Here is a 144,179-nt window from a genome sequence, read left to right on the forward strand (position 1 = left end):
CTCTGTGTGGACGTGTATGCTATGGTCAACAATAATACGGAATCTGGCTAACTAAGGAACCAAAACTGTAATGCCCAATGGAAAGTTTGGGGTGAAATTCACTCCCGTGCAAAGGTCTAGCCTGAGGTCTAGGCACTATTTCAGTACCACTTACGAGGTGCATAGGCCTTAGACTGGTCTACTGCAAGGGCTGAATTTCATTGTTACTCAAGACTCTAAAATCCTTTTAGTCCTGTGTAACGGGGTTCACACAGCACTCTGTCAACTCCTGCTGGCTGTCTTGGGAATTAGCTCTGTGTGTTAGTGTGCCCTCTTTGGGTGGTGCCTTGCCGCCGTCACTCCTGTTCTAGGACCCACCTCTCTCCAAGGACCACGGTGTCCTCTTGAGCAACACAGCCCTCCGACCATGCCACACACTGTGCTCCCCGTTTCCGGGGACCTGCAGTTTGCTGTTCAGCCACTTCCCGCCAGTGGCTACTGCAGCAAATTGTCTGACCACTTCCTCATGGCCTCAGCATCCTCTTTGTCCTTGCCTCAGGACCTCAGCCTGTAAACCCCAGCAGCCAGCCCACAGCTGTCTCTCAGGCCCCCAGCTTCTGCTAGCAGCACTGCTCTGTCCAGGGTGCTGGCAGTTGTCTCAGCCCTCCAAAGACACAGTCCTTCCTCCCTGGGCTCCAAGCAGAGAACTGCCCTCCTCTTCCCTGAAGCTCCCTTTTTATGTGGGCCTGCTTGGCCCTAACTGGCTGTTCCCTTTAGCCCTTCTCTGATTGGCTGCCTCCAGCGTAGCTGCCTTAGGGCTGTTTTTAACCCCTTTTCTGCCAGTGAGGGGCAGGCGCCCCATCACAGCCTGTAAATCACACTGAGAGAAGCCCTGTTTTGTGTGTAGTATGATTACATTTGCAGTGTGAAAGTTTCCACAGGCTAGACTAGCCCTTACTCTTCCAGTCCCATCCTATCAATCATCCCACTTCACTCTGGCATAGAGTAAGAATTTGCTGCTAACATAAGGGATTCTTTCTTGATCTTGTTCCTTACTGCAAACCTATCCTATGTAGGGCTTTTCTGCCTTTACCTTTCACTGTAACTGTCCCTTCTGCTTAGGACAACATCTCTCCATTCTTTGCTCTTTTAGGGGCAATAGTAATAATGACACTTAGTGTCTTTTACTTATCCAAAGTGCGCCACAAACATGAATTAGCTAATTAATCCGTGCATGACTTCAGATAGAGAAACTGAGGCAGGTTGGGTATTTCTTCTCTAAAACATTTATACCTTTAAAGGTATGTCACTTAGGCCCAAATCCACAAAGGGACATAGGTGTTGCAACACTGATTGGCATAGCGCCTAGATAATCATAAGAACACTATTGCGAACCGCAAAGCCTAAGTTAGTAGAAATGACTCTGAAATCTGGTGGTTAGAGCACCTGAAGTCAATACGCTATCAGCACATGCTTTGGTGTTTTGATGAATCGGGGCATTCATTGTTAATGGCGCAAGAAGTATTTCCTCTTTATATCATTGGCTCTAATCCAGCTTGGCTGGTAGTTACCAGCCATTATTATCGCTGGTGTCCTGTGTGAAATGAGAGATGCGCTCAGTCCAGTTCCTAATGGGTAAGTGTCACCATAATTGGCAACCTTGTGGGAAGATTTTAGAGAGGCTGCCAAGTGAACGGGGTCACCCTCTCATCCTGTGCAAATGGGCCTTGCAAGTCAGAGTAAACTGTATTCGTGAAGCAGCAGGAGCTGATGGCCCAGTACTACAGTAGCTCCAGTTGTTCCTCAGCAGGAGAGCTCTTGGGGCAACTCCAGTCCAAAGGCCCTCGGTGGGGATCCATACTATCTTTGCTTCTTTTCATTAGCTACATGAGACCCTTGCGAGAGAGGAAGTCAGACACCATGAATCATAGAATATCAGGGTTGGAAGGGACCTCAGGAGATCATCTAGTCCAACCCCCTGCTCAAAGCAGGACCAATCCCCAATTAGATTATCCAACAGATTCTTGCCCCATATCCCTAAATGGCCCCCTCAAGGATTGAACTCACAACCCTGGGTTTAGCAGGCCACTGCTCAAACCACTGAGCTATCCCTCCCCCCACTGCCAACAGTATGCCAAAGATACTCGCCATTCTCAGCTGAGGCAACCACTGCCTCCACTAACATGTCCGAATATCTAAGGAGGCCCGATGGCCTGAAGCTCTAGATGGAGTTCTGCTCCTGTCTCAGCTGCCCCCATCTGTTGGTGAACAAGGGGAAATATGGCTACAGTGACAGCTTTGTTTGAATAAGTTTTTTACCCAGAATGCCTTTAGTGACACTTTGGGAGTCACCATAACTGCACGTAAGCTCCGAATTGGTTGGATAGTGGAACTAAATTAAGATAAATAAGAGCTTCTATCTTGTGGCAAAGAGTCCGCTCAAGGGCCCTACATGCTACTGGTTGCCTTCCACTGAGGATTCAGTCCTGTTGGGAGACCTCTTGCATAAGAGATGATGCAGAAGACAGCAGCAGAGCTCAGTGAACTCTGGTGAGGCCCCTCCTACCAGACCCCTAGCTAAACGGGAAATCACTATAGCCGTGTTAGGTGGTGGAGCCTCAGGAGAGAACCAGGCAGCACTTCCTGAGGGACTGGAGACAGGCCTCCCTGAGTGCATCTGGGCACTCTAGGACTGTGCTACCCACTGACATAAAACTGTGAGTGGGGTTTAGTGGATAGGGAAGGAGAAAGTGATGTGGTAAAGGGACATTTGCCTAATGAACATTCACCCCAGTAGATGGAGAATTGAGTTTATAGATTCTAAGGCCAGAAGGAACCATTGGGATAATCTAAACTGACCTCCTATGTAACACAGGACATAGAGTTTATCTGGATGAATTCCTGTTTGTACTAGAGCATATCTTTTTTTGGGGAAAAATACAATCTTGGTTTAAAGTATCAGAGGGGTAGCCGTGTTAGTCTGGATCTGTAAAAAGCAACAGAGTCCTGTGGCACCTTATAGACTAACAGACGTATTGGAGCATAAGCTTTTGTGGGTGAATACCCACTTCGTCAGATGCATGTAATGGAAATTTCCAGAGGCAGGTATAAATATGCAGGCAAGAATCAGTCTAAAGATAACGAGGTTAGTTTAATCGGGGAGGATGAGGCTCTCTTCTAGCAGTTGAGGTGTGAACACCAAGGGAGGAAACATTGGTAAATGTGGTGAATTCTCCACCACTGACAAAGTTACCTTGGGTGAATATTCTATTGATCATTCATACAGATTGTAGCTGTGTTTTCTTAAGTTGATTCCTGTGTGCCCTTTCCCCTAATAAAGTTTTTCTTGTTTCATACAAAAAACTCGGTTCTTGTGTGTGGAAAGGTATGGTTGCTGAGGGTGCTCAGGGATAGTATTTAGTCATCCTAGGAATTCTAGGTGGGGTGTGTCTATTTTAAGAGGGACCTCTAGCTGTTTGAACCCAGCCCTTGTTGCTGCTGACAACACCTGGCCAGAAGGGCTGGCTCAAACTGAACCCAGGAAAAGACCAAAGTGATGCTGGTTGGAAAGGGGACATTTTTGAAGAACTGGCCAATATTTTATCCCCATCTTCCACTGAAGGCTACAACCCCCATTCATCAACATGCTGCAAAGTCTCAGATCCCCTTTGACTCTTCTCTAAGCTTGGATGACCAGGGAGCATCAGTTTCCAAAATTGCCTTCTTTCACCTCTGTCTTGGTAGGAAACGTCATCCCTTCCTTCTGGATGAGGACCTGGCCACAACGATCCTTCTCCATGGCTCAGGCTGCTCTCAGAACATCAAGCCCATGCTCCAGTCCCTCCACTGGTTCCCCAGCAGCGTCTGCTGCCAGTTTAAGACTTTCGTCCTAATTTTCAAAGCAGTTAATGGATCAAGCCCCAGCTACATCAAGAGATCAAATTTTGACCGCTGTAACAACTATGATCCACTGGGATGAAGCCTGTGACCTGTGGCCAAAGCATTCTCTGCCCAGGGGATCCAGGTAGGGAACAGTCTTCCAGAGGAGATCAGGTGAATCCAGAGTCTTTCCTTTTTTAGGAAATGTTGTAAAACCTTCCTCTAGGAAAAAGACTTTCCATAATAAGTGACGCATACAATACCTCTACCCTTTCATTCCCAAACCTCTACCAACCCTCCCACCAAAAACCCATCCCCAAATCAAACAATAATCAACCCTACCCCAAACAGAGTTTTGACACCATGGGATCTCCAGCTCTTCTCCATTTTTGAAGTCTAATAGGGACTTTGCTATTGATTTTATGAGGAAGGGGCTCTGATACTATGGTGATGGGGAGCAGTATAAAATCTTAAAAATAAATAATGGGACAATTTGCATTGCTGCAGCCTGTGCCATTATGATCAACTCAGTCCATGGGATTGTGAAGCCAGGACTTTATATAAGCAATAAAATCACCTCCATTTGTTTTTAAGAACGAAGCCTGGGGAAATCTCAGTAATAGCTTCTGTCCTGGATAGCTTCAGCTTTGGCCATAGAGCTGCTGACTTAGACAGTCTCCGTCTCAGGTTGTTCTGCAGTGATAGCTATCTGTCTAATTTTGTTTTTTAAGTTCTGTTATCTCAGACTCTCCAAAATGTAAATCTTACCCAGCATGATGCACTTTTCACAGCACAGCTTCACAATGCAATTCCAAATACAGTTGTAATCCTCTGTACACGGTCGATCATAAACAAACAGTGCTTTGAAAAGAAGGAATGAGTCACTAGTTAGTGTGACTACATTCTGAAGAACAAGTAACAATTTTGTAGGGGCAATTAAATCTAGACAAAGGCTGAGTCAGATTTATGTTCCTTGTGTTCATTTAAGAGTGAGACCACGCTCCCTCATGCTCTCACATGCACAGTTTATTAACCTATAAACCTACCGCTACAAGGCTAATAATCATAATACACAAATCACTGAAGAGCAGATACAGATCTATCAAGTTGGCAGGAATATATGGGAGTTCATGATTGTGCACACGAAACAATCGATGTATCTCTGAACAGATAATATAAATCCAGGGCCGGCTCTAAATTTTGCCGCCCCAAGCAAAAAAAAAGAGTGCCGCCCTCCATAGCGCCGCCATAACACACCCCCTCAGCACCGCGACAACACCCCCCTGCGTGGAGCGCCCCACCGCCGAATCCCCCCAGCGCCATGCCGCCAACCCCCCCCAACCCCCCGTGGAGCGCCGCGCCGCCGAACATGTCAGCCCCCCGCGGAGCGCCGCTGAACACCCCCCCCCCCCCCCCCGTGGAGCGGCGTGCCGCCGAACCCTCGCGCCGCCACACACACATCCCGTGGACCGTCATCCGGTTTTTGAGTCTACAGTTTTTGCTCACAATGGTCAATATGTCATCCTCTTGGGTCACCAGGATATGGAAGCAATATTATTAGCTTCTGTTTGCATCAGGGCCTAATCACTGGGAATCACTCAATAGCTGATCAGCGGTGGGCGGGAGGTGTTGTGGGGGAGGAGGAGGAGTTGATCGGTGGGGCCTGCCAGTGGGTGCTGAGCGCCCACTATTTCTTTTTCTGTGGGTGCTCGAGCCCTGGAGCACCCAGGGAGTCGGCGCCTACGCCATAGGGCCATAGTAAAGAGGGCAGTGCCATAAAGGCAGTTCATGCACCTCCCACGCAGCAAAGCTGGGGTCTGTCCAGAAAGGGCCAGGATTTTTTGAAATAACTTGAATGCATGTGACAGCTTCTTGTTCATGAGACTCCTGGATCAGGCCCCCACAGAGAAGCATTTGAGACTAAATTCCCCACAATAATACTAATAAAATGCAACAACTTGCAGCTAGTGAAAGACAGACACCCCAGACGCCTCCACAAACAGTGTGTGTGACCTCTCACAGCACAGCAATTCCCCAGCCTAGAAGGCACTCTGACTGCGGCTAATGAAGTCACATCCACTGCTCTGTACTGCAAGGTCACTGCCCTCCTGCCTCCCACTGGGCTTCTAGTTGTATAATCCCAGCCTCTCATCCTCGGGCCTGCCAGGTTCCTGAAACAAGCTGTTAATAAGTGTGGTCCCTGGTCTCATCCGGACTCAGGAAGCTCCATGGAGATCACACTGCTGTTTGGCTGCGGATGTCTGTGGCTAGCCCTCGAGCTATTCCTGTGACAATGGAATCTAACAAAAAAGGCTTTGAAATGTAATTTTCAAGAGGGAGCCAACAAATTGGGGGTGGAGGTTGACAAATCTCTTAATATCATTAAGAAATGAAGAATGTTTCCAAGCTCGTTTAGCTGGATTCACGCCAGCGTCCCCTATTTATTCTAGCTGCTTGGTTTGGTTCGTTTTTTTTTTAACCTTGTGGCTACACATGATACTAAAAGGGCATGTCACACTTATCTGCAGCTTGCATCTCTGCTAGCCCTGCACCCAGCAGCCACCCACTGCAAGCAATAAAGGTTGCAGGCTCAGTTGGGTCTGGAAGGTGCAAATTCACAGCAGGGGGCAGTACAGATGGGAGCACAGGGCCTGTAGGAGAGCGAGGAGTGCTGCATGGCTGCTGTGATGCCCTTTAACAGAAAGTAGTGTGCAATGGTGCTGATGCTCGGATTGTGTAGCCCTGGCATTCAGTGGAGCGCACAGACTGCAGGTGTGCCCGGGCCCTGAACAGAGGGGATGAAAGGCTCATTGTCACCTTCCTCTCCCTTGTTCTGCTGTTACACAGGGCCAGGCACAGACAAGCTCTGCTCACTTTTACACTAGCTCAGAATGACGTATGTAGCATGAATCAGGGGCACTGAAATGGGGGTGGGCAGGGAGCCATGCACGCACCCTTTTTACCAGCAGTAAGGGCGAGCAACAGAGGGGGACCTTGGTGCCCCCCACACTTTTAGGGACCTTCCGCTGCTCCTAGCATGAACGTTTTTGCACTGGGTGACACTCCAGTGTTTAGTGGCCCTTAGCTTCTCTCTACCGCCTTTTTGATGCTAGTACATTGGGCCTGCAGTACAAAATGAGTCTGGGAAAATTGCTGTTTTGAGTCCCGATACATTTTTCTCTAACATTTATGTGACAGACTTACTGTATCAATGGATATCTCGTTGCCTCTATGTTTAGGATACTTAGATGAGAGTGACAAATAGGGCAATCTCCTGGATAAAATCTTAATTCAATAAGTTTAATACCTTTGAGGTCCATTGTATTAAAAATGCAATTGTTTGTCTTATGGTGGGATTATATGTAACTTCTCTAGGAGACCTGACTAATGTAAACCTTGGAAAATGGGAGGAACATCAAAGGATTCTTTGAACCAATGTGAACTTTTAAAAGCAAGTGGGGCTTTGGGAACTCTCTAGGAGGAGGGGCTATGCTAATGTAACTCCTCTGGTTATGAAAGAACTCAACCATTTGAAGCTTCACCCCGGGGAGGGGACCCAATGCCTGGCTGATTACCTATTTGCAATCTCTTCAAAGACCCCCAAAGTGGAGAGAGGACTCACTCGCATGGTCATTGTTTTGAGCAAAGGGTGTTATGAACTTTTTTCTAGAGTAGAATAATATTCTGTAACTGAGGGGAGTGGTTCTGTTTTGTTTTCAGTGTGATAAATCTACCCCCCTTGGGGTTTAAAAAGCCCCTTTAAAACTTTGTCCTGAGTGCAAGAAAGTGCTGGTTGTTCCATGGGAAAGGGAGTGGGGAGAGAGAGAACAGGTGTGTGTGCATCTGTCCAGACAAGAGAGCCTACAGTGAGCAGGCCCTCACGTAGTGAAGCAGCCGAGAACCAGCCTGAAGCCCGGAAAGGACAGAGTGGCCAACTGGGGGATGTCCAAGGACAGGAGCCAGGAGGAAATCACCCAAGAAGGACAAACCAGAGCCAGACCCAGCATCACTATTGCCCAGAGCTGTCTGGGGCCATGAGTACTGAGGCTTGTGACCTTGCACTGGGAATAAGGGAGGAGGCTGTAGCTAGTTAAGGGGGGAGTTGTCGCTCTGTGTGGGTTTGCAGGGAGCAGTAGATGAGGGCACCAGAAGGGTTTAGGAAAAGTTCACTGGCATCAAAGCTGACTAGGAGCACCCAAAACTCACTGCTGGACTAGAATTCTGCCCTAAATTCCTGAACTCTGAGTCTAGATGCAGTGCTTAGCGTCTATGCTTTTATATTGTGGTACCACTGGGCCCTTGGGTCCTCGTGTTGGATGCAACTGTGTTTTACTGCTCTCCCTATCTTCTCCATCCATTCCTTTGTAAATGAATATTTCCCTTTCTTATAATTACTGTACTGTTCCAGCATGTGTGTGTTTACTTGGGAGGGGGGGAATAGGTGAGGGCTGGAATTGGTGCCACTATGCTAGAAGGAAGTTTCCTTGCCGTGTTCCTGTGTGCACCTTTTCGTGGCTGGAACTACCCACAGAACAGACTCCATCTTGGCCACAAGGGCGTTATGACACAAAAAAAGGGTTTCCAGAATTTTTAGACCATTAATTTGAAAAGCTTCACATGTCTCTAGTGCCTCTCCTCCCAATAGGCTCTACATACTGGGTCCTTGATTCTCCCAGGATACATGGCCAGTTTGCACTGCTCTGCTAGCAAATCTGCCACAGTTCTTTCCATCTCTGGTTCCCAGGGTTTTTCCTGTCCTGGCATTGTCCTTTAACCACTCTCATAAGAATGGCCATTCTGAGTCTGACCAAAGGTCCACTTAGCCCAGTATCCTGTCTTCCGACAGCAGCCAATGCCAGGTACCCCAGAAGGAATGAACAGAACAGGTAATCATCAAGTGATCCATCCCCTGTCACCCATTCCCAGTCTGGCAATGGAGACAAGGGACACTTAGAGCATGGTTTTGCATCTCTGTCCATCCTGCCTCCTAGCCATTGATGGACCTATCCTCCACGAACTTATCTATTTCTTTTTTGAACCCTGTTATAGTCTTGGCCTTCACGACTGTACGTTGTGTGAAAAAATATTTCCTTTTGTTTGTTTTAAACCTGCTGCCTATTAATTTCATTTGGTGACCCCTAGTTTGTGTTATGAGAAGGAGTAAATAACACTTCCTTATTTACTTTCTCCACATCCGTCATGATTTTATAGACCTCAATCATATCCCCTCTTAGTCGTCTCTTTTCCAAGCTGAAAAGTCCCAGTCTTATTAATCTCTCCTCATAGGGAAGCTGATCCATACCCGCAATCATTTTTGTTGCTCTTTTCTGAACCTTTTCTAATTCCAATATATCTTTTTTGAGATGGGCTGACCAGATCTGCACACGGAATTCAAGATGTTGTCATACCATGGATTTATATAGAGGCAAGATGATATGTTCTGTCTTATTATCTATCCCTTTTCTAATGATTCCCAACATTCTGTTAGCTTTTTTGACTGCTGCTGCACATTGAGTGGATGCTTCCAGAGAACTATCCCTAATGACTCCAAGATCTCTTTCTAGAGCTGTAACTGCTAATTTAGACCCCATCCTCTTGTATGTGTAGTTGGGATTATGTTTTCCAATGTTCATTACTTTGCACTTATGAACATAGAATTTAACTTGCCATTTTGTTGCCCAGTCACCCAGTTTTGTGAAATTCCTTTGTAACTCTTAACACTCTGCTTTGGACTTAACTATCTTGAGTAGTTTTGTATCATCTTCAAATTTTGCCACGCCACTGTTTACCCCCTTTTTTTTTTAGATCATTTATGAATATGTTGAATAGGACTGGTCCCAGTACAGACCTATGGGGGACACCACTATTTACCTCTCTCCATTCTGAAAACTGACCATTTGTTCCTACCCTTTGTTTCCTATCTTTTAACCAGTTATCAATCCATGAGAGGACCTTCCCTCAAATCCCATGACAGCTTACTTTACTTAAGAGCCTTTGTGAGGGATCTTAAGAACATAAGAACATAAGAAAGGCCGTACTGGGTCAGACCAAAGGTCCATCTAGCCCAGTATCTGTCTACCGACAGTGGCCAATGCCAGGTGCCCCAGAGGGAGTGAACCTAACAGGCAATGATCAAGTGATCTCTCTCCTGCCATCCATCTCCATCCTCTGACGAACAGAGGCTAGGGACACCATTCTTACCCATCCTGGCTAATAGCCATTTATGGACTTAGCCACCATGAATTTATCCAGTCCCCTTTTAAACATTGTTATAGTCCTAGCCTTCACAACCTCCTCAGGTAAGGAGTTCCACAAGTTGACTGTGCGCTGCGTGAAGAAGAACTTCCTTTTATTTGTTTTAAACCTGCTGCCTATTAATTTCTTTTGGTGACCCCTAGTTCTTGTATTATGGGAATAAGTAAATAACTTTTCCTTATCCACTTTCTCAACATCACTCATGATTTTATATACCTCTATCATGTCCCCCCTTAGTCTTCTCTTTTCCAAACTGAAGAGTCCTAGCCTCTTTAATCTTTCCTCATATGGGACCCTCTCTAAACCCTTAATCATTTTAGTTGCTCTTTTCTGAACCTTTTCTAGTGCTAGAATATCTTTTTTGAGGTGAGGAGACCACATCTGTACACAGTATTCGAGATGTGGGCGAACCATGGATTTATATAAGGGCAATAATATATTCTCAGTCTTATTCTCTATCCCCTTTTTAATGATTCCTAACATCCTGTTTGCTTTTTTGACCGCCTCTGCACACTGCGTGGACATCTTTAGAGAACTATCCACGATGACGCCAAGATCTTTTTCCTGACTCGTTGTAGCTAAATTAGCCCCCATCATGTTGTATGTATAGTTGGGGTTATTTTTTCCAATGTGCATTACTTTACATTTATCCACATTAAATTTCATTTGCCATTTTGTTGCCCAATCACTTAGTTTTGTGAGATCTTTTTGAAGTTCTTCACAATCTGCTTTGGTCTTAACTATCTTGAGTAGTTTAGTATCATCTGCAAACTTTGCCACCTCACTGTTTACCCCTTTCTCCAGATCATTTATGAATAAATTGAATAGGATAGGTCCTAGGACTGACCCTTGGGGAACACCACTAGTTACCCCTCTCCATTCTGAGAATTTACCATTAATTCCTACCCTTTGTTCCCTGTCCTTTAACCAGTTCTCAATCCATGAAAGGACCTTCCCTTTTATCCCATGACAGCTTAATTTACGTAAGAGCCTTTGGTGAGGGACCTTGTCAAAGGCTTTCTGGAAATCTAAGTACACTATGTCCACCGGATCCCCCTTGTCCACATGTTTGTTGACCCCTTCAAATTACTCTAATAGATTAGTAAGACACGATTTCCCTTTACAGAAACCATGTTGACTATTGCTCAAGAGTTTATGTTTTTCTATGTGTCTGACAATTTTGTTCTTTACTATTGTTTCAACTAATTTGCCCGGTACCGACGTTAGACTTACCGGTCTGTAATTGCCGGGATCACCCCTAGAGCCCTTTTTAAATATTGGCGTTACATTAGCTAACTTCCAGTCATTGGGTACCGAAGCCGATTTAAAGGACAGGTTACAAACCTTAGTTAATAGTTCCGCAACTTCACATTTGAGTTCTTTCAGAACTCTTGGATGAATGCCATCTGGTCCCGGTGACTTGTTAATGTTGAGTTTATCAATTAATTCCAAAACCTCCTCTAGTGATACCTCAATCTGTGACAGTTCCTCAGATTTGTCACCTACAAAAGCCAGCTCAGGTTTGGGAATCTCCCTAACATCCTCAGCCGTGAAGACTGAAGCAAAGAATCCATTTAGTTTCTCCGCAATGACTTTATTATCTTTAAGCGCTCCTTTTGTATTTTCATCGTCAAGGGGCCCCACTGGTTGTTTAGCAGGCTTCCTGCTTCTGATGTACTTAAAAAACATTTTGTTATTACCTTTGGAGTTTTTGGCTAGCCGTTCTTCAAACTCCTCTTTGGCTTTTCTTATTACACTCTTGCACTTAAGTTGGCAGTGTTTGTGCTCCTTTCTATTTGCCTCACTAGGATTTGACTTCCACTTTTTAAAGGAAGTCTTTTTATCTCTCACTGCTTCTTTTACATGGTTGTTAAGCCACGGTGGCTCTTTTTTAGTTCTTTTACTGTTTTTCTTAATTTGGGGTATACATTGAAGTTGAGCCTCTATTATGGTGTCTTTAAAAAGGGCCCCCGCAACTTGCAACTTGCCATCTTGTCAAAGGCTTTCTGAAAGTACACTATATCCACTGGATCCCCCTTGTCCACATCCTTGTTGACCTCCTCAAAGTATGCTAGTAGATTGGTGAGGCATGATTTCCCTTTACAAAGACCATTTTTGACTCTTCCCCAACAAATCATGTTCATCCGTGTCTGATAATTCTGTTCATTACTATAGACCTCTACCCCAATATGATGCGGCCTGATATAACATGAATTTGGATATAACGCGGTAAAGCAGCGCTCCGGGGAGGTGGGGCTGCGCACTCCGGCGAATCAAAGCAAGTTTGATATAACACAGTTTCACCTATAATGTGGTAAGATTTTTTTTTGGCTCCCGAGGACAGCGATATATCTGGGTAGAGGTGTAGTTTCAACCAGTTTGCCTGGTACTGAAGTTAGGATTAATGGCCTGTAATTGCCTGGCTTGTCTCTGGAGCCCTTTTTAAAAATTGACATCACATTTGCTATCCTCCAGTCACCTGGTACAGCAGCTGATTTAAATGATAGGTTACATACTACAGTTAGTAGTTTTGCAATTTCACATTTGAGTTCCTTCAGCACTTTTGGGTGAATACCATCTGGTCCTGGTGACTTATAACTGTTTAGTATATCAACTCCTCAATGACACCTCAATCCAGGACAGTTCCTCAGATTTGTCACCTAAAAAGAATGGCTCAAGTTTAGGAATCTCCCTCACATCCGTGAAGACCGATGCAAAGAATTCATTTAGTTTTTCTGCACCCGCCTTGCCTTATTGAGTGCTCCTTTAGCATCTCAATTGTCCAGTGGCCCTACTGGTTGTTCAGCAGGCTTGCTGCTTCTGATGTACTTGCTGTTACTTTTGAGGCTTTGGCTAGCTGTTCTTCAATAGGATTGAACTTCAACTTTTTAAAGGATGCATTTTTGTCTCTCAAAGTGCCTACTTTGTTTTTTAGCCACAGTGGCACTTTTTTTGGTCCTCTTACTATGTTTTTTAATTTGGGGTATACATTTAAATTGAACCTCTATTATGGTGTCTTTAAAAAGTTTCCATGCAGCTTGCAGGGATTTCACTTTGTGCACTATACCTTTTAATTTCTATTTAACTTCTTCCTTTTTGTGTAGTGCCCCTTTCTAAAATTAAATGCTACCGTGGTGCGCTACTTTGGTGTCCCCCTCCCACCCCAGGGATGATAAATTTTATTGCGTTATGGTCACTATTACCAAACAGTTCAGCTATATCCGCCTCTTGGACCAGTTCCTGTGCTCCACTTAGGACTAAATCAAGAATTGCCTCTCCTCTTGTGGGTTCCAGGACTAGCTGCTCCAAGAATCAGCCATTTAAGGTGTCAAACTTTACCTCTGCATCCCATCCTGAGGAGACATTTACCCATTCAATATGGGGATAGTTGAAATCCCCCATTATTATTGAGAGTTTTGGTGTTTTTTTTTTTTTTTTTTTTTTTAAATTTGTATAGCCTCCCTAATCAGGGCCAGCTCTAACTTTTTTGCCGCCCCAAGCAGCAAAAAAAAGTGCCGCCTAGCCGTAACACCCCCGCCCCTAGCGCCGCCCCGCCCTGCCGAACCCCCCCCCCCCCCCACTGAGTGCTGCGCCGCCGAAACCCCCGCGGAGCGCCGCGCTGCCGAACCCCCCGCCCCCCGCGGAGCGCCGCGCTGCCGAACACCCCCCCCCCACGCGGAGCGCTGCCGAACCCCTCCCCGTGGAGCGCCGTGCCGCCGAATACCCCCGCCGAGCTGCTGAACCCCCGCCGAGCGCCGCGCCGCCGAACACCCCCCCCCCGCCGAGCACCGCGCCGCGCTGCCCCCCCTGCCACCCCAAGATTGGCCGCCCCTTACCAGGTGCCGCCCCAAGCACGAGCTTGGTTGGCTGGTGCCTGGAGCCGGCCCTGTCCCTAATCTCCCTGAGCATTTCACAGTTACTATCACCATCCAGGTCAGGTGGTCAGTAGTATATCCCTACTGCTATATTCTTATTATTCAGGCATGAAATTACTATCCATAGAGATTATATGGTACAGTTTGGTTCATTTAACATTTTTACTTCATTTGATTCTATGCTCTCTTTCACATATAGTGCCGCTCCCCCACAAGTACAAACTATTCTGGCCTTGTGATATATTTTGGACCCTGGATCCTGGGTGAGCAAACTCAAGTGTTTGCTGAGAAGTGACTTACCTTGACTTGTCTTTCTTCCCTTCTTGTTTGTTTGGTTTTTTCCTTGCAGCCTCCTGCTAAACTAAAACAATATAGTCATACTGTAAACATTTCACTAACCAGGTCAACATAGAATATTCATAAATTGTTTCAGAGCGGCTCCACTTCCCTCACAGATGTATTTTGAACTTTGGAAAAAATGCATAAATAATAGATTTGTCACCTGAACTACAGAGATCCATAAAGACATTAATATACAAAAAGATATAATGCAATCATTGCACATTTATCATGGTAGAAAAATATCAGGTCATTCCTGAGAGGTTAAAGAAGAGACTTTGGACTTTATAGTAAGATTTGCCCTGTATACTATATCTTCGTTACAAACCCAGCAAGATTGCCAAGGCTGGCATGATAGAGAAAAAATATACATTTAACCATCCTGAAAGGAGCTAAGCCTATTTTTTAATTAAATAATTTCTGCTCTGTGGATCTATCTACAAAGACGCCACACTACAGCACCAGAAGGGAATTAAATCAGCAAGAAGAGATATGGCTGGTTTAGAATAAAGAGAGAAGCTGGGGAAATCTTCCATTTTAGTGCAAACAATATACTATGACTTTGATGTGTGAATATAAGTAACTGAAGGGACAATGGCTTGTCATGTAAAATTAAGTTTCATTCAGTGGCTGAGTACATTTTTCCATGGATGGTTCTAATTATCAATCCAGGGCATTCTATAGTTCTATCAAGGACAAGAGATGGATTGGATTTGCCAGCCTGAATTAATGGTCATCTAGCACATTATAAAAGTTTTGCACTCCAGTTATTTAGGTCAGTGGCCATAAAGGAATTTTAGATCCTAGAAAAGGAACGAATTGGTGTAGAGCAAATATATTTGTAACGAAAAACCAAAAATGAGGCAGCCTGAAGGTTCCTCATTCCACCACCTTGGAAATTGAAATGCTCTTAGCTTCAGACAGACAGTAGAGGGAGATTATGACATTCAAGAGATGCACAGCCACTTTGAAAATAGTCTGTGGGTTTTACTGGTGAGCAATGCAAAGTGTTTTAGATGCATCTAAGATGCTACTAAGACAATATCTGCAATATGTAAAAAAGGAATTAAATGGTCTTAACATTTTAGCAAAGATATAGGCTATTCAGCTCTTTCCCATGTATCTTTATTGTTGCCAATTTAGAACTTTTATCTGCTTCATTGGCTTAAAAATCTAAACGCTCCTGAAATCTCAACGACTCCCAAAGCACTGAATGCTGAGATTCTGCAGGTATTTGGTTTTAGGGCCAGTAACTGTCTCCTTTCAGAGCAGCGTTAGCGTTGTGCAGACTGGTCTTGGGGGCGGGGTAGAAAAGTGACCCAAAGAAAAGAAAAAGAAAAAAAAAAAGGATTAGTTTCTATGTTCAAAAATGTTGTCAGCATTTTTATTTTGCACTTCCTGGTTTTGCCCGGAAATGCAGTGGAAATGCTAAAATATTGTGAGGAAAGCGGTCTTGGTTTTGCCAGTTTATCTGGAAAACTCATGAGGGCCTATTCTTATATGATTGACAGCCCAAGGGGTTTGCAGACTCAAGGTCCAGTGTGCAAACACTGAGACTGACTGAGAAGCCATTAGTGAGAGGCATTCTAACTGCAAGAAAGTAATTGTTCCACTTAGGTTAGAGAGCATGGATTGGCCCACCGTGGGAAATCAAGTCAATAGTATCTCTTGCTTCACAGAACACACTGTGTTTGTGTGAAACAGTAGATGCAGGCCTTTTGGTATCTCTAAATTGACCCTTTTGGAGCAAAGGGATTCTGGGATTTATCACCATTTTCTACTTGTGTCTCTGTGCCCATCCTTAAGTCCTTTATTTGGGTTTCAAAGTACGTTGACCAGACAGCAAGTGTGAAAAATCGGGACAGGGGGTGGGGGGTAATAGGAGCCTATATAAGAAAAAGACCCCAAAATTGGGACTGTCCCTATAAAATCGGGACATCTGGTCACCCTAGTGCAAAGGGAGAACAGCAGTTTAAAATCTGGGCATTTGTTGTCTGTTTTTATATATTACAGGGGTGCATAGAGGCCTTCATTGAGGTTTGGGCTCCATGTACGAGGCACTGTACAGACACACACATTTCACAGTTTAAGGCCAGAACCGACCATTTGATCATGACCTCTTGCATATTACTGACATCAAATTCCATCTTAACAATCCTACACTGAGCCCCACAACTTCAAGTAAACGACAATATTTTAGTCCAAAGGATACTAAACTTTTGTGTGCCACAGGCAAAGAACTGGAAAGACCAAGGCCATCAGTGGCTGAGGCCCCTGAAATGGTAGGTCATTAGAGGAGCTATGTCCAGATAATCCTAGCAGGCGATCCAGACTCCATACTGCAGAAGGTGAACATCCCCCAAGGGTCCCTGCCAATCTGATCTGGGGGTGGGGGGGTATTCATTCCCAATTCCAAATCCTGGAGGTCAGTTAGACCCTGAGCATGTGAGCAAGACCCACCAGCCAGGCATCTATGACAGAGGATTTTCTGTAGCATCTCTGAGCACTGTCTACCCAACTGGTGTCCAGTCTGTAGCTATCTCAGATCGCTCATGCTTCAGAGGCAAGTGGGAAAAAAATCCAGATTACAATTACACACTGGGGCAAAAAAATCCTTCCTGATCCTGCAGGTGACCAGCTGAAGCCCTGAAGCATGAGATTAAATTACTCTTTACCAAATAGAGAGCTACAAGTATGATGAACATTTTGAGCAATCCTGTTCACCCCAAGGAAGTGGCTGAACAGGGGGATTCATAGATTCCAAGCCCAGAGAGCAGCACCACCATGACCATCTAGCCTGACCCCCTCTCACACATGTGTGCGCACACCACAGAACTTTCCCCAGAAACTGGATTACAGACTATCTTTCAGAAAGAAATCCAATCTTGTTTTAAAGACTCAAGTGGTGGGTCCAGGCCTGGTTTTAGGCACTGCGGGGCCTGATTCGAAAGAGCTGCCGCCAAAGACAGCGGTGGGACTTCGGCAGCAGCTCAACTGGCTGCCGGTGCCTTCAGCGGCACGTCGGCGGAGGGTCCTTAGGGACGATGCGGGGCCCTCTTAGGGGCGCGGGGCCCGATTCGGGGGAATCGGGTGAATCGCCCTAAAACTGGCCCTCGGTGAGTCCACCACCTTCCCTGGCGATCGGTTCCAATATTTAGTCCTCCTCGCTGCTAGGAAATTCCATCTTATTTCAATGTTGAATTTGTCTAACTTGAATTTTCAGCCATTAGATCTTGTTATCCCTTTGTCTGCAAGGGATAGCATCACCCTGCTTCCCCACTATCTGATCTCTTGTCCATGTGACTGTACCTAGACACAGTGATCACATCACCTCTCAGCCTTCTCTGCGATGAGTTGAAATCCTTTAATCTCATATTGTAAGGCTTGTTTTCCAGCCCATGGATCATTTCTGTGGCCCTCATTTGCAGGGCTGGCTCCAGCTTTTCTGCCGCCCGAAGCGGGGGGGGGAAGAAAAAAAAAAAGACGGGCGGCGGCACTTTGGCGGCAGCTAAATCACGCCGCTTCTTTGGTGGCAGTTCGGCGGCCGGTCCTCCCTCTCTTCCTCTTCGGCGGCCATTTGGCGGCAGCTCAAGAGGAAGAAAGGGAATGAAGGACCCGCCGCCGAATGGCTGCTGAAGACCCGGACTTGCCGCCCCAATACCGGACGGAGTGCCGCCTCTTTGAATTGGCCGCCCCAAGCACCTGCTTCCTACGCTGGTGCCTGGAGCCGGCCCTGCTTATTTGAACTCTCTCCAGTTTTTCCTTTCCACCAGAACTGGACACCATATTCTAGTAGCAGTCTTACCAATGTTGTATCCAGGACCAATATCACTTCCCTACTTCGGCTTGACATACCAAAGGATCACACTAGCCCTTTTTGCCACCCCATTGTATTGATAACTCATGTTGAGGCAATTATGTATGATGAACCCTAAATTCTTTTCTGATTCATTGCTCTCCAAAGCAGAGACTCTCCCATCCTGTAAGTATAACCCGTGTCCTTTGTCCCTGGATGTATGATCTTGCTTTTGACTGTGTTAAAACACATTTTGTCGGATTGTGACCATTTAACCAGGTGATTCAGGTCATGCTAACAGTATCCTGTCTTCCTTGTTATTTACTGCCCCACCAATCTTTGGGTCATCTGCAAATGTTACTTGCAGATTTTCTATCATAGTCCAGATGGTTAATAAAAATATTAAATAGCATTGGACCAAGGACTGATCTCTGGGACCTCCACTAGAAATGGCCCCAATTGTTGATATCTCCCCACTAACAACTACATTTTGAGATTTGTTAACTTATTTTTCATTCATCTAATTTGTGCCCTCTTAATTCCATGTAATACAAATTTTTAATCAAAATGTCATGTGAAAATAGGTCATATGCCTTAAAGAAATTCAAGTATACTATATCAACACCATTATCTTTATCTACCAGACTTGTAATCTTGTCAATAGAAGATAACAGGTTTAAGACCTGCCTTCCAGGAAGCCATGTTGACTGGCAAGAATTCTATTTTTAGCCTCTAATTCTTTTATTGATAGAGTCCCAAATCACTTTTTCCATTATCATACCCAGGATTAATATCAGGCTAACTGGTCTATAGTTCCCTGGTTCATCCCTTTTAAAATACTGGAACTACATTGACAGTCCTCCAATTCTTTGGAATTTCCCCAGTTTTTTTCCAAGATTTATTAAAAATTCACATTGATTCAGAGAAGTCTTCGGCTAGTTCCTTAAATACTCTCGATTGTAAGTTTATCTGAACCTGTTGATTTGAAAATATTTAATATTAGCAGATTCTGCCTCATGTTCCCATTTGTTACAGATGGTAAATCGTCTGCCCCATCCACAACATCTGGTATGGATATATCCTTTTGCCATGTTTCAAATACAGAACAAAAGTTTTTACTGAATATTTCTGCCTCTTCTACATTATTATTTACAATTTTAGCATCTGCATCTAGGACCTATACTTGACCTATTTCTTTTATTCCTAATTTATTTTAAAAATGGCTTCTTATTGTCTTTATCCCTGTTAGCCATTGCGGTGTCACTGATTCCTTTGTCTTTCCTTATTAGTTGCCTACGTTTTTTTTAACTTGACTTTTAATCATTGCCATTTACTGTTACATTTTCCCATCCATTGTATATTGGGATTTTGTTATGCTTATTGCTGCTTTCACTGTGACGTTACACTCCATATTCTTCATAGAAATATGGTTAGGATATGAACGTGGCCTAAGAGATGTTTTATGCAAGATGGGTCTTGTAAGGTATCGTTGGAAAGGTTATAACTGAATGAGATGATCCAGTTTGTATGCATGTATGACTTCTGTATCTAAAGTTAGGAATATTGACTATGGAACAGTTACAACTGTGTATGTGTATTTGGGAGACACACACCAGACAACTGGCCATCACAGCATTGATGGATCGTTAGGAAGGAACAATAAGACTGAGAAGATACTAATCTCTCTCCTTCCTGAGAGGCATCTTGGGACGTAGCTGTGACACTACTAAGTCAGGTGATAAGATCACCTGATACAAAATACCACCTTGGACACTGCTGGTATTTTTCCTCTGTAGGGGGATGGGGATCAAACAAAAGTTTCCTGCCTCAGGTAAATCCTTTTTAAGGCTGGGGAGGGGGTTAATCTGGACTCTCCTCCATTGCCTACCCAAGAAGAAGGATGGCTGAAAGTACCTGAAGGGACAGAGGAACTAACCTGAGGGGAAAGGCAGAGGTGAGTCCAGACTGAGACAGGGGTCCAGTCTGTAAGAAGAAATAACTGGAGCTCTGAGCTACAGAAACTCTGCAACTTGCCTAAAATAACATTTAGGGTGAGAAATTATTTCTTGAAACCAGGCTCTTTAAGATCTTAAGCTTAGTATGCATGTTTCGTTTTATTTGCTCAGTAATCTGCTTCCTTCTGTTTGCTATACCTTATTATCACTTAAAATCTGCCTTTTATAGTTAATACATTTGTTTTGTTTATGATTAAACCCAGTTTGTGCACTTTCTGATGGGGGGAGGGGCAAGAAGTTGTGCATCTCTCTCTTCACATTGAGGGAGAGGGTGAATTTTTATGAGCTTGTGCTGTGCAGATCTTTCTATACAGTGCAAGACAGTATTATTTTGGGTTTATTCCCCAAAGAGGGTATATAAGTGAGTGCTGGGTGAGTCCTCTCCCACGGAGCTGACTTCAGTCTACGTCTGCAGCTGGTGTGAGTGTGTGTGTGTGTGTGTGTGTGTGTGTGTGTTGCAAGAGGCCGGAGAGCCTAATTCAGGAAAACAGGGAGAGGGAATCCAGGCTGGTGGATCAGGAGGGGCTCAGTAAAACCCCAGTACATCAGGTGGCATCCCAGAAGGGCGGGTCCAACCTGTCACATCCACATCTTCTTTTACTGCCCAGCCTAATTTCTCTTCATGTCTGTGGGATCATGATTTTCTGGGCATCCCATGGGATGTCCTTGAACAATTCCCAGTTTTTATGAACACTTTCCAATTTAAAGTTCCCAGTCAGTTATATATATGGAGATACCTATATCTCATAGAGCTGGAAGGGACCCTAAAAGGTCATCGAGTCCAGCCCCCTGCCTTCACTAGCAGGACCAACTACTGATTTTTGCCCCAGATCCCTAAGTGGCCCCCTCAAGAATTGAACTCACAATCCTGAGTTTAGTAGACCAATGCGCAAACCACTGAGCTATCCCTCCCCTGATCCTTGTTTAAGCTTTGGAAAATTGGCCCTTTTAAAAGTTCCAAATATATATTACTGGTTGTTGTCATCCTGTTTGCACAAGGTAAACACAACCAGATCAGGGTCACTGACACTTAAGTCAGCAATAATTTTTAGGTCAGCAATTAACTCTTTTTTGTCCATCAGAATGATGTCCAATATTTTTTCTCTTTGTTGGGTGCAGGAGTCTCTTTATTAAGAAGTTCTTTATTTTTAGAAACTCTCTAAGCTTTGATGTTTGCTGCATGAGCTGTCCACAGATATCTCCCAGCTTGAAGTCACCCATGATCACTGTTTTTCTTCTTGCACATTATGGACAGATGTCATAGGAGTAGTCAGTCCTGTTCTCCAGTGAGATTTGGTGGTCTGTAACAGATGTCCACCAGTACCCCTTCTTCAATGTTACTAGCTAGAACCTTAATACATATACCCTGAGGTCCTGCAATTCTGAATCTGTAACTGGATCTCAGATGCAAACTGCTACCCACTTTTTCCCATTCTACCCTTATAAAACAAATTGTAACTTTTATTCTGCATTCCAGTCATAAGATCCAGTCCACCAAGTTCCCGTAACACCAACCATGTTGTATTTCTTCCCATATGAGTATCTCCAACTCCTCTTGTTTATTACTTAGGTTCCTAGCTTTAGTATATAAACAATTGAAAAAATGGCTGGAGGATGCTCCATCAACGTGGTGGAACAATGATAATCAATGGAACACCGTAATACCAGGGCACAAAATATATAGAAATGACAGAGTAGGTTGTGCTGATGTGGGGGGGGGGGGGGGGACTATATGTGAAAGAAAGCATAGCATCAGATATAGTAAAAATCTTAAATGAATTAAACTATACCATAAAATCTCTATGGATAGAAATTCCATGCTTAAATAATAAGAGTATAGCAAGAATAGGAATATACTACAGACCACTTGAGCAGGATGGTGACTGTGATTGTGAAATGCTCAGTGAGATTGGACAGGCTACACGAACAGGAGATTGAATAATCATGGGGGATTTCAGCTATCCCCATATTGACTGGGAACATTGCTCCTCAGGACGGGATACAGAGATAACATGTCTAAGCACCATTGATGATTGCTGGTTGGAACAACTAGTCCTGGAACCCACAATGGGAGAGGCAGTTCTTGATTTAGTACTAAGTGGCACACAGGATCTGGTCTGTAAGGTGACTCTAGCTGAACCATCCTGGTAGGGGGAAAGAAGCCCACCACAGTTGCATTTAACTTCAAAAAGGGGAACATCACAAAAATGAGGAGGCTATCTAAATGGAAACGAACAGGAACAGTTGCAAAAGGAAATGCCTGCAAGCTACATGGAGACTTATTTAAAAAAAAATACCATACATAGAGGCTGAAACAAAATGTATACCCCAAATAAAAACAAACAAACAGCGAGAGGACCAAAAAAAAAAAAAAAAAAAAGTCAACATGGCTACACACACTGTAAAAGAGGTATTTAGAGGCAAAAGACATCATTTAAAAATTGGAAGTCAAATCCTAGTGAGGAATAAAACCAGGCCCCCATTTGAACTCTTTCCAGTTTTTCCCCATCCACTAGAACGGGACAGCATATTTTAGTAGCAGTCTTACCAGGCAAGTGTAAAAGTATAATTAGGCAGGTCAGAAAAAGATTAAGAGCAACTATCAAAAGACCCAAAAACTAACAGCAGTTTTTTTTAAGTACATCAGAAGCCGGAAGCCTGTCAAACAATCAGTGAGGCCACTAGACGATTGAGCGGCTAAAGGAGCACTCAGGGAAGAAAAGGCCCTTGTAGAGAAGCTAAATGAATTCTTTGCATCGATCTTTGCAGAGCTTCTGAGGGAGATTCCCGCAGAGCTTCTGAGGGAGATTCCCACACCACTGTTTGTAGGTGATATAAGTCCGAGGAGCTGTCCCAGATTGCAGTGTCAATAGAGGAGGTTTGTGACAGGGCACTCTGCTCATGGCTGAACAGCGCTACCTACTGGCAGTTCTGGGGATTAGCTCTGTCAGGCTGGGCCCCTTCCTGCGGGTGCACTCCATCTCTCTGTCTATCTCTCAGGCCACAGTCCCTCTCGCATCAGGAGCTCCTGCTTCCTCTTCGTGACTCAGCCCTGTGGCCAGGACACTCCCTATGTTTCCCCCTTCCAGGGTATCAAAGTTCCCGGGTGAACTGTCCCAGGCAGTCCACTCTCTGCTGCCTCATCTGCGCCACTTCCCCAATGGCTGATAGGAGAAACCAGGCCTGCCCTCACTCCGGGTTCTGGCTCAACGGCCCCCATCAGCAGCCAAGCTCTGCCCTACCCCACACCTTGCTGCCTTTCCTTCTCTCTAGCTCTCCCACGTCTCTAGGTTTGCCAGCCTAAACTCCCTCCTCCCTGGGAGTAACTATAGGGTACTTGCCTCTCTAGCCCCAAACACACCCAGGGGGTGACTTTAGACTCCTTCCCTCCAGCCCCCAGCTGTTCTCAGCTCCTGGGCTTCACACAGGCACCTCCTGTTCCTTTTCAGCTGAGCCTCATTTAATCAACCCCTGCTCCCTGTCTCTGCTTCCAGGTGCAGCGTGTGGAGTTAATTGGCCCACCTGGCCACCTTAGCCCCTTCAAGCCTTGTGTGGGGTGGACACCCCCTCACAAGGTTTTAGCACAAATTGATAAATTAAAGAGTGATAAGTAAGGCTGAGATTGTGTCATGGTTATTTTTAGTAAAAGTCACGGACGGGTCATGGGCAAGAAAGAAAAATTAACGGAAGCTGTGACCTGTCTGCGACTTTTGCTGCTGCGTCTCCATGGTTTTCCCCACCACTGTGCTGGCAGGGAACTGTGGGGTTCCCCCTCTGCCTGTGGCAGCTAGAAGCTGCACCCCTCCCACACCCCCACGGGGGCTGGGAGCTGCAGGCTGACCATATTTCCCAAAAAGAAAATGGGACACCCCCAGCTGCTCGCCTGAGGCACGCCCCCACCCCGCAAGGCTGTTGCCCGTCGCTGGGACCCTGCCAAGGCCTGCAGTCCCTGGGACTGAAGCAGAGAATGCCATGGAGGTCTCTGGAAATCACAGAACCTCCGTGACATAAATGTAGCCTTAGTAGTAAGTCACCAGGACCAGATGGGATTCACACAAGAGGTCTGAAGGAACTTGGGTAGGAAATTGCAGAACTACTAGCTGTGGTATGTAACTTATCTCTTACCTCAGTCTCTGTAGCAGCTGACTGGAAAATAGATAATGTAATGCCTTTAATCATGTAAAATAAAAATAGATAAGGTAATGTCTTTAAAAACAGCTCCAGAGGTGATCCTGGCAATTACTGGTTGGTAAACCTAACTTCAGTACCTGGCAAATTGATTGAAACAGTAGTAAAGAACAGAATTATCAGACACAGAGATAAACACGATATGTTGGGGAAGATTCAACACTGCTTTTTTTAAAGGGAAATCATGCCTTACCAATCTATTAGAATTTTTGAAGGGGTCAACAAGCTTGTTGACAAGGGTGATACAACTGATAGTGTACCTAGATTTTCAGAGAGCCTTTGACAAGGTCCCACACCAAAGGCTCTTAAGCAAAGTAAGCAATCAAGGAATAAGAGGGAAGGTCCTTTCATGGATCAGTAACTGGAAACAAAGGGTAGGACTAAATGGTCAGTTTTCACAGTGGAGAGGTAAATAGTGGGGTCACCCAAAGCTCTGTACTGGGACCTATGCTTTTCAACATATTCGTAAATGATCTGGAGAAGGGGGTAAAACGTGATGTGGCAAAGTTTGCAGCCAATACATAATTACTCAAAATAGTTAATCCCAAACTGATTATGAAGAGTTACAAAGGGATCTGATTTAAGTGGGTGATTGGGCAACAAAATGGCAGATGAAATACATAAGTGCAAAGTAATGCACCTAGGAAAATATAATCCCAACTATAGATACAAAATGATGGGGTCTAAATTAGCTGTTGCCACTGAAGAAAGAGATCTTGGAGTCAACGTGCAGCACCAGTCAAAAAGCTAACAGAATGTTAGAAACCATTAGGGAAGGGATAGATAATAAGACAGAAGAATCATAATGCCACTATAGAAATCCCTGGTACAGCCATACCTTGAATACTGCATGTAGTTCTGGTCACCCCATCTGAAAAAAGATGTATTAGAAGTGGAAAAAATACAGAGAAGGGCAAAAAAAATGATTAGGGGTATGGAACAGCTTCTATGTGGAGAGATTAAAAAGACTGGAACTGTTCATCTTAGAAAAATGACAACTAAGGGGTGTATGATAAAGGCCTAATAAGTCATGACTGGTGTGGAGAAAGTGAATGAGGAAGTGTTATTTACCCCTTCATGTAACTCAAGAACTAGGGCTCACCTGATGAAATTAATAGACTGCAAGTTTAAAACAAATGAAAGGATGTATTTCTTCACACCATGCACAGACAATCTGTGGAACTCATTGCCAGGGGATGTTGTGGAAGGCGAAATGTATAACTGGATTCAAAAAAGAATTAGATAAATTCAGGGAGGACAGGTCCATCAATGGCTTTTAGCCAAGATGACCAGAGATGCAATCCCATGCTCTGTGTGTCCCTAAACATCCAACTGCCAGAAGCTGGGATGGGATGACAGGATGGATCACTAGATAATTGCCCTGTTCTGTTCATTCCCTCTGGGGCACCTGGCACTGGTCATTGTCAAAAGACAGGATACTGGGGTAGATGGACCATTGGTCTGACCCAGGATGGTCATTCTTATGTTCTTTCTTGGGCTGAGAACAATCCTGGCTCCAAAGAGGTTACACTTTACACAGACAAATGATAAGAGGCCCACGAAGATGAAGTGATTTGCTTTAGTACGTCAGTTGCAGGGCTAGGAATAGAACCCTCCACCTTAGTGTCCCATTGCAATGTTGCACCTGCTGCCTTTCCACCAGTATAGGAATGCTGCACATTGCAGACCATAGGCCTGTCGGGGCTTAGCCAGGGAGGCTGAGTAGCACCCTCAATAGGTGCGGGATACTTATGTTTTTCTCCCTAATGCCAATTTTGAGGTTTGCTGTATCTTGGCCCCTGAGATCATGTGCAATTGGGATAGGACAGAATGGTTTAGAACTAGAGAAGGACTTGGATCTGGAACAACGTCTCCTCTCCCCTCCCCCCTCCCAAAAAATACCCCACAGGCAGCTCAAACTTCTGGATCCAGATCAGCCCAATTCATTTCTCCAAGTAAATGCCAAGACCTGGCAAGTCACCGGATTCTGAGGGCATTGATGTCCTACTACTTTAGCCTGTAGTTCATATCAGCAAAAGCTTAACCAACTCTGTTGTTTAAAAGTTCTCAGCCCAGTTATTGAAACAAAGCCCAGACTTTCCCTCACCCAGTGCCAGTGGAAGGGTTTATTAACTATTTACTATCAGCTGCTCTCTCTATAGCAAAGTCTCCTGGGCCTGGTTGTTCTTTGCACCTGTACCAAATGATGTCCAGCACATGCAAAATGATACCGCATCCCAATGTTTCAGTGAATGCACCAGGTGCAGGGCAAAGGAGACTCAAGCCCATTGACTTTAATGGAAGCTGGATGGCATCTGGTCTAAAGCTGGAAAGAGCCCTCTTCCAGAGAGTGGCCTTTGGTGACTTCACTTAGAGCAGCTGGGCTCAGGTCTGCATTGAGTGGAGCAGTGCCAGATGTATAAAGGGGGAGTCAATAGACAGCTAAGGGATCTACAGTTCTCTGGGCTGCCAGTCCACCCCCTTGGCTTCTCTCAGGTCCTAAAACAGCAAGAGGACTCACGCTTTGTCTGAGATGAGCAAAGGACCTTCATCTGGGAATTTACCACTAAACCAGATCAAACACTACCCATGCAGGACTCTACCCCACCACACCCGTTATTTTTTCAGCAGCTAGATTCTGTGCTAGCTCAGGAAATAACATCATCTGTGCTCTGTGCATCTGTAGTTCCTACAGCTATTTTTGCTATTAGAAACAGTGCCAGTCAGCAATGTTAGCACCAGTGATATTGTGAGGATGCAGACGTGTTGCATTATGATAATACAGCAGTCAACGCATTGCTTTTATTATGTATGCTAATATTATTTCACTGCCACAACAAGTTCTGTGAATTTCCACACAATATTGCTTAAAAACTGTAAATCCTCTCCCAGCTAACCATGTTTACCTTGCTGACTCCTTCAGATTTCTTGCACTGAGACAGTTTTTATTGCTAAAAATGAGCAGCACAAGAGAACTGAAATGTACAGTCCATTTTTAGTCCTGGAATCAGGGAGCACTGAAGGATAATGAAGATAGTGGAGATGTAAAGAAACAAAGAGAAGCTGGTGTAGTAGGTTACAAGCTGGGCTGTGGTACTGGAAGCCTCTTTAGAAGGTGTCAGGTTTCAGAGTGGCAGCCATGTTAGTATGTATCAGTAAAAACAACGAGGAGTCCTTGTGGCACCTTGGAGACTAACAAATTTATTTGGGCATAAGCTTTCGTGGGCTTTAACACACTTCATCAGATGCATGGAGTGGAAAATACAATAGGCAGGTATAAATATACAGCACATGAAAAGATGGGAGTTGCCTTAACAACTGGGGGTCAGTGCTAACGAGGCCAATTCAATTAGGGTGGATGTGGCCCATTCTCAACAGTTGACAAGAAGGGGTGAATATCAACAGAGGGAAAATTACTTTTTGTAGTGCTAACGAGGCCAATTCAATCAAAGTGGATGTGGCCCATTCCCAGCAGTTCACCTCACCCACAACTATTTCAGATTTGGGGACGAGTTATACCTTCAAGTCAGTGGCACTGCTATGGGTACCCCCATGACCCCACAGTATGCCAACATTTTTATGGCTGACTTAGAACAACGCTTCCTTAGCTCTCGTCCCCTAATGCCCCTACTCTACTTGCGCTACATTGATGACATCTTCATCATCTGGACCCATGGGAAAGAGGCCCTTGAGGAATTCCACCTGGATTTCAACAATTTCCACCCCACCATCAACCTCAGCCTGGACCAGTCCACACATGAGATCCACTTCCTGGACACTACAGTACAAATAAGCGATGGTCACATAAACACCACCCTATACCCGAAACCTACTGACCGCGATACGTACCTACATGCGTCCAGCTTCCATCCAGACCACATCACACGATCCATTGTCTACAGCCAAGCCCTCAGATACAACCGCATTTGCTCCAATCCCTCAGACAGAGACAAACACCTACAAGATCGCTTTCAGGCGTTCTTAAAACTGCAGTACCCACCTGGGGAAGTGAAGAAACAGATTGACAGAGCCAGAAGGGTACCCAGAAGTCACCTACTACAGGACAGGTCCAACAAAGAAAGTAACAGAACACCACTAGCCGTCACCTTCAGCCCCCACCTAAAACTTCTCCAGTGCATCATCAAGGATCTACAACCTATCCTGAAGGACGATCCCTCACTCTCACAGACCTTGGGAGACAGGCCAGTCCTCACTTACAGACAGCCCCCCAACCTAAAGCAAATACTCACCAGCAACTACACACCACACCACAAAAACACCAACCCAGGAACCAATCCCTGCAACAAACCCCGTTGCCAACTCTGTTCGCATATCTATTCAGGGGACACCATCATAGGACCCAGCCACGCCATCAGGGGCTCGTTCCCCTGCACATCTACCAATGTGATATATGCCATCATGTGCCAGCAATGCCCCTCTGCCATGTACATTGGTCAAACCAGACAGTCTCTATGCAAAAGAATAAATGGACACAAATCTGACATCAAGAATTGTAACATTTAGAAACCAGTAGGAGAACACATCAATCTCCCTGGACACTCAATAACAGACTGAAAAGTGGCAATTCTTCAACAAAAAAACTTCAAAAACAGACTTCAACGAGAAACTGCAGAACTGGAATTAATTTGCAAACTGGACACCTTCAAATTAGGCCTGAATAAAGACTGGGAGTGGCTGGGTCAGTACAAAAAATAATTTTCCCTCTGTTGATATGCACACCTTCTTGTCAACGGTTAAGAATGGGCCACATCCACCCTAATTGAACTGGCCTCATTAGCACTGACCCCCCTCTTGGTAAGGCAACTCCCATCTTTTCACGTGCTGTATATTCATACCTGCTTACTGTATTTTCCACTTCATGCATCTCATGAAATGGGTTATATCCCATGAAAGCTTATGCCCAAATAAATATATTAGTCTCTAAAGCTAGGTCTACACTACAGCGGGGGTCCGACCTAAGATACGCAACTTCAGCTACGTGAATACCGTAGCTGAAGTTGCGTATTTTAGGTCGGCTTACCTGGCTGTGAGGACGGGGGAAAGTCGACCGCTGCCGCGCTGCCGCCGACTCCGCTGCCGCCTCTTGCCGTGGTGGATTTCCGGAGTCGATGGCAGAGCGATCAGGGATCGATTTTATCGCGTCTTCACTAGACGCGGTAAGTCGATCCCCGATAGACCGATTGCTACCCGCCGGATCGGCGGGTAGTGAAGACAAGCCATAAGATGCCACAAGGACTCCTCATTGTTTTTAGAAGGATTGTAGCTTAATATCTTATAGTGACAGGAGATCTTTAGGAGGACGGGGTCAGATGCAGTGGGGCCAGATCCTCAGCTTCTGTAAATTTATGTCAATGGAATTAAGCCGAGTTACAACAGCTGAGGATGAGGCCCAATAAGCCTCATGACAGTGACTTGAAAACTTTGAATTGTCCACACCGGCTCTTGAATGGGTTAACTGCTGGACTAGATTTGCATTCCTAAGTATGCTTTCGCTATCATGCAAGAGACTATGGGGTTTCCTGGCAACCTTTCACATAGCCCTTCCTACTACAGCTATTGCTTCCCGATCCCCATAGAACTCTCTTCCATCCCAACAAGCCCAGGGTTGGTGACAGGTACATACACGGTGGTGTTTGGAGAGGGTAGAGTGTCAGCGGCTCACTAGATGAGCACCATCTGCTGGCTGGAGTGGTATTGGTATCAGCCTTCCCTCCCAGCCGTCTTAAGGACAGGGGTGGAACATGGTCCTCAGAAGAAGTGGAGGAACATGAGGACCTGGCTTAGGGCAAACTTCTACTGTTTCTGTGTAGGCTGAGCAGCAAAGTACCAGAGACCGAATGCTATCTCGCCAGCAGAGTGAACTACAGTGTTACTGGATTAAATGTATATGAAAAGGTAATTGCTTGCTAAAGCCTCATTCCTCCCAGCCTGGATTTTGTGACATTAGGATTTATCGCACACAGGTTTGGTTTTTCCCACATGAAATTGATTGTTGCCAAGGGGAAGGTTTTAAAATACTTACAGTGCTGCTCTTGAAACTAATTGTGCATCTCGGCCCAAATTCATCCCTAGTGTAATTCCACTGGCTTCAATGCAATTACACCAAGCAATGCTGTTAGCCCCTTATGTCCTGGAAAAACTAGTACTTGGAATATGCCAGGATAAACAGACACTAAAAATCATAGTCTTAATAAAGACACTGGATTTATGGCTTATTACAACATTCTGTAAACCACTAACCCCCCTTTTTGTCCGATGTTAAAGGGGTGTTAATGGGCCACTTCACCGTGAATGGTCCCTTAGAATATGTGCTAACTGCTTATGCTAAACAATCTGTTCCCTCTTGAATTTAGCTGTGATCCTCGGAGTGCCTTTCCCAGACCTGAAGAAGAGCTCTATAAAGCTTGTCTCTCTCACCAACAGAAGTAGGTCCAATAAAAAATATCACCTCACCCACCTTGTCTCTAGGATAAACAAAGGGAATTTAGCCAATGCATATGAAACAAACTATATTATTAGACAAAATTAAAGTTCTCATTTTCAGCAAATCAGAACTCCAGCATTGTCTACAACAGCCCTGATCTGAATGCAGATGAAGCTCCAGCATAAACAAACTGTTTAGTGTAAAACCCAGAGTATCATTTGTCATTGGCTGATTCCACCTCCTGTAGCACTCCACCTTTTCTGCCCTGGTGTTTTTAAAGCTCAACTAATTTTATACAAGACATCAACTAATACCTTATGGAAAATGCTTTAAATGCAAATTAGTGACCTGAAAGATGATCATCAGGAAATGGTCCCAGTAATAGTATTCCAGAGGTAATTCCCACTGCAGATAGAGATTCCCAGCAGCTGGATAGTACAGGGGGCCAGTAATGGGCTAGGAGGGAGCATTGTAGCCTCACTTTCCTGGTTAGAATCTGGCAGAGTCTGTAATGACCCTATGTGAAATGAGTTGGGGCTCTCGGTTCAGGGGTGCCAGAACAGAGGGGGGGGGTCAGGGGCCCATGGCCCCATCACTTTTAAAAGTGGGAGGCTGTGCCTTAAGGGTGATCAACATGGGGAGGAGGCGGAGGGGAGTGAGTGGGGGTGGGGGTTGGGGGAAAGAGGTGGAGCGAGGGAGGAGTCTCAGGGGGAGAGTTGAAGTGGGGGTGGGGCCTTGGGGGAAAGAGGTGGAGCAAGGGAGGGGTCTCAGGGGGAGAGTTGAAGTGGGGGTGGGGCCTTGGGGAGAAAGGTAAGGTGGGGCGGGGCCCTGGTTCGGGTACCGGTTGCCTCCCCCACTTCCAGAGAGCTTCCGGCACTTCTGGCTCGGTTCGGTTCCCAATGGTTAGGTGACCGAGAGTGAAATGATGAGGTAGCTATAGCCTCTATAACCATTTCATTGCAGAGCTTTGCACCTCTAAGTTACGTCTTTTAAATACATTTGTGGGGTTTTATTTCTGTCTAAACTTTCATCCCCTCTATTGCAGGCACTGCTATGACTAGACAATTGAGCATGACGTGAGTTATATGTGCCAAGCTGAAAGTCAGCAAGCATAATAGAAGTTGAGGTTAATTTCCTTGCCAGAGTTACTATAGCAGAGGAGACTATAGTAATTAGAACCATCTCTAAAAGCGATTTAAACTCGTAAACAGTCTTCTATCAGCAGTAATGAGGTTAGAAAAAAACCCACTCTACATACATCCCGGCTGGTTCAAGGAGCAGCTTTAATTTTTTTATAATGAGGTCCCTCAGAATGGGATGCACCAAAGCCAACACATTGAGATGGCACCTGCCTGTGCTCCCCAGTAGGCAGTTCCTTGCTGTGAGCTATTCCTTTGTTTCAGTTTTGTTATTTCTGGTGTCAAAGAGTCAACAGACTGACTCCAGAGGGCTAGTGTCATTGTAGCTAGCCTAAGAGAGGGTGTCACTAGAATCAAACGCAAAGGAGAACCTCCCCTATTATTAAAATGAACATTGAGAAAAGTGTTTAAAACACACATTAAAAACCAGTAGTGGCCTCACCCCATTTGTAACTTTAAAATGAAAAAAAACAACAACAACCCTGTAAAACTTTTTTGGCAGCTGCTACTTCAGGTGGTGTTGAGATAGAATCGTAGGACTGGGAGGAACCTCGAGAGGTCATCTAGTCCAATCCCCTGCACTCAAGGCAGGACTAAGTATTATCTAGACCATCCCTGACAGGTGTTTGTCCAACCTGCTCTTAAAAATCTCCAATGATGGAGATTCCACAACCTCCCTAGGCAATTTATTCCAGTGCTTAACCACTCTGACAGTTAGGGAGTTTTTCCTAATGTCCAACCTAAACCGCCCTGGCTGCAATTTAAGCCCATTGCTTCTTGTCTTATCCTCAGAGGTTAAGGAGATGCCAGGTCTGGAGACTCCATAAAGCAAGCAAAGTTTTTGTTGTTGTTAATTTATTATTTTCCCTATTACAGTGGGGCCTAGAGGCCCTAAACTAGATCAGAGCCTCTTTGTGATAGTTACTGTGCGGAGGTAATCCACCGGTGAGTGTGTGTTACAGGTCTCACTCTGGGTCACTCCTCAGAAGATATGAGTTGTTACAGTCCCAAGATATAGAACTTGAGCAGTTCATATGTTCAGCTCTGGGTTCGCTCCCCAGCGTGTCGACAAGAGGGCAGCTGTCACACTGACAATTCTCAGTTCCAAAGAGCTTACAAGCTAAACAGATATGATAGACAAAGGGTGGGAGGGAAAACTGAGGCCGAGAGGGGAAGTGGCTTGCCCAAGGTTGCCCAATAGATGAATTGTCAAGCTGGGGTTCAAACCCAGGTCTCCCAACTGCTGGGCCGGTGCCCTACTCACTGGAACTTGATTCCCCATTTTCAATCAATGCAAGTGACCTGCTGTGTCTGTAACTTCTCCTGCTTTCCATATTTTTTTACTCTTGTCATTCTCTAAACCAGCTGAGAGCCAGCGTTTCTTAACATCTGCAATATAAAAATACATTGTCAAGTTGATGCCAGCCTAACGTGTAGGCCACAAGGTTCTGTAACACCTTCGGTCAACCAAAACCTTTTCCTAGGTTTTCCTTAATTCCAATGAAAACAACTTTTAGATTGGATGGCAACGTTCCCCTGAAGTCTGCAAGTAGAGGACTATGCTAGAGCACGCGAGGCTAAGCAAGTGAAGCCCGTGAGTATATTTTAATTGTCCAGAGTGAATCCAGAGCAAAAAATCAACGAACAGCCCTCATTTTGTGCCTATGGCCCTGCCAAGGTTCAGAACAGCTTGGGTGTACGTGGTGCACGGAATCAGAGGTGAATTTTACTCAGTACGCAAACGTGATGATGGCTCTGCAGAAGCTTGTTTGTCTTCTTTGGGTAAGAAATCACTTGTAGGCCACAGGAAGGATGAAGGTTTTTAAAGTGGGCTGTAAGAAGCTATGCCAGGTGTAATAGCATGGTCTGCCCAATTAGAGGCCAGAGGCCTCAGTGGTTCATAGTCATGCTGGAAGGGCATAACAAGTGGGGTCCCACAGGGATCCGTTCTGGGTTCTGTTCTGTTCAATGACTTCATCAGTGATTTAGATAATGGCAGAGAGAGTACACTTATAAAGTATCTGGACGATACCAAGCTGGGAGGGGTTCTAAGTGCTTTGGAGGACAGAATTAAAATTCAAAATGATCTGGATAAACTGGAGAAATGGTCTGAAGTAAATAGGATGAAATTCAATGAGGACAAATGCAAAGTACTCCAAAATGGGAAATGACTGCCTAGGAAGGAGTACTGCAGAAAGGGATCTGGGGGTCATAGTGGATCACAAGCTAAATATGAGTCAACAGTGTAACACTGTTTGCAAAAAAAGCAAACATTATTCTGGGATGTATTAGCAGGAGTGTTGTAAGCAAGACACGAGAAGTAATTCTTCCGCTCTACTCTGCACTGATATGGCCTCAACTGGAGTATTGTGACCAGTTTTGGGCACCACATTTCAGGAAGGATGTTGACAAATTGGAGAGAGTCCAGAGAAGAGTCCAGATGTACATGCATCTGACGAAGTGGGTATTCACCCACGAAAGCTCAGGCTCCAATACGTCTGTTAGTCTATAAGGTGCCACAGGACTCTTTGCTGCTTTTAAAAATGATTAAAGGTCTAGAAAACATGACCTATGAGGGAAGATTGAAAAAAATTGGGTTTGTTTAGTCTGGAGAAGAGACGACTGAGAGGGGACATGATAACAGTTTTCAAGTATGTAAAAGGTTGTTACAAGGAGGAAGAAAAAGTTTTTCTTAACCTCTGAGGATAGGACAAGAAGCAATGGGCTTAAATTGCAGCAAAGGAGGTTTAGGTTGGACATTAGAAAAAAAACTTCCTTACCATCAGGGTGGTTAAACACTGGAATCAATTATCTAGGGAGTTTGTGGAATCTCCATCATTGGAGATTTTTAAGAGCAGGTTGGACAAACACCTGTCAGGGATGGTCTAGATAATACTTAGCCCTGCCACGAGTGCAGGGGACTGGACTAGATGACCTCTCGAGGTCCCTTCCAGTTCTATGATTCTATGATTAATCAGTGCCGCTGAGGAGAGGCCAGGGGATCCATATTAAGCGCTGGACTGTCAGTAGAGAAGCAGGAGCAGAGGGGGTTGAGTTCCCTGGAACAGGCTGCTAATGACCCCTGGGAGAGGAGGCAATGGGAAAATAAAACTGTGCCTGGTGTAGTAGTGGGACTTTTGTGCACTGGGGACTAGCCCAGCACCTTAAACGAGACCATTCCATGGATGGCCACAATCCTGTTCGAGCATCAAAGCCTTTTCGGGGGTTGTAGCTCCCAGAGGGACTATGGGAATTGCAGGCTGGGAAGCAATGCATGCAGGGAAAGAGGCAGGAAATAAAGGAGCAGCTGTTTCACCACCAAGAGAGAAAGAGAAAGAGACAGAACAAGATCAAGGAAGAGGCAAGGCCCTTTGTGGGTCTCAGCAATGAGAGTAGGCCCTACAAAGGGCAGCCTGGGAAGAGCTGTAGGAAGAAGTCTGGGAAGGGGCCAGAGAGGAGACCTGGAAACAAGTGACGCTTGTAGAAACTTAGCCTAAGGCCTATCCACTGCAGTCATATGGGAGCGGATTGTAACCCAGTCAGACAGTCCAGGACCAGAGAAGCTGACAGGCTGGCTGGATACTGTCTAGTTTGGACCCCTTAAACCAAGGGGAGAAGGTCCAGTGAAACTCCTGATGCGAAGGGGTGATGGTCACATGGACCCTAGGGGAAGAGCTGTGGCCCGGGGAAGGCGAAGGGTTATCTTGGACTTTTATTACCCTTGAAACGATAGAATTTGCCATTTTGGTGGGAGGCCTAAACGAACCAACCAGAGACAGTGAGGCAGCCGAGCTGGAGGCCCGTGAATTGAGGCAGAGCCATAGAATCATAGAATATCAGGGTTGGAAGGGACCTCAGGAGGTCATCTAGTCCAACCCCCTGCTCAAAGCAGGACCAAATCCCAACTAAATCATCCCAGCCAGGGCTTTGTCAAGCCTGACCTTAAAAACCTCTAAGGAAGGAGATTCCACCACCTCCCTAGGTAACCCATTCCAGTGCTTCACCACCCTCCTAGTGAAAAAGTTTTTCCTAATATCCAACCTAAACCTCCCCAACTTCAACTTGAGACCATTACTCCTTGTTCTGTCATCAGGTACCACTGAGAAAGATTCATCCTCTTTGGAACCCCCTTTCAGGTAGTTGAAAGCAGCTATCAAATCCCCCCTCATTCTTCTCTTCTGCAGACTAAACAATCCCAGTTCCCTCAGCCTCTCCTCATAACTCATGTGCTCCAGCCCCCTAATCATTTTTGTTGCCCTCCGCTGGACTCTGTCCAATTTTTCCACATCCTTCTTGTAGTGTGGGGCCCAAAACTGGACACAGTACTCCAGATGAGACCTCACCAATGTCGAATAGAGGGGAAGGATCACGTCCCTCGATCTGCTGGCAATGCCCCTACTTATACAGCCCAAAATGCCGTTAGCCTTCTTGGCAACAAGGGCACACTGTTGACTCATATCCAGCTTCTCGTCCACTGTAACCCCTAGGTCCTTTTCTGCAGAACTGCTTCCTAGACATTCGGTCCCTAGTCTGTAACATTGCGTGGGATTCTTCCGTCCTAAGTGCAGGACTCTGCACTTGTCCTTGTTGAGACCATGGGACAGGCATGCAGGGTAGCTTATGGAACAGGGAGTGGAGGACACTCCACGCATACAGGAGCATGAAAGATGACTGGCCAAAATTTTAAACGTTACCATAGGGACTTAGATGCCTAACTCCTATTGACTTTGATATTTAAACATCCTAGGCTCCTTTGAAAATCCTCACCACTGAAATTGGAGAGGAAGGGGGGAAGGATAGCTCAGTGGTTTGAGCATTGGCCTACTAAACCCAGGGTTGTAAGTTCAATCCTTGAGGGGGCCACTTAGGGATCTGGGGCAAAATCAGTACTTGGTCCTGCTAGTGAAGGCAGGGGGCTGGACTCGATGACCTTTCAAGGTCCCTTCCAGTTCTATACTAGCCCTAGAAAAGGGCAACTAAAATGATTAAGGGTTTGGAACGGGTCCCATATGAGGAGAGATTAAAGAGGCTAGGACTCTTCAGCTTGGAAAAGAGGAGACTAAGGGGGTATATGATAGAGGTATATAAAATCATGAGTGATGTGGAGAGAGTAGATAAGGAAAAGTTATTTACTTATTCCCATAATACAAGAACTAGGGGTCATCAAATGAAATTAATAGGCAGCAGGTTTAAAACAAATAAAAGGAAGTTCTTCTTCACGCAGTGCACAGTCAACTTGTGGAACTCCTTACCTGAGGAGGTTGTGAAGGCTAGGGCTATAACAGAGTTTAAAAGAGAACTGGATAAATTCATGGTGGTTAAGTCCATTAGCCAGGACGGGTAAGGAATGATGTCCCTAGCCTCTGTTCGTCAGAGGATGGAGATGGATGGCAGGAGAGAGATCACTTGATCATTGCCTGTTAGGTTCACTCCCTCTGGGGCACCTGGCATTGGCCACTGTCGGTAGACAGGATACTGGGCTAGATGGACCTTTGGTCTGACCCGGTATGGCCTTTCTTATGTTCTTATGACAGTCTGGGACAGTCTGAACCCCAGCTCCAATACGGCACCAAAATCAATGGCCCGATTTTCCAAAGAGGTTAGTGCATTGGATGCTGAGTTCTCTTGAAAGTTGGCCCAGACATGTCCCAGTGGGAACAGCTGAGTGTTAAGCACTTCTGAAAACATGGTCTCATGTCTGCCTGAGTTATCCACCATGCTTGCCACATCCCAGACTCAGAAATCTAAATGCTGCTGCTGCTGCTTTATTCAGCCCGAGAAACCATGTACTGTAGCAAGAGGAACGGACACTTTCACCCACAGCTTTCTCTATGCCCCATGCTTTTTGTTTATGATGAAGAGTAGATTTGCTTTTGCAAAAAGTATGTTTGCGCTTCATTTTAATGCCAAAACAAAGTAAAGTTTGCCATTGGGATTTGAATGTTTAATCTTTGGCATAGCTTAGTTGGTCTCTTAGATGGTATACTGAAATGGAAAATACAGCACATTGTGGTTCGAATGAAATGTTTCTCTTGTTTGTATAACTTTAATGTAAAACTCCTTCTAAAGTGATCTGCACATCTCTTTCCTCTTCAGAAGAACCTAGTTTAAAAGCAAACCATGACTGGTTTGGTGGACTTCTGAGCCCAGGCGTTCTGTCAAATGTACTGGGGAGGGCACAGAACTGTACGACAGATGGTCTCCTACCCTGCTTGCCAACTTCACCCAGCTACCAGGAGACTGGATCAGGCTCTGATGCCAAAAAAACAGATACAGATTCTTTTTTAATTTGGGCTTACAAAACAAAGGGTTTGGAACACTGTCCTGTGGTGATTATGTATCTGCTAATGAGGAAGAAAATGAAAAACAGGAGTGCTTTTGAGATACTGTAAAACACTTCCAGTAGTGAAAGCGAGCCAAATCCAACTGAAACAGAGCAGTAAAGACAATGAAAGATGTAAAAACCAGGACAGTAAAGAGTTGGAATTATTTTAATTTGGGGAAGCGTATCTTAAGGGAAATTAGAAATGAGTGATGAACAATAGTAGAGTGAGAGAACAGAGGGGCAAACGAGAAGGGGAACCTTGAGACTGGATGATAAACTAACTCAGTGTTAATGATGGCAACAAGCATCTCGCTGTCTTTCAAGCCCATGATGTGCCATGACAGCAATCAAGCAAGAACAATATGTAACACCCGGCAGCTGTGGTCGATATTTTTTTTTACTTTCCTGGGTATTTCTGACAGCTGCTGTACCAGTAACAGGAAGTAGTTCAGTGACATTCATTAATCAGTGATGAGTAGCCGGTACCACTGTATTGGGGCCAGATGCTGACAGTTCTGTATATGCTGGTCACTTGAGCACAGCACTAAATGTGAATAAGGTTGTCTGGCTCTGGCCTTCGATAAGGACACTGGTTTTGCTGTTGAACCTGTTGGTTTGTAATGAGTCCCTTTCCGTGTAAAATTCCACTTCAGAACACGCATCGCTCTCTGTGCTGATGGATGTGAGAGGAGGTTATTGGCCATCCCATGAGCTGCATTGTTGGTGTGTGGAATATTGACTGACATGGGGGTGCCTTGGCATGTAGGGCCAGATTGTAGCCTTTAGGCCTAGCCCTGAGTGGGGGTCTCGGCTGGATAGTACGTCAAGGCAGTATAATGCCTCTCGCTACACTAGTTTGCATCTATAAATACAGAATAAACACTATACAAGCTATCATTGTAAGGTACTTTCCCTTAAGCAGCCCATGGAGTAACAGCATTATCTTGTGCCTAAGGCACTAGAGTTGGTTTTAGGAGTTCTAAGTTCAATTCCCAGGTGTACTTCGAATTTTCTGTGTGGCTAAGGAATGTGCAAGCCACTTAATCTTTCTATGCCTCAATTTCCATGTGTAAATTGGGAATGATAATATGCCATTTGTATTTGTCTTTTTCCTGAATCCCCCTCTACTGTGTCAGTCAATAGGCAGCAAACTATGTAGATGGGTTAATGAGACTTGGCCCAGAATGACCAGAAACATAGTGCTTCACAAACCCACTGCTAATTAGGCCCTTGATCCATTAATCTGATTTTATCTAATCACTGAATTTGTTCCTGGTGGAAATTATACAGTTTAGATCGCCTATAAAAATCACCAAGAAATGCTTGACAAATGAAAACAAAATATATTCATTTTTCTCTGCATCATTAAAACAATCCATGCTGTAAAGACAGGCGGTTTGATTAATCTACATTTATTTGGAAAGCCAGGTTTACAGTTTAAATTAGGAGCTCTGTCCCCCCGCCTTCCAAATGTGCGTTATCATGCAGCCTGTAAACTCAACAGTTGGGTGTGCAAGGGAGGCTGCTGCTGCTGATTGGACTGAACTGCCTGGCTATCAAGTAGCCAGATCTGGGGGTAAAATGTGTCTTGCTGAAAGAGAGGACCTAAAATGAACAGACAGAAAACCAAGAGAGAAATGCAAAACAAGGAGCACAAAATGGCAATCCTATAACTAGCTAAACTTGTAATAGAATACCTTTAGATACTATAGTACCTATAGAATACAATTATAAATATTCATAGCAACTAAATGTTTCATCAGTCCGTTTTGCTAATAATGCATCTCGTGGCTGGACTAACCACCTTTGCAGGAATTAATATGCAGCATGGCATGGAAGAAATAAATGTTATGAATGTTATGTGACCAGCAAAGCAGTTGAAATAACAGGTTGCCAGCATTCCATGCTGAACCGGCCTGTCTCAGCAGTTGCAGCTAGATGGCATCGTTATCTCACTGTCAATACACATAGGGCACAAACACTTCCTTTGGCCTTGAGGCATTATGTAACTTATAGAGAATATGAAGCATGGTCTTGTCTGAACAACTCTGGGGTCTGTGGCTTGATCGGATTGTAATCTTGCCTGTCACTTTAATCCTCACTCTAGGGGTCTAATCCAGTTCCCATTAAAGTGGATGAGACTCTTTCCATTGACATGAATGGGGGCTGGATCTGGCCATACAGCCCTGCTGTTAAGCCCAATGAAGACTCCAAGGCCCACATCCTGCTGGCCCGAAGCTAAATGTGTGTCAGCTGCTGGCAAGATTGGGGCCTAAACCAGGGCCGTAGCAACAAAGAACGTGGCCCCCTCCGAACGGTGGCCCCCTCCGAACATATGTCCGGGCGGGGCCCCTTACAATGCAGAAACTGGAATGCGGTATTTATTTTGCCACTTTTAGGGGCCCCCTTCCTTGCAGGGCCCCCTCCGGTCGGAGGGTACGGAGGGCGCTCGCTACGCCTCTGGCCTAAACGCGCATTTCTAAATGGCAGTAATTTTAAAAATGCACCAGTCATCACACTTGGATGCAGGATTCCTGCCTGACAGGAGATAAATAGGGGAAAACCCTGTGTAGATGCTGTGAGATAACAACAATTTATTGCTCGACTCTGAATCAAAATCAGACCCTCTGTTCTCCAGAACACTGTCTTCTTCAGCAAGTCTTTGTGGGTGAAATTATGCCCCATTGACGTCAAATGCAAAACTCCCAATGACTTCAACAGGGCCAGGGTTTCACCCTTTGACATTACAGCGATGAGCTGATTTTCATTCCCCACCCCCAGGTATTAATAATACCTAGCTCATCTATCGCGCTTTTCAGCAGCAGATCTCAAAGAGCTTTTGATGGAGGTCAGCATCATTATCCCCATTTGACAGCTGTGGAAACCGATGCACAGAGGGATGACGTGACTTGCTCAAGGTCATCCAACAGGTGAGTGGCAGAGATGGGAATAGAATCCAGGTGTCCTCAGTGCTCTATCCATTAGGAGACACGGCCTCCCCATAAAATATGCCAAATTGTCCTCCTATCACCAGTGGTTGTGAAATGCTGTCACATGTTCTGCCCCTCCTATTCACAGTACAGTATATATAGCGCTCATAACTCCACCTAGGAACTCTGTTTGGGTCGCTCACAGTTCTGTCTCCCATTAAGGCTAGGCAAGCTGGCCGGCTAGCCTTTCGGTTGTGTTGTTCCCACCTCCTGCAGTAGTGCATTTGCAAAATGAGTGCCATTGGAGTTGAGGGCACATGACACGTTGTAGGATCAGGTCCTGAAATTGTAAGCCAAAGGGGCCTTTTGTAAAGTGTTAGGTGCTACTCTGGTGCGTTAGAAATCATAAAGAACAATCCTTCTCAGAAGGCCAGTGTACGATATCCTGGGGAGGCACAGCTCTGCTTCATCTCAGGGGCCAGAAGCAGAACCTAATTTCACTGCTACAGAGGGGAAGTTGTTCCTTCTTGGCACAGGAAAGAGACTCCCCAAGTGCATAGGTGCAGCATTAGGGGCCAGTCACAGAAGTGAATTGCTGCTGGCCCAAGCCCTGCAGGAAATTCGAATAGGTTATATATCGTTTTTTAATTCAATTTCCGATTGCAAAGGGAAGAAAACTCAGAATTCCTGTGGAAAGCCGAGCTCTGAAAGCATAACTACTGCATGTGCTTTGAACTTCCTGACATTTCAGCACTTGCAATGATGAGCCCTAGTGGGCTCAGTGCTGGAGCTATTTAATGTGCCCTTATCATAAAAGGAAGAATTGGTTGGGGGGAAAAAAACATTTAAAAGGTCAGATGCAATGGGGGGTTGCGGGGGAGGGAACCAGAGAAATGCAGAGACTGAGTGTGGAAAATAGAAGCCATTACAGCAAAATAACACAAACAGATATTAGCCACACACACACAAAAAAAAAAAAAAATACAGTGGACTCCATGGTCAGAAAGTACAGTCAAATGTAGTCTGCCTGCAGAGCGAATAGCTTTGGAAGCCTTCTCTCTGATTCTTCAAACATAGAAGAAAAAGATAACATCGCATGTAGGTCTGGATTACTGAGCAGTGGCAACCCTTACCTGGTAGAAGTTCATATATATATTATTAGCCAGGAGCTAAAAATCTATTTATGTAAAGATTTATACTCCTCCTGTGCTCAAAGAATCATGAATTGGTTTTCCTCCTGACTTACACTGAATCCCAGGAACATAAAATCAAATTTTATTCCTGTTTGGTGGTGGTTGTTTATAGTCAGATCAGTTCATAAAATCACATGCTTGTTATCTGCAAGTTCTAGGATTATGCAGGCTTCTTTCTCTTAAAAGGCGATTTTAGAAAAAAAGAGAGAAACTGGAGCAGCAGCATTGTGTCAAGGTCTTTACCAAGGCTCAGAGGAACTCCCTGCAACTCTGAGCATAAGGATCTCACATGGGGGGATTTGTAATTAAAACAGGGGCAAGACAGCGTCAATGAAAGCTAGAATTCCTGAAATGGGTGCACTGGCATGTTTTGCTGCAAATTTAAAACTGGCTCTATATGAATAATTCCCCTCCCCCAAAAAAACAAACAAACACCCCAAACATGTATTACTACAGTATCTCTGAATCCTCATTATGGACCAGAACCCCATTGTGGTAGGTGCTATACAAACACAGAATGAAAAGACCGTTTTTCCAAAGAGCTTCCAATCTAAGTGTAAAACAAGAGACAACAGCTAAAGACAGACCAAGGAGTAAAAGGAACCAATGAGACACTGTGGGTCAGCATAATAGGCAGTGGTCCCAGTTCACCAGGAACAAAATCGTTGTGACATTTTTTGGCGGTGTCCCAACAAAGGAGAGTTTTAAGGAGGGATTTGAAGGCAGCTCTAATAGTGAGTGTTGTGGATGTTTACAGGGAGCTCTTCCCAAGCGTGAGGGCCAGCACGGGACGCATCACAAAAGAGCTTCCTTGAAAACGTAACTAGTGGGCAATGGAAGCTGGCATCATTGGCCAATCTGAGGTGAGCATCGGGAGCTTGATAGCAAATCAGAGACGATAGCGATAGCAAGGGTGGGGAATGACTGTGAAAGGCCTTGCAAGTGAAGATAAGCCGCTTTTGTTTGAAGCCAGTGGAAGGATACAAAGAGAGGGGTGACGTGGCCAAGGCAAAGGGCTAGGTAAACAGTCTTGGTAGCAGCATTCTGAATGCATATGAGAGGGGCACGTTTGCATTTGTCAAAGCCAGAGAGTCTTCTTTTCTCAAGACTAAACATGACCAGGGTTTTTTTTTTTAACTTTTAACTTTTCCTCATAGAAAGATTTTAAATAATCCTCACCCTGTTTGACTTGGCTGTCTGGGTGGGAGATTTTAAATAATCCTCACACTGTTTGACCTGGCTGTCTTGGCCCAAGGCTGGGTTGCTTTAAGGGAGCCGTGTTTTGGTTTCTGGGTCACCTGGAAGGTATTGTAGAAGCTGTTTTGTTGTTGGTGTGGTGAATCTAATTATTAGAACAAACCACCAGTTTGGGGGATTGTCTGCTGCATTCGTTGCAGTTTTCCCTGATTGCGTGATGTCAGTGCGACCCGCCACCCCAGGCAGCACGTTCACAGTTATATTATTGGTTTTATTTTTCTGTCTTTTGGCTCATCTAGTAGGATATTCTTAAATGATTCCCAATGATCATTCATATTTTTCTCATTAAATTCTTCCTTCCAGATGATTTGGCTCATAGTTGTATTCATCTTTGTGATATTGGCCCTGCTAAAGCACCAACTATATATATCTCTGATCTGCACTTTATTCTGTTTACAGATTACAACTGTGATCAAGTCATGATCACTTGTACATAAGCTACTATTAATTTTTAGTTCTCTTTATCTATTAGGACAAGGCCTAATAAAGACTTCCCTGTGTTGGATGCAGCACTTTTTGAGTTAGAAAATGGTCATCTCTAATGTTTAGAAATTCCAAGGATGTTTTAGCACTAGCGGTACGAGACCTCCAGCTAGTGTCACTTACCGCAAAAACCCCATGACCACACAGTTCGGTTCCCTACCCATTGTAGATGGGTGCCTAGGGAAGCCATCATCCTATTCCTTTGTGGGATTTGGTGGTCTGTAGCAGACGGAATACCCGATATTGAGCTTTATCTGTCATGACATTGATCCATACGCACGCAAGGTCATTTTCGTCCGAGTTTTCAGTGAGTTGGAAACAGGGAATGCCGTTTTTGAGAGTGCTGCTCTCCCTCCCCCTTTTGCCCACTTGGTAACTTCTTGAATAAGTTATAACCATCGATGTAAATATTCCAATCATGTGAATCATGGCACTGGGTTTCAGGAATACCAACTAGATGGACTTTATGCTCATAAAGGAGGAATTCCTCTTGCTTGTTCCCCAGGCTCCTAGTGCTGGTGTATAAGCCATTCAAGAATTTCTTCTCTTCATGTCCTTTGGTTCTCTGATCAGTGTTGTTCTCAACATCTCGATGTTGTGTTGAGCACTCATATCTTCTGTCTTTTTAGCCTTCCCCTTTGCTATCAGTTTAACCCCCTCCTGACTGCTCTAGCCATGAGTGGGTTTGTATGATAAGGTTGCTTGTGATTGTGCAGAGGTCAGGAGCCATGGGGTGATTTATGTGTGTGTTATGTTCCCAAAGCTCATGCTTCAGAGTTTCAGACAGTCACTTGTAGGGATCTGGGAGGGATTTCCCCCCCCAATGTATTCTGGGTGGTTGTTTGGTTTTGTTCTCCTTCCTCTGAACGGAGGGGTGGCATTGGCTGGACACTGGATGGGGTGGGTCAGTGCTCTGAGGCGGCACTGAGAATTCTCTCTCTTAGGTGCGTGGCTGGCTGGTTCTTGCTTACATACGCAGGGTTTAATTGATCGCCATATGTGGGATTGGGAAGGAATTTTCCCCAAGGACAGATTAGCAGCGACCTTGGGGATTTGCTGCTTTCCTCTGCAGGGTGGAGTGAGAGTCACTTGCTGGGATTATTTGGGTATATTTCACTTAATGAACTCCCTGCTATTGCTGGAGCCTCAGGCATTGGTTCACCTGAACCCCTCAAATTCTCTGCCTGTCCCCCATAATAGTTCAGTCTCACATAAGCTGTAAGATTTTGGAATAATTTTGGTTGTTGGGTTTAATGTATGGGTGCTGCATGGTGTTGGTGGCTAGTGGCATGCAGAATGTAAGAAGAGATGAGCTGGTGGTCGGTTCTGGCCTTAAACTCTGTGACTCAGTTCTCCAATTTATGACGGTTGTTTTGAATTGTAATCATGTCCTCCAACGTTCTAGCAACCCCTCCCATCTTGGGTCATCTGCACATTTTATAGCATACTCTCCACTCAATTATCCAAGTCATTAATGAAAATATTGAATAGTACCAGAGCCAGAACAGATCGCTGCGGGACCCTGCTAGATACATCTTCCCAAATTTAACAGTGAACCATTGATCACTACTTTTTGAATATGATCTTTTGTGCACCCACTTTACAGTAATTTCATCCAGACCACATTTCCCGAGTTTGCGTATGAAAATGTCACGTGAGACTATGTCAAAATCCTTACTAAAATCAAAATATGTTGTGTGTACTGCTTCCTCGCTGATCCATTAAGCCAGTAACCTCGTCAAAGAAGGTAATTAGGTTGGTTTGGCATGATTTATTCTTGACCAATTCATGCTGGTTATTACTTATTGCCCTATTATCCTCTAGGTACTTACAAATTGATGATAATTGGTTCCAGTATCCTTCCAGGTATTGAAGTGAGGCTCTCTGGTCTATAAATCCCGTTTGGTCCCCTTTTTAAAGATAGGTATTGTGTTTGCCCTTTACCAGTCCTCTGGGACCTCACCCATCCTCCAGGAGTTCTCAAAGACAATGTCTAATGCAGGGATTGGCAACTTTTGGCACACAGCCATCAGGGAAATCCGCTGGCAGGCCGGGATGGTTTGTTTACCTGCAGCAGCTGCAGGTTCGGGCGATGGCAGCTCCCACTGGCCGCGGTTTGCCGTTCCAAGCCAATGGGGGCTGCGGGAAGCGGTGTGGGCCGAGGGATGTGCTGGCCGCTGTTAGCTCTAGCTAGTCTCCTAGCTACCTTCAGCTCACCAGCCACATCCCTTACCAGCCACTGGGAGCCGGTATGCTTTTTAAAGGCTGTGCTCCCCACGCAACTGGCATGAGTGACCTCCCCCCACCCTTCTCACTCAGCCACCTCTAATCACTGGCCTACTAAAAAAAGAAAAACCACTGCTCTCACTGTCAAAATGTCCAAACATTTCTCAGAACTGTTCTGCAATTTCTCACCTTTTTATTTAGTGCCCGTCTTTGAAGAGCTGTTGAGATGTGTGAATGTTGCAGTATGCAGTGTCATTGTAGCTGTGTCAGTCGCAGGATAAATCACCCACCTTGTCTCTGAATGTTGTAGCACATATAGACACTGGTTCATTTAGTCTGGTATCATGCCCTCCACAGAAAAACACAAATACATTGTAATCCGCTTAATCAGTCAGTAGCGTAAGACAGAAAAAAAAGAAAGGAAAAAAACGAAAAGAAAAGAAAAGAAAAAACAACAAATCTCCTGACATGATTTTTTTCATCATGGCCATGATCCAAAGCCTACTGAGGGCAAAGGAAATTTACAATGCGCTTAGGATTAGATCATTTATGTTCAAAGCATAAGGGTTGATAGACTTTTTAATGTTGTCCTGCGTATAGTAGTGTCACTGTAGACTCCAATTGTAGCTATTTTTAAAAACTTGCTGAGCTGGTAGCTACAAGTGGGATATAAACTGTAATTTATTAAACAGAGAAACCGCGTTAAAAAAATTCCGGATATTGCAGATCCTTCCATCTTGATTATTCTAGTTTTGGGCATGTCCTACTTGCCTCTGAAACCATTGACTCAGTTCAATAGCAACAAATCACGCCTAACCAAACTGTTGAGTTCTCGCACGCTGCACAACCTTAAGAATATGGGGAAACCGCACTGGCACAACTAGATTTCAGCTAATATGTTTATTAACGATGCATAAATATACGTGTCCTAATTCCTATGTACAGCACTGCTATGGAAGCATTCTGGTAGGTTCTGCACTGGATGCTCCTTATTGGGCTTCCCTGAGATATTACCCAGCTCCTAAATGTTACACACCCCATTGTTAAAGAGCTTCCAAAATGGGGTATTTCTACCTACCCGTAGGGACAATGGGTATCTTGCTGCTCACGCATGCAGCCTGTCCTATCTTTCTACAGTTACTGGAAATGTTAGCACAGATCAAACATGTAATTACTGGAGATCAGCAAATTGGCCTGGACAAAGCATCCCACAATGGAACTAATCTTTTATTGAGGTTAAAAAAAAGTTGACTCTGTTCTACACTTACAGTGTTGCCATCTCCAAGCATTCAGAAATCATGAGTCAGGTCCCAAAAGTCCTGAGATTGGCTCAGAAATCATGAGACTTTAAAAATTAACACATTTGGGGTTCCTTTATTAGCCTTCTGGTTTCTGAGCCTTTAGGGTGCACTTGGTTCATGTTTTAAAGCTTTTTTGTGCAATTATGAAACCTAAAATCTTGCTTTTTTTAGGATGAAAGCTGAGACTTTCACGCAATCTGTTGACTCAATCAGCGGGGTCCGTGAGAAAAATTCCATCGTGAGATTTGTGATAAAACGGGCAGAGTTGGCAACAATGCCGTTAAGTAGGCACACTTTGGGGGTTTATCTGAACCAGGATGAGTTCCTGAAGGGTGAAATGATATGAATTACTTCCTGTGGTGAAAAATACATTTCCTGTTTTAGATAAATCTCTTATTTTGAAAAAACTGAACATCATATCAACAGCTAAAAATCCATCTATTACTGCATACACAGGGACTGGTCATAGTAACAGATCTTTTCTAGGAGCCTAAAATCTTTAGTTTTAGCTGAACATGGCACTTTCCTTCTTGGCTATAGCTCGGCATCTCTCCCCTTGAAATGCCTACAAGTGGACCAAGGCCAAAAGACTGTCTAACGTTACAAAGCACTGGTTTCTGATCATCTTTCCTGTGGACACTTTAAGGTATTTGCTGGAAGGCAATGTCACAGAATTCTCAGAATTGCTCTTAAGAACAGTTTGTACTGTCTTAAAAAAATCTTTAATTCACTTAAATATCCCTCTCTGCAAAGAATGTTAGGAACCTATTTGCAATTGTTTTCTCTTTGACTTGTACCTGATTGAAATATCAGTGTCTTTTATTCTGAATGAGCTCAGGGTAATGCTTGCTTTCACTGAGGCCATAAACTGCTGGTTTGTAGGCCCCAGTTCCTTGAAGAATTTAGGATGTGCTTAACTTTAAGCATGTGACGTCAATGGGACCACTCACGTAGTTAAATTTAGGCATGTCTATAACTGAAGCACCTTTCTGAATCAGTGTCCAAAGTGTCAGGAGAAAAGAAAATGAAAATATTAGTCCTGCAATTGGATCCGTGTGGGTGTGCTGCATGGGAGTCCATTGAATTCAGTAAAAAGCTGCATGGATGTAAGGACTGTGTGTATCTGGTTGGAAGACTGAGGCCTAAATAAATTATCTATCTATCTATCTATCTATCTGTGTTTTGTGTAGGATTCCTGGACTTGGTCTTCTAGCTACGTGTGAGTTGGAATTATTGCAAAGCAAAGTTTGTTCTTTCTGTGAAAGGATAACTTTCTCGCACTGCACAGCTTGTTGCAGTGATCTGACAAAGTCAGTGTATATCCTTAGCATGAAATAAACAAGAATGGGAAAGTTATGTCGTATGTTGGCAGTCCTGCTGCTTTCATTTTTCTTGTACTTCACTGAGAGCATTGTTCGGCTTGGCATTTTTAAGTTCTAAAAAGATTTTTTTTCAGGAGACATGGGGATCTTTTATGCATGGGAAGTCACCTGAGGAAACTTCCTTTGATACCATTTTCATGAGAGTCCAACAAAAACAAATATTTCCAATCAACACCTTCTCAATGCAAGAATGAGAACCTTCTTAAAACTCATGATTTTTCTTATATTCACAGCACAGACACAGAGACAGTAGCCAAACCCATAAATTACTCTTGCTGCAAGGCTGAAATATAACACAATTTTATTTCTTAGAATCCGGAATGAGAACACACAAGAACCCCAAACACACAGAGAAAACGGGCGACATCCTAACAAAAGGGAGGCATAGATCACCCTACCTCTCGTTTGGCTGTGTGCAGAACTGACTCTGACTTGCACGCTTCCCTCCTAGCCTGCAAGCCGCACAAGGAAAAACCCTGAGAATTTAAAGTGATCGATCACAATTAACTGTAGTTGTCAATAGACCACATTTCTCGCCAGTAATATCCTGGACAGAGAACGCCTGGGAGATGACAAAATCTGATAACAAAGTCTCCTCAAACAGATAGCTCCCAACAGTCCAGGAAGCTTCTCAGAGGGACAAGTCCAAGGATGTAAAAATCCACAGGGCTCTGTCATGACCCATACACTGGATGTGTGGCAACTGCCAAGCAAGGAAACAACAGTGCTTATTGACGCTAATCATACTTTCTGCTTATTTTGTTAACTGGGGATGGTTTTCAACTAATTGAAAATGTTTGTGGATTTTCAGTTCTGGGTCTTTTTAAAAAAAATTATTTTGGTTCTCAGTTGCCAAAAATCAAAAAGAAATCTTGGTTTCACAATAAATAGTTGATTTTTTTTTCCTGACAGCTTTTATTAAGCCCTTGAATGGTTTCCCTTCGCTAATGTGCAATTGGATGAGTGGCCGCCCTGATGGTTGCTGTATGTTGGGTCATAATCAGGCGTCCTTCTCTGTGCCCCAAAACCTCCTAATACCACTGCGATGATTCTCGGGGTACCCAGGACTCTGAGTCATCATGTTTCCCCCTTGCTTCCAGTGTGTGGGAGCCTTGCTTGTGCTTAGCTGGGAGTCAGCTTCCTGACTCGACCAACCTGTCAGCCACCCAAACCCTCTCCTCTGGGCAAAACTAGCCCTTACTTTGCTTTGCAGGTTAACAATGGGTGCACACCAGTCCCTGAGCCCCTTTGAAGGGATCCCCTGTAGTGTCCACTCCCATGCTTGCCAGAAAGTCCAGGCGTGGATGACTCATGACATGCTACTTCAGTATCAAGAAGGAGTCACAAGCTGTTTGCGATACTGAAAGTCAAAGAAAAGGAAAAGATTGTTCTTTTCATCAATGAAGGACTTGTAGATACTGCCAAAGGCCTCTGCTCACGTATGGTTTGGCAATGGGAACTGACCAATGACCACTGGCATCGAAAGCCACAACAAGGATTCCAATGATCTTAGCAATCTCCCTAAACAAAGGTCTCTGGTCTTCTCAGCTACATCAGAAATCCACGCCATGCAAGTTATGTCAGCACTTTCATCAAGTCACCACGAGAGAAGGACTCAGCCTGGTTCTGCTTCTCTGCTGACCTGAACGTTCAGGTTCTTCTTGGTTTATGGGGCCCCCAAACATAGTGCTGACTCTCTTATCAATACTGCCTAGTAGGACCTTGCAACTGCTACTAACCAACCTCCCAAGTTTGAGGATCTGCAGAAGCAGAAGAAGAAAGGAAAGTTATTCACCTACAACTGAAGTTCTTTTCTGAATACAGGCCTCACCTCTGCAGATCCACACCCACCCACCTTTGCTCAGTGCTCTTCCAGGTCTTTGCAGGGAGCAGAGGGCAATTGGATTTGGAATGCCTTATAATGGCCTTACAGCAAACATTCAGATAGCCAAGAGGGCATGCATGGGCCCCCAACAAACGCTGTTTTCTGAAGGGTTCTGGGGCTTGTTATTGAGGCAGGCACTCAAGTGGATCTGCAGAGACAATGAGGCAGATCCTCAGTGCTCTAACATCACAACTTCTGAAGATTTGCCCCAATATATTTCAATTTCCGGGGAGTAACTCTTTGTTTAGAACCTCGGAGGTTTGTGTTCACTTCTCTGTGAAGGTGCATTTGCATGCAAAGAACCACAGGGATCCTTTCACTTTCTAAAACGGGTTCTTCTACTCCTAATAGTCATATCTAGTCTAATCTGTATCTGAATATCAGTAGTGGTGGTGATACTACCTCTCCCAGCAGTCTACTTCCCTGCTGGCTTTTCTCACTTGTGACAGGGTCAGGCCAGATGGCTACAGAAGAGTGATAGAAGGCAGATATATTAGCCCCAGGTTAAGTAGGTCCCTTTTCCCTGGGTAAGGTAACAGAGAAGGTTCCAGAACAATCAGGAACTTTCTGAAAACAATTAAGGCAGACAGGCTGATTAGAACACCTGCAACCAATCAAGAAGCTGCTAGAATCAATTAAGGCAGGCTAATCAGGGCACCTGGGTTTTAAAAAGGAGCTCACTTCAGTTTGTGGTGCGAGTGTGAGGTGCTGGGAGCAAGAGGTGCAAGGAGCTGAGAGTGAGAGGGTGAGGGTGTGCTGCTGGATGACTGAGGAGCACAAGCATTATCAGACACCAGGAGGAAAGTCCTGTGGTGAGGCTAAAGAAGGTGTTTGGAGGAGGCCATGGGGAAGTAGCCCAGGGAGTTGTAGCTGTCATGCAGCTGTTACAGGAGGCACTATAGACAGCTGCAATCCACAGGGCCCTGGGCTGGAACCCAGAGTAGAGGGCGGGCCCGGGTTCCCCCCAAACCTCCCAACTCCTGATCAGACACAGGAGGAGTTGACCCGGACTGTGGGTTCCACGAGAGGGGAACATCTCTGAGGCGAGCAAATCCGCCAATAAGCGCAGGACCCACCAAGGTAGAGGAGGAACTTTGTCACACACTGTGTAAATTTTCACAATTGCTAGCCTAGTCCTTCCATAACATCATGTCCTTTTTCATTATCCTACCATCTTATAAGAGTATGAATGTCCTTCCTTGATTTATACTGTCTTGAAGATATTTTGGAACCCTGATCACATCTTTCCTGTGCCCCTCATTTTGCTGACAATATACAAGTAACTCCTTCACGTTCCGCTCCACTTCTTCTTCTTTTCATTGCTGTTATTTTATTTATTATTTTGTTCTTTCTAAACTGTGGAGACCAGGAGCTGAATCCTTGGCTGGCATAAATGGGCTCATGAAGTCAATGGCTCTGCACCCACTTACCCCATCTAAGGATCTGGCCCTAGAATTGCACATGATATTTCAAGTGCGGTTGCACTAGGGCTGTGTCCTTATCTGTTTAGTGGCTTGTGTGATTCTTGCTAGCCTTAAGTTTAATCCACAATATGTTAGTGGTTTTTTTTAAATCTCCGATAACCTTATAAAGGCCTTTGAGTACAGCTGTTCTTTGTGGGATTTAGGCACTCCTCTTACTGCAGCTGTATCAATGGCACTATTCCTTAATGGGTCACTCTGTTAATATACATTAATACATGACATCAAAGGTTGATCTTGTGGCATAAGCACTAGTATCTCCTAGACTCTACAGCAAGAGGCAGCGAGTGGCTGAAATATGACTGGTGGAAAATATCCCTGCTCAATTGGAATGTTTCATCTGATGTAACTACTAATCCCCTGCATTAGCCAGTCAGAACTCCTAGCATGCAAGAGTTGCACCAAACCCACGTGGCATGATCGGATTGTTTTGGAACATGGCGGTGGTGTGGTGGCTCACCTTGCTGTTGCATTGATGATGAATGAGCAGCTGTATAGGCACAGCCCCTACCCTGACATGCTTGCTGTCTAAATAGTCAAACAAACAAAAACATACTTGCAAAATGTTCCCATTGACACACCAGCTGAAGTGATGTGAAGACCATGAATAATTGCTAAGTGAAGACCCATAGGTGCTGGAACTCGGGGTGCTGCCGCACCCCTGGCTTGAAGTAGTAATAACAACTCAAATGCCTGGTTTCCACCTCCAGCACCCCCACTATAAAACCTGTTCCAGCATTACTGGGTCTCCAGGTTGGACGTTCAATGATAGGCCAATAATCTATCTGTTCGCTCTCAAAAAAAATAAGTTGTAGGAACACACCAAGGTAGCCATTCCAACAAACAGCATGCCGAAGTAGCAGTACTTAAAAGGAAAACATAGGGACTTAACCACACTGCGAGCTGCACAGAGCAGCCCAGGATAGACAGGGATCACAGAGTCTTGTTCATGCCCTACGTGATATTTGACGGTATGGGAAGGATTCAGATATGTACTTTGGGGGACTTTCGAAAGAGCTATGGGCGAATTATTCTCCTTAGATGCAGGCCAGGACCCTCTGCAGGTGGACTTTGCTTCTCCTGTGTGTGTGTTTTGTAGGTAGGTCAGTGGCCAGCACCATTGCTCACCTCACACTCCCCTGCACAGGACTGATGCTTTGGGAACAGAAGCTGGGTCAAGGGAGCACATGTTAGATTCCAAGCAAGACGCCAATAATATTACTGTTCCGGGCGTATGTGGTGGCGTATAGATATAAAATGCTTTAAAAGAGAGAAACAAAGATGGGAGGAAGGATAGCCTTGTGTTTAAGGCACTGTGGAAGGGTTTACTGCCACAGACTTGTCACTGCCACAGACTTCTCATGTGACCCTGAGCACAGTGGTTAATATCTGCTTCAGTACCCCCGTTTGGAAAAAAAAAGGAAATAATAATAATATTTATCTGTCCTGGCTGTTTAGAGTGCAGGATCTGTGGGTGTGGCCTCTTAGTATGTGTATGTACAGTGCTGAGCACATGAGACAACAAATCTTGGTTGGAGCCTCTGGACACTAAGGCTTGGTCTACACTTACCCCCCAAGTCGAAGTAAGGTACGCAAATTCAGCTACGTGAATAACGTAGCTGAATTCGACATACCTTATTTCGAACTTACCGCGGTTCAGACGCGGTCCACACGCGGCAGGCAGGCTCCCCCGTCGACTTCGCGGTACTCCTCTCGCTGAGCTGGAGTACCGCAGTCGACGGGGATCACTTCCTGGTTCGATTTATCGCGTCCACACCAGACGCGATAAATCGAACTCGGAACTTCGATCCGCAGCCGTCGAACTACCCGGTAAGTGTAGACTAGCCCTAAGACACAAATACTAATAACACAGCCAGCCATTCTTACTCTCAGGAATGGGAAGAGCCCCTCACACTATGCAGAAATGAGGAGAGCTGTTCTGAACCCAATCAACGCTTAAGGCCAGTCTGCAGCTGCTGCAAATCTCCTAGGCTCCCTTCAGTTCAATAGAGCTTCCCTGATGTACACCAGCTGAGGGTCTGGACCATCACTGTGCGCACAATAAGTAACCATGGCTAAAATAGGGCTGATCAGAAAGATTATTTCTTAATATGGCAAACTCTTAATTTTTCATGCTCTGGAAAATGAAGCCAATATTTAAATGGCCATTCCCATATTCTGGTGTGCAACCAACTCAGGGCTAGTTAGCAGCGCAAGCAGGAAAAACGAGGCTATTTGTCTTTCCCAATTTATGTGTCAGGTCTGCAGCTATAAATCATTGTGACTGTGGAGACAGGCTTTTAATTAAATGACAGCCATAAGTCACTTTTCCTGTAACTCTTAAACCAGCTCCTGCTTTGTAAAAAGCTCTCTAATTTGTCTGTGATGTTTAAAATCTATGAATATGTTCCCTGTGATGCTCAAATTCCTATACAATTTCCATCTTGATTTCGTCTTTGTTCATTGTAAAATGTGTTCTGTAGCGCTGCAGAAACCCTCATTTTAGGCACATTATTTATCATTTCTCTGCATTCACAGGTTTAAAAATGCTTAAGTATTTATCAATAGGAAAACAATTTCAGTTACAGCTATACGAACATTCATGGGAAATACTTTTTAACAGATGTAGATTATAAAATGCTTTGAAAGCATTTTATTGGATTAGCCATGCCATACATAACTATTGATGTTTTCAAATGCATGTTGCAGAGAAAGAAACTGAACTGTTCTGGAACACGTCCATCAAGGACTAAAGGACTGCAATAGGTAATCAGACCTCTTATTGCATAGAAGGCACTGGTTCAGTATGGGATTATCAAAAAAATACTAAACCAACCAGTCCTCATAAACTTGGATATGTTTTGTAGTGGTGGCTATTTCAATCAGTTCTAATTTTTGTAGTGAGATTGGCAAGCCTCTCAAGATGGCATCCCATGTTCTACTATGTCAACCTGAGCCTCAGCAGAATTGAGGGGGTCATTAAGCACTTCTGTGGCACATATTCTGCAGTTGGGTTTGACCGTGTCAAATTATGAACAGTCTCTGGCACCTAATGGCCACCTTGTGTAGGCATTTACTGTTTATCAGTGGTGCCAAGGGGTCTGTTACCAGTTTGAATTTACCAAAATACTGAAAATATTCATAGGAATTTCTTGTGTGAACAAACTCTCACTAAATCTCTCCATCTGAGTCACCAGGTCTCAGCATCTGAAAGCTGTCTGGAGTGATATGCCTCAGATGATCCCCGTGTAACTGGAGTAGCACCCCCTTGCTGAACTGCCTGTGGAGTTGGAAATCTCATCAAACACCATTACTTCCAATGTGGTTAATGGACTCTTTGGTTCCTCAAATGTGCAGTCCTCTGCTTTATCCCAGATCAACAGAGTTTCTTCTAAGTAGTGTGCATAAGGAGCTTGGGGGGTTGAGGACAAAATAGGTGCAAATTTGTTCCAAAACATTCATCATTCCAAGGAGATACATCAGGTCTGTTTTCATTTTAGGGGGCAGCACTTCAGCATTTGGTCTCACTTTTTCTGGACTTGTCCTTCCCCCTCTTTATCAGTAACACGCCCTAAGAACTGCAGTTGGGTTTGTCATAACATACATTTTTCTCTATTTAATTTCAGCAGCCTTAAGTGCCTTCATACCTCGTTTGAACCTCACATTATTGTCTTCCTTTGTCTTCCCATAAATGGAAATGTCACCTGTATAAATGCGCACTCCCTCCAGGCCTTGCAGAATGGTACTTGTGATGCTGAATGGGAGACAAGGAAAGCAATAGCTTCTCAATGGCACTATAGAAGTTGTCAGCTTAGCAGTGTTGGGGTGGAGCAGAACTTGCCAGAGGCCACTGAAGAAAATGTTGCACCAGTTAACTTGGAGATGATGTATCCCATGCTGGTGAGAATCAGTTCCCCACTTCTGCTTCACTAAGGGCAGGGCTATGCTAGAGAATTACTTCAGTATAACTACGTTGCTCAGGGGTGTGAAAAATCCACACCTCTGGGTGATGCCGTTATACCGGCCTATGCACCGGTGTAGACAGTGCCATGAAGCCCTCCCACTGACAACCACCTCTTGTGGAGGTGGATTAACTATGCCAATGGGAAAGCTCTCTCCTGTCAGCAGAGAGCGTCTTCAGTTAAGCTGAGTCAATGCAACATTTTAGTGTAGACTTGCCCTGAGTGTCATTATACAGATACAGACATGACCATTTTATTAAAAATAACAGGCACCATAGGGGCACCACTGTATTGCATCTGTAATGTACTCTACTACTCTATTCATCTCAAGCCTGTCCTCTTCTTCCTCCAGTCTGGGAGGCCATGGGATTGGCAGCACTCAGTGCTGTATTCAACAATTTCAATCGAATTTGTATTAGCTATTGTTTTATATGATGATACTCCTCTCACCAGGGATTTGTTGGGTTTTCCCAGTGATAATGCACAGAGACTGTGAGTTCATTTCCCCCTTTCCATGTGCTATTTTTTGCACGTAAGTTGATGCTTTACCCATCTGCCGGCCATTTCACAAAACTTGGAGGTTCTGATGAGTAACAATTGGTTCTGCAGGAATCAGGATATTTGGCTACGAACAGTAAAATTATCATAAATACGCATGAAAAAAGCAATTACTTTGGCTTTACAAACTAGAAGCAGTTTAGCAGAACAGATGGGTTACATAAATCTGGCAAAAACGAGGGCACAAGGTGGCATACAGCAAAGGATGAGAACTAGCTTTGCTGCAATGAAGTATTTGCCTTAGCTGGAAAGTTGTCCATGTTCCCACTCTTTCAAAATAATGACTGGGATCTGCGGACATGGCTCACCTCCGTATTCTGTTGCTGAACTTACTGAGCTGTCCATGAAACTCCTCTTGCCAACACGTTGCTATCCATTATCCTCAAAACCTCTTACTTTACATTGCTACTGGTTTTCCCCTTACTAAATCCTATGCCATTCTCAATTCCCAAATCTCTATAAGTTAACTTCCTGGCATAACAACTGTCCTCTGGTACCATTGCTCTATTTATAATTCTCTGTGTTGTACCATTCTGTTTTGGTTTCAGTTCTTCTAGTGATGTTGCATCAAAATCTATCTGTTTCTAATGTAAATGGTTCCCTTAACCCACTAAGACTTTGGTTCTTGAATATTGCCTGCAAGACCATAATTCTAGTCACTATGGACGAGTTTAGTCTGCTTAAAGTGGCAAATGGAAGAGGTTTTATGTCAGGTGTAACAGTGAATAATCCATATTTGTAATGTTTTGCTCCCTCTGGAGGAGTGTATTTCAAATAATTGTAGAAGGGCATGCCCAAAGGCTAGCCAACGGTGCACTGCATTGGCACCGTCTCCTGAATTAATAGATTTTAAGGCCAGAAAAGATGATCAGATCATCGAGTCTGGCCTCTGGTTATCCCTGCATCGAACTCAACAACCTGGGTTTGGCTAAAGCACCTGTTCCACAAAGGCATCCAAGCTCAATCTGAAGACATGAAGAGATGGTAAATCTGCCACTTCTATCATAAAATGGAGAACATGGCAGCTACCGTCATCTTTAGTGCAAAGGTCTAGCTCCCAAAGGGCTCAAGTGTGACGTGCTTCATTTTGACTGAGCAGCCAGTCCCCATGATTAGGATAATTCATTTCATGTTGGACCTTATAGTCTTGGGGGGACATCACCCCTCAATGTTAAACAGGAGCTACAGGGTGTAGGCATAGATCTTGGTGGGCATGAGGAAACATGTATATATCTTGATTTGAGTGCAAGGTTAAACTGTAAACAAGGGTGTGAAGATGGTGTTTTTGGGCTAGTTGAGATGAGTGGGAACACCCTGAACTGATAATCTTGAAATGCAGATAAGGTGCGGACATAAACAATTGGTCCTTATATGATCTGCAAAGCAATTGGTCCTTATGTGATCCATACGATGTCCAAACCAGTTAGATTCAAGAAGTACAGATGTTAGTAGCTAGAAAAATGTACATAAACCGTGTAGTGTGATGATTTGGAATTGTGGTGTCACCTGGTGCCTAACTCCCCTTTGTCTGGGCCTGGCCACCATGGGCCTAGAGCTGGTACATGCCTAATAAAGTAACCTGAGTGACGAGCTGGAGTTGAACTGAGGTTTTTGGGATCCAGAAAACTGGATGAAGCATTCTCCCAGGTCGGGATGAAGTGTTCAGATAAGCCATGTGGAAAAGGTCTCGGAAGGGATCCCAACATATGGGTCACATTGTTCAGCCCCAGATACGTAACCTGGTCATGCTTTTGTCAGAATATTCACAGGTAGTTTTAAGAACTTGCCGTCATTTTTGTTTTTGTTTGTTTTTTTCTCCCTAAGGTCAGGTGCAAATTCCTTGAAGGAGCTATTTCCCACACTTACATGCTTTACAAATAAAACTTGGCCCTTGTTGTAATTGTCAGCAGGCCAATTTCAGAGCAATTTTACGTTGCAGGAACAGCTTGTTTTGTGTCAACCTGCAGCTGTAATTGCAGAGTGCACTATGGATTATTACTGTTGTGTGTTCATGGTTTCAAGCTTGGCAATGTTCTGTTTACATTTGTATACTGATTTGATTATTCACAAGATTCAGTTGAAGAGGTTTAACAGGTCTTTGATTTAGGCTTAAAAATAAGCAGTTTAAGGTGTTTGCATTTATTTCAAACACCTCGTATGTGATAAAGCACAATTTCATAGCTAAAAGAGAATTATTCTTTACACCTAACACAGGGGCGCTTTAGTGGGAAGCATCACGTCTTTACGTGTGGTGAGTGTTTCTGAGCTATTAACAAGAAAACAGGTGCATTTGGTGTCCTATTGATCTCAGAATTACCTGGTTGGTGCCAAAAATCAATCAAAGGCCTCTGTTAAGCAGTCACAAGACAGGATACATTTTATTAAGCTTGTCCATGATTTATAGTTTTGCCATTAGTGTTAATGCAGACTTAAAAATATCAATATTTAATTCGAACACTTTCAAACTGGCATCGATTCTTACCAGAGCTCTTCCTCTTTCATGGTCATTATCCAAATCTATTCATGATCACACAGAATCTCTCCTGCACGGTGCCTGTTTCAGCAGCGTTAGTGGTATGGCAAAGCAACTGGTTTGCATTGAAATTCACGGCAGGCAGTATTTGCTATAACTGTAAGCTCTTTCAGACAGGGACTGCACGCTCATTTTATGAACCCTGATTGGAACTCGTAGGCATTTGTCAAATACACATTATTGTAGTTGTCACTAGTGCTGAAGGAATTAAGAACAAGCCTCCAAAACCTCTCTGTCACGTAGTCTCATGCTTCCTGGTTTTCCAGGCAGCTGTTTAATTTGGTCTCAGGCTCAGAAACAAGCAGCCCTGCTTCCAAGACAAGCTAGAAAGCTCAATGAAACTTAAAGGGAAAAAAAGCCCTGACTCTTTACTGATGTAATTCCACTGAAACCAATAGACTTACACCACTTGAGAATTTTGGGCCATGATTCTTCATGGAAAATTCCCGAGCTGGGTTTTTGTGGAGGAGGGTACGGAAGGTCTCATTCTTTCTCTCCCTCCAAGGCTGCAGCATTTGGCTGTCTGTGGACAAGCTAGTTGAGAAGGGGACGGGGGAAGTCATGCAAACCTCCAAACCATTGCACTAGCTTTGCTGAACTCCTGTGCTTGTTGGACACTATCCCAGCAGAACAGCGGGATAACACAACCCTGTCTGTGTTCTGTCAGGCAGGGTGGGGAAGGGGCTGGATTATTCATTTCAGTCATGATTTCCAGCACGCTGCCCCTATCCCACAAGCTGAGTATGTTTTAAAAATCAATGGGGAAGAAACGCTGCGTTAAACAAACCTACTGGCATGCTGCGCACTGAGGCCAGCTGGCTCTGGTGGGCACAAAGGGCAATGCCAACAACTTTGCTTTTGGTGGCTCATCTTAGCATCTAATCCCATTTTCAATGTGTTTGTAAATGAATGAGAGAACACAGTTTCTCCAGGATGGGTGAGAGTCTTAGCCATGCAGAACACAACTCAGAGCCCAGGGAGAGAGGGGATGAAGAAGGCTGAAATCCACCTGTTCACCCTCCCAGTCCTGGAGCTGCTCAGGGCCTGGAGGGATCCCTCATATAATAGAGACAGCCCTGGGGTCACAGCATTGCCCAGAATCCCTGTCCCCAGCCCTTCCCCCGCACGCCACCTAAACCAGGGTTTGCAAGCAGTGTCCATTGGGCAGGACAGCGAACTGCACCCACTGGGAGCTGCGGACGGTCAATGTAAACAAACTGTCTCGCGACCCATCAGTGGATTACCCTGATGGGTCGCGTATGGCCCACGGGCCTCCGGTTGCCCACCACTGGTCTAGAAGGAACAGGTGGCATCTTCAGCCTGTTTCAAACTCAACTGAGTTGCATCATGACTCTTGTAACAACAGTGATAAAGGAGATAACCCTGCTGAAAAGGATCCTAAATCTATTGACCAGGAAACTACTTGTTAACCCAGGCCAATCAGCTGCTCAGAACTCTCCCGAAGGCCAGGAGTTGACTAGATCTGGACAAGCAGTGAAACCAGCACCTCCTTTGCATCCGTAATTTGTTGTTAAATGTTATTTTGTTAATGATTATTCATTTGTGAGGGGGAGGAGTGGAAGGGAAGCTCCAAATGGAACATTTTTATTTCTTCTTGGTTTAAAGCCTCAGTGCTCTCAGCTTCCTAAGGGTAGGTGGCTTCCCTGTTTCAGTGCATCATGCACAGAACTAGTATCTGACAAAATAACTAGCACATCTTATTCAGAGTCCTCATGGATCCAAGCACATATCTGGGACACTCTTAATATAAACCAAAGAAATACAGATCTGCCAAACTTATCACAGACACACTTTATTATATTATTTTGATCAAGCTTTGTACTGAATGCACCTTGATTTGAAGTTCTCTAGATGCAAAACCTGTATTTAGTGTTATAGACTTGAAGTACTAATGTTCTTTTATGCCTGATAATAGACCAGTCAAGGGAAGCAATTTAATGCTCACACATTTTCTCTACTATGAAAGTGTAATATACTAATCTAGACTCTATTCAAGTTGAACATTTAGAAGAGTTTTAATATATCTTTAATGTTCCTAGTTTTTATGTCAGCAGATTTGCTTTAAAACTATCAAAGCTACATTTCAAGAGGTATGCGGATGAGAAATTCTGTAATAATAATAATTAATAACAATGACAGGGGTTAAAACTAATTACAAGACAACATAGCCCCCTAATTCTCTTTTATTAAACCTCCTATGTCACCTGATTCAAAGAAGCAGCTTCTCTGTTTTCAAACCAAATTGCATACTCCAGCATTTTTTGTTTTGCTTTTTGTTAACTCCCAGACTTCATGCATGCTTGAGATTTCCTCTGTGTTGCTTAGTTGCTTTCTCATGTTAAAATAACTTGATTCAGCAGGACCTTGGATAGACTGACCAGTGCAGGGAAAAGTGTCAATTCAATGTAAAGTGTTGGTCGCTACTTTTCTCTCCACTCCCCTCCCTTCTGTTAGTGCTTTGCAAGTTTCAGATCCCTTTGCTTACTCACATCATCTCTCGCCCCACAGAGATGTTAAAGGCGGATGTGAAGAACTGCATAGAGGAAGCCATTTGCCCCCAGCAAAGAAGCTTTATTAGAATTGCGAAACCCAGGATCTAGTCCTGCAGTTCCTCAGCGTCATGTAACCAACTATTTGCATAGACGCAGACATACAGAATATGAAATTCTGGAACAATTCTGTAAAGAAACCAGGGCTCTGTGGGCTTCTGGGCTTGGGGATTGGTGAAGATAAAGGCAGCGAAGAGGGAAATGCTAGATGAGGAGGAAGGGGTGGGTATCTTCTAGAGCTGGTTGGGGCTTGGATTTGGTGAAAGCCAGAGTAGATATCACTCCTGTGACAGACGTGAAGCATCTGTAATATCCTAAGAATACTGATATGTAATAAGTGTACAAATGCCACATGTGACCCGGTTAGCCTGGTGGAATGGTGACAGTGGTGAATTTCGAATAAGTGCCAACAGCTGAGAAAGCAAGTGTTGTAGTAGGAAACAGCAAAGAGAAAAAGGGTTTCATAGTCTTTTTGGAAAAGGCTTATGAACAACTCAAGAAAAGTCAGCTTGCGGAGATATGCAGACAGAGGCAGCCAAGCCCTCAAGAGCTGACGCAGGCACAGCTGGTTGACCTGCTGTACTCTGAGGACCAGAAAAAAGTCATTTTCCAGCAGCAGGAGGGGACTCTAGAGGAACATCCAGATCACCAGTGGGGATAGCAGAGTTTGAGGGAGACAGAGGCCAGAAGGGACCAGGAGATCTCCTGGAGAGGAGCAGAAAAGATGATGACAGAAGAAGCAACTGGGCTCCATCCAGATGAGTTCACCACTTTAGCAGCAGCTGGCACTGAAGAGGCTGTAGACTGAGGAGGAAAAGCTGAAGTTTCCTTCCAGAAAGAGACAAGCTACACCAGAGGAGAGGAGAGAGTGAAAAGGAACGTCAGCATGAACATGAAATTGGGAACACGTGACCGGTCCCTCCCCCATCAGTAAATGGGACAGACATTGGGCTTGGTGGCTACCCAGTTAAATTCACAACTCATCTCAAAAACATTTAAAAACACTCTGACGTCCTCCTGGCCCCTATAATGGGGTAATAACTTAGAACCTATCACTCCTGAAGACCCAGGTATATGGTGTCTGCCCTTGTCACTGATTCACATGATCTTCTCCATGCCCCAGTGTGTAACCAGTCCTTTGGACTGGCCCCCTTACTGGATCAGAACCCAAGGATCTGCACAGTTCCACAGGGGCAGGCCAGTGGCCTCCATGATTCCAAAACTGGGCCTTCGGGTGCCATAGAATCCCTATCTGCCGCCATGGCTCCCTGCAGTGAGTCCAGACTCCTGCAGGAGGCTCGTGCTGTACCCCTTTTTAGGGTGCCATACTCTCAATACATCTGCAATGGCACCAGGCAGCCTTTTCAAAACAAGGTAGCAATTTAATAATCACCTGGAATGCAGCATCTGAATGTCCTGAGGGCAGGGTTGTCAGGTGTCCTGTTTTTGACTGGAAAGTCTTGTCAAAAGGGGATCTATGCAGTGTTTGGTCAATACTGCTGACTGGACACCAACAGTCCAGTTACCAAAGTAACGGCAATCGGCCTCCGCTGCTGGGAGGGTAGGAACCAGGAAGAGCAGCTGCTGCTAGAGGAGGAGGGATCCTGACAGCGCGCAGCATTTGAGGAGCGGGGCCGGTGGCCACCCGTGATGCCATGTCCTGCCTTCTCTGCCTCCCAGGGCCCTGGCTCTCTCTGGCCCCTCACTCTGGGGACTGACTGTGACATTACACCCCATATTCTTCATATAAATATGGTCATGATATGATATGGCCTGGTATAACTAAGATATACTTTATGCAAGACGGCTCATGTAAGATATCATTGGAAAGGTTATGATTTACTGAATGTGATTATCCAGTTTGTATGCCTGTATAATTTCTGTATCTAAAGTTAGGAATATTGACTATGGAACAATTACAACTGTGTGCGTACTTGGGGGAAACGCCCACCATGCAGTAGGAAATCCTCCTGAATGACCCATTTAAGAAGAACAATAGAACTCTGAAGATACTAATCTCTCTCCTTCCTGAGAGGTGTCCTGGAATGTAGCTGTGACACTACAAGGTCAGGTGATAATGTGACCTGATGCAACATACCCCTTGGACACTGCTGGTACTTTCCCACTGTAGGGGGATGGGGATCAAACAACGGATTCTCGCCTTAGGTAAATCCTTTTAAGGCTGGGGAGGGGGTTGATGTGGACTCTCCTCCATTGCTTACACAAGAAGAAGGACTGCTGAAAGAACTTGAAGGGACAAAGGAACTAACCTGAAGGAAAAGGCAGGGGTGCGTCCAGACTGAGACAGGTGTCCAGTCTGCAAGAAGAAATATCTGGAACTCTGAGCCACAGAAACTCTGCATCCAACCTAATTCAACATTTAGGGTGAGAAATTACATTCTATAACCCCTTTCTTTAGTGAATCAAGCTTAGTTTGCGTGTTTTGTTTTATTTGCTTAGTAATCTGCTTTGTTCTGTTTGCTATCTCTTATAATCACTTAAAATATGCCTTTTATAGTTAATAACTTTTGTTTAGTTTTTTATTAAACCCAGTTTGTGCAATTTCTAACTCGGGGCAGGGGGCGGGGAGAAGTTGTGCATCTCTCTCTTCACATTGGAGGAGAGAGTGAATTTTTATGAGCTTGTGCTGGGCAGATTTTTCTATAAGCCCAAGGTAATATATGTTTGGGTCTGCACTCCCAGGGGAGGTGGGCACCTGAGTGCTGGGGCACGTCCCTTAAGCTGAGTCTTCCCAGAGCTGATCTCAGAGTCTGTGTCTTTCTGCAGCTGGGTGTGTGCTAGAGGAGGATTAAGAGCCTAGCTCAGCAAGACAGGGTAAAAGGGGCCCAGGCTGGCAGAACAGGCGGGTTCAGTAGTATTTCAGCAGATCAGGTGGCACCTTAATGGAGGCCAACCCATGACACTGACCCCCCGCCTTTCCCAGCCCTGCCGTGCCCAATTGGGCGGGCAGGCAGGCGGGCTCTGCCTCAGCTCCTCCCAGCCTGGCTCTGCAGATGGCAGGTGAGTCCCAGGGAAGGGGGAAGCAAGTAACAGGGGTGGAGGAGGAGCACCAGGGGGGCCTGTAGTGTCTGGTTTTGAAACATTGGAAAGTTGGCAACCCTACCTTAGGTTAACACAGAGAAGCAGAGGTTGGGACACAGACCGTACTAGCTATAGACACAGCTTCCTTGAGCCATGCTGCTGTAGGAACCATCTCCATTTCCTTTCCTTGTCTCTGTTCCTTTGTCTTACACCTCGGCGAGACCCTGTGTTTCTGGGAGCTCAGGTCTTGACACAGCCCTATGACACCTTTCTCCTTTCTTCTGCACCTCGGGGCCTTTCCTCTGCTCTGCAGAGAGGTGGCGGTGGGGAATCCTCCTCCTCCTGTCTGTTGGGTCTAGGTGTGAATGTCCCAGACATCTGAGTGTCCACTGTCTCTTCCAAATGTGAAACCATCCACACTGCCTGCTGTGGATTCCTATACAGACCCAGCAAGGGGCAGGGATGCTAATGTGCGGGGTGCTAAGAGAAAAGACCTTTTGATGCACTAGTCAGAAGTATTGGGGTGATGAGCATATGTGGGCCCAGGAACTCTGCCCATACGTACCCCTCCTTTGGGATCTACAGGGAGGAGATTGGGATGATTAATTTGGAGTACTGGGCAAACATAGGAGGATACATGTGGACTTCCTGAGGGTACCTGACAGATAACCCCTCTGTGTCCAATCTGGAAGAGTTGCAATGTGACAGATATGGAGCTGCTCTGTAATAACATAAGAAGAGTGCTGTCATAAATATAAAGGGAAGGGTAACAACCTTTATGTATGCAGTAACAACAAATCCCTCCTGGCCAGAGGTACAGAATCACTTACCTGTAAGGGGTTAAGCAGTTCAATTAACCTAGTTGGCACCTGACCAGATGGACCAGTGGGGAAAGAAGATGCTTTCAAATCTGGGGGGAGGGGAAGGTTTTGTTTGTGCTGTTTCTTTTTGTTCCCTCTCGGGACAAAGAGAGAGACCAGCAGGTAACCCAGCTCCTACTGAAACGATACATCTAAAATTACAGAAATTGTAAGTTATAGCAAGGAAATGCATAAGATTATCTTTTGTTTTAGCTTGTGCATTTTCCCTATGGTAAGAGGGAGGTTTATTCCTGTTTTGTAACTTTGAAGTTAAGCCTAGAGGGGAATCCTCTGTGTTTTAAATCTTTTTTTATCACCTTGTAAAATTACCTTCCATCCAGATTTTATAGAGGTGCTTCTTTTACTTTTTTCTTTATAATAAATTCTTCTTTTAAGAACCTGATTGGTTTTTAGTGTCCTAAAAACCCAAGGGTCTGGTCTGTGCTCACCTTGTTAACCTATTGGTTGGTAGATTATTCTCAAGCCTCCCCAGGAAAGGGGGTGAAGGGGGCTGGGGGAATATTTTTTTCGGGGGGGAGGATAGGGCTCCAAGTGGCCCCTCCCTAAATGTTTGTTTAAATCACTTGGTGGTGAAACAATAGCGTCCAAGGACAAGGAAAGGAATTTGTGCCTTGGGAAAGTTTTTAACCTAAGCTGGTGGAATATAAGCCTAGGGGGTCTGTAGCGGGGTGAGCACCCACTCCAGCCCTGAAGGGGTTGGAAAAGCCCTGCAGAGGGCTGGGGCTGGGGAAGGGAGCATAACCCCGGCTGATTGGGGGAAGTGGCTGCAGCTGGGGCCATGCCCCAAACAGACTGACCGGGCTTTATAAGAAGGCCAGGGCAGCCAGAGGCAGCAGTCTCTCTCTAGCAGAGTAGAGAGAAGGGCTTGGCTGCCTGGAAGCTGAGAGGGCACCTAAAGTAGAGCAGGGCTTGGGGAAGGCTAGAGGAGCTGGGGAGCTCCGGCCTGGAAACCCCCAAAGCTGCAGGCCTTGTTAAAGGCCACAAAAAGGTACTGTGGAGCAGGGTTGGGGAAAGGCCAAGGGATCTGGGGAGCTTTGGCCTAGGAAATCCCCAGGCTGCAGGCCTGGTAAGGCCTATTAGGTATGGGGTTGCAGGGGGCAGCCCACGGGTAGGCCGAGGCAGCAGGTCCAAACCCCTTTGCCTGTGATGAGTGGTTGATACTGCAGTCTGCCCCAGTGAACAGGGCTAGATGGAGACTGGGCAGTAGCCAAGACTGAGGCGAAGTGGGGGTAGTGAGTGGGGGTTCCCCTGGGAGGGGGAGAACCAGAACTGTGGGAGTACTGCCAGGGGGCAGCACCCAGAGAAAGGGGCACCGGGGTCCTGGGAGGGACACGGGGCCAGTGGCAAGGCGGATCACCGGCCTGCAGAGGGTGCTCCAACGGCTGGATGAGCTAATTCCCGAGAAGACCAGCAGGAGGCGCCGCAGGGATGAGTCCGCATCACTACAGGGTCTTTCATGCGGGTCCCCACATCTGTACCCCAGAGTTCAGAGTGGGGAGGGAACCCTGACAAGTGCTATGTAAAGATTGTATGGATTTCTGTCCAGCAGCACACCATGACACAGAAACAAAAGGAACTCCACCAGGCAAAGCAGATGACAGCTTTCCAAGTTTGCTTAGACTCCCACCACTCTGACAGTCCCAGTCCCCGCTTCTCTGACAGAACAGCATTTATAAACCTCGTTTACATACATGAATCTTTAACAGCCACTTGGCCAGATACAAATTCTTTTTGCTGGATGTAAACTCCTGTGCTCTCTTCATCAAGTGGCCTTTGTGAGGAGATGATGTGCTGTCTCCAGAGAGAGATTTCAGAGGGGTTGCCTTGTTTTCCAGAGAGAGGGACCACTCTGAGTGATCCTGACGGCAGTCTCAGGAGACTCTTCCAACGTGAGAGCAAAATTCTGGATTTTAGGGTTGGAAATAACTATCCATGTCAGTGAAATTAAATAACTGAGGGTATGTCTATACTACCTGCCAGATCGGCGGGCAGCGATAAATCGACCCCCGAGCGCTCTCCCATCGACTCCTGTACTCCACCACCATGAGAGGCACAGGCAGAGTCTACGGGGGAGCGGCAGCAGTTGACTTACTGCAGTGAAGACACCGCGGTGAGCAGATCTAAGTACGTTGACTTCAGCTACGTTATTCACGTAACTTAGATCGATTCCCCTGCCCCCCAGTGTAGACCAGGCCTCAGTCTCCAGGCTCAGCACCCAATCTACCTTAGCTTTAGTCCGATCTGATTGGCTCTCCAATCATCCTGATGCTGTTTGCTGTCCTAAGGGAGATGGGAATCTCCGTTGTTTAGACGCAGCATAACGAAACCATCCCTGCACTGAAGTTTGGAAGGGAAAATCACCCCCATGACATGAATGTCAGTAGAACCAGATGACACTAAGCTGGGGGGAGAGGTAGATATGCTGGAGGGTAGGGATAGGGTCCAGAGCGACTTAGACAAATTGGAGGATTGGGCCAAAAGAAATCAGATGAGGTTCAACAAGGTGCAGAGTTCTGCACTTAGGACGGAAGAATCCCATGCACTGTTACAGGCTGGGGACCAACTGGCTAAGCGGCAGTTCTGCAGAAAAGGACCTGGGGATTACAGTGGATGAGAAGCTGGGTATGAGTCAGCAGTGTGTCCTCATTGCCAAGAAGGCTAATGGTATATTGGGCTGCATTAGTAGGAGCATTGCTAGCCGATCGAGGGACGTGATTATTACCCTCTATTCAGCACTGGTGAGGCCTCATCTGGAGTATTGCATCCAGTTTTGGGCCCCCCACTACAGAAGGGATGTGGACAAATTGGAGAGAGTCTAGCGGAGGGCAATGAAAATGATCAGGGGGCTGGGGCACATGACTTATGAGGAGAGGCTGAGGGAACTGGGATTGTTAAGTCTGGAGAAGAGTGAGGTGGGATTTGATAGCAGCCTCCAGCTACCTGAAGGGGGGTTCCAAAGAGGATGGAGCTCGGCTGTTCTCAGTGGTGGCAGATGACAGAACAAGAAGCAATGGTCTCAAGTTGCAGTGGGGGAGGTCTAGGTTGGATATTAGGAAACACTGTTTCCCTAGGAGGGTGGTGAAGCACTGGAATGGGTTACCTAGGGAGGTGGTGGAATCTCCTTCCTTAGAGGTTTTTAAGGCCTGGCTTGACGAAGCCCTGGCTGGGATGATTTATTTGGGGTTGGTCCTGCTTTGAGCAGGAGGTTGGACTAGATACCTCCTGAGGTCTCCTCCATCCCTAATATTCTATGAACCAGGCCAAAAAAAAAAAAAAAAAATCAGTGAAAAATGCTGAAAGGTGCAGTTTGGGGTCAAATTCAGCTAATAGATTTAGCCAAAGGGGAAAAAATGGAAAAACTTCCAAAAGTAAAACAATTTCATTTCAATGGTTTCAAAATGAAATGTTTCAATGTTTCATTTTGAAACAATGTTTCATTCAGAAACTCAGCTAGATGTAACTTAAAAAAAAAAAAAATTAAACATCACCCGCAAATGAAAGGAAACATTTAGTGTCAGGTCCAGCAAACTGTTTCATTCGACCCAAAACAAATATTTTCGCTTTGTTCTTTTCTTTCAGCCATGAAACCAAATAATCCAATATTCACCCAGCTCTAAATATCCACTTTTTAACATTTTACCAGTCCGTGGATGGGAGAATTTGGCTCAGTTCTGGAACGGGGAGAAAAGTGGCTCATCCCAGTTGAGAGGGCGTATGGGACCCTTTAAATGGCTAGGCAGTCTTCACTCAGCACACGGCCTCACTTCCATTTGTTCCTGTGTTTTGCCAGAGCAAGGAAGGCACCACCGTAGATGGCTGTGTTTAAATCAGCTCCTCCGGTGTCTATCTCCTTCACTGTGCTGGGTCCAAAGAGAGCACTGCATGATCCTGGACAAGTCACGTCATCTCTCTGTGCTTTAGCTCCCCATCTGAATAATGTTCCTTTGTCCATCTTGTCTATTGGGGGCCTGATGATCCAAAGCCTACGGGAGTCAATGGGCATCTTTCCATTGACTTGATGGGTTTTGAACCAGGCACTTGGAGTGTAAGCTCTTCACCTGTCTCTCACCATGTGCATGTACAGTGCCTAGCACACGGGGGCCCTGATCTTGGTGAGTGCCTGCTATTACCACTGTAATATTACTCATAAGTACATTCACAACTGGTGCCCTTGTCTAGGTCTCAGCGGAGGGGGTCACTGATGGAAATAGCATATAGACTCACAATGGCTCTGCAGCTAGTCCCTGAAGAACAAGCCTCAGACCCATTCACAGAGGAATGGGAGGAAGTTTTGTTTTTCCACGTCGTCGGCCCTGGTGCCTCTCATATAAGTACTGCAGTGAAATTCATGCCCCTGTACTGTGATCACAGTTTGGCTCCATGGCTATATCGTCAGGGGTTGTAGAGCCCAACCTGTGTGAAATAAAGACTAAATTGCTTGAGGCACTTGTTGTTGGCAGGAACTTGCTGTGTTCTGTGCCAAACTATTTTTAGATCCAGAAGAAGTTCAGGGGAGGGTGACATATGGTGACAAGAACAGGCCGCTTAATACATTAGCTCACAATAGGATGGTGTGTTACACATTGTGTTGAAGTGGAGCGGGTGTGGGGAGAGAGAAACTCCTCCTCTTTAAAGCCATTAATTGAAAAATATGTGACACCATCACTAATGTTGCTTAATGACACACAAAAGACCTAAAATATTTAGATTCTGCTGGATAAAAGCAAACCCAGGTTATTTTTTTTATGTTTTATCCATTCATTTTTATGTCTAGCTATCTAAAAAATGAGCTTTTACAAGTTATTTATTGATAATCATTTTTTAAATCTCCCTTACATATTTCACAGCCAGCACAACTAGCAACAGGGGTCTTCATTTTGTCAGGACTATCAAATTACTTTTATTAATGCTGTGATGTCTGGCGATTCCTGCTGTCTACTGCGCTTGGACATCAAGTGATTAAGATCAGCAATCATCTGGCATTCACTATGCAAATATTTTACTTTAAAATTATTTACAGTATGCTGAAAACCACTCTCATAATTAGTTAACATTTATGGCCTGCTCCAGCATTTGAAATCAGGAGCTGAATACCAGGATGTGTTATGGCTTCACTCCATGCTTGGTCATTACTGTGGATAATTGTGAAATGCAAGAAGGAAGAGAAGAAAGAGGATGAAAGCAGTGGGAGGGGAAGAGGATACTGAGGGCTTGTCTACATGCTGCCTTAGTTCATACCAGGTGGGAGTAAAGTCTAATGTGTGCTGGCATGTTGTGCACTCACAGGCCCATGTGGACCCTGCTGGAGCATGCTAAAAGTTACCCAGTACACATTAGTGTAGTACTGTTAAAATGGGACTAATGCACCATGTGGACAACCCCAAAGAGTACAACTACGGCTTGAGGAGGATGAGTTACAGTGAAGTGAAGTCACTTTACTCCTGAATGAGAGCATCCATGTGGGAGTTTAACCCACATTGACTTCACAGCTTAGCTTTCCTGAGTTTCCCCATGTAGACATGGCCCAAAGTGTACCTCTAGACTAGAGTCTGTGGTCTTCTTTGAAGTGGAGTTCACTGATTACCAATTAACTTCAGTTAGCTAAAATGACTGTAAATGCTAATCCAGACACTCCACAAACCCTCAAGATTGCTTCACCTTAGTCCAAACATTTTGTGGAGCATCAAGACCAATTTTTCACAATAAGACTCATTAATTGGCAGTCAGTTAACTTAAAACTGAAGCACAAGCTCTTGTGTAGACAAACTCTATAAGAACAGGAGCATAAAAAGCAGAAGTGGGTGATGGAAGATGAATAACAGGAGAAATGGTGCAGAGGATTAAGGCCTGGATTTTCAAAAGAACTGGAGGAAATTAGGGACCCAGCTGCTATTGACTCTGAAAATATCAATCTAATGCTCCCATACAGTCTTAAATGATGCAGTCTTACATTTCATACATTACATGGCGATACTGCCCTGAGTGCCATGTGATCACTGCCAGCTCCTCAGCTGAAAATATCCCCTCCTAAACTTCCTAGTGCAAACAGGGCTTCCACTTAATTTTGTAGAATGCTCTTCAAAGGGTTCTCAGGATGCTTATTGAATTCATGCTCCCAGTAGGTGCTAGAGGGTTTCCCTTCACCCTCTCCCCTGGTTCTTGTCACACAGACAGAAAGCAGAAGAGCAGAAGTCTGAAGTGTAGACAATGCGATGTTTATTGGGGTTAGTTTCCAGCAAACGTGTTCCATAACTCTGACACCGCAGAGCCTTGTTTCCCAGTGTCTCGTCCCCCACTCCTCAGGAGGCACAATTATACCTGCAATGCAGACCCTCAGTCCCACCCCTTACAACTTAGGGTCATGGTCCGTTTTGAGTCTGGGGTCTTCATCCCACCTCTTTGTACCCCATGGGAGGGGTAAGGAGTGAGGTTGTGCTCCGGTCAGGGATGGGCATTTCTTTGGTCTTTTAGTGTTTTATACCTTCCCCCCTAAGCCCCTTTGTCCCCCCCCCACTGGTTGCTTGACTTTGCCTTGAGATAGGGGTTGAGACAATCTTAAAGTGTGCTCTGAGTAACACGTTAACTGCTCTTATCTGTTCCCATTGTACTAACAAATCCAGCCGACTAGGCAGAAGCAACATCTCCGTGTCTTTGTCCCTTGTTTACACATTTTAGTATAAGAGTATCAAAAAGTCAAACCCAAAATTCTATCCCAGGCTAACAAACAGACCTATCTCCTCACAGTAGGAATGAAGTTCTGCTTGATATGGGTGTTTCTGAAGTGCGGTCGTGTAGAGTTATACTGATCCTGAGGTCTCTTGCATCTGATATCACCAATAGAAAGGACCTGCAAAAACTGCTAGTATTTGCACTTATTTGGAGTCTACACAATGATCACTTTAGTTGCAATGAATGAGAGGTCATTGAAAAACTGCCATTTTGTATACAATAGAAGTAATATTTGCAGTATATCATGTATGTAGCCATCCCTGCTTTTCTTTTTCAAAGGTGTCCTTACTTATAAATAGATAGGTTCACTTTGTTCTCAGTGTACAAAACAATAACAAGTCTAAATGAGGAAAAAAATGCTAAGAATACACAAAACATGACTGCTGGGTTGGAGTTGAATGTTTGCAAGGAGAAAAATATTATTAGAGATGTAGAAACCAGATTGAGCCAAAGAGATTTGAATGCCTGGAGATTTAACTGCCAAGATACAGAATTTACTAAAAATGTAGACAAAATCACTCAGAAGTGGGTCAGGGATACAATGCCATAGAAAGAAGGAAGGGTCATTGATATGGAGGGTAATGCAGTATCACAGTAGTTATAGAAAATAGGGTTTGGATGAAGGCTATAACCTTAGGCATGGCCAATTAATTATTTAGAAATTGCATGAGAACCACTAAGAACTCTCTCTTTCCAGAGGCACTACTACTTTCTTATGTGGCTGGTTTTGAAGCCTCCGTACACAGAGGCTATTATGGACTTCAAACTAGGGAAAATGCTGTACGTGATAAATAAGGTTGAAGCTTGGGGCCATCTAGACTCTAGTGATTCCAATATCAAAATACTCCTGATGGCAAAGTACTAAAGGGAAGAGTCGGTGGTGTGAGGCTTCCAGAAAGAGGATGTTGAGAGAATGAAAAGTGCCCCGAGGAAAGATGATTGCTGTACTTTCATGCATAGGGAAATCTACTCCAGCAAAATGAGACGTATTAAGAAACTATTTGTAAGCAGTGCTGCTATTAAATTTCAACCCCATTACGTCTAAACAGGAAAGGCAGCAGAGACCAGTGCAGCGAAGTAGGGGAGGAGAGGGTCTCAGATGCAGTAAATTATAAAATCAGTCTTTTAAAGTGTGGTCAGCATGGTCAGAAAAATGGCTGTAAACAAGATTGCTTGGAACCTTCTGCTTACAAACTAGGTCCCGGTCTGGCATTCGACCCTTGTGCCTATGCAGATCCTAGTGCACGATTGGGCCCCCAGTTTGTAATACTAGGCCCTGCAAAACTGCTCTGGAAAAATATAAACAATATGGTATTGAATCGTATTTCACACTGGAACACTGGGATGCACGGTGCATGGGAAAGTCATCCCATAAAAAACTCACATGAAATCTACCAGCTAGCAAGATATGACCCTTAGGATAAGTTCAAAGACTAACATTTGCAATATAACACCCAAGTGGTTCTAACAGGCCAGCAGCCCTGCTATGGTAAGATTTTTCTTCCCATGTCCCAAGTGTAAAGTATTACGTTTTTAAAAAAGCCCTCAAAAGCACACAGTATAGCTACAAAATGAAGTTCTCTTTCATGTACAGCTATGAATTTCAAATCCATTTCCACACTAGTTCCCTCTCACCTTTCAGCCCATTAACAGACTTTTATAGCATCAGCCTTTCAAACTTATCCAAGGGCTAATTATCCTGAGCACCAGGGATGGTCAGGTCACAAATTATGCTACTGCTGTTGATCCACTTATCTGCAATTTACTTTGTTTCGCCATTACCCTGGAGAGGGTGCAACCCAGGGCACTGTTTGTGATTTCAGGCTTGGAGAGAGGCATTGGGTAGGAATTCTAAAACACAGGGTATATGCAGAAAATAAGGGTACGTCTACACTTACCGGAGGGTCCGGCGGCAGGCAATCGATGTTCTGGGATCGATTTATCGCGTCTGGTTTAGACGCGATAAATCGATCCCGGATCGATCCCGGAAGCGCTCGCCGTCGACGCCGGTACTCCAGCTCGGCGAGAGGAGTACGCGGCATCGACGGGGGAGCCTGCCTGCCGCGTCTGGACCCGCGGTAAGTTCGGACTAAGGTACTTCGAATTCAGCTACGATATTAACGTAGCTGAATTTGCGTACCTTAGTCCGAAGTGGGGGCTTAGTGGGGACCAGGGCTAAGGGTAACAGGAAATATGTGATAGGCAGGTCTGTTTCACTCACACATCGCACCTGAAATGCTGCTTCCTGAACCAGAACTCCACTCTCCCAGCGAAAGAGGAAGTATGGGGCGTGTTGGGGAAAGGGGAGAAGAGGTGTGGGGAGATATTCCCCCAATGGAGTTTGGTCTCTGATGGATCTGATGCCTAAGCAGGAGTGAAAGTTTCTCCTCTGAAGCTTTAGCCTATGCTAGGGCAAGGTAGTAGAGAATTGAAGCAGCATTTGCTTGTGATTAGTCCCTCCTCTCTTCCTGGGCACAATGCAGAATCACGGACAGAAGGATGCGTTCATAGACTGTGTGCCTGTATCTGCAGATATCTGTGTTGCACAAATCCTGTTTGCACATATCTTTGTAGTATCTAGGTGTGGTTGTTCTGATGAGCAGGAATATGGGCTACATTACTATAAAGAGTACAGTTTGGCAATAATTACTGGAGTGACTTGCAAGACAGATACAATGGTCCCACAGGCATTGATGTTTGTGGATTTTGCAAGTCTCTGCTAATATCGTGTGTCATAACATATTATATATACACTATCCAAGCTCCCAACCTCATACGGGACTTAGCCAGGAGCTTCCCAGTCCCTTGCAGTGTGCGTTTGTAGTGGGGCAGTTCCCCGCTCCTGGGAGAAAAGGTTAAAGGCAGCTGAGGTAGGCTGCGTGAACAGACAGCCAGAGCTGTGGCCACACCCAAGCAGGCCACAGCTGGCCCTGATATAAGGGCTAAGGGAGGAGATGGGTCAGTCTCACTCCAGCCTTGGAGTGGGAAAGGCCTAGCTGCCTGGGAGCACAGGGTACCAGAAGCAGAGCAGTGCTGGGGAAAGGCCAGAGGAGTTGGGGAGCTCCAGTCTGGCAACTCCCCAGTCTGAGGCCTTGTTAAAGGCCTAAGGAGGTACTGGGGCTGCACAGGTGTAGCCCGAGGATAGGCAGAGGCAGCTGATCCAACCCCCTTGCCAATGATTAGTGGCCATTACAGACTGCAGTCTGCCCCAGTGAGCGGGGGTCTAGATGACGACTGGTAGTAGCCACTGAGGCAAGGTGGGCATAGTGGGAGGGGGTTCCCCTGGGAAGGGAGACCCAGGGCGTAGGGGTACTCCGGGGGGCAGTATTCTTCTGGGGTCTGGGAAGGACATGGGGCCTGTGGCAGGCGAGACACTGGCCAGCAGGGGGCACTCCAAGGCTGGAATTGAGCTAATTCCGGGATGACCAGCAGGAGGCGCCACGGCGGTGAGTGCTCAACCTGCTACAGCGTTCCTGGGCCCAATCCCGAGCTGGAAAGCACAGCTGCAGGGAAAAATAACCATACTTGGGTGCAAATCCGAGGGAGACTGCATATAGAATTCTAAATCTCAGTAGACTTTGCACCTGTGCAGCTAGCCCACATCTGACTGGGACTAGTGATGGAGGAATCTCAGATGCAGCTTCTGTATGGATCCCCTTTGACTGTGCCCCTGGCATGCCCAGGGTGCTGTGTGTAGGCTTGCCACAGAGCTGTCCTCCTCGGAGGCACACGCCATTTCAGATTCGGCCACCAATGCAACCACGCTGCCGTGGTTCTGATGCTTTGTAGCCTAGCGTGCTGCATACGCTTTGGGCCTGCAAGTCAAACCTTTTTTTTTTAGACCCATTCTTCCAATCAGCACCAAAAAGTTGAAATCAATAGCCTTCCCCACTGCCTCTGAATTTTCTTCAGTCTCTGTACAAGAGATGAAGATGAAAGCATCAGTGGATTAAACTGGATAAAGTTTCAATTTCCTGAATGACTCTGCAGCTACTTCAAAAGTCAGGCATCATATTAGCTTAGGGATGAGCTCTCTCCAACCCAGGCAGATCCCTCATTTAGCTTACAGGATATCCATCAGCATGGACATGCATATAGAGCATTGTGTGTTCCAGCCATCACTACTTTCATGCTGAAGCGGGCAAGCAATGGAGTTCCATAGGCTACTTTACATTTCCAGCATCTAGTGGGAAAGTCTTAGCTGCAGAAGTTAGAAATATAGTAATTCTGTGCCGATCTGCTGCCCTTCGTTGACCAGGGCTAGTGCAAGAGGATGCATACTGGATTTCTATTTGGACCAAATATATACTGAACCATTTCAAGTAATAAAAAAGCACAAGTTAGACAGAAGATTGGGAGGCCCTCCAAAAATACCCAGTGGAAGAATGTTAGGTGTTCAGTTCAGAAAATTGCGACATAGCCTTATGATTGAAGATCAAAAATGCAATGTCCCAGTCGAGAATGAAAATGCTAATGACTTAGGGGGTGTATAAGGTATTTCCATTTCCACTTTATTAGGTCTATATGCATGTTGGGGGAGTGATCAGTTAGATCTTTTGTAAATTTCTTCCTCCAGGAATGCCAGAAGGTAACCCCAATTATTTTACATGTGCTAACAGGCTGTCAGAGCGCACACTGTCCAATTGTTGATTTCCTTCAACCTTTAAATGACCCACAGACAGATGAAAAGGTCACTAAACATTAGCTCAAAATTCACTTCCTTACTGTCCCCTTTTACCAGGTTAACTGAAAATCTGGCCTTTATATTAACAAATACTTTTCACATTTCAATCCCGGCTCTGGAATTTTATTTGATGTTGAATTAGATTTCTCAGTGTTTGAAATCATTTTGCCAGGGCTTTTTTATTGACTCACCCCTCTTGTTAGTTGGGGGACGGTGCACCTTTCCTAGAGGCGAAGAGGTCTAGGCTAAAGCATCTGCTTCTCACAGAGCTTATGCTATTTGCTGACTGCAAACAAAAATCCCAGGTGAGTCATTGCACACCAGATTGTTACAAATTACATAAGGGCAGACTGAGGCCCACGGCGAACAGAAGGGGAGTGAAGTACTCAGGAAAAAAAAGGCCTGTATCTTCCATAGTTAATGGTAAAAGCAAAGGAAATGTAGCAATAGAGGAAGGGTACATTGTAGTGTAATCAACTATGTGACTGAGACTTTCCGCAACGGGGAGGTGTTTGTTCAAGCTGGAGTTTATCCTACTTTAAAGACTCAGATATGTCAATTTTCCTCTGGAAGTAAAATAATAATACATGATTTAAAACCAAAATGTACATTGTGCTGCATTAAAAGCAGACATTGCAGATGCACTTATAAGGCAATGGAAGAACATAAAGGGCACATTTTGTGCTGCAGTGACTCTTTTATCTAGGGGCACGGGACAGTATATTGGTTTCTTGCTGCTAAATCTCATTCTGTCTTGGGCTTTTATGACAACATTTAGATTCCTATCCTTGGTGGAGTATGGCCCTCTTTGATATTTGTACTCTCATGGCATTCTTCAAGATTGCATTGGGCTGATAAAGCTTTTATTGAGGTTATTACATGTCATTTGCAGTAAAGTGCAGGATTTAAATGTCAGCCAGTTTCCCTGTGACCACCTATCACTCAGTGTCTGAAGATTACTGGAATACAGTTCTCCTTCTGAGAGTGAGGTTCCGGACACACACTGGCAAAAATGTTACCTGTTCTTGGCAACTTCGCAGATGGTCTCAATACTTCAGGCTGTAACATGTTAAGCCTCAGACTTGACTTTTGAATAGATTTAGGTTAACAAAGGGCTAGTTATAATTTCTGGAATGAGGTCTTGACTACTGACAGTCACGAGGAATCCTTTGGTATTAGGGGCTAGATTCACAAAAGGACGTAGGTGCCTGACTGCAACTTTAGTTGTCCAAATCCCAGAATTGGGTCCTGCTGGGAGACACAAGGCCCCTGCTCAGCTGCCCCCTAGAGGTGCCTAAATTCATGGAGCACCTACATTTTTGCACTGCAAGTTCCCCAAGTACCCATGTTTCTGCCTCTGAGCATGCACACTGCTGCTTTGTGCTAGGTGTCCAGACCCCTAAGCCCCACAGTGATGCCTGAACTGGAGGAAGATAGGCGTTCCTCTGTCTAATTCACCCATAGGGCACCATCTGGTAAGTGTGCTGAGAGCTTGCCTACTGGATAAGGCCCCACAGGTGAGTTTACACAAAACGGCTGGGGGTGGATAACCTCCTTCCTAACTTTTAGCCCAGTGGTCAGGGAACTCACCTGGGATATGGGAGACCCCCAGTTCAAACCCTGCCTCTGCTTGAGGGGAAGAAGAGATTTGAATGCAGGGTCTGCACCTCTCAGGGGAGTGCGCTAATCACATTCTGATGGTGGGGGAGGCTCCTTCAGCCTCTGCTCTTGAAGCTTCACTTGTGGATAAATCATTTTTGAAAAGCGCTGGAGCAGGGGGACCGGCCCTGGGTCTCTCAGGGGAGTGCTCTAACCCAGCGGTGCTCAAACGTTTCCTGTCGTCCCTCCCCCCGCAACCAGTAATGGAATCTGTCCACACACACCCGGTTACCGCACAGCCCGGGCTGCCTCAGCAGCAGAGCATGGGCTGACCGCAGAGCTGGGGTTGGGGGAGGAGCTGGTCTAGGGGTGCAAAAGGGAATGAGGGCAGAGCCAGGCTGGGGGCGGAGCAGGGACGGAGTGGAGCTGTGGCTGGGGGCAGGGCTGAGGGTGGAGAGGGAGTGAGGGTGGAGCTGGGCCTAGAGGCAGAGCAGGACTGGGGATTGAACGGGGTTGGAGGAGGCATGAGGCTGGGGGTGGAGCTAGACTGGGGGTGGAGTGGGGCACTCCCTCCCCGCCTCTGGGGGGCTGGCCCTGGTCCTGCTGCACACACTCCCAAACATTCCTCCATGGCCCCCCTAGGGGGCATGCCCCACACTTTGAGAACCACTGCTCTGACCACCAGCCTATAGAGTCATTCTCTTGCTTTCTCGCTTGGCCTAATGAGTCTGTTGCTATTTATTCATAGCGGAACAGCTTCAACAGACTAGCCTGAGGGAACCCCACATCTGAATATCCCATAGCCCAGTGGTTAGGACACTCAATTGAGAGGGGGTAGAAACAAAAACCCTTGTTCTTCTCAGGTGGAAGGGGGGGACCTGAACCATCCCCAGTGAATACCCTAAACTCTGCGCTAAAATGTATGAGGGAAGTGGTTCTCCTTTCTTTCCTTCCCCCTCCATGCCAAGAGAGGGTTTGCAGCTGAGAATCCCAAGCAGAGGGAGGTGACTCCAAGCAGGTGTGTGATGATGCTGTGTTTAAAGACTGTTTTTAGCTTGCACCCCCACCCATACTTCCAATGTGTCTCCTGTTGATAGATCCACATCACTGAAACCAGTTTTGGATAAGTTATCCAGAAGGAGCATGATGCACAGTCGTTCCATGTAACTGGCATCCTCCCTGCCCCCTGTAAGGCCCTGGTCTCTCAAACACTTATGTGCCTGAGTAACTTTATACTCACGAGCAACTACATCTGTGTTTGCCAGAGCAGGGCCTAGATTTAAAAACATTTGTGTGTACAGCTGTTGTACCTGTATGCATACAAAGGTGCTTATATTCACACACTAGATAGCTGGGTGAAGCAAATATGATAACTGTGCATACTGTCTGTGATACCAGTACAAACCCCATTTCTCTCCAGTGCAGTGTGCCTACATTTGGGATTTGCACTGGTTGTAATTAGTACAAATTTATCTTGTCTAAAAATGCTCCTAGATACCACTCTGGTCTGAGGTGGTATAAGCTTATTTTGTGATGGCTTGTGAGCTAAAGTTGAGTGCGGGCATTTTTAAAACATGTCTTATGTTTTGTTTGAGTTTTGTTCTTGCTGCTAAGTCTCACTTGCCAACCTGAGTTAAAAGAACTGATGCTATTAAACCTGCCCCCAAGCATGCATGATAGGACTTGAGCCAAGTAAATTCATAGATTCTAAGGCACCATTCAATCATCCAGTCTGGCCTTCTGTCTATCACAGGCCACTAAACTTCTCTCACTTGCCCCTGTGTTGAGCCCGATAACTTGTGTTTGACTAAAGCATCTTCCAGAAAGACATCAAGAGATGGCGAATCCACCACTTCCCTTGGGAGCTTTTTCCAATGGTTAGTCACGCTCTCTGTTATAGTCATAGAATATCAGGGTTGGAAGGGACCTCATCTAGTCCAACCCCCTGCTCAAAGCAGGACCAATCCCCAATTAGATCATCCAACAGATTCTTGCCCCAGATCCCTAAATGGCCCCCTCAAGGATTGAACTCACAACCCTGGGTTTAGCAGGCCACTGCTCAAACCACTGAGCTATCTCCCCCCATATAGGTTCTTATACTATCATAGGCACCTACACTGTGGATGCTCTGGGGCTGGAGCAGCCATGGGGACTGAGCACCCACCGGCAGCCCCCCTGTCAGCTCCTCCCGCCCACCGACAGGCCCCACGGATCAGCAGCTCCCCCTCCCTCCCCGTGCCTCCCGCCCACCACAATCAGTTGTTTCGCAGGAGGCTCTGGGGTGGAGGAACGAGGAGCTGTGTGCTCGGGGGCAGAACTGGGCAGGATGAGGTGGGGTGTAGCAGGGGATGGGCAGAGGTGGGGTGGCCATGGGGGAAGGGGTGGAGTGGGAGCGGGGCCTGTGTATACATACTATGGTCAGCCCCACAGTACTGCTAAAAAATTGTGTCTTCTGTCTAATTCATATTTGTCTGGCTTCCACTTCCAGCCGTTGGCTCTTGTTCTGCCTCTCTCCATTGGATTAAGGAGCCCTGTAGTATCAGGTATCTTCTTCTCATGAAGGTATTTATACACTGTAATATAGTCACCTCTTGATCTTCTTTTTGATAAACTAGACAGATTGTACTCCCCTTTAAGTTTCTCACTAAATAACTCACGAACCATTCCACAGATACTGGCTCCAATAAAACATTTAATTTGCTACCTCTCTGAATGACTATAAGGTTTCATAAAAGTATAATGAGATTCTATAGAAATTACTCTTAAAGCCGAGAGACTTTAACAGAGAATCATATTCCTGCTACAGAATTTTATAGGGTGGTTCAAACCCCTATAGAAAGACATTGCAGAAGTATTGGTGAGAACAAATGAATTTTAAGGCCCTGATGTGCAAACACTGACTCATGCACTTAACTGTACTCATGTGAGTAGTCCCATTGTCTTTATTGGAACTACTGGAGCTTGAAGTTAAGGATGTTCATAGGTGTTTGCAGGATTGGCGCTGCAGTGAATAGAAAACTTTTGTGAAGGGGAAGTTTGAATTCCTAAGCGTGAGTATTCACACCAAAATCCTGTTTCTAGGAGTTATGCTCATTCATTCAAGGAACAGAATAACCATCACCTCTGACTGATGTGTCCAATCCAAATTAATCAAACCAGCTTGAATTCTGGATATCAACTATTCATCACAAACTGCCTGGGAACAATCCACTGACCAAGCGTTACTTGCCGAAATGATTTTGGAAATAACTTTGAGTATCTAATGTGAGAAAATTGTAAGTGGGCTACAGATTTTAAAGTTGGCAAACTCATTTATTAGAAAGATTTGCTCAACTGTAGCCAGAACAGGGCAGATCTACACGGCAGCTGGAAGGTGGAAGTCCCAGCTCAGGTAGATAAACACAAGCTAGCTGTCCTGGAGCTAGTGCTGGCTCAGGCTAGCTGCCCAAGTTATACCCAGGGGGTTGGGCAGGATTATACTCAGCCAGCCCAAGCCACCACCCGGGCTGCTGCTGTGACATTGCTCGTTTTAGGTGCTCGCTGAAGCCGAGCTAGCTTGTGTATGTCTCGCTGAGCCAGGAATTACAGCCGTACTCTAAATATCTGCTGTTGAATTGTGGGTAGGGGAAGCAGGGACAGATCTTGGGTTAAAAACAATTATATGGATTTACTGAATTGCGTACGCCTTTCCACAAAACTACAGAGCATGATAGACTATATGAGGCAACAGCAGGTTACAAAAAAGAAGTGAGGCAAGCAAACCTTTCTAGGTGGTCAGAAAGATGTAGGACCTTGTCCAAAGCCCAGTTGAAGCCAATGGAAATCTTTCAGTTGCCTTCAGTGCACTTGGATCAGGCTTATAATGCTTAGCACTACCGCAGAATACCAGCCTCTTGGAGAGACTAGTGGTAGAACACTACGATTCAGTAGTGTCACACCCAAGTCTTGGACTAAATTCACTATCTAATGCATCTGTGAAAATGTGGCTCCTTGAGAGATAACAACTGTTTGGGAGCGTTGTAAATTGAAAGACTTCTCCTGCGATATCAGAGAATTGATGTAAGAGTTATTACAGGGATCTCCCCTCAAATCCCTTTCATTATGGTGTTAGCGAAATGTCCTGCTTTGCTGAAATTAAACCAGCTCAGATCCGTGTGTGAAGTCCTCATGACTACAGCTAATAAATGTGTGTGATCTGCCTTGTAAGAAAAAAAAAAAAAGTACCCCTGTTGGAATGTGACTCAGAAGAAGAAATGACGAAGAGTCATGGAATGAACTCATTAAAAAGAGCACCGAAGCTATCCAGTAAGAGTTACAAAAGTGGTATCTATACAGACTATATCCCATCCTCCGTATTGCCTCCATTCTGCCCTGGCTCCCATGGACTGTGAAAGCTCCTTTCTTCCATGTACTGCGGGTCTGTCTGCTGTGATCCAATCTGTCCTGGGTGTAGTTGAGCCAGTGTATACAGTGAGTGAAGAGGCTCCTGGCTCCTCCCATCTCCAGGCAATCCTCCTTGGGTCTTGCTCTTCTGTCATCCTTGTGCTGGAGCTGCAAAGATCTCTGCATCCACATCTGTATTTCCCCCTTGTGGTCCCACTCTCAGGTTTCCAGCACCCTAGCTGTCCCCTCGCTTGGGCAGAGACCCGCATCTACCTCCCTCCTGACGGGGGTATTTCCAGACTGCTCCGTTCCCTGCCTACACTGTGAATTCACCAGTACCATCATCAGCAGGCCTGCTCTGCTCTGCTCCTCAGAGGCTACGAACAATGTAATTGCCACAGTTCTAAGTTACCGCACAGCTCTTTCTATGCAAGCACATCTGTTCTTAAGGTAAAAGCATCAAGCCCCACCCATGGCGTTTTCCTTAGGTCAGAAGTTCCTAGCAGCTGTTAGCTCAGCACAAGCACCCGCATGAATGTGAGAGCTGCCCCTTTACCCAGATTGGGCCTCTGGTCTTGTCCTCATGATGATCAGCAGACAAAGGGTTTCTCCTCAGGGCAGAGCTTCAAAAGGATGGGTCTGGAGCTGGGTAATTTGCATCTCCCTCCCCACCAGTATTTCCTAAGAAACCCACTCAGCTAAAAGATCAATCTCATCTGGTGATTGTTTTAAAAGGTCCTTTGAAGCTTGTGAGGCTGCCGAGGGATTGTTCGTCCTCTTTCTCCCCTCCCCCCCCAATAAAGAAGTTACACACAGTAACACATACATAGTTGCATTGGTAATACAACAGACTCCTAAAATACTTAAACTTAATTCATTAAGGTTTAACATAATTCAGTAAGATTTGTCCAGGAAATTGTCATCTCTGTCACAACTGCATCTCCTGTGTAGGGCTGAGAAAGGGGCCTGGGATCATAGAATATCAGGGTTGGAAGAGACCTCAGGAGGTCATCTAGTCCAAACCCCTGCTCAAAGCAGGACCAACCCCAGCTAAATCATCCCAGCCAGGGCTTTGTCAAGCCTGCCCTTAAAAACCTCTAAGGAAGGAGATTCCACCACCTCCCTAGGTAACCCAACTTCACCACCTTCCTAGTGAAAAAGTTTTTCCTAATATCCAACCTAGACCTCCCCCACTGCAACTTGAGACCATTACTCCTTGTTCTGTCATCAGGTACCACTGAGAACAGTCTAGATCCATCCTCTTTGGAACCCCCTTTCAGGTAGTTGAAAGCAGCTATCAAATCCCCCCTCATTCTTCTCTTCTGCAGACTAAACAATCCCAGTTCCCTCAGCCTCTCCTCATAAGTCATGTGCTCCAGCCCCCTAATCATTTTTGTTGCCCTCCGCTGGACTCTTTCCAATTTTTCCACATCCTTCTTGTAGTGTGGGGCCCAAAACTGGACACAGTACTCCAGATGAGGCCTCACCAATGCCGAATAGAGGGGAATGATCACGTCCCTCGATCTGCTGGCAATGCCTCTACTTATACAGCCCAAAATACCGTTAGCCTTCTTGGCAACAAGGGCACACTGTTGACTCATATCCAGCTTCTCGTCCACTGTAACCCCAGGTCCTCTTCTGTAACCCCTTCTCAGGGTTGCAATGATTCATCTTGGTACTTAGATGTTACAGTGATGAGAGCCACGGATGCCAACGGCAGGAGGAAGTGGAAATCTCATCCACATCCTCCACTAGCTTATAGTAGCTGGAAGCAATCTGTGTGGCCTGCCAGCCTTTGAGGAACCCACTTACCCCTGACATCATCCCCCAGCACCCTGACTACCATGATAACTTCAGTCAAAGCTTGCTGACCAGCCCTCTCCTTATAAAGCACAAGCAGTATTGTGACTGGGTATACCAGCCCCACGATGAGTCCCAACAGCAAAGAGCAAACTTGGCAACCGGGGGGGAGGGGGAGAGGGTGCTGAGATTCAGAATGGGGAGAGTAGGAAAAAATAAGACAGCGCAAACACCAGACTAACAGAGAGCTCTATTTACTGAAAAGAAAATACAGAATGGGCTGGGAAAAGAAAAGGGACAAAAAGATGGGAAGAAGAAGATGATTAAACAGACAAACAGGGGTGATGCGGCAACTGTACTTACAGGTAATCTGTTCTAATGCACCTACATTACCTACCATATATCTTGTATATCCATGTATTTTAATCTGCTATACAGAGGTCTTGGAAGGGTTAATTCATTAATGTTTGCAGAGATTTTGAGATCTTCAGCTGGAAAACATAGAAAGGGAAACTATTGTTGCTATGTTTTAATTAGCTCCCCTATTTTGAGACACAAAGGAGAAGTGACTTCCTCAAGGTCAGGCAGCACATCAGTGTCAGGGCTGGGGATACAATCCAGGTCTCATGTCCTAACCAGGCTTCATCTCTTCTTTGTCATCTCTTACTTGGGCACTTATTTCCCAGCATTCTGCTCACCGTCAGATCCAAAGAAACCAAATTATTGCAAAATAAATTGGTTTTGCTCATTCTGAATTGCTCCAGAAGTTCAGTTGTAACTGGAAGGCAGGGAGACATGTCCTCTAATGGAACGAGCCCATGTGCCCGTGCTGCTGATTCTACGATGCAGGAAAGCCCTTGTGTATTCTAGACATTGTGTAAAACTCTGGGATGCTTCACCGCCATTAGAAAAAAGCACTCTGGCATATGGTCCGAACATTCTGCCCGGGTGACTGACTAATTCTCTGCAATGTTGGAGTGGGCTGAGGATAATTTAGTATAATAATTTGTATTTGAGAGTTGTCTCAATATTTCACTTCTCTATTGAATTGGCTATAATGCATCATCCTAATCACCTCTCCCCGGTCAGTTCAATTTATGTGCCTGCTGTTATCAGACTTGAAGGATGGTAGGCACAACCTTTCTTTCTTCTTTTGATTAGGAAACCACTTTTAGTTTCGGAAAGGTCAGAGTGTCGGCTTTCCTGAAGATGATCATATGTATCAATTTAAAGCATTAGTCTAGAGACATGAAGTAGTTTTCCTACGTTCAAATGGTTTATTGGGCTTGGTACACAGGACTGACTTTATATTACCAGGAGGGACATGCACTGAGTACAGGCATCAGTGTAAATGGCACAGTTCCATTGACTTCAGTAGAGCAACACCACTTTGCACACTCTGAGGAACCAGCTCATTTTCTTCTGTGGACCGGTACAAAAAACGTTTGAGTGAAAGTTATCTCAAAGGATATAAGCTCAATATCACTGGGGTCAGGGACCAGATTTCCAGACGGGCTCAGCAACCTGCACCTCATGCTCAAATTGCACCATGGTAACAAAAATTGGGTTTTAATTTGATATAGTTCAACTGGTGCAAACCTCTGCGTGGATGTATTTAAAGAGGTGTACAAGTGACTTGGATTGATTTTGTTTAAATCAATACGAACCTGTTGCAGACTGATTTAACCCATGTTGGAGTTTGCCTTTTTTTTTTTTTAGAAAAAAAAAAAACCTATTAAAAAACTTATCTTCCTTAACCCAGAACAACTGGCTGTATAGAAAACGTCTGATTGGCTGGGTTTGTCCAAAGAATTCAGCTGCGATTTAGGCACTGAAATGAAGTGTCTAGATTTTCATTACAGCTTGTCACTTAGCAGCTGCCATTATTCTCTCAGAATTAAGCCTCACAGTAAAGACAGTCTCACCCTGTTATTATAGAGACAAAAGTAAAATCAATGTCCCTGTAATAATAAAACCCAAATAAAGGCATGTTTGCTACCAAAGGAAACCACACCACATGCATTTTTTTTATCACTATTGTATTTTAAATAATGGATATCAACTTTGAAACCACTGAAGCCTAGCACTATTCGTACTGAGGGTTTTTTTAAATATTGGCTAAAATTATAGATTCTATTTCATGATCCATGCAATTAGCTTCTTGTCCTCTCTGCTGACTTATTAATGTGCAACTAATTTATTTTGCATCCAGGACATAAGCAAAAGTAAAATCAATAGTTCTCATGTAGTAAAATTTTAATGCACTGCTGCCATATGAGAAAAGAATACGCCACCTCATAAATACATAACGTTCAACGGTTCTATGTATTTTAAAATAATGGATACGGATCTGAAAAGCAACAACACTTTTGGTTTTCCATACACCTGACTCTGCCAAAGAGATTTCATATGATATATGAGAGAGAGCTGGTGGGAATAAAAGGTAAGTATGTTTAATTAAAAACTTTAAAATTTGACTTAGAAGCTTTTTGAGAAAGTTTAAAATAAGTGAAATTTTTCTTTTTGTTGAAGGGTGGTGTGAACGAATGAATTATTACATCGGAAATAAAGGGTTGTGGTCACTGAGAGTAACTCCTTATGTAATGGAGGAAGTATCACCTTATGGTTAAACCATTGGATTCTAATTTGAATGACCAGTGTTTAATTTCCAGCTCTTTCTCTGTGACCTTAGGCAGGACTTAACTTTGGAAAGCCACATTTAAAAATGGGTCTAATAACACTTACCTGCCTCAACAGGATGCAGTGAAGCTAAATTATTTCAATTTGTCACACGAGCAGTCAGTTAGAACTGTGTTTTGAGGATTTCTAACAGCCCATGTCACCTTATATACTCTACGCAATATACGTTATATGGACAACACCTATGATCCTTAATTACAAGTAATTTTAAAATAGTTTTTAAATATTAAAAAGGCATCCAGCCAGAGAGTCTGGGCTTTTGTTTAGTTTACATCATTTTTTTTTTTTTTTTTTAGCCACATGGAAAAAATTTGCCATTGCAACAAACCAAGATGAGGGGGCTGGAGGGATTTATAGAAAGAGGAAATATTAAAAGGGGTTTTGTAACTATGGCCTGGGGGGGATCGATCTAAGTTAAGCAACTTCAGCTAGTGAATAACGTAGCTGAAGTCGATGTACTTAGATCGACTTACCGTGGTATCTTCACTGCAGTAAGTCAACTGCTGCCGCTCCCCCGTCGACTCCGCCTGCACCTCTCGCGGGGGTGGAGTACAGGAGTCGATGGGAGAGAGCTCGGGGGTTGATTTATCATGTCGATCGCTGCCCGCCGATCCGGTGGGTAGTGTAGACATACCCTTAGTGTCACTTGGCCTTGGTGGGAACACGATACTCTAACACTTGACTGAACACCGAAGGAGAAGTGATTTACTATATGACACAGAGGCAGAATGGGCTACTGTCACACAAGGATGTAAGTGCCCAACAGCCGCTTTACATGCCTAAATCCCAGACTCAGGCCTCACTGGGGCCCCCAACTGAGCTGCCCCCAAACAAAACCCTTGCTCAGCTGCCTCCAAGCTCTATAGGGCCTAAACTCACTCAGCATCTATACTTTTGCAGTAAACTTTTCCTAAGTGTCTATATTTATGCCTTTGAGCAGTGTACTGTCGCCCTGGGATGGAGAGCTGGATGCCTAAGTGATGCACCAACTCGGAGAAGACAGGCATTCCTCTGCTGATCTTGCCTGTAGGGCCTGATCTGGTAAGTGTGCTCAGAGCTCACCTGCTGGACCGGGCCCCTATGGACAAGTGTACACAAAACTGCCAGCGGTGGGGCGAAGGAGAAGATGCTGCCTCGTAACATTTAGCCCAGTGGTTAAGGTAATCCCCTGGGATGTGGGAGACCCTTGGTTCGAATGCCTCCTACTCCTGAGAGGGAGATGGGATTTGAATAGGCATTTGCCACCCCTCCATTGCACGCACTAATCACAGGACTACGGGATATTCAGCTATGGGGCTCCCTCATCTCTCCTGTTGAAGCTGTGGCTAAATAATGAAAGAATCACTCGGCCACAACAAGTCAGAGAGAGACTCCGTAGTCCACTGGTTAGCACAGTCCTCTGGGACCTGGAAGACCCAGGGTTTAGTCCCCCTGTACCAATGACTTTTTAAAAATGATTTACCCTCCTACTCCCCCGCCTCTGGTTTCTTGCTAAAATGGCATAGGCGCCTAATCCCAAGAGAGGGTTTGCAGTTGAGAATCCCAAGCAGAGGAAGGCACCTCCCTGTAGCCCAGATTTAGCCACCTATCTCCAAGAGAGGGGCGGGACTTAGCACAGACCCCTTAGCCTGGCACCTTCCCTTGGCTAGCTAAGGCAAGGAGCCAGGACCATCGGGGGGCTGTGTGGGGCTCCAGGTCCCCCCATGGATCTGGGAGGCAGAAGCTGTGGGGGGCCACTTTTGGGGGCCCCACAGGCCCAGAGTGGCCTGGGGGATTAGCGGGGGGGGGGGCCGGGAGCAGCCCGCTCTGCTTCCCTCGCTCCGGCCCCACCCATGTCGCTCGGGGGAGGGGGCTTGGGGGAAGGGATCCCCCACTCACTGGCAGTGGCGGGAAGCAGAGCAGCCCGGCCCCAGCCCGCTCTACTCCGCCAGCTCCCAGCCGCGTCTCTCCGCGTCCCGCCGCCTGTGAGTGCGGGGGGCGTCCTTTCCCCAACCCGAGCGACATGGCTGAGGCTGGGGCACGGGAAGCGGAGTGGACTGGGCCGTGTCTCTTCGCGTCCTGCTGCCGGTGAGTGCAGGGGGAGATCCTTTCCCCACACTCACTGGCGGTGGGAAGCAGAGCGCTGCGGCTGGGAGCTGGCGGAGTAGAACGGCCTGGGGCCGGGTTGCTCCGCTTCCTGCCGCTGCTGGTGAGTGCAGGGTCACTGGGGGAAGAGGTAGAATGGGGGCAGGCCAGGGGCAGAGCAGGGGGGGAGGGTAAGAGGTGGGAGTTGTCCGGGGCCCCACACTCTCCTAGGGACGGCATTGCTCCTTGCAGGGGGGACCAGCTGAGGGATAGGGCTGGTCGCCGGGGCTGGTGCTGCCACGTATGCAGCACGCGGCTGCCTAAGGCACCATGAAATTTGGGGCTATTTGGTGCCCCAAATTTCATGGTGCCCTACGCACCTTGCGTATGCTGCGTATGCCTAAGGACGGCCCTGCAAGCAGCGGCCCAGCCTGCTGGCTTTTGTGAATCCCATTGTGAGGCATCTCTCTCTTTCCAGTCATTGTAAGGGACCCGGGGCGCCGAACTCAGGCTTTGGGACTCGCAGTGATTTTCTAGGCACCTAAAAGTTAGGGCTGGGGATGCTCAACATCACCCCGCTGCCGCTTCTTTGTGACTCTGGCCCAACGTGGAAACATTGGATGAAGTTTAGACATGGAACATTCAGGCAGTAAGGGCTTGTCTAGATGAATGCTTAGTTTGCAGGAACCTGGGGTGCAAGTCTACCCTGCACTAGTCTGCCGTGCACTAAGTGTCCGTGCGAACTTTGCTGCCGCGCACTCAAAGGTCCATCGTGTACTTAGATCTACCGCGCTTTCAGCACGGCATTTTTTTAAAGTCTATTTACCATTATAATTTAATTTCTGTTACGGTAATATCTAGAGTCCCAAACCCAGATCAGGACCCCCTGTTCTATGCATTGTACTTAGACATAGTCAGTGACTCTGCCCCAAAGGGCTAAGATCTTACTGGTTTGACATCTACTTGGAATGCACATACTTATAATAGGAAATATTGCTAGACCAGCTAACTTCTTACCTGTTGTTAAGGCAAAAGAAAACGTTGTAACTGAATGCACTGTACATTATACTGTATGTATTTTAAAGTCTGGACCAGTCAGTAATCAAGGAAAAGAAGGAGCATTTTCCAGACTTTTGAAGAGATTAGTGACCTTTTATTATTTAGCCTGGCATACAAGGGAACCCATTCACAGATCCTCTGGGCACAATAGCGATTGTATGTCTCCTTCTCTTTGTATCAGCCTCCTCTTATCTGGGCATGTCACTGGAGGAAGCATCCTGCCATCATTCCCATGTGTGGTTGCCAAGTGGGTTACCTCTTTGGTACCCAAATGTTCAGCTGGTCCGTTGTATTCCGCGATGAGAGCCTACACCAGCCCATAACATGGTGAGACACGTGTCCATGTGACATGACAAAGCTCTACATGACCTGACACACTCGTCACATTGGATTAAAAACAGCACTTTCCATTTCAGGTGAGCAGAAAAATTAAGTGTAGATTGTTTTCCTCTGTATTATAAGATTTTACAGACCGAAGGAGTCTTGCACCTGCTCCGAGAGCTTATAGTAGAACGTGCTGGCTAGTTAGTGTGCTGCTAAGTGGCAGAAAGTGAGTGGGGAGGAAGCAACCAGCAGAACCGTCTCCAGTGTTCCTCAGGTCATTTTAAGTTTTCCTTGTGGTTTTGGATACTCGGTAGTACTGTAGTGATGTGAGTTTGACATGACTCCCACCGAGTTCTGTACGTCTTTCAGGTACTGAGAAAGTAAGAGACTTCTAAAATGTATGTGCAGCACGATCATGCTTTCTTTGTCTGTGCAGCTGTAGCGCTCTCTGTATAGCTAGACAAAGGACAGATGTCACCAGCTGAAAAACTATGTCCTTGAAAATCCAAACTCCTTTGCCTGGCTGTGCTCCGTGCAGCATTTTCATCTGCCTGTAATTTGCTGGGCTGAATGCTAATTTCATATAATTATGCACTTCTGTACAAGTTATCCTAATACTTGAGACACCTTCCTCCCTTCCCTTCTCCTCCCAAGTTAGAAAACCAACAACGTTTCATTAATTAACACTGCTAAACCTGCTGCTTTTCAAACCTTCAGGAACGTGGCCTCGTCTGTGGGACCGAACAGACCCAGGATTTGCTGAATGTATTTTAGAAGTTACAGACTAGGAGGTATGTGCCCGTTCGCACTTCCTGTTGGTATTTTGGTAATCAGTGGAATTCTTATCATTGCTCTCCACATTCCTAATCTGTATCCACTCACAGACGCACGTCGAGTTACCCATCGGGTGTCTCGGTTAACAGCACACCACTTTTCTAAAGACAGAGGATGAGGAAAGACTCTGTACTGGGCTGGCTCACACTGACAGGTAGGGAGGGTGCTTTGTTCCATTTCCAATGCTAAGCACATGACCCAATCACTGAGGCTGCTGCATCCTGAACACTTGATTAAATAACAGCCAGCCTGCCACAGTGGAACATGTGGGAGCATCTCAAGGATAGATCTCTAGCGTACAAAAAGAACAGGGTCGCAGTACTTAGAGTCAGCTGCTAAACCAAGCATGAAAAGAAAATGAACTGAGGAACAAAGTGACGACTTGAATGGCCAAGTAAGAGAATCTTATTCCAAGAAATATGAAAAATCAAGACGCACAAAGGAAAACTGGCTTTGTTTAGTTGCAAACAGGCCTGGGAGAATTCAGTGTTTTATCATTTCGGTGGGTAACATGGATGTTTATTTTTAAGCACTTTTTTTTATTTTTATCAGTGTAAATGCCCAGAGTTGTGGGAAACCGTGTGGGGATCAGACAATTACTTAATGACAGTAGATGTTGAAATTCAAAAGTTAAAGCTTTATAATCATTAAAACACAAATTGTCAATATCACATGTCAAAACGTACAAAGTAAATAGCCTTACATCAAACTCTCATATGTTCTCAAGTAGCATTTTTCATACTTTGCGTATCCGTAAATGTTGATTGTTATGGATGGAAATAGAGTTTTGTTGGTGTGTGTGTGTGTGTGTGTGTGCAGTGTGTCAAAGTTCGCAGACATTTACCAATAAAACACTAATCCTTCCTAGCCTACATATAATGTATGTGATTTTAGAGTTAGTGTCAATGTCATCAGAGCCAGCTGCACCTAAAATCTACATGGAAAAATGAAAGTCCTTTCGGGAAGATGTGCGGTCAAGGGACTCTACAACGGCAGAATTTTTTTCTCCTACAGGACAGTTCTCTGTTTTAGGGAATATACATATAATGGAAATGATGGACCAAAATATTGGTAGCTATGATCCAGATCCTCAACTGGTGTAAACATTTACAGCTCCACTGAAATAAGCAAAATGATGCTGGTTTTCACCAGCTGAAGATCTGGCCCAATGAGTTTAGGAACACACCCAGTTCCTACGTGGGCAGGGTGTCCCCATGTGCAGTGGAACCAGTGTGGTTCTGCTGCTGTGGGGGGCTGGATAGAGGGGGGGGTGGTCCAGGTTCAGGATAGAGGGGGGGATCTAGAGGGGTCCAGGTGTTCAGGCCTGTGTATCATAGAATCATAGAATATCAGAGTTGGAAGGGACCTCAGGAGGTCATCTAGTCCAACCCCCTGCTCAAAGCAGGACCAATTCCCAACTAAATCACCCCAGTCAGGGCTTTGTCAAGCCAGGCCTTAAAAACCTCTAAGGAAGGAGATTCCACCACCTCCCTAGGGAACCCATTCCATTGCTTCACCACCCTCCTAGTGAAATAGTGTTTCCTAATATCCAACCTAGACCTCCCCCACTGCAACTTGAGACCATTGCTCCTTGTTCTGTCATGTACCATGGAGTGCTGCTAACATGGAGGCTTTCTGCACAGAAATGCACAGACGAGCGATGAAGGGGCGGGGGCAAGGTGGCAGTGGCGGGCGGGGACCACAGTATTCCCGCAGAACACCTCTTTTAGTATTCCCCTAAGATGCAGTGGATGCAGTAATATTTTTTTATTGGATCAACTTCTGCTGGTGAAAACAACAAGGAGTCTGGTGGCAGCTTAAAGACTAACAGATTGATTTGGGCATAAGCTTTCGTGGGTAAAAACCTCACTTCTTCGGATGCATAGAGTGAAAGTTACAGATGCAGGCATTATATACTGACACATGGAGAGCAGGGAGTTACTTCGCAAGTGGAGAACCAGTGTTGACAGGGCCAATTCAATCAGGGTGGATGTAGTCCACTCCCAATAATAGATGAGGAGGTGTCAATTCCAGGAGAGGAAAAGCTGCTTCTGTAATGAGCCAGCCACTCCCAGTCCCTATTCAAGCCCAGATTAATGGTGTTAAATTTGCAAATGAATTTTAGTTCTGCTGTTTCTCTTTGAAGTCTGTTTCTGAAGTTTTTTTGTTCAATGATAGTGACTTTTAAATCTGTAATAGAATGACCAGGGAGATTGAAGTGTTCACTTACTGGCTTATGTATGTTACCATTCCTGATGTCCGATTTGTGTCCATTTATTCTTTTGCAGAGGGACTGTCCGGTTTGGCCGATGTACATGGCAGAGGGGCATTGCTGGCACATGATGGCATATATAACATTAGTGGATGTGCAGGTGAATGAGCCCTTGATGGTGTGGCTGATGTGGTTGGGTCCTCTGATGGTGTCGCCAGAGTAGATATGGGGACAGAGTAGGCAACGAGGTTTGCTACAGGGATTGGTTCCTGGGTTGGTGTTTCTGTGGTGTGGTGTGTAGTTGCTGGTGAGTATTTTCTTCAGGTTGGGGGGTTGTCTGTAAGCGAGGACTGGCCTGCCTCCCAAGGTCTGTGAGAGTGAGGGATCATTTTCCAGGATAGGTTGTAGATCATGGATAATGCGCTGGAGAGGTTTTAGCTGGGGGCTGTATGTGATGGCCAGTGGTGTTCTGTTATTGTCCTTGTTGGGCCTGTCCTGTAGTAGGTGATTTCTGGGTACCCGTCTTGCTCTGTCAATCTGTTTCCTCACTTCCCCAGGTGGGTATTGTAGTTTTACGAATGCTTGATAAAGATCTTGTAGGTGTTTGTCTCTGTCTGAGGGGTTGGAGCAAATTCGGTTGTATCTTAGGGCTTGGCTGTAGACAATGGATCGTGTGATGTGTCTTGGATGGAAGCTGGAGGCATGTAGGTACGTATAGCGGTCAGTAGGTTTCCGGTATAGGGTGGTGTTTATGTGACCATCACTTATTTGCACTGTAGTGTCCAGGAAGTGGATCTCTTGTGTGGACTGGTGCAGGCTGAGGTTGATGGTGGGGTGGAAATTGTTGAAGTCCAGGTGGAATTCTTCAAGGGCCTCCTTTCCGTGGGTCCATATGATGAAGATGTCATCAATGTAGCGCAAGTAGAGGAGGGGCACTAGGGGACGAGAGCTGAGGAAGCGTTGTTCTAAGTCAGCCATAAAAATGTTGGCATACTGTGGGGCCATGCGGGTACCCATAGCAGTGCCACTGACTTGAAGGTATAAGTTGTCCCCAAATCTGAAGTGGTTGTGGGTGAGGACAAAGTCACAAAGCTCAGCCACCAGGAGTGCTGTGGCCTCATCAGGGATACTGTTCCTGAGAGCTTGTAGTCCATCCTCATGTGGAATGTTGGTGTAAAGCGCTTCTGCTGGTGAGAGAGACAAGTTTTTTGAGCTTACACAAAGCCATTCTTCAGGGCTGGGAAACTTACTCACAGTGTCAGAGTTAAAGACAAGATGGAACAGATTGTTTAGCATAAGTAGTTAACACATATTTCAAGGGCCCATTCAAGGTGAAGTGGCCCGTTAATGTCTCTCCAGTCATAGGGAAGAAAGGAAGGGGGTGGGGAACAGCTGGGGAAAGGTTGTTAGTGCGTTATAGATTGTTATATTAAGCCATAAATCCAGTGTCTCTCTTCAGTGAATGCTTTTTAGTGTCTAACCAAGTTATGAATTTAAGATCCCAGACTCCTCTTTTGAAAGTGTTGGGCAGGTTTCCTTTGGGGCTGAGGTCTGATAGGTCAGACACAAAGTGATTGCTTTGTGAAAAGTGTTCACCCACAGGGGATACGGTGTTTTTGTCTTTTATCATTTTCCTGTGTGAATTCTTTGGAAAGAGTAGTGATTGTCTGGTTTCACCTATATAGTTGCTATTGGGGCATGTGGTGCATTGGATGAGGTATGCCACATATTGTGATAGGCATGTATAGGATCCAAGGATCTTGAAAGGTGTGTTGTGGGGGGTGCTGATCACTGTAACGGTATAGATATGTTGGCAGGTTTTTCATATGTTGTTTTGGCAGGGACTGGTGCCACTTTGAGTGGATACGTCCTGGTCTGTAGGGACCTTGCTTCCGATGATGAGCGTGGAGAGGCTGGGGGGTTGTTTGAAGGCCAGAAGAGGGAAAGATTTCTTTCAGGATGGAGGTCCCCATCAAGATGGGTTGTAGTTGTTTGATGATACCCCGTATAGGTTCCAGTGTGGGTGAGGGGTAGGTGACAAGTAGGGGTGTGTGGTCAGATGGGCTTTTCTTTCTGTGTTAAAGCAGGTTCTCTCAGGGTATTTGGGTAGCTCATCCCGTGATATGATTTACTTCTCTGGTGAAGAGTCTTTGTTTGGAGAAGGCGTTTTAACTGTGTTAAGGTATATATCCTGGACCTTCTCCTCGGAGCATATTCTGTGGTATCTGAATGCCTGGCTGTAGATAACAGGTTTCTTGGTGTGTTTGGGGTTGTTACTGGATCTGTAAAGGTCGGTGTGGGGATCCGTGTGTTTTTTGTATATAGTTGTCTGTAGGGTTCCATTGCTGAAGCTGATCAAGGTGTCCAGGAAATTGATGTTAGTGTGGGAGTGTTCCAGAGAGAGTTTTAATGGACTGATAGTGGTTGTTGAAGCTGTGGTGGAAACATATGAAGTTGGTCCAATAAAAGATATTATATCATCTGCCTTGTCTCTTATCAGGGGGTAGCCGTGTTAGTCTGTATCTACAAAAACAACAAGGAGTCTGGTGGCACCTTAAAGACTAACAGATTTATTTGGGCATAAGCTTTCGTGGGTAAAAACCTCACTTCTTCGGATACATAGAGTGAAAGTTACAGATCCAGGCATTATATACTGACACATGGAGAGCAGGGAGTTACTTCGCAAGTGGAGAACCAGTGTTGACAGGGCCAATTCAATCAGGGTGGATGTAGTCCACTCCCAATAATAGAGGAGGAGGTGTCAATTCCAGGAGAGGAAAAGCTGCTGTTGTAATGAGCCAGCCACTCCCAGGCCCTGTTCAAGCCCAGATTAATGGTGTTAAATTTGCAAATGAATTTTAGTTCTGCTGTTTCTCTTTGAAGTCTGTTTCTGAAGTTTTTTTGTTCAATGATAGTGACTTTTAAATCTGTAATAGAATGACCAGGGAGATTGAAGTGTTCACTTACTGGCTTATGTATGTTACCATTCCTGATGTCTGATTTGTGTCCATTTATTCTTTTGCGGAGGGTCTGTCCGGTTTGGCCAATGTACATGGCAGAGGGGCATTGCTGGCACATGATGGCATATATAACATTAGTGGATGTGCAGGTGAATGAATCTGGGCTTGAATAGGGCCTGGGAGTGGCTGGCTCATTACAGAAGCAGCTTTTCCTCTCCTGGAATTGACACCTCCTCATCTATTATTGGGAGTGGACTACATCCACCCTGATTGAATTGGCCCTGTCAACACTGGTTCTCCACTTGCCAAGTAACTCCCTGCTCTCCATGTGTCAGTATATAATGCCTGCATCTGTAACTTTCACTCTATGCATCTGAAGAAGTGAGGTTTTTACCCACGAAAGCTTATGCCCAAATAAATCTGTTAGTCTTTAAGGTGCCACCAGATTCCTTGTTGCCTTGTCTCTTGAATATCCTAGGACCCACACGGCTACAACAACACTGAATGCAGTATTCTCCTCAGGCAGGGACATGCTATCTGTACTTCAGAGAGGGTTAAAGTGGCCTGGGGAGAGAATTCCTTCCTTCCCTCCACCGTGGAGGTACTCTGGGCTAAATTCTCTGTTGGTGTAAATGGACACAACTTCACTGACTGCAATTCACTAGCAGAGAGATTAGCCTCCAGTGCACAACCTGCTGGGTTACTAGTTTTGGCTCTTAAAAAAAGACAGATTTGCAAGTTAATATGTGTATGGGGGGTAGGGGAAGATGGGGGAAGCTACAAAGAGTGTTGGTACCAATTGTTTAATTATAAAATTGGTTATTTATGCAGCTGTTTGAGACCTTGGCTAAATGCCACTTAAATAAATATAAAAGCCCTGTTAACTCAGTGGATATTCAGCTAGTTTTGCCATCTCATCTAATTAAGCAGGGAGTTTGAGATTTTGATGGGTCTCAAGGCAACCAGTAACAATGCAGCTAAACCCAGGGATATTTGGCTCATTGTTTGACTGCAGATAACACAGTAGTTGAATTGTCTTTTTCTTCTTCTTTTTTTTTATTTAAATGCTTTACATGTTTTCTAAGGTTGGCACGAATCACCCAGGAATTCATTATTGGATACTATGCTGAGAATAGCAGGGCAATATAAAACACTTACTTAAAATCACACTGAGATGAATGGAGAAAAGTTTTTTCGTTTTTTGTTTTTGGTCTATTCATCCATCATTATGATTAGTAGTAAGCTGTAGGGAAATGTAAAAACAGCCGTGAGGACCATGAACAAAAGATCTTCATTAAATATTGTGATTTATGGCACCTTGTGAAGCTCATACATAGTCATTTGTGTATCATCATAATGAACATAACCTTTAGGGGATATTTTTACACCTATTTTTAAGCAAGGAGGTGCCTTATTTTATATTTTAAAAATAGTTTGAAGGGAATAAAGCCCCACTAAGCCAGAAACGCATATATCTCTATGTATGATAACACAAACTGATGGTTTGTGGGTAATTATTTCTTTTTCCTTGGTTTCTCTGTCAAGGTTTATTTTTGCTAGCACTTGAGGAACAGTTTGCTGTGAGTGGAGTCTAGCGGCATGGAAATGCTTATGGGCAAACACAAGACTCAGGAAATGTTAGAATTATCCATAAAAACACAATAAAGGCAGAAGTGTTCAATCTATATTTCTGTTCTGTATTTGGGGAAAATAGCTGTAATCTCATCATACGATGATGACGACACTCTTTACATTCTAGCTGTATCTCAGCACGATGTTAATCAGCTACTAACGTTCAATATTTTAAAGTCAGGAGGTCCAGAAAACTAGCAGTGAAGAGTTTTTAAAAGAGCTGGCTGGGAAGCTCATTGGACCATTAATGTTGATTTTCAATAAGTCTTGGAACACTGGCAAAGTTCCAGCAGACTGGAAGAAAGCTGATGTGCCAATATTTAAAAAGGGTAAATGGGATGACCCGAATAATTATAGGCCTGTCAGGCTGACATCAACTCCAGGCAAGATAATGGAGCAGCTGGTATGGGACTTGATTAATAAAGAATTAAAGGAGGGTAATACAGTTAATGCCAATCCACAAGGGCTTATGGAGAATAGATCCTGTCAAACTAATTTGATATTTTTTTTTTTTATGAGATTACAAGTTTGGTTGATAAAGATAATAGTGTTGATGTAGATTTCTGTAAGGCATTTGACCTGGTATCACACAACATTTAATTAAGAAACTAGAATGATATAGAATGTATATGGCAAACATTAAATTGATTAAAAGTTGGCTCACTGATAGGTCTTAAGATGTAATTGGGGAATCATTATCAAGCAGCTGTGTTTCTAGTGAGGTCCTGCAGGAATCTGTGCTTGGCCCTGCTCTATTTAAAATTTTCATCAATGACCTGGAAGAAAACAGAAAATCATCACTGATAAAGTTTTCAGATCACACAAAAATTGGGGGGATGGTAAATAATAGAGAGGACAGGTCTGTGATGGGGTGGAATAGGCCCTGAATAGGTGGAATTGCTGGAAGCCTTGTAGCCCTGCCCCAGAAAAGGGCAGTAGAGAGGTCCTCCAAGCTGCCTAGAGTGTCTCTGTGGGATGCAGCCAATCAGGGCCCAGCAAGCTAGTATAAGAAGAGCTTCAGGGCCAGAGGAAGTTCAGTTCTTTGCTAGAGCTGGAGGAGTATGCATGGTTGGCTGAGGGAGCTGCAGAACCCCAGATGGGCCAGTGCTGCCAGAAGCCGGGGAGAGTGAGAAGAAGCCCTGAGCTGGTTGCAGGGACTGTGTCAGGACAAGGCCCTGAGGTAAGGGTGAAGATGGCGCAGGGCCACTGTCAAGGCTGTATCCCCACTTTGAACTTTAGGGTACAAGTGTGGGGGCCTGCATGAGGACTTCTAAGCTTAACTACCAGCTTAGTTCTGGTCCGCTGCCACCATTCCCTTCCCTGGGAAGCTTTTAGAAACTTCTCACCAATTCCCTGGTGAATACAGATCCAAACTCCTTGGATCTTAAACAAGGAGAAATTGACCCTTCCCCCCTCCTTCCTTTCACCAACTCCTGGTGAATACAGATCCAAACCCCCTTGGATCTTAAAACAAGGAGAATTTGACCCTTCCCCCCCCTCCTTCCTTTCACCAACTCCTGGTGAATACAGATCCAAACCCCCTTAAAACAAGGAGAAATTAATCAGGTTCTTAAAAAGAAGGCTTTTAATTAAAGAAAAAGGTAAAAATTATCTCTGTAAAATCAGTATGGAAAATAACTTTACAGGGTAATCAAACTTAAAGAGCTCAGAGGACCCCCCTCTGTCTTAGGTTCAAAGTACAGCAAACAAAGATAAACACTCTAGTAAAAGGTACATTTACAAGTTGAGAAAACAAAGTAAAACTAAGACGCCTTGCCTGGCTTTTTACTTACAAGTTTGAAATATGAGAGACTTGTTTAGAAAGATGGGGAGAACCTGGATTGATGTCTGGTCCCTCTCAGTCCCAAGAGCGAACAACAACCTTAAACAAAGAGCACACCAAAAGCCTTTCCCGCCCCCAAGATTTGAAAGTATCTTGTCCCCTTATTGGTCCTTGGGGTCAGGTGTCAGCCAGGTTACCCGAGCTTCTTAACCCTTTACAGGTAAAAGGATTTTGGAGTCTTTGGCCAGGAGGGATTTTATAGTACTGTACACAGGAGAGCTGTTACCCTTCCCTTTATAGTTATGACAGCCACGGAGAAGCGGCCCAGGGAATTAGAGCAGCAGCACGACTTAGATAAAGGGACACAGTGACAGCTGCTATCTACCAGATCCCTGGCCTGGGACCTGGAATAGTGGGTGGGCCTGTGTTTCCCCCCTCCCCCCAGCCCCCCCATTAGTCACTGGGGGAAGTGGCCTGGGCATTGAGGCACCTGAGAGGGCGAAGACATTGCCTCCAGGGAAGGAGCCCTGGGGCACCGCTCTATTCCGGAGCAGGGCCCAACTGAGAGAGATGTTACAGAGGGCATTGAGAGAGGCCCCTGTTGGACTTGTACCCCGGAAGGGGTTTGCTTTGCTTTTCTCTCACAGACAGACTGTGTCTGACCTGGCCAGAGGGGTGAGTCAGCAGAGACCCACCACAAATAGAGAGAGAGAGAGTGCAGGCCCATGCACTTGGCTGGGGGCACCTGCGAGAGGTGAGCACAATCCCGTTACAAGGTCACCGCTACAGAGCGATCTGGATGGCTTGATAAGTCGGGTGCAAGCAAACAATATGGATTTTAATATGGCCAACTGTAAATAGATACACATCGGAACAAAAAATGTCAGCCACCCTTACAGGATGGGGAACTCCATCCTGGGAAGAAGTGACTCTGAAAAAGATTTAGGGGTGCTGGTGGATAATGAGGTGAACCTGAGCTCCCAGTGCCATGTGGTGGCCAAAAGAACTAATGCAATCTTGGGATGCATAAACAGGGGAATCACAAGTAGGTAGGTTATTTTCCTGCTGTATTTGGCACTGATGCAACCAGTGCTGGAATAGTGTGTCCAGCTCTGAGGTCCACAATTCGAGAAGGCTGTTGAGAGGGTTCACAGAAGAGCCACAAGAAAAAGAATTAGAAAACATGCCTTAGTGATAGAGTCAAGGAGCTCAATCTGTTTAGCTTAACACAGGGAAGGTTAAGGGTGGGTTCCCAGCTTGCATCCTTTTCTCCTTCTTTACTGTCTTGCTTGCTGGTGATATAGCCAAAGGCCTTGATCTTGAAGACACTGAAGCAGATGAGTAACTTTTGTGCATGTGAGTAGTCTCATTAAACTCAATGGGAGTCTTCACAATCTTAGGTGCTTCATTGATTTTAAGGTGAGAAGGAATTTCTATGATCATCTAATCTGCCCTCCCGCATAACCCAGGCCATAGAATTTCAGCAAGCAAGTCCTGCAGTGGAGGGAATTACAAATATGTGCACATGCCGTGATGAGCAATAATCTCCTATTAAATCGGACATAAAATTTACAGAAATGCAATCTCTGGGGTGAGGGGAAGAAAGGACAAAAGTGTACAACTAGTTTACATTTTTATTTTCTGCCTTATTTTCCTTTAGTACAGGCTTGAGGATTGTAATTGTGTGTGTTTTAATAATTTCTGTAGTGTTTGATTTATTTTTATAAATCAATTGCAATAAAGAATAACACAGTTTGCATAAAACATAATAAATTACATGTCATAATTGAGTTCCAGTTGTAAATTCTGTTATGATTTTATTTAATTTGGAAGTGTTGTTATTCAGAGAAGTTCCATATAACTAATAAAGTTACCAAATGCCAAACCCAGCCTTTGATTGGGTTAAAATGCATTAAATAGAGTACAGGAAGACCTCGACTTTACGATGTTTGACTTACGATAAACTGCACTTATGATATTTCTGAAATGACACCCTGATTCAACTTATGACAAGTAGTTTTGACTTTACGACGCTTGGTCCTACAATGGAGTGGATTGTGGGTCCAAGTTACGATATTTTGACTTACAACACAATTTTCAGGAACCAGTTGTATCATAAGTCTGAGGACTGCCTGTAATCGGAAGAAAGCAGTGCCAAACCTGGGGGCTTTTGTTTATAGTATAGATGGGAAGGCACTGGATTTTCCAATTTATGGGAAATTCTGTCATTTTGAATAATTTTCCATTTCAAAACAAAACCTTTGTTTTTAAATTTCCCATGAAACAAAATTACAAAATAAATAATTATTTTGGGTCTTTGAAACATTTTGTTTCAATCAAATTGAAATGTTTCATTCTGATTTTCACTTGTTACAATTTTAATTAGATATATATCTAAAATTGAAACAAAGGAATTTCAAAACAGAAATTTGAAAGGTTGAAACAGAATATTTCATTTCAAACTTTCCAAAAAAGTTGTAAAAGATTGTTTTGATCTTATGAGAATGCTCCATTATTTTTTAAATGAAATTTTATGGAAATCTGCACTGTTCCATGAAACATTGGCTTTTGACAAATTACCACTTTTTGACAGAAAAATGTTTTGTCTGAAAATATATATGACCAGGTCTAGTTTATAGGGTTTTGAGCAAACTTTTTCTTCCTCTCTCTTCAGGTGAGTTTGCAGGTTATAAGTCTGCAGTTTGAATGAACTAATGGTGGGCTTGAACTACAATGCTGGACCTAAACACCTTTGATCGCTGATCTTTAAGATCTACCTTGATCTCTCTGATCCAGATTTGGTGAGTGCAGCCTATTTTTATAATGGACCAAATCAATCCTTCAGAGCTGAATATCTAGACCTAAGAGGTTTGAAGTCTGGATTGGAAGTTTGCATCTCATCCCCCAACTCTAGATTGACCTGAAAAACTCAACACAAACCTCATTTGAAACCACCATTTTTGGTCCAAAAGTTGCAGAACTGAGCTTTTCCTAGTTTCCTATCAAAACCATAAAGTTGGCTCAGTTTGATTTGGATTCCAGCTTTGTTTAAGGTCTCTAAAAATACATAAGCAGAACTGAATTTCTCCTGGTTTGGGGTTCTGTTGCAAAAGTTTAACACAACTATAAAAGGCTGTGATTGTGCAGTGTTGTGCTCCTTCAGCTTCCATCAAAGGATGGCATTGAAGGCATTTGACACCTCTTGGGAGATGTTCTGCTCAGCACCTTGCAGGATTGAACCCATAGTGACTTCACATGAGCATCTTACCATTGAGGAACTGTAATATAGTTACAAAGAAACCCACTGCTCTTGGGAAGAAAGATGGTTTCGGTTAGGAATGATGGGATTTTGCAAATAAGCTATTTTAATTAGTTTGACTGGGATATTTTTGTTTGTGGAAAGTAAAGTAAAGATTCCAGGATCATTTCTTTGCTATTTGCATGGAGCGGGGGTGGGGTGTGGGGGGGAATGGGAGGGATGGAAATCTGCATTCACAAAGTAAGTGGGTGGTTACAAGGAGGTAGGACTTGAAGCAATGCTTTTGTTGACCGTGATTGAAAGGAAGGAAGTGGGAAAAGGTGTAACTAAAATGTGACCTGGCTGGAGGACTGAGGCACAAGGAGAAACCACTGCAGGGCTGGGGCAACCATCAGTGGAGGTGCTAGAGAGGAAAGAGCCTTCTACCCCAAGCCCAGCTGTGAGGGGAGTGCTCCAGCAGTGAGTCAATCCTTCTATACCTCCATTTCCTACTATTGTCCTACCATGAGCTGTAGTGGGAATCAGTCACTGGTTGGAGGTTCTCAAAAGGGTTGGAAGTACATTTGAACTAATTGAACCTCTTAGTTCTGGTAAAATGATTTAGGAATGTCATGAGAACACTTCTCCCCCCCCCCCCCCCCCCCGTGTGAGATTTTTGTACTTGTTTTAGGTGGAGGGGCAGGAAACAGCATGAAAAAGGCTGTTCTTGTGGTATTTAAATTTTCCCATTCTCAGTAAAACCATCAAATGCTTAAACACATTCAGCCACCTGGAATAGAATTAATTTTGGTTTTGGTTCCAGTTTGAGGCAAAGGCTTAGGCTGGATCTTGCGTCACCTAAACCAGCTCATCTATCTGTACTGACTCTGGGCCACATTCTGGCCTCAGTGGCACCCAGGCAAACACTACTGAAGTCCAAGGAGAATGTGGAGAAGTTGCTATAATGGTATTTATGTGGAATTGGAATAAATCTACCAGGCAGCTTATGGTAGCTGGACTGGTAACTGCAGTGATATGATAGTGTCACAGAACTACCTGCATTGCTACTTGTGAAGGATGCTATAAGTCTAGTATAAAAAGGCAAGCCCCTTATTTAAAATCTAGAGACCAAGTTCTCTTCTGGCTCGACATTTAAATCAGAGAAGAACTTGAATCTAGCTTTTGACTAAATAATCTGATCCAAACTGATATTCCTGAACCTAAAAACCTAGGTAGATATCCAAAAAGTATTGGGGGTCGGGGGGAGAAGCTGAATCTGAAGCAGAGATAGCAAAAGGATTAGTTTGCACTTCCATAGCTTAGATAAAACCCAGCAAAACCAAGGAAATGAAATGTAAAGAATGTGCAATATTGCCCCACATGCTGTCAGTAGTTGAGGGTATAGTATGTTTCTCCCTGAACTGTGATATTGATATGTGGTTTTCATTTTTAATGTTCAGGGAGAGGTAACTTGGGGACTGTGGGCTGGACTTCTATCTGAGCTGGGCATACATCTACACTGGAAAAGCCGTCACTAGGTATGAAATCTGGGGGTGGAAACTGATCACCTTGGATCTGCCTTCCCACTGCCTGTACGGAGAGGTTCTCTTCCAAGGGAGGAGCCATGGAATGGCACCTACATAGGGGATATGTTCCACATCTCTTGGCATGTACACACCCTGACCCATCCCTATGTACAGATCTCCTGTGGAATACTCCCACCCTTGACAAGCGTGACCTATCTGAGAAGCCTTTCCTGGGGACAGAGACTGCTAAAATTTGGACGTGCATCAAATCTGCTTATTCAGCCCTCATGTGGGCAATGTTGGGGTGGTGTTGATTAAATGAATGTAATGCTCAGATTTAGAATTTGCACCTGTGTATGTAATGAACAATGTGGGACCTTGTGCTCTGATTCACAATGGGTTTGATGTACATCTGGGTCCTGAGCCTTCACCGTTCTGTTAAATTGAATTAAAATCTTGTAAAGCAGATAAACCCTTATGCTGTGGGGCATGGGTGAGGTTAGGTAGAAATGTCTATAGAGTGGGAAGGTTATTCCATTACTGAACATAGAGCTTAGCCTTTTGTACATTTTTATGAAATATCTGGTGCTGGCTGCTACTGGAAAGAGCATCCTACACTAAAGAGACCAATGGACTGACCCATTATGGCATTTTCTATTAGTGAAGTCTGTCTAAGAGTGCAGTGTTTGTGAAGGCTGGTGGCTTGTTCAGAAGAAAGTTGATCAATTGATCAGCTTTCAGTATTTTATGCAAATGGACTGACAAAATGGAGCCAGCCATCTGGCTGAATGCTGCTGACATCCATCACCTGCCGATTTCTCAGACTCTCATTTTGATTGCTGTTGCATTAAGAACTCTGCTCTGACAGCTTCCTCTTGTCCTTCCGACTGAGATCTGCCTGTGGACATTCTCAAGCGGTCTTTGAGTCTCCGACAGAACCAAGGCAATGCATCACCAGCCCCGGGAAAGTCAGATCATTTATCATTACGTCGTCTCATGATGTTCCATTAATTAGTTCTAGTCTGGGGGTGAAGCGGGGTGAAGTGAAAGACTTTTATCAGTGATAATTGGCATGGTTTACCAGTAACTTAAAACTGAAGGAAGGGCAGGAATCATTAATTAACAGATCAGACTTTCTTATAGAGTCCTTTCCCTGTTAAATGGGAAACGTTCATGGAAACTTAAGAGTGTTTACTTTCACACTACTGCTTAAAAGTAATTTATCCACAGTGGGGCCCATAATCATTCTTGCACTTCTGTATAACTTGCTATGGCAAAAAAAAACAACCCATCATAAAGGATTCAAAAATGCTCCACGAAGCAGACTTTGTTGGTTTGGAGGAAGATAGTGTAACTTGTTGACACTGGAAGTGTGGCACTGTATGTGTTTATGATGGTAACAAAGTCTTAGTGATGCAAGACGGCAGAGAATTCTTATTGATATCTTTGTATTACTGTATAGCCTAGAGGCTGCAACACTACACACCGTGGGCTTGCCACTGACACATGTTGTTGTTTGTGCTGCTGTGAACGTACCTTCTGAGAGCAGTGGGCTGGTAGTAATGTAAGAACTCGCTACAGCGCTCTGATGTTAAATCTTTGCTTAGAGGTGCCAGGAGCCTGCTGGGCTTTGGGGAGGGGGGGGCAGTGTCTATCATCCAGTCTGCAGGACAGCAAAGTGTGAATTAGTGGTGCCCAAAGGCATTTTGTGTGTTCGCACTCCACCTCAAACAAATGGTGACCAAAGCTTTGCACTGCTGGCTCACTGAACACTCTCCTTCGTGGCTGCGGGACAGCGACAGCCCCACCAAAAGACTGAATTTATCCATAGACTCTCAGATCCCTTTTGTGTAATTCAGAGATTTTAAAGTCAGAAAGGACCACTCTGACCTCCTGCATAACACAAGCCATAGAATTTCACTCTGATAACCACCGTTCTTTCCTCCTACACAGTGTCAAGCTCAGTACCTTATAGCTGAATTAGAGAATATCTTTTCAATTGAGATCGGGGCCCTTTCTAAAGTTTGCAAGTAATGGAGAATCGAACACATCCAATAAGTTGTTCCAGTGGCTACCTGCCTTCATTGTTAAGAATATATCTCTTGTCTCTGCTTTGAATTTTTCTAACTTCTACTTCCAGCCATTGGATATTGTTATGCCTTTGTTTGCTGAATGAAAGAGTTCGCTAAGGCCAGATATCTTTTCCCTTCCAACATCGGTATGGTCCAGGACTATTGCTTCTTAACTTTCTTTTTGATTAAACTAAATAGATCAAGCTCCTTGAGTCACTCGCTATAAGGCTGGTTTCCAGACCTCTAATCATTCGTCTAGCTCTTTTCTGAAACTTGCCAATCTTCAGCATCTTTTTACACACTGCATCCAGTAATAGTCTTACTAATCCCTCTACAGACACAATACCACCTCCCTACCCTTGCCTATTATTGCCTTGTGCAGACATCCAAAGACTGAATTAGATCATTTTCTCCATGTGCAATGCAACCCACTCTAGTAGGTTGTAGGTTTCAAAATTTGATTCCCCTTGAATGTTACTGGACAGACTATGGGGGTGAGGCGGCGGTGGAAAATAGCAGAAAGGGACCAGGGTGGGAACAAGGGGGAGAGTCATTCTAATTTGGGGAGGGGGATACAATATATTGACTCTAGTATAATAGAGGGGACTAGCTTCACAAAGGAGACTAAAATGTTGTAATGCTGAGTCTAACTTTAGACACCCTGCCACCTAGTAGAATACACAGCCCTGGCACCCAGGCTCCCTATAGGAGGCATAGGGGGTGTCAGGCTCCTAGGAATTGAATTAATCAAAGCCAGTGCAATGAGTGGGGATCTGCCTAAGCTAGCCTGTAGGAAATGCTGAGGAGAGGGGTGAGGTCTAAACCCCATCTCTCCAAGGGAGTTTCATGCCTAAAGGGGGGCACCTCTTTTTTTGGTATTCATAGCCGTGAATCCTCTCCTGAAGTCAGTCACATGGGATGAAGTGGGAATTTAAAAAAAATATTTTTATGAAGCCTATGTGTGCCTCAGTTTCCTGTATACTTTCATGGCTACCCTGTGTGTGGGGGTGGAAGGGCAGGCTGAGAGACATGGGTGTGTGCATGCTAGCTGAGTGGACTGAATAGGTCATTTAAAAAGGAGCGGTCAAGGCTCTTCCATATTGGTGGAAAATCCAAGCAGACAATGGAAAGCCCAGGCACCAAGACATTGCTACCTAGTGTCATCAGTTGTCGTCTGCGTGTGTGTTCTTGCTGTGTGCTGTCCCAGCTATCTGCACAGAGCTGACACATCAGACCTTGATGGAAAAGCCCCAAAAGGCCACAGACTTGGTTCCGTAGCGAAGGCACTTGGCCAGGTTTATTGTCAATGAAGTACGGTAATAGAACCCGGCAGACCCCATGGGGATACTAAGACATGTATGCCCATTACAATGGACTCAACTCAGTGAATGGCGGGTGTGACCATGCGGTTCTGGCGGGACCCAACTGAGAGTGCCAATTCAGGACAAATTGCTAAAATGGCAGTCACAGCCCAAGGCTGGGGTTTTTCCACCTCTAAGGCAAACCAAACCAGCCAGACAAAGAGGACTTCGGTCTCACCCCACTGGCTAACCACAAGTCTCACAAGCAATTCCCTTAGACACTCCAGTTTCCCAGTATCACCACCAGTGCCACTCGTTATGAGGACAAATGGTTATGAAAACCAATGCCCCAGTAAAAGAAAATAGGTTCCCTCGATCCCAAAGGACCAAGCCCCAGACCCAGGTCAATATACAAATTAGATTTTATCCACAAATCACGCTGTTGCCAATCCTTTAGAGTCTAAAATCTAAAGGTTTATTCGTAAAAGGAAAAAGATAGAGATGAGAGCTAGAATTGGTTAAATGGAATCAATTACATACAGTAATGGCAAAGTTCTTGGTTCAGGCTTGTAGCAGTGATAGAATAAACTGCAGGTTCAAATCAAGTCTCTGGAATACATCCCCAGCTGGGATGGGTCCTCAGTCCTTTGTTCAGAGCTTCAGTTGTAGCAAAGTCCCTCCAGAGGTAAGAAGCAGGATTGAAGACAAAATGGAGATGAGGCATCAGCCTTTTATAGTCTTTTCCAGGTGTAAGAACACCTCTTTGACCTTACTGTGAAAAATTACAGCAAAATGGAGTCTGGAGTCACATGGGCAAGTTCCTGCATACTTTGCTGAGTCACAAGGCGTATTTGCCTTCTCTCCATGGGTCAATTGTTTAGCTGATGGTCCTTAATGGGCCATCAAGCAGGCTAGGCAGAGCTAACACCAGCTTGTCTGGGATGTTTCCCAGAAGCATAGCATAAGTTTGAAATACAGACAGTACAGAGCCAATATTCATAACTTCAACTACAAAATTGATACACACATATAGACAGCATAATTATAACCAGCAAACCATAACCTTGTCTTAGACACCTCATTTGACCCCCTTTATACAAGATTTGGTGTCACTACAGGACTTTGGTTGCAACCATGTTCTATATGGTCCCAGATTATGCTAATAACGACACAGCGGGACTTTCCATTGCCCCCTTGACCGGATAAAGACACACCACCCTCTTTTATACACTGGTACAAACAAGTTACGTATTGCCCCTCTGATGCGTTTAGTTACCACCCTCTACCTTGTACCTGTTGGTTCGATCAAAACATCTCTATCCATCACTCTGTCATCCTGACCTTATCTTTAAGAGGGGTCAGTGTGTCCTTGTGTCATCTTCGGGGAGTGTGTTTACACCGTAATCCTGTATCCAGGTGTTCTGGTCCTACCCTTCTGGAATGTGTTTATGTGACTACTTGGTGCCTAGGAGTGCTTGTGTTCTTGCAACGCCAGCCCCATTCTTGCCAAGTTCATGTTTCAGACAGTGAACCTGCAAGCAGGCCTCTGCTTTGTAACAGGGCAGAGCCTGACTTAGCCTGACTCTTGCTAACTCTGCTTTATATTAGCAGAGCTTGACTACTTTAGTTCAGGCCTCAGGCCTCTTATTCCAGGCCTCAGGCCTCTTATTCCAGGCCTCCATGTCTCAGGCTCTCTCTTTCTACTACATCTACTGACCAATGACTCAGAGGGAGGAGGCCTTTCTTGCCTCTCACCAGGGAAGTTGAGCAGAGACCCCAGCTTGAGAACGAAGGACATGACAGGGTATGTGGTGACGGAATAAAGAGTTGACTTCTGGAAGAAGCTTGGCGCTATCTCACCTGACTAAGGAAGGAAGTCTGAGAGAGACGGACTGAAAACAAAGCTCATTACAGCTTGGCTGGTGTGTTGCTGTAGGCTGACCAGATTGGCTATGCTTTAACTTTCTTTTCTCTTTGCTAACCTAAGCACTTTCAGTGCCAGGTTCTAGTTAACTAAAGCTCTACTGCTTTGAAAATGCTGCTTGAGTGTCACCGCACAAACTGGGTGAGGTGCACGGGTCTTTACCCGGAGTCTCTCTCAGTTGCACTTGCTGAGTAAAGCTCACGGTGTGAAGCAGGAGGGCTGGAGCCCAATTGCTCATTCTAGGTAGGGGTGAGGCTGAGGGAGGAGCAAGTGAGACCCCCCGCCCCCGTGGTTTTTCACAGTAGAGAGCTTCCGCCAAGAAACTTTAAGAACAGGTGTAGCAGAGATGCTGTGAATCTGCAACAGTACTTAAGGCAGGTCAGCCAGTCTATATTTATATGTATTAAATAGTAGTAAAAGCACTGAGCCAGGACCCAGTTTCAGTTCCCCACTCTGCCTGATGTGGAAAAGGGACTTGAGCCCAGTTCTTCCATCCCGCAGCCGAGTGCCCTAACCACCCAGCTATTGGGTATAGCTGTCTGATGCACCTGTGGAAGCCATCCCCCTTTATAGGAAATACTGAGCTAGTCGTTAGAACAGGAACTGGAACCTGGGTTGCCTGGATGAGTGCCCTGTCCACTGGGCTATACAGTCTTCTCACTGGCTCAGTGACTATTTAAGTATTTTATGCAAAGTGGAACAGCTTCAACAGGAGAGAGTCCCATGCTAGGACACCCAATAGCACAGGGTTAGTCTGCTCTCCTGGGAAGTAGCAAAAATGGGTAAAAATCCCTCTGCCTCAGGCAGCATGGGGATGAGAACTGGGATCTCCTGTATCTTGGCTGAGTGCTCAAACCACTGGGCTATGGGATATAAATAACTCTCCTCCTCCAGTGGCTGTGTTTTGTGCAGGGCCTGACCCAGTAGGCATGCTCTGACAACTCATGCTGGATTGGGCCCAAAGGTGAGATAGATGGGAGGCGGTGGAGCCTCAAAGGGAACCTGCCAAGGCTTAGGTGTGAGCGAGGAACTGGGAGCTGGCCCTGGAGGGGCTTTGCACAGGCCACTGGTGGAGACTGAGGGCCTAAGGAAACTTAGACACCTTCAGGGTTAGGTGGCAGCTGAGCGGGGGTTGTGAGGAGCTAATGTTGGATGGATGTAGGCACCTAAAGGCTTTTAAAAAGAACCTGACTGAAAACCCCAAATGCGCTGGATACTTTTGACTCCAGCGAGCGACCTGAGTTGAGGAGAAACCCATGAGCAGATTCCTAGACTTGTCAATAAAATCTGTTGGTTGCTCCCTCAGAGTGGATCCTGAATCTCTGGGCCCAACATATATACACTTGCTTCTGTATGGCCCCTTTGTTTCATCTTTGCTCATTTGAGTTGGTTACCCTATTCCAAGCACTGCAGAAATGCTCACATCCACAGCATGGCTTGGACTAGAGACTTATTTAAATGATCTTGCTGTGCAACCTACACTATTTTCTTTCTGACACCCACGGCGTTGCTCAGTAGGTTGCTGCTTGTTGATAGACCCGTCTTCAGTAAGTATTAATCTATTTTTAATTGTGGTGTCTGAAGTGATTCAATGTCTGCCAGTGGTTTTTGAGACTCAAATGTTAATGTTAAAAACATGATTCATATGAAACAGGAAAGGTTTCAAGGCATCTCTGCATTCCTGGCTTGCTGCCCAGTACTAATTCCTATCTATTAAAAACAAATAGGGGGAAAAAAACTTTAATTCTAATTTACTCATGAAATAGAGGACTTTTCAGGTCAGGTTTGGCACAATTTTCTCATCTTGTTAATGTGATATTTTTAATGTCAACATCTTTATGATTGTACAAGAAGAGTATCCCAAAAGCTTAGAAATATTTTTTTCATGGGTGCTGCCAGGGACTCAATCCTACAAAGTTCAAAGTGTCAGTAAAGGTGCTGTGTGCCTCTGGCCAAATCATTAGAAGCTGTGAATACTCTGAACCACTCACGAGACATAAAGCACTAACAGGATGAGACCCGACAGCCCATGGCCTGCAAACACACACATTATTGAAATGAAGTGTATGCATAAGTCTGTGTAGAATTATTATTGCTTGTATTGTAGGGTCCCCTGCGAGTCACAAGATCAGAGCCCCATTGCAGTAGGCACCATACAAATGCCTAGTAAGAACCAAACCTTTCCCCCAAAGAGCTTTCAGTTATAGCTGGTTGGGAAATGTTTTTTGGTCCTTTAGAAAAATTTCAAAGAAAACAAAGCTTTCATTTTTGTAGCAATTTTTCTTCAAAGGGCTTTTGAGTCTGCATTTAAAGAAATGAGAAATTTCAGCCCAAACCCCAGTTTTTCTATTAAGAGATTAAATGTTTACTAGAAATCAGATTCTTCCCATGAAAATTTCTGTTTTGATGAAAGCAAAACAACTCTTCACTGAACAAACTCTTTCCACCAGCTCTTCTGTCAGTTTACATAAACACACTGACAAAGGGCATGGAAAGTAACAGAGTTGAAGTGACTTGCCCAAGTTCCATGGTGGTAGAGCTAAGAATAAAAAAAGTGGTCTGTTAGTTCCCCATTTAACAATGTCTCCAGTGGCCCATAATGCCTCCCAGTGGAGTGATGGGGGCCCGACAGTTTTGTGTCTCCATGGTAAGGATTTAGGTTTTTAATTCATAGATGAATTATTTAGCAAATTAGATTGGGATGCACAAGACACTGCATGTCATTGTTGTGACTGATTAATGTCCTTCATGGTAGTTATGGAAGATGGGGTCAGGAAAAAAATATGGCTGGGTTGGGAGAAAGGGAGAAGGGCTTGAAACTGGGGAGAGAAATAACTTTAAAGCTTTCTTGGTGGTTGTTCTTCTTGAACATCTAAACCCTGTAGAGCTGTCAAATGGTTTTGGTTTCAGCTTCAAGTTAGCTTCTGTTTTGTGTGTGCTGGATTTCCCAACCCTAATTCATAAAACAGAAACTGTGTGTGTGATATGTCTATTCATAATGGGTGTTACTAGATCCCAGCAGAATTCTGAAGTCCCACGTGGGATGATGAAGATCCCCAGAGAGTCGGTGCCATTTACACATTCTCAGATATCTCACCATATTGCTTTCTATATTTAGAATGTGTAGTGCCTAAAGGAGTCTGCATTACAGTGGGAAAATGTCATTATAAAGGAAACATTCACTTTAGGTATGACTATAACCTCATGGACCATTTTTCTTCTTTGTTTGGTTGTATTGCCATCTTCCTATGTATTATGAAACAGTGCATAAATGCTCTATAATCTATTGTCATTTCCCTGTGCCATCCAGTAACCTACAAATGTGACTTTAGAATCCTGAAATGGACAGTAAACTAAGGTTCTGAAATACCAGCTGACCTTGACAATGAAGAAGGTCAGCGCTGCTTGCATATTCCATAACCATGGGAAACAAAACCTATCAATACATTACCATTAATCTCAGTATTGTTGTGGATACTCTAATGAGAAGAGTTCTAAAATTGAGGCCTGCAATTGATTCAGAGAAGGGTACTTTGGAAAACAGCATTACGTATGTGCACAAGTGCCATCTTTGGGTTTTTTATATTTTTAATCTCAGTGGTGTGTAGAAGTCTCAGCCAGGTCAGGGACCCATTGGACTAGGTGTTGTACAAACAGATAACAAATGACAGTGCCTCCCCAATGTCTGAAAGACAAGACAATGACATAAACTAGTAGGTAGGGAGAGAGGGTTATGTGGGAGACCAGGGCAATCGCAGCCCTCTATGTCCCTCCATTAGAATTCAATTCCAAGGATGAATTTTGCCCCGTTATGCTCCATTAAATTCAGTGGAGTAACACCTGGGATGAATTTTACCCCCAAAATGTCAACAGGTAGGTGATCTACAAATAATAAGCATTGTGGGAAGGTGGAAATATAAAACATGATGTTTGCTGATGCGTGGTCCCAATCCTGACTTCATTAAATTCAGTGGGAGTAGGAACAAGCCCATGACCTCTGTATTGGTAAAGTCAGAGCATTATCAACAATTCAGTTATGGTCTCTCACTGCTCTGCTGTCCTGTTTGACTTTACCAATCATCTGTGCCTTATGGAAATTCCTTGACACACACCAGCAGAGGACACTGCATTAAAAAAAACCTCATTTGATATTTGTGTAGTCATACGGTCACATTAATACTAGTATTAACACATTAATACGGTAATAAATTATCCATCAACTTTGTTTTAATGGATAGTGTCTATTTCAACTAAATAGCTGTTGCTGTGAGGAATGTCTGCCTTCAGTTAATTTCCCCCCAGGTTTATATAAAAGACTCCAGGGGGAAAAAACCCTGTTATTGACATCCCAAAACGTCAAACTTTTTTAACTTGTCAGATAACCATTTCTTAGTTTTATTCAAATCTTTCACCTGACCAGCTGAAATTCTTAACTTTTCAATTGCCAAAGGGGAGAAAATGGTTTTCAGCTTTTTGGAGATATTTGAAAACTTGAAAAATTTCAATGGCTGTGAATATTTGTGTTCATAAAATAATGTGTGTGTGTCCGGGGGCTCGAGGGGGGGGGGGAGAAGGAATTAGAACTGATATAGCATCACTTTCACAATGCTACTTATGGAATGTGAGCAGATCTTTTCCAATGGGCCAGATCCAGAGCTGGTGTAAATGGTGCAACGTGGAGTTCTGATGCTTTACACTAGCTGTGGAGCTGGCACCAGATGTGTTCTCCTTTTTTTTGTTTATAAAACTAGCAAATATCCAACTGCCTAATAGCATATGGAGTCTGAAATCCCTTGATGAAATGACATTGTATCATATACTAGCTGTTATTGACCTTCACTCATCACTAAGTAATTTGAAATATGGCAAAAAGCTACAGGAAATGGGTCTCTGCAGCACACTTCATCATAAAAGTATGTTTTCTCTCCCACTGGTTTCACCTCTTGCCATCTTCTGGTGACAATTCTTCACTTTGTTTAATTTCCTTTAAGATTTGTGAATATTGTCTCTTTAGAGCCAATGCTTTTATTACAAACTCGTTAAGTGCAGTCAATCCTGTTTACTTCAATAGCAGTCGAAGGAACTCAGAGCTTTGCAAGAGAGGCGCTCTCTCCGACAAGCCATTGTTTGTAATCCGTTTGCACCACTGTGCTTTCCTATGGGGCTATTTTTCAAGGCATTTTAATTACCATTCTCTTTCCTATTATAGTGCTGCGAATTGAGCACCTTTACAGAGATTATTAGTTTCCTTTTTTATGACATTCTGCAAAGATTTAGGGGAAGGACGTTTTCACCTCATAGCATCGTGAGTATTGAGTCTGCTTTAGAAAGTGTTATACTCAACATGCAGTGTTTTCATTAAAGGTTTTCTAAACGTGAAACGCTAAAGAGCTTATCAGAGCCGTGGGAGATAAGCTTCTATTCGTTCTGAAAATGGCATGTGTGTGATGGAGCTCTGCTTGCACATACCGGGCCACATTCATCTCTAGGGAAACTCCACATTACAGCTATCTCGGGTGTGAAATAAGGGCCCAGTCCTTACTTGTATGAGCAGTCCAATTTGGGGGCCGCCAAAGAGAAGGGACCTGTTTAGATAAAGTCATTGTAATACACACTGCTGTGCCTCCTGTGAATCTGAGATAATGGTGATGTCTTTTCCAGTTCTGCCTGCCAGTAAAGTGAGGGGCCACAGTCCTAAATTAGCTCATGTTTTGCCCTGTGTATTAGTACAAGTACTGGGGCTTCCACACCTTCTCTCGGATGGCTTATTTGTATTACAGTGGTGTCTAGAGGCCTTGGTCAGAAAGGGGACACATGGTGCTGGGCATATAATAAAGTCAGTCCCGCCACAACAAACCTGCAATCTAAGGCCCTGATCCTGACAGATTTTTGCACACTGTGGGCCGGATTCTTGGCTTGCATAAACTGGTGTCAATGGAACACAACTGATTTACTCCACCTGAGAATCTGACCCCGTAGTAAACCTCAAAATCAATGGGACCATTGAATCCAGAAGTCTTTACAGAATTGGAGCCTCAGGTCCTGAATGTGATGGGGTGGCACATCAGGGGTTAATAGAGCCCTGGGGAGGTTGCGTGGAAAGCAGCCAATAGGAGACGGGCTGCAAAGAAGAGCCAATCAGGACCCAGCAAGTCCATATAAAAGGAGCCACAGGGCAGAACAGGGTCAGTTGCTGCTGGAGCCCTGGGAGTAAGGACTGCATCCTTGGAGTGCTGAGAGAACTGTAAGTGCGTGGACAGAGCAGTGGCTGGCTGCTGGGACTGAGAAAAGGGTGAAGAAGGAGCTGGGGTCATGGGAAAATGGAAACAGAGCAGTGTTGACTGAGTTTACAGAGGAGCAGCAGGAGGGTCCCGGGGTTGGGTCCCGGAGTAGTGGGTGGGCCTCCCTCCCCCCCCCACCACTTGCCACTGGGGAAGTAGCTGAATTGTTGGACAGATATACCCCTGCCCCCTGGATGATGCAAACAGAGGGCTCAGTGAAGAGGAGGATGCTTTGGTTCTGGAGCAGAGGCAGAGTGCCAGTGTGCAGACCATGGATGTGGATGGTGGCCTCGAGCTAATATTTGAATCTCCCTTGCTGCAGATTAAGCCCATTACCTCTTGTCCTTCCTTCAGTGGAGAAGGAGAACATTGACCTGTGTCTCTTTATAACAGCCCTAACCTATTTGAAGAGTGTATCAGCACAGTTTTTTAACCTTTCCTCATAGGTCAGGTTTTCTAAACCTTTTATCATGTTTTGTTGTTCTTCTCTGGATTCTCTCCAATTTCTCCACATCTTTCTTAAAATGTGGCACCCAAAACTGAACACAGTACTCCAGCTGAGGCGTCACCAGTGCTGAGTAGAGCAGGACAACTAATTCCTGTGTCTTATATATGACACTCTGGTTAATACACTCCACCCTTTTTTTGCAGCTGCATCACACAGTTGGCTCACGTGTAATCTGTGATCAGCTAGAACTCCCAGATCCTTTTCAGCAGTACTACTGCCTAGCCAGTTATTCTGCATCTTAAGTATAGTGCTTTGCACTTGTCTTTATTGAATTTCATCTTGCTGAAGAATTTGTATGAACTCAATTTATCACGGTCATTTTGCATTCTAATGTCCTCCAAAGTGCTTATGACCTCTCCCAGCTTGGTGTCCTCCACAAACTTTATAAGCATCCTCTCCATTCCATTATCCACTTCGTTAATGAAAATATTGGCTAGAACTGGACTCAGGAATGACCCCTGCAGGACCCCACTGGATATGGTCTCTGGTTTGACAGCGAACCATTGATAACTACTCTGAGTGCGGCCTTTCAACCAGTTGTGCACCCCCCTTATTGTAATTTAAATTAGACCCGATTTCCTTAGTTTGCCTATGAGATTGTCATGTGGGGCTGTGTCAAAAGCCTTATTAAAATCAAGATATATCCTGTTTACTGTCTACAGCATGACTAGCTGTGTACTTGTAGGTTTTAATATCTCCTTTTATTGCATTTTATTCCTGCTTGATTTCACTACATTTGCTTTCTTGGTATCAATACCTGTGTATACACCTTTTTATTTTTTTCCCTTCTCTAAACCTCTTCTGGTGAGGTGGGAAAAGGCGGGAAATGGATAAGTTTCAGCTGTTTAATGTGATTTCTTCTGTAAATTTTCCTCAGGCCACAATTACATCAAATCAAGACTTTAATTTAAAAACAATCCTACAAAAATAATCAAGCAATTCTTACTGGTGCAGCAATTTGGTTTGAAAAAGTGCAGTAACTATCTAAAACAGGTGAGTATGCAGTGTCGGTCCCAGGATATTAGAGACAAGGTGGGTGAGGTGATATCTTTTATTGGACCAACTTCTGTTGGTCCAGTAAAAAATATTACCTCACCCATCTTGGCTCTCAGACAGGATAGGACGGGTTAGTCGGGATCCTCCAATAGTGTTTTATGCTCACTTTAAGATTAATGGTTCTGCTTTTAAACTTTTATCTGTCTAATCCCATACACTTCCTGTTCTCTCTTCCTGATAAGGATTCCATACAAACACCATGTTAATTACTTCTATAATTAGTCAGCAACTAAATCTTTGATGAAATGTCTCTTGTGCTTGTTGAAACCTTTGTTGCTGTTCTTCATGTATAATACACAATTCTTCTTTAGACAATGTTAATTAGACCCTTCTAATCACTTTCTCCCTTCCCCCGCCCAATATCACTTGTTTACTTTTCTTGTGGTGTTACAGTACAGACATTATCTCAGATTCTCATTGGTTTCAATGGAGACTCCATGGGAATGTGGCAGTCAAGATGAGAGCTGGTTGAAACTTGACATGTCTTTTTCACTAGAAATTCTGACATTTTGAAATTTGGTTTAGTTCTCAATCCAAATAAGCAACTTGAAATTTCCCATGAAACTCCTAATCTTGAAACATTTTTGTTAAATCAAAAGTTTGTTTTGAAAAGAAACTTTTGTTTCAATATTTATATTTCTTGATATGTTATAGTAGTTATGCATAATATATCATTATGCACTTCTACTGACATGTAGTAGTAGTTTAAAATTTTATTGATTTCTTTTTAAATATTAAAATCAACTCTAATTAATACTGAATGCTTAACTTGTTACCTGATTCAAAGCGTTAGACTGTTTTATTACAACAACAGACACTTTGAACAACCAAAAGATGTTTCACTTAGTACGGCTTATAGTAGCAGATGTTTTTAATAACCTGGAATAATTGTTCTAGGATAATACACAAGGACATTAAAAATACTGGTACTCTATTATGAAACCTCTTACCCTTATTTAATTTTTTTTTCAAATGAATTTCATCTAAACTAAAACATTTCATTAAAATTTCCAGGGTTTTTTTTCTGATGGAATACTGTTTTGTCAAATTTTCCAACCGGCTCCATTTTCCTGCCCCTCTAAATGTTCTCACCTGCACTCCCCAGTGCAAAACACTCTGAATCTGCCTGTCTTTCCTTCTCTGCTGGCTCCAGAAACAGAACAAGATGGATCAAGATACTTCCCAGCATAAAATGTTGGAGTGCTCTGAAGTTTCTTCATTGCAACACTACCATCTGGTCCTGGTGACTTATTACTGTTTAGTTTATCAGTTTGTTCCAAAACCTCCTCCAGTGACACCTCAGTCTGGGACAGTTCCTCAGATTTGTCCCCTAAAAAGAATACTCAGGTTTGGGAATCTCCCTCACATCCTCAGCCGTGAAGACCGATGCAAAGAATTAATTTAGTTTCTCCGCAATGGCCTTATCGTCCTTCAGTGCTCCTTTAGCACCTCGATCGTCCAGTAGCCCCACTGGTTGTTTAGCAGGCTTCCTGCTTCTGATGTATTTTTAAAAAATGTTTGCTATTACTTTTTGAGTCTTTGCCTAGCTGTTCTTCAAATTCTTTTTTGGCCTTCCTAATTATATGTTTACACTTCATTTGCCAGAGTTTATGCTCCTTTCTATTTTCCTCATTAGGATTTAACTTCCACTTTTTAAAGGATGCCTTTTTGCCTCTCACTGCTTTTTACTTTATTTAGTCATGGTGGTTCTTTTTTGGTTCTCCTACCATGTTTTTTACTTTGTGGTACTCATTTAAGTTGAGCCTCTATTATGGTGTCTTTAAAAGGTTTCCATGCAGCTTGCAGGGATTTCACTTTTGGTGCTGTACCTTTTAATTTCTGTTTCACTAACCTCCTCATTTTTGTGTAGTTCCCCTTTCTGAAATTAAATGCTGCCGTGTTGGGCCACTGTGGTGTTTCCCCCACCACAGGGATGTTAAATTTAATTATATTATGGTCACTATTACCAAGCGGTCCAGCTATATTCACCTCATGGACCAGATCCTGTGCTCCACTTAGGACTAAATCAAGAATTCTCTCTCCTCCTGTGGGTTCCAGGACTAGCTGCTCCAAGAAGCAGTCATTTAAGGTGTCAAGAAACTTCATCTCTATATCCCGTCCTGAGATGACATGTACCCAGTCATTATGGGGAGAGTTGAAATCCCCCATTATTATGAGTTTATTTTAATAGTCTCTCTAATCTCTCTGAGCATTTCAGTCACTATCACCATTCTGGTCAGGTGGTCGCTAATATAGCCCTACTGCTATAGTCTTATTATTCAAGCATGGAATTACTATCCATAGAGATTCTATGGTACAGTTTGGTTCATTTAAGATTTTTACTTCATTTGATTCTACACTTTCTTTCACATATAGTGCCACTCCCACACCAGCACAACCTGTTCTGTCCTTCTGATAGATTTTGTACCCTGGTATTACTGCATCCCATTGATTATCCTCATTCCTCCAAGTTTCTGTGATGCCTATTATAGCAATATCCTCATTTAATACAAGGCACTCTAGTTCGCCCATCTTATTACTTAGACTTCTAGCATTTGTATATAAGCACTTTAAAATCTTGTCACTTTTTAGCTGTTTCCCATTACATCCAGTAATCGTCTGGGACTTTTTTTCTTTTGACTGTGTTTCTCATCAGATCTTATCTGTATTTTATCATCTTTCATCCTCTCCTCCTTACTAGGATATAGGGAATCTCCATGTATAGATCCTCCCCTAAGGGATGTCTGAACCACATGCACCTGTCGGCTTTCCCCCAGCCCTTAGTTTGAAAACCGCTCTCTGACCTTTTTAATGTTAAGTGCCAGCAGTCTGGTTCCATTTTGGTTTAGGTGGAGCCCATCCTTCCTGTATAGGCTCCTTCTTTCCCAAAAGTTTCCCTAGTTCCTAATAAATTTAAACCCCTCCTCCCTACACCATCATCTCATCCACACATTGAGACCCTGCAGTTCTGTCTAACCAGCCCTGTGCGTGGAGCTGGAAGCATTTCAGAGAATGCTGCCATGGGGGAACTCATTATTTTCACGAAGGTTCAAACTTTAAGATTGGAGCCAGGAGGCAGATCCTCAGCTGATGTCAATTGGTGTAGCTTGGTTGATTTCAAGGGAAATATGCTGATTTACGGAGCCGAGGATTTAGTTCAAGGTATCTGTCTCAAATGCATCGTGATAAATTACAGCCAATTCAGTCCTCATGAGCCTGCCCCACAATTTGCTAATTTTACCACAGATGCTTATCTTCACAATACTTGACAGCCCTATTGACTTTGTGTGTATGACCTCCTTAACGGTTTCTTTTGGCTTCCATGAGAGATCTAACAGCAATATCTGTCCGAGAGGCTTGGCAGATATATGACATGACTGGCATTATGCAAGCTGCCAGACTTGCATTTCTGATTGTCACTGGATCTGCTGAATTTAGACTTTTTTGTGGGGTGGGGGGACACACATCTGGCTTTTCTGTTCACCCTGCTTTGGGTTCTGACCCAACAAGTGAGGCTATTGAAGGGAGAGGCTCTGAGATGGCTGTGCTTCATCTCGTTTCCTTGGAGTTTCATGTAACTGTATATTCTAAATCATAACTTACAATAAACTCCATTAAAATGATTTGCAGGGTATTAAGTCTTATTTTGGTAAGGCAGAAAAATCTCTGTGTAAACTCAGTCTGGTGTTGGGGCAGTCTAACTCAATACACATCTTTCATTGGAATAAAAAACAGATTTTTTATTCATTACTCATTTTATTCAATCAATTGGGCCTGATTCTTTGCTTGTGAATTACGTATTCTAGTGTAAAGTGAGTAGAAGACTGATTTTAGCAGCCTTTTTAAAATCCACTTTGTGCTCACGTTGCACTGGTGTAGGTGATTGCACAAGGTGTGGTGCGGTGCAGTGGAGAATCAGGCCCATTGCTTTCAGCATTACTGTGAATACCAAACAGCATTTTGTGGTGCATTATGGTGGCATGCCATATGGAAATCATGGAACAACTCTCAGCTTAAATTGGATGTTTTACAGTAATGTGGCCACAGTGATTCCAACAGTCTCAATTAGAAGCTTATGAACACAGGTGCTTTATATATAAAATCAACCCCCTCAAAGCACTAAGAGCTTTCATACAGTCAACTTTTCCCTGCTGAACAAAGACTGTTCTGGATGTTTTCCTACTTCTGTGCAGCATACTGCACTTGGCGCTTTCTGCAGTGCAAGTTCTATATGAGGATAGCTCCTGAGCCCATATGGAGTAGTATTTGAAGCCAACTAACAATGAAATAACAAGTGAAACACTCTCTTGCTGTTCTCCGTACACTTTGTATCTGTTGGCATTCGGTACGCACGCTGGAGCGGCCTCAGAACACATTCATGTTAGTGTTTTGCTGCCATGCCAATTCTTACCATTATGCTGGCAGTTTGAGTCTTAGCGCCCTGCAGAATTTCAACCCAGCATGGCTGGGGCGGGAAATGTATCGAAGGGAGATGGTGAGGTGGATTAAATAGAGATATGGATGTGAATGACACATGCTTTATGCATTCAGCTTCAGAATTCAGACCTATTTAGTTAATCGGCATCTGGGGCAGGAGAAGATCTTGAGCAGCAGTTGTAATAAAATCGGTTTGTTCGTTAGTGCGTCCTTCTGCCATAGGAGTCAGTTAATTATCAGAGACAGGCCATCAGGGAGCATCTTTTATTCTTGATCTACTAGTGTTTGTCCAATTGTATAACTCTCCTTGTTGTATAGCTCCTGGTGGCCATGTTAAACAAAAGGCAAATAAGGAGCATAGGTAAGGATGGCTATTCAGCCTGGATATGCAAATGAAAATAGATTATAGCTCTCACCAATACTTATGTTTTCAGAGGTGTTGTGGCTGTGTTTGTCCCAGGTCGGTGTCCTGAAGAAGAGCTTGAAAGCTTGTCTCTTTCACCAACAGAAGTTAATAAATAATAATTAAAAAAAAAAAGTTACCTCACCCACCTGGTCACTGACAAAGTATTGGTGAGCATGTGATCGTCTGCTCACAACTGGCCATGTTCCAGAATCCTAGAATCATAGCTTGGGGTTGGAAGAGACCTCAGGAGGTCATCTAGTCCAACCCCCTGCTCAAAGCAGGACCAACCCCACTAAATCATCCCAGCCAGGGCTTTGTCAAGCCTGACCTTAAAAACCTCTAAGGAAGGAGATTCCACCACCTCCCAAGGGAACCCATTCCAGTGCTTCATCACCCTCCTAGTAAAAAAGTGTTTCCTAATATCCAACCTAGACCTCCCCCACTGCAACTTGAGACCATTGCTCCTTGTTCTGTCAATGCCAATGGAATGCAACTACTTTCAGTAAGGAATGCACATTGCAGCCAAAGGTAGTATACAGCTTTTACAGCTCCATGCCAAGTTTGTTTTAATGTTCATGGAGCTCAAATATCAAGACCTCACAAAATAAACATATAAAAACAAGTGACAGTTTTGGTGCACGTGGCCTGTGCGCTATATCCATGGAAGAATTATAGACTATGACTGTCAGTATTTTTGTACCTGGATCTCTTAATTACCTGGGTGTGCAGATGCGCCACAGTATTCAGAAAATTAAGCTGATATAGTTTATGAGCAAAACATCTAGATCTGTTTATTATGCCATCTGTGAGCATTTAATGTACAAAATCCCCATCAATGTAGTTAGTATTTAAAAGCATTCGCTACAGAGAATCAAAGCTGGGTTACAAAACTGTGCATGTGTATAATGTTAAAAGTACACGCAGTAATGTTTATTAAAATACTGTCAGGCACAACCTATTTGCCTGAAACAGGGTCAAATGGCCCCTAAATTCTCCCTGGACAGTCAATAGCTTTCAGTATTAAAAAAACAGTTGACCTACTAGCCATCAGTGGAGACGGGATGAGGGATTTCAATGGATTTATTGAATGTTCCAAGCTTTGAAAGCACAGACTATATTATGGGGATTGTGAGGTCTCACAGGTGTTGCTTTTGCTCTAAGAGTCTTGGTATATCAGAGAGCAGTTCCTTTCTCAGCTAGCTTATCAGCGGGGATTTTGAAACATTACCACTCCATTACTGGCACTCAGTATTATATTGTGGCAAAATGGGCAGATGTGCAACTCAAAGGTTTATGTTCATTCATCATGTCTGAGAGGCCAGAAACCTACCAGCAGCAAGCAATGAACATTACTGCTGACCCGCACTGCTCGGTACCAACTGGAGTTAAACTAGTATTGGATGAGAATAATGCATGCCTGCAATCTGAGCTGCAAACACCGGCACCTTTTGTATTCAAGAGGGGAGGGTTGCTTATACTGAAGTCCAGTGGGTTTCCATTTGTGTTGTAAGACATGGAAAGTAACCCCCTGCCTAACCTTTGACACATCTTGAAGCTTTGGCTCAGGTCAGGTGTGGTTGGGATTAACCAAGGCAGAAGATCTGAGTCTGATAACCTTACCACAGACCTAATATTATTGCCTGTCTGCCCAGCGGGGCCTTGCAGATCAATTTCCTGTCGAAGGAGATATCAGTGCATGGCGTCTAGTATATTCTTAGAGCAGTTTGTTTTCTTTGCACTTACACCAGTCCTGGAGCAGTGGTGGTCACAAACAGGCAGGTAATCACTTCTTTCAGAACTCTCAGCCCAAACACCAATGTTCAGCCCTCAGGGAGCAACTGTGCCCTAACCATTGTCTGTAATTAGACAAATTCTCTAATTAGAGCCTTCTACCTTAGAAATGTCAAACTTCCTTGTTTTTTGGCCCAGCTCTCCCCAAGAACTACATGAAAAATCCCACAACATAGTATTTCTTCCAAGACTAAAAACTTCCTCACCCTTGTCAACAATAGTGTTTATATTAATTAACAGTAGTACTAAGGCAGCATCCAGACACCTCAACTGGGATCAGGCCCCATTGTGCTAGGTGCTGTACAAGCCAAGAAGAAGACATGGTGTCTGCCCAAAGAGCTTAGAAACTGCAGATAAAAGCAGACTAGGAGAAGTGTTCTGTCACTCACTTTTTCTCCCTACAAGGAATTAATCCTCTGCCTTTCCAGACTATTTGGAAATCATGATGTCATTCAGTAGACCCACAACAGACCCTCCCACTCTTCAGGAATGCAGGGAGGGAGAAGAAACAGATTCTGGCCCACCAGGGAGATTAAAGAGAACGTACGTTAACCATAAGAGAAACGTGTATACAAAATGTAATGGGGAAAAACTGTGTTCACATGGATGTTAAAGAGCTGGGGATTGTAGAGATATCTAGTGGGTAGGTCAGTGAACTGGGAGCTAGGACGCCTGGGTTCTCTTTCCAGCTCTACCACTGACTTGCTCTGTGTCCTTGCACACACCATCCATCTCCCTGTGCCTTTGCTTCCTCTCCCCACCTTTCTATTTAGACTGTAAGTTCTTAGGGGGTAGAGACTCTCTCTCATGATGTGTATAGATGGTACCTAGTGCAATTGGGGACTCAAGCTCAGGTACCACTGTGATATAAATAATAGTCATCAATGCGCTGCCCTCTGCATAGCTATCATTGTTGGTGTGCTATGATCGTTCTCTATGGATACTATCCCGCTGCCCATTGGCTGGCTTTTCCATGCTAACCATGATCCTTTTATCTTTACTTATTGCGCCTCATGACTTCCTTAGTTAGCCAAAATTCATCCCGTCTCCTCTTTACTGGTACCAATACCCTTCTCCCATTCCCTTCTGCCGGGCTTGGTGCCTCCCTCCATAGTGACAATTAGTGTCTTGGAGCTGTAAGATACTGATTGCTTCTGTTAGGGTCTCCCCCATTCCAAATAAAGTGGAATTGCCCCCTCCTGACACTGAACATTTAATCTGTTGTACATAATCGTAAGAGCTACTTTAGGCATCTCATCTTTCAAGCTCTGAGCAAAACACTTTAATGGCAAGTGGTTAAAGAACATTTGGTTGCTTAAATTACATATTTGTAACTCTTTTTTTTTAAAAAAAAAGAAATAGTAAATTTTTAAGACTGTGTATTTTTTGTAACAAGTGCCTGCAGCCAATTATCTCAACAGAGTAGCTTCTTCAACATTAACAGGGCACAGTTATACAACAGAGCCACCTCTATGGAACAACAACGTTTTATTTCACTCAGTAAAAAGCTGATGGGTAGTTTTAATGTCAGGATGTTGTCTAATATCTGCTGCGGTAACACCAGGCCAGGGAGGGTTATAAAGAGTAATAGAAAATTGCTTAAATAACTCTTGTTAGTCTAACAGCTTGGAATATTCTCTACTTCTGAGTCCTGAAACCACTGCAGAGCATGGGTTGGGGAAGAGATACTTAAGAAATATGGAAATATTATATTTCTGATATATAAATGGGAAACAAAGAACCACTGAAAGGCAAGTTTCTGAACCAAACCCCAGTGAAGTCAATGGGAAAATGGGCTTTGACTCAGGCCCTGTATTAGCAGAGATGAGAAAGGGTTAACAATGGGAGAATCTTAAGAGAATAGGAGTTTGGCTTTGGCCTAGGTAAGCTTCCTAAAATATAAATGTTTATCTGACTCCTTGGGCAGCTTCTTGGCTTTTCAGCAGAGATAGGATCACGTTTGATTCAGAGCCCAGGAAATATACTGGTATTTAGATTTTGTCTGTGTGCATGGGGCCCATATTATCATAATATCTGAGCACCTCACAAACTTAATACATTTATCCTCACAATACAACGTAAGGTATGAAAATAGCAGAACCCCACATTTTCTATGGAGAAACTTGAGTTAAGTGACTTGCCCAAGGCCACCCTGGAAGTCTGGCCCAGCCAGGGCATAATCCCATATTTCATCAAGCCTTCCCCTGTGCCCAGCTAATAAATGAATACATGCTGGAATTAAAGAAAATATTTTTTTTAGTAAATGTTTTAGGTGGATTAAAATTGTCTGCTTCTGTATCTCTTCATGGAAAAGTGAATTGGTAGGTAACATTTACAGCAATCTTTAATTACTGCTGTCATTCATTATGATCAATCAACCCATGCATTCGTACATAAGAACGGCCATACTGGGTCAGACCAAAGGTCCATCTAGCCCAGTGTCCTGTCTGCCAACAGTGGCCAGTGCCAGGTGTCCCAGAGGGAATGAACAGAACAGGGAATCATCAAGTGATCCATTCCTTGTCGCTCATTCCCAGCTTCTGGCAAACTAATCTTTCACTAACCCAACTCACAGGCAAAATCTCAGAAACGGAAGCCCCTATACTTGCATCCTCTGGGTGGCACTGGTCTTTCTCTTTGCAATATCACCATGTGCGCCAATCAGGGCCGGCTCCAGGCACCAGGCAACCAAGCTGGTGCTTGGGGCGGAACCTGGAGGGGGGCGGCGCGGCGCTCGGGCCACCGGGGAGAGCGGGGCCACAGCCGGGCTCGCCGCCCTCCCCCCGGCGCTCTGGCCGCCCTCCCCCCCGCGCCCTCCCCCCGGCTGCCGGGGGCAGAGCGGCGAGCCCCGGCTCGCCGCCCTGCGCTCTGGCCGCCGGGGGGAGAGCCGAGCCCCCGCCGGGGCTCACTGCCCTCCTCCCAGGGCTCTGGCCGCCCTCCCCTCCGGCGCCCTCCCCCCGGCCGCCGGGGGGAGAGTGGAGCCCCCGCCGGGGCTCGCCACCCTCGCCCCGGGGCTCCGGCCGCCCTCCCCCCGCGGGGGGGCGGGGGGGGGGGCGGCGGAGGCTTTTTTGCCTGGGGCGGCACTGACCCAGGAACCTATCCTTGTAACAAAGCCCGATGCCAACTCTGTCCACATATCTATTCAAGTGACACCATCATAGGGCCTAATCACATCAGCTATACCATCAGGGGCTCGTTCACCTGTACATCTACCAATGTGATATATGCCATCATGTGCCAGCAATGCCCCTCTGCCATGTACATTGGCCAAACCGGACAGTCTCTACGCAAAAGAATTAATGGACACAAATCTGACATCAGGAACCATAATACTCAAAAACCAGTGGGAGAACACTTTAACCTGTCTGGCCATTCTTTGACAGACCTGCGGGTGGCTATCTTAAAACAGAAAAACTTCAAAAACAGACTCCAAGGAGAGACTGCTGAGCTGGAATTGATATGCAAACTAGACACAATCAACTCAGGGCTAAATAGGGATTGGGAATGGCTGAGCCATTACAAACATTGAATCTATCTCCCCTTGTAAGTATTCTCACACTTGCTTCTTATCAAACTGTCTGTACTGGGCTATCTTGATTATCACTTCAAAAGTTTTTTTTTTTTTTCTCCTCTCTTACTTAATTGGCCTCTCAGACTTGGTAAGACAACTCCCACCTGTTCATGCTCTCTGTATGTGTGTATATATATCTCCTCAATATATGTTTCACTCTATATGCATCCGAAGAAGTGGGTTGTAGCCCATGAAAGCTTATGCTCTAATAAATTTGTTAGTCTCTAAGGTGCCACAAGTACTCCTGTTATTTTTGAGGATACAGACTAACACGGCTGCTACTCTGAAACCTGTATTTATCTCTTAGCGTTGATATTGAGTTCCTGCCCCAAAGAACGTACAATATCTTTTATACCGAGTGCGTGGACCGTGCCTAGCACAACACAGCCCTGCTCTTGGCTGGGGTCTCTAGTGCAATACCAACAATAATTAGTCTGCTCCGAGGCCACGTTGTGCTAGATGTTTCATAAACGCATTCAAAGGCATGTACCTGCCTTGCAAAGATTATAGCTCAGGAAAAGCCAAATCAGATGCAATATTAATATGCATTAAGAGCCTGATCCACAGCCCATTAGTCATGGGAGATTTTCCATTTGCCTAGTGAGCTTTGGATCAAGTTCTAAACGCTGAGCTGTAGCCAGATATTATCACAAACTAGTGCAAGTCTTCCTAGTTTAATCCACAATAACTTCATTTTGCTTCATGGAATAAAATGATTGCTCTGATATTTGCTGATAAGTTGCATGAGAGATTTCATGATAAATCAACAGGGACTGCCTGGAGCTGCAGAGAATTTCCTGGCCCTCAGGCCATTTCAACTAATGAGTGGGAAAGAGCACTCAGGGCGAATAAACATCTGAGTAAACCTTGTGCTTGCTATCAGTGTGTGTTAAACACACAGCTGAGATAAACTGGTGACAATGTCTCTCAAATAGCCATGTGAATGTTTGCTAATTAGTTTTGCATTAAATGGTGAAGTGTGATGTAGGATTTTATGTGATATTCTCTAGGACTTATAGATATGCTCTAGGCATTATTTTTGGAAAGTTTTCGTGGCCTGTATTGTCCAGAAGGTCGAACTAGAGGATCACAACGGTCCCTTCTGGTCTTGTAATCTATGCCAAGGTTTCATTGGCTTGTTCCTTTTCCAGAGTATTGAGTCTCACTGGACCCAAGGTCCGGGCAATACCACTCCATCAGTGGCAGGTAGGGGAACCCAGGCCTGCCCACTGCTCTGGGTTCCAGCCCAGAGACCCTACAACACGCAGCCAAGGTCTGTTTAGACCCCAATCTTGCAGCTCACTCCCTGGGCTGCTTTCTTCTCTGCCCTTCTCTCTTAAAGGTATGGCCTTCCCTGAGGACCCGGGTCCTACTCTTTTCCTGGTTCCCTCTCTAGTCCACAGAGGGTGGCTGCAGACTTCCACACTGCAGGCCTTCCTGTTTCCAGCTTCCTGGCTTTATAGTAGCCCAGCCCAAACCTGCTCAGGTGAGCTTCATCCTCCAATCAGAGGTTGTTCCTCCAGCCTAATCCTCTAAGGTGGTTTATCACACTAATTGGCCCTTTCAGAGCTTCCTTAACCCTTTCATGGTTGGGGTGGGGTGAACACTCTATCACAGGCTTGTAAAACCGACCCTAATATGAATAATATCTAGGGAAAATATATTCATTTCAATCCCATTTCATCTCTTGTTGACCTTGAGCAGCTCCCTTATTATCTGCCATAACACTTCTCGGTCCAATCAGTACAGCAAAGACACATGGCATCCTCTAAGACCTGCTGTTAATCTCACTAGGGGAGAGAGTTCTCAGGCCATAAAACTTGTCTCCACATGATGGAATCACGACATCATCTGAATATCAGTTTTAACAGTTACACGATTTTTTTAATTAAAAAATGTAAGTTATATCAGTGTGCAGGCGGCACTGCAGCCCTTGCTACATGAAATAATGCCTTTTATAATTGAACAGTTCCTGGACTGGCTTGGTGAGAGCAAAGTTATATTCTGAAGACTCAGTCATTTTCAAAAGTGTGTCAAGGACAACTGCTCTGCCTTCAGAATCAGATGCAGCAAAAGGAGCTAAGAGGGGAAAGTCACTTTTTCTTTAGTTCCACATTTCAGATGTGCATTGGGAATGGCCCACTCTTAAATCACTGGATCCTCAATGCTCTCCAGTCGAAGGGTGGTAGGGGTGGGTTGCTAAAACTTTTTCTTATGGAAAGGTGAAAAGTAGAAATGGATCAAAACCAACATGTTGCTTCTCTATTACTTTGAATTGTTGGGCAAGGGGCTTGGGTGGGATGGGGTGGCAAGATTTGAATCCATGGTGTGACGGGGCCCCTCATAAAGCTTTATGGAATATGCTTATGAATGTATATAGGACATAACTGGAATATGTTTTATGCTACTTATGCCATGTAACATATCTATGTCAAAGTTATGATCTACTGAATACATTCCTCCTATTTTTATGCATGTGTCATTTTTGTACTTGAAGTTAGGAATATTGGCTGTGTACTTGCTTGATTTCTATTGAGAAAGGAATGTGCAAGTTAAATGCCCAATCTAGAACCACTTAAGCCAACAATGAACTCGAAGACGCCAGTCCACATCGGGGCTGTCCCAGGAATGTGGCTTGGCTGGTAAAAACTGAGTCATGCATGGACATGTGGCTTGCCCATGTGACTCCAAAACTCCATCTTGGAGCTGTACTTTGCATAGGAGAGAGGAGGGGGTCTCCACCCACAAGAGAGAGTCTATTTAAACCCCTGGGAGACCCCTCCATTTTGTCTTCAGCTGGCTAAAGAGAGAGCCTCTCCACCCCCAAGGATACCTAAAAGGAACTGGAACAAAGGACAGTAACGACAGGGGGTGTGAGTGATTGCTGCACCCAGACTAGAAGGAGACTAGTCTGTAAAAGGAAGCTTCCTGGGTGAGGTTTTTATCTGTATTCAGTTTCTTAGACATAGACTTGTGTGTTCTATTTTATTTTGCTTGGTAATTCACTTTGTTCTGCCTGTTACTACTTGGAACCATTTAAATCCCACTTTCTGTATTTAATAAAATCACTTTTTACTTATTAATTAACCCAGAGTATGTATTAATACCTGGGGGGTGGGGTGGGGACAAACAGCTGTGCATATCTCTCTATCGGTGTTCTAGAGGGCGAACAATTTATGAGTTTACCCTGTATAAGCTTTATACAGGGTAAAACAAATTTATTTGGGGTTTGGCCCCCTTTGGGAGTTGGGCATCTGAGTGTTAAAGAGAAGAACACTTCTGTAAGCTGCTTTCAGTTTAAGCCTACAGCTGTTAGGGGACGTGGTTCAGACCCTGGGTCTGGGTTTGCAGCAGGCTAGCGGGTCTGGCTCAAACCAGGCAGGGCACTGAAGTCCTAAGCTGCTGGCAGGGAAAGCAGGGGCAGAAGTAGTCTTGGCACATCAGTTGGCAGTTCCCAAGGAGGTTTCTGTGATCCAACCCATCACACATGGATCCAGACGCATGCCTGACGTTTGTTTTGTAGATTGGAGCCAAAACTGGAAGGTGCCTGTTTTCCAGTTCCAGCTTGTAGTGACCAAACTTTCTAAAGCATTTGTTTTTGGGAGATGTTTTTCTGGAGTTGTTGGCAGTGCTGTAGCCAGGTTGGTCCCAGGATATGAGAGAGACAAGGTGAGTGAGGTAATAGGTTTTACTGGACAAACTTCTGTTGATGGAATGTACATGCTTTCAAGCTACACAGAGCTCTTCTTCAGGGCTGGGGAAGGAAGTAGAGTGTCTGAGACAAATATCAATTGGGACAGATTGTTAAGCAGAAGGGGTAATACTGCAGGAGGATGGAGAAGATGGTCATTGGGCACCTTCAGGCCTTAAAATCTATAAATCTGTGTTTGACATTTTGACTGGAAATCTCATTTCATCTTTATTTGACTACTTGTCCTCCCTTCCCTACCCACTCAAGTATGTCCGTCCTTTTCATTTCCTGTGATTGTCTGATGTGGATTGTGAGCGTCTCAGGGCGAGGATCATATTTGTTTCTCCTTAAAGCTCCATATGAAGTTTGGTTCTTTAGAAATATTTATCATTGATAATATTAGTGGCTATTTGTAGCAAGATACACTGGCAAGGGCAAATGCCCTAGTAGAGTGTTTCTCAACCAGGGGTACGCAGAGGTCTTTCAGGGGGTACTCATCTCATCTAGATCAGTGGTTTTTAACCTAAAGATTGCAGCCCCTGGGAGGGGGGGGCACAAGGGCAGAGCTGGCACTGGGGGAGACAAGCAGGGCAATTTCCCAGGGCCCCACGCCACAGAAGGTGCTGTGAAGCTAAATTACATGCTTCAGTCCCGGGGGGCCAGGCTTCAACCTCAGCCCTGCCGCCTGGGACTCGGGCTTCAGACAAGTCTCACAAGTGAATAACAGGCTCGGGCATCACACTGAAATGTAAATACAATATTTATGTTACAATCAATTTATTTTATAATGGTAAAAATTAAGCAATTTCTCAATAATCCTGTAGTGTGGCGTGACACTTTTTTTGTATTTTTATGTCTGATTTTGTAAGCAAGCAGTTTTCAAGTGAGGTGAAACTTGTTGTATGCAAGACAAATCAGACTCCTGAAAGGGGTACAGTAGTCTGGAGAGGTTGAGAACCACTGATCTAGCATATACCTAATTAAAAAAGCCTATATGCTATAATATTCAGTATGATGTGGAGGACTCCATCAAAGCATGTGGAGACAGCAGATATGCAGATATTACCACAGAATATAAAATGTCTCCTGTATATCAGTGACTATAGAGAAGAACAAATTATTTAGAATATACTTTGTCACCAATTCAGCAAAGTACATAAGCACGAGCCTAATCTTGAGCACTGTAGTGCTGTTAATTTTTTAAGCACTTGAGTAGTCTTATTGAAGTTACGAACATTCCTATACACCTTGCTGAATTGAGGCGATAATCCTAGTGTTACATTTATTCCAGATTTGACGTAGAAAATGTGGCTTCTTTGAAGTAACTGAAAGATGGGGCTAAAACACTGACTTTTAGGAACAGAGGGTTGAATTCCAACCGTGAAGAGGTTAATAGGCAGCTGCTCTTTCATGATATGCACGTTGTATCCTTAGATACCAGTGAAGCTCTGTAGGATTCAGATTTCTGGTTCAAAATCCTCCGTGTTCAGGAATTATGGCTTTACTCGGAGATTAAAAAAAAAATCCATTTACAAATCAAGACAAATATCCAAATCACGCTAAATGTCCCCCCAAATCTCGATATAATATCGTATGTACAATAGGACTTTGTGACTTTGCCACTTTCTTTTCGGAGCGAAATGGTGAAGACCATGGGAATGTTTTAAATATGTAGACTTGGCAGGTAGACTGTTTCGAATTCTTTTTCATTTTCTGCCCTGTGTGATGTGATTATATAATTGCCTGCCAGTTCAAGCAGAATGACCTTTCAGAGTGAACAGCCAGGAATAAAGATGATGCATGTCACTTAAGAATCAGTTCCCATTTTTAAATATCATGCTGTAGTGAAAGGGGAGATGTAGGGAATCCAGTGCTGTCAGGTACCATCTGCACAAGAAATTGGTGTAACTCCAGTGAGCATACACATTTATAGCCAGTCCTTGAATACGAAATCCCAAATCCCGTTGATAACTGTTCACATGAATCTGCATAGCCAAGGATTAGTAAACAAAGTTAATATTCATTTTCTGGTACATCGTGTGTCTGTCTCTCTTTGCTGCACTTGAGTTAACCTGACAGTGTCTTTATGATAAAAAGGCAGATTTTTTCCTCCTCCTTTTCACTGAATAAATGGGACTGAAAGCCAGTGGAGCTTGATTACTTTGAGCCCCTGTATGTACATGTCACATTGTACTCTCCAGTAGAAGCGAAAGTGCTAAGTCTGTCTGATATTTCTCCCGTGAGGTCGAAGTGGGATGCTGGCTAAAACTTGGCCTCTCCCTAGAATAACAGAGTAGGATAATATTTCGTTAAGGTTGACTTTTTTTTTTTCTTCTCTCATGATGATGGAATGGACTTTCTATTAGCACAAATATTTTGTGAGCTTTCTACACGTGTTGGCTGGACCTGGAATTTCTGCTTTAGGCAGACTGCTAAGAGGATAGAGAAGGCAACATCTGAGAAAGTCATTCTGACCAGATGGGTTCTGGACAGGATGCTACTTCTCCAATAATGCAACTTTGCATTAGGCAGTGGTTTTTAACGCTCCATGTTTCCTGGACCAGTGTCAGTTTCACTAGAGGGTTCTTCCCTCCAAGTAAACCCTTTGTGACGTTGTGCAGTCTACATGGTTTTATAAAAACATGATAATAAGTGAATATAATGTAACTGGGATAGTTTTATAAAAAAATTGATAATAAGTGACTATAATGCAAATGGGATATGCTTTGTGCAAAAGGTCTCTTGTAAGGTATCATTACAAAGCTCATAAGCTACTGAGTGTGATCATCCTATTTGTAGAAATGTACCACTCTTGTATCTAAAACTAGAAATATAAAATGTAACTCTGAGGGCCTATTGTAATTATGTAAAGTGTGGGCCATTAATGAGGGTTTGGAATCTTGATGACTCCCATTGTCTGCAGATGGCTGTTTACCTGTGAGTCTCCCTGTATATGTGTGTGCTGGCAAGTGAGTAATGAAGTCTTGCAGTGACATGTGATCATGTCACCTGAACTGGAATCCATCTTTAACCTGGTGCTTTTCCAGTGAGGGGGGGTGGAAACCCAGAGAGACAAAGGGTTCCCGCCTTATGCAAAAGATATATAAAGGGGTGGAAGAGGACAGAGAGGGGGAGAGGAGCCATCATGGAGAATCCCCTAGATAACACCTAAGCTGGAACAAAAGCTGTACCAGGGGAAAGAATTGTGCCCAGGCCTGGAAGGTGTCCAGTCTGAGAAAAACTTACTGAAGCATCTCTGAGGGTGAGATTATCTGTATTTAGTTTGATTAGGTATAGATTTGCGCATTTTATTTTATTTTGCTTGTGACTTACTTTGTTCTGTCTGTTACTACTTTGAACCACTTAAATCCTACTGTCTGTATTTAATAAAATCACTTTTTATTTAGTAATTTACTCAGAGTATGTATTAATACCTGGGGGAGCAAACAACTGTGCATATCTCTCTATCAGTGTTATAGAGGGCGAACAATTTATGAGTTTGCCCTGCATAAACTTTATGCAGGGTAAAACGGATTTATCTGGGTTTAGACCCCATTGGGAGTTGGGCATCTGAGTGCTAAAGACAAGCACACTCCTGTGAGCTGGTTTCGGGTAAACTTGCAGCTTTGGGACTAGTAATTCAGACCCTGAGTCTTTGTTAGAGCAGACTGGAGTGTCTGGCTCAGCAAGACAGGGTGCTGGAATCCTAAGCTGGCAGGGAAAACAGAAGCAGGGGTAGTCTTTGCACATTGGGTGGCAGCTCCCAAGGGGGTTTCTGTGATCCAACCCGTCACAGTGGCGTAGTCGAGCAGGATCTGTGCACAGCTGATTGCTTTGAGATACTGGTAGTGATTTTAAGTAAGTTTTAAGTGTGGTGGCTGGAGAACAGACAAAGTAGTTACTGGTTTGTTATTTTCTGTTTGCTTATTTCGGGAAAGGAAATTAGGGACAGAAAAGGAAGCAAAATAAGTAAGAATGAAGATCAAAAGAAGCTAAAACTACACAAGTTGCAAATTGCCCAGAAAGACTGAACAATGGGCGCTGGAAATGTCTCTGTTAACTAAGAAGCCCCTGAGCTGAGTACATCTCAGTTTCAGTGAACTGCAGATGGGTGTGGCCCAACCTCTGTCTGTGCTGAAGCTGACTGGAGTGTCTAACCTAGCAAGACAGGAGGGGAGGGGTGCCTGTTCTGGCAGGAGGGTGTTCTCTGTGGTATCCCAGCTCATCAAGTGATGGTCTCAAGGGAAGACAAATGGAAATTGATGTACAATTTGCCCGGGAAAAGGCTGGCCTGGAAAAAGAAAAGGCTGCCCACCAACCTGGACTTAAGAGACAAAGCAATTAAGACCCAGAAGCATGACCTGGCTGTAATGGAGTGGAAGAGGTGCACAGAGACATGTATCCTGGAGCTGGAAGTTGGGGTCCTGGTGACTGCTGCGGTGGGAACAAACCCCAAGGACTCTAGCTGGAAGCAAACCCAACCTGAGTGAAAGGGGGGGGGATTTTGCTGGCCAGCGAAAGGTCCCTCATAGCTGGTAGCTGTGAGCCTACAGCTGGATCAGGGTCTCATTCCCTTTTGGGGGACACAGGAGTGTCTGCCCCATAGGGGAGCCCAAAAACGAATTTTAGGAATACTGCCTCCGCCATGGTCAGTGTCCAAGTCTCTGGCAGTAAGTTCAGGAGGAGGGTGTGACGTGCAGTCTACATGGTTTTATAAAAACATGATAATAAGTGAATATAATGTAACTGGGATAGTTTTATAAAAAATTTGATAATAAGTGACTATAATGCAAATGGGATATGCTTTGTGCAAAAGGTCTCTTGTAAGGTATCATTACAAAGCTCATAAGCTACTGAGTGTGATCATCCTATTTGTAGAAATGTACCACTCTTGTATCTAAAACTAGAAATATAAAATGTAACTCTGAGGGCCTATTGTAATTATGTAAAGTGTGGGCCATTAATGAGGGTTTGGAATCTTGATGACTCCCATTGTCTGCAGATGGCTGTTTACCTGTGAGTCTCCCTGTATATGTGTGTGCTGGCAAGTGAGTAATGAAGTCTTGCAGTGACATGTGATCATGTCACCTGAACTGGAATCCATCTTTAACCTGGTGCTTTTCCAGTGAGGGGGGGTGGAAACCCAGAGAGACAAAGGGTTCCCGCCTTATGCAAAAGATATATAAAGGGGTGGAAGAGGACAGAGAGGGGGAGAGGAGCCATCATGGAGAATCCCCTAGATAACACCTAAGCTGGAACAAAAGCTGTACCAGGGGAAAGAATTGTGCCCAGGCCTGGAAGGTGTCCAGTCTGAGAAAAACTTACTGAAGCATCTCTGAGGGTGAGATTATCTGTATTTAGTTTGATTAGGTATAGATTTGCGCATTTTATTTTATTTTGCTTGTGACTTACTTTGTTCTGTCTGTTACTACTTTGAACCACTTAAATCCTACTGTCTGTATTTAATAAAATCACTTTTTATTTAGTAATTTACTCAGAGTATGTATTAATACCTGGGGGAGCAAACAACTGTGCATATCTCTCTATCAGTGTTATAGAGGGCGAACAATTTATGAGTTTGCCCTGCATAAACTTTATGCAGGGTAAAACGGATTTATCTGGGTTTAGACCCCATTGGGAGTTGGGCATCTGAGTGCTAAAGACAAGCACACTCCTGTGAGCTGGTTTCGGGTAAACTTGCAGCTTTGGGACTAGTAATTCAGACCCTGAGTCTTTGTTAGAGCAGACTGGAGTGTCTGGCTCAGCGAGACAGGGTGCTGGAATCCTAAGCTGGCAGGGAAAACAGAAGCAGGGGTAGTCTTTGCACATTGGGTGGCAGCTCCCAAGGGGGTTTCTGTGATCCAACCCGTCACACCCTTGTCTTCAATACTCGTGGGGAATTTCGGCATTTTGATTTTTCAGTAAATTTTCCAAGGGCTCAGTTGGCTTCAGTGTGACAGTCACAGGAGGAAGTACTCACCAGTGTGGGTGAGGATTGCAAAATCTAGCCCTAAGCAAATAGCATGTGCTGGATCTACTATAAGTATTTCTTTTCTGCACTAGTGCAGGTGCAGATTCTTTCCGGCGGGGTGCTGACTTGACTGCAGTTCACCGTTACATCAGCTGCTAAAGAGGACACACTGCAGGGGCCTCCAGGTTTACTAACCCCCTTTTTGGTATCTAGGCATTGTTTGATATATTGATGGTCCAGATCAGCACGCGTAGGTGGATGGGAGAGCTTAAAAAACACAGTACTGTTTGTGTATCCAGTAGAGGGGATCCTATGGAAATGAGTAATGTGTCGTTTAACATTTATACTGAGGGAATGCATAGAGGGCAACCACTGAGTCTTCATTCCTTGTTTCAGGAGGTTCAATGCAGATTTATATGAGACCAAATTATTCTTTGGAATGACTCCACTTGCTTCTTTAGTGTTACATCAGCAGAGATTTTGGCCCATGAAATGTAAACTACCAATAGTTCTCTGAGTGGTGAAAGATTATTTTCTTTCATTGAACAATTCAGGAGAGGTACAGTCTGGCATCTTCTACCACATGATCTACAATTCCATCAAATGAAGTTTTACAGGTCCTCAGTACGCACTGATTTTATCTGACACATTGATCCTAGTGGTCCTGGGAATTATGTTTATTATATTGCTTAATGTGAATTCTGTAGTTAATCAGGAACCAGGGCTAATGTATCATAATTCCTATTCAAAGGACCATTTTGGATTTTGTAAATCTGCTTTAGGCATAAATTAATCCTTCCTTTCCAGATAGGAATGATGTCAAATCAGTACTTTTTGTTTTTTGTCTAGCATTCAACAATGCCTATTAGCATCGTGAAGACAAAAAGTGTCATATCTGCATTCTTTTTCACTGTAGATCTCTGAAATAACTTTACCAGGGCTCTATCCCTTAACTAGAGCTGGTGGGAAATTTTCCCATAAAAGACTCTCATCTGGTTTGACTAATTTCTGTAGAGTTGCAGACAAGTCTGTGTCAGAACCCAATAAGTTTGCTGAGAGCACCAGGATTTCCTGGGCCCGTGACTATAGATCCACTCCCACCATGACATGGCTTCCAGGTTCCCTGCAAGGGGCCAGGCACCTGGAAATCCTTATACATGCTTCCATGGTCTGTGGCTCCAGGGCAGTCCCACCATGTGGATTGCCCCAGGACTGGGGACCTGAGGCCCTGCAGACTGGAGGGGAGTGGTGAAACTGACAAGAATCATGTCAGTTTTAGTCTGCTGCTGCTGAGGTCCCAGGAAGCACATTTGATTTCAGAAACACCATGTTAAGTGTTTCTGAAACATTTTAGGTTTTTTTAATTTCTATTTCACGGGAAATTTTTAAAATTATTTGGTTTCATTCCAAATTGGACCAAAATCAAATTTCAAAATGTCAGTTTCCCAAGAACGTTAAATGCCAAGTTTTGGCCAGCTCTACCATGACCCTCTACAGGGACTCTGGGACAAGAAGCCTATTTAGCAAGCTTAAATTGTCAAAAGTAAAATTGTCATAAAGTTTTAATAGTCTATATCCTTTCTTTTTTCTAAATTAATGTTTGTACACACAGTGCTTTGTAACTGTAAAATGCTATAAACAGTAAGTGCTAAATATAATTTACAGCTTTCATGTAATTCTCCATTTGCAAAGAAAAGACTGGAAAGATTTCAATATTTTCAGCTACTATCTTGGCAAAGAAAATTAATGGCAATGAATTCTACTAACAACTGGACAGAAATCAATAGATACTTTTAAAAAGTTGACTAGACACTTTGGACCATATTCTGTTCTCACTAATATAGATTTGATACTTCTGTACTCAACTGACTTGAATGGAGTTACTCTTGATTTGTACCAGTGGAAGTGATTTTGAAATGGTTCTTTTAAAAGACAGATATTGCCACATATACACTGAGTTCTGAAGAAGAGCTCAGTGTAATCTCAAAAGCCTGTCTTTCTACAACAGAAGTCGGTCCAATAAAATATATTACCTCACCCACCTTGTCTGTCTAATATCCTGGGACCAACATGGCCACAACTATACTGTATACAGGAGTTTAAATAGCTCTTTTAGCTGGATGCATTGTGTGCATTTCTTCCTGAACAGACCTGCAGTTCATATTTGTAAGCCTTATGGGCCTATGAAATGCCCTGGAAGCTTTTCTTGTTTGTCTACATGCTAACTAGGGTTGCCAGGCGTTGGGTTTTCGACTGGAACGCCCGATCGAAAAAGGACACTGGCGGCTCCGGTCAGCATAAGTCCAGTTGGCCACAGTGTCTGGCTTTGTGCAGCTTCCGGAAGCGGCCATCATGTCCGGCTCCTACGTGCAGGAGCAACCAGGAGGGCTCCACGTGCTGCCTCCACCCCGAGTGCCAGGGGTGGCACCTACGGACAGGAGCAGCATGCAGAGCTGCCTGGCCATGCCTCTGCCTAGGAGCCAGAGGGACATGCTGGCTGCTTCCCGGGAGCTGCCTGAGGGTAAGTGCCACCAGGAGCCTGCACCCCTCGCCCCCTCCCACATTCTAACCCCCTGCCCCAGCTCGCAGCCCCCTCCTGCACCCTGAACCCCTCATCCCTGGGCCCACCACAGAGCCCGCACCCCAACCCCCTGCCCCAGACCGGTGGAGGAGAGCAAGTGATGGAGGGAGAGGGGATGGAATGAGCAGGGGCAGGGCTTCAAAGAAGGGGTGGGGCAAGGATGTTCGGTTTTATGCAATCAGAAAGTTGGCAGCCCTAATGCTAACTGAGGTTTCCAATTTGCGGGTACTATGGGGAGATCCTCTGGAGAGAAATGGTTTGAAGAGTGTGGAAGAGCTCTTAAAATGGCTATTTCCAGAAGCCTGCTGGAAGGTCTGTTTGCCTACTTGTCCTTTTGAAAGGATTTCTTCCATTAATAAAATCAGTTTAATGGCCAATTGTATCCTAGTTTAGGGAATTGCATGCCTACAAGGCAACTTCCATCAGGACAGCATTCCTACTGGTACTGTAGGTTGGCTATTTTCTAGGGAATGCTCTATTTCCATGCCAGTTTATTTTGACTGTTTCAAAGACTTCAGCAGCATAAAGCTACCTCATGCATTCCCTAGGTTTAGTGCTACCTTATATAAATGTTCATGTATTGATTTACAGCCCAGCCTTGGATTCCCCGTTTTTGATGTCTTTTTCCTAATGTTCCCTTTGTTACGATAGTAGAAAAGAACTATTGATTCTTATGTCCTGTTATTCTAAATACCCGCATGAATATAAGACAAATGCAAATGAAGAACAGTGCTTGCTCGTCAACTCATAAGAATGCCAGGGCCTGATCCAAAACTCTATTGGAATCCATGGAAACATTTCCATTGACTTTACTGGGCTTTGGATCAGGTCTATAGTAAGCACTGGTAGTGTGGGGCAGGCACTGGGGATGGAGTTCTCTGATGTGGGACGTTAGTCATGGAACTCCTTGATGGAAAGATTCAGTCACAGCCAGGTGTGTGAGGCTCCTTTCCCCAGGGATAAGCCAACCTAAAAAGAATTAGATGCTGGACAACATGCACAAGACGTCCTGTGCTCCCTCTGACCACTCCCTGCGGCTCTGGAACTCTTTCACTGCTCTGTTTTCCCTTTCTGCTGCTCTCTAGCCCTCTTTACCCTGTCGCTACTTTCCCCAACATTTTCCTGCTGTCATCTTTGTTTCCTGCTGCCCAGGGACCCTCATTTTCTTGTCCAATTCCAGCAGGAGAAATGAATAAAATAAACATTAAGACACCTAAAAAGCTACATGAAAAATATGGAGTGTGCCTGCCCTCCAGCAAGGGAAAGGCGAAGCACAACAGTGGCCAAAGCAAAGTATAATCTGGATGGAGAAAACTGCATGGCAGATGTACTATAGTTAATCAGTTTCTAAAGAAGGGCTCTCAGAGCACTAAAGGCCAATGCTATGAGATGCTGAGCCCAACCACAGTACTAAATAAACCACAGCATTACAATCCCTCAGAGGCAAGCTCTCGTGGGATTTAGAGTAGTAAAAATGCCATACTGTCGGCAGCACCTGGCTCTCTTTAAAACAGATTTTGCATTGTGAGAATGTTGCCCTTACGCTGGCTCTGAGCCAGCAGAGCATGTCAGCATGTGATTAGCTTGAAGTCAGTGAGATTATTCATGTGCTTACCATTAAGCATGTGCTGAACTTCTTTGGTGGATCAGGTCAGTAAGGCAAAAGTGTAACTGCTGGTGGATGTCAAGGATTTCTGGTTATGATGCAAATACTAAACCAAGTCACATCAGGGTCTCAAGGGTCTTTGAATGGCTAAAATATATTTAGCCACCAGTCTATGCTGCAGATGGGGCATTGGGAAGAACTGTGCCCCAGAAGGCAAGTGTTCCTGGTGCACAGAGGGAATATACATGCGGTACCATCTCTTCTGGATGGTTCAGATTTCTCCGTCTCCCTTTCTCTGGCATGCCCAGCCATTGCCCGCCCCCAACCACTTTTAGCGTAAATTGCACAGGGACTGAGGTGGTCTTGTGATACAGACAATTAAATAATTGTGCTCTTTGGTACATGTATGCATCGAAAGGAGAAGAATAACATACAGCACGCACACAATGGAGTGAATAGAATGTAGATGGAAAGAGAAAAATATCACATTTATACAAATGTAGGCTGGTGCTTCCATTTTCCCCCCCCAAAATATTTTACATGGGAGGTTTTAACTCCATGCAATCTCTAGTTTTGCAGAATGTAGCAATTTTAGGCCAAGAATTGGATAAAACGTACTAAAACCCTGCCAACTGTGGGATCGCACCTTCGATAAATCAAGACTTCACTGATATGACAACAGACAGTTACGCTAACTATATGCATACCAATTTTCAGGCTGATCTGGGCTGAAACACATCACTTATGAAAGCCAGAAAGCATTATTGTTACGAGAGAACTATGCTAACAGACTCTTGACTACAGTAGTGTGCCGTACCCAGGTACTCACTTAACGGCGCTTTTTCTGGAAATGTGCAAAACTTTGGCAGTAAAAATGCTAAAGGGACTAGAGAAGGATAAATGCTGTTTGAACTGGTATAAAAGGGGATGGGAAAGCAGTAAAATAAGTGAGGAATTTCTTTACACAGCAGACAGCTAATATCTGGAATGCACTGAGGAGCAAGAGCAGTAACTAGTGTACATTGCTGTCAAAAAGAGTTAGGCAACAGCTCAGTAGAAAAACAAATTGGGGCTGAAAAAATACTTCCGTGATGCAGGACACACGAGGATGCATAGGGCTGGAAGGTAGAAGCACTGGGTTCTCTGACACTGAATCTCTGCGTGAGTTTAGGCAAGTCTAACTCTTTACATCTAACTGTGCTCCTCTCTACAATGGGGATACTGGGTCCTTTTGGAAGTGCTTTCCGATCTCTGGATATAAGGCAGTATATGAGGTAGTGAAGCCCTAACCCTCATCCAAACGTTTCCTCTCCCCGCCCCCCAATTCTTTGTATGTCTCTGTGAGCCCCTGCAATGGGGTAGTCAGTGCCCAAGCCTACAGCTCCGAAGAACTCTGTCAGTGATGATGAGAAATGCACAGGGTTGGGGAAAGGATAAAATAGACAATCTCTATTTTCCTCCTTCCAATAACTATCTGCTATGCCCACCTTGGCTGGTGTCTTGCAGGCATCACAGCAGAGATGGGGCCCGAGGGGAG

This window comes from Emys orbicularis, chromosome 4 (genome assembly GCF_028017835.1).
Source record: "Emys orbicularis isolate rEmyOrb1 chromosome 4, rEmyOrb1.hap1, whole genome shotgun sequence".
Taxonomy (NCBI): domain Eukaryota; kingdom Metazoa; phylum Chordata; order Testudines; family Emydidae; genus Emys; species Emys orbicularis.